Here is a 103,426-nt window from a genome sequence, read left to right on the forward strand (position 1 = left end):
AAGAGAGGTGGGAAAATGGGGTGCTTTTTTTGCCACCGTAGGCTAGTGATACCTACCTGTCCCTGCAAGCAGTGCTCCCGGGACACGGTTAGGAAACTGGGAAGCTGAGGACCAAAACTAGCTCTTTTTATCTTAGCGACGCTAATTTTCACACCACTTTCAAGCCCTACGCTTGGTCAGGCTGGTGCTGGACCCCCAAAGATCCTGACCTGGGGGTCCTCTCGCAGGACAGCGTGAGTGAGGGAAGAGGAAGGGAGCACCCAAGGAGCCTCTCCCACGGGTGCAATGCACCCTCTCGTGGCGAGCGGCCACGGTGGGTGCCTGGGCAGGGAGTGGGTGTCAGTGGGTGCTCGTGGAGCGGGGCTCGGATCCTTGGCATCTTACTGGGGCATATGCGGGGACCCACCAGCCCTCCCATGGGGAAAACCATACAGGGGGCTGGGATTTGGTTTCTCCAGGCTCAGGGCACCCTGAGGCAGGCTCCACTCTTTGCCACAGTCCCCCCCATCTCTCTCCCCACCTTCCTTTATGTGGGGAAAAGCAATAATTTTGACACAATTCTTGAGGCTGGATTCCCCTCAGCCAGGATTGACCTGCCTTTCTTCCTCCTCTCCGTGAGGAGCCTGCAAAATAAATCAGTGCTTTGCATAAACAAAGCCCGGGAGAGGTGTTGGTAAAAATAACAGCACCCAGGAGCTTCACAAATGCAGTTTTTTCCACAAGAGGAAAGCAGGATAAGTTTTTTTTTTTTCCATAATCCCTTGACCCAGGGAGGGATTTCTCCATCTACCCACCCAATTTCCCCTCTTCCACCACCTCGGAGACAAATCTCGGTTTGCTGAAAGGTGCCTCCCTTTCCTTTCATCCCTTCTGGGGGACTTGAATTGAAACCCCAGTCGCTTTCCCTGTGGGAAGGCTGTGCTGCCGGTGCCTCATCCGGCCGCATCCTGCAGCCCTGGGCGTGAGCACAGCAGAGGGGAGCTGCTGGGGGGGGCAAGCAGAGGGTTGGTGTGCTGGGTGTCCCCCCCCCCGCCCCGGGGTGGGCGAGCACCATCACAACCGCCGCAGTCCCAGTCCCCAAACCGGCCAGGGCTCGGCGAGCCCTCGCTCCCACCTGCTCCCTGCACGCTGGCGTTAGCTTCCTGCGACTTTAAAGTTCCCTCGGCTCACAAAGGAAAAGAGGGAGGAGAAAGGGTTTCATCATCGCTACCGAGAGCAGACTTATAAAAACTTTGCGCTCACGCTGCTTGGCTCACTCGCAGGCTCGGAGGGTTTTCGGCACAGACCGTGTGGGCTGCCGGCAGCAGGACAGGCCAGAGAGGGACGGGAGCCCACGCACAGCCCAGCTATTTGGGGCTCCCCAGGAAACCCCCACGATGGGAGTCCACCCCGAAGCCGGCAAATCCCCAGTTGACGTCCCCAAAAGGTCCAGCACCTGCTCCCCGGGTATTTTCTGCAACATCAAGGTAAGGAGCGGTGCCGGCAGGGATGCGCCCGCTTCCCCGGCGGGGAGGGAGGAGGATGCTTTGCGTGGAGAGCGACCCCAACCCATCCCACAGGTCCCTGCATCCCCACTGCAAACCGCCGGTAAAATGAAGGGTGTTTGCTAAGATGCAGAATTTGCAAGTCAACTCCTCGGGCAGTCCTGGATAACGCCACTGAGCTCCATCCCGCCCGGCGCGTGGGAAGGGCTGGGGGGGCACCGTGGGTTTTGGAGTGGTACCCTGCACGGCGCGTGGGTGTCACGCCCCGTGGAAGTGGCGTGGGCAGCTCTCCGTGGGCTGCAGAGCTTGCCCACGGCATCGGGTACACAGTGTGCTGCTGCTTAGGGAATGATTAACCACATCCTGGTGTGAAAAGAAAACACTGCCCTATCATAACACTGACTTGCTTTAAAATCCTTGGTGAGCAGGGCATTTTAAGTGACAGAAGCAAAATCCTGGCGATTTGAAGTAAGTTTTCTGGTGTTGGCTGCCCAGTTACTCACCTGCCCCTATTAGCAAGGTGAGAGCTGTCATCATAAAGCTGGTCCCTGCCTGAGCTTCAGGCTCTTGAGCTCACTGCCTGTGTGAGAAAACACCAGCCACCCTGGCCACCTCTTGCCTTTTAAGCCCTGCTAACCATCCCGCTTTTACACCACCTCTCACCCTGTCTTTTTGTTTTTTGTTTTTTTTTTTCCCCCGTGGGGCACGTTTGGCCCATTTTTGGATGGGCAGCAAGGCTGCTGCACATGCTTGTTCCTGTCCCCAGGACATCCGCCTGCGTTGGCCAGGATTTCCCTGGGTGGGGGGGATTTTCGTGCCTCGCTTGGCAGCACCTCCGCACATCGGCATCCGAAGCAGCCGGGTGCAGTTTTGGGGAAAGGCAGCTCCCCAGCAGCACCTGCCCACGGGCAGAGCAGCTTTGGGTATGTGAGAAGGGCCACCAGCTGGCAGGACACCCCCCTCCCCTCCTTGTACTGGTGCTGCTGGTCATGCCCAGGGCTGGGGTGTGATTTCCCACTAGTGTTACTGACTACAAGTGGGTGTTTGCTGCAAGGAAGGGTTTGTCAGCACTTCCCAGCTAAGCATGTTTTCAGGAACGTGCAGCCATGGGTCGCGGTCCAGGATAGGTTTGGGTTTCATTTGCCACCCCTCTTTCCTCACCTTGCATAAAAGGTGGCACAGCCCACTCCTCTTTGGGCTGCGCTTGCTTGTTGTTGGTTTCTGGGGAGCAAGCGATGGTTTCTGAGGAGCTCGCTCCCCGCACTGGCCCCAGAAATCTCTGTCAGGGTGCCGTGGGGATGTTCCAAACAGGCTGCTCTCTTGAGCAGCGTGGCAGGGCAAGCAGCAAAGCTTTGGGCTTGCTGGGGCCAGCGGGTGATACGGGTGGGGGCTCCCAGGGCTGGAGGCATCATCCCAGATGATGTCTACCAGTCCTACATCCCTGAAGGTCCTCACTGCCTCGGCTGGGCTATTCCAGCAGGCGACTTGATGGTCCTTTTTGGCTGTGAGCTCCAGGAGGAAGAGCTTGAGATTACCCTGGGTAATTTGGGGCTGTCCCTGGGCTGCTCTGACATGCCTCTGGAGGGGACTGGTGACCTGAGCCCTCCTCTGGTGGAGGTGCAAAAGGTGGCCCTAAACCCCTCCGGGCTGCTCGGGTAATGACCATGGCTCAGGGTTAGTAATGTTCTCCAAAACCAGAGCACTTCTTGTAGTTCGTGCTCTTTTCTGGTAATACATACAGCTCTCTTCAGCTGCATGCTTGCAAAAATATCCCGGTTCTGAAAAAAAACATTGACAAACTCAATGCTGCTTTCAGGATGTAAAACTTTAGGGTTAAAAAAACAAACAAACAAACAAACAAACAAACAAAAAAAAAACAAAAAACCAAAAAAACCCCCAACAAATATTAATCCATTTCTGCATCCTACAGGCAGCCACAGGACGTGTGCTGTGTGTGTCACAGCAGTTGGGCTGGGTGCTCAGCACCCCCAAACCCAAGGGCGCTGGGTCAGGGGCTGTGCCCATCAGCTCCAGTGTCCAGTGCCGGCTGGAGGGCTCAAGCCTTTGTTTCAAAACGAGCAAAGAGCCTGGAGCTCCCCAGTCCAGCCAGGAGCTGAGCTCCGAGCCTGTCTGGAGGATCCTAGGAGGTGATTTTGGAGGGGGAGGTGGTGCTGCATCACCCGGTGTGGCAGCCGTGTGGGGGATCACACGCAGAGTGACCTCGGGAGCGGGAGATGCCACCAGAGACACCCCACCTCCCGCCTGCCCTGGCTGGTGCAGATACAGCTGCACTAAGGGAAAACCAGCATGTGAAAAGGAGCACTTCTGTTTTAAAGAGTCAACAGGTTTTTGCTAAATCAAGGGGAACCAGCCCTTGACTTAGCACAGCTCAATACTGACACTGTGCAAGCACATTAAGGAACAGTTTGAGCCTTATCAAAAACATGCTTGTTGGCATCAGATGGATAATAGGTAACATCTGGGATGCCAGGGAGTTAGGACACCCATCCCTTGGTGAAAAGTTCTTGCTTTTAAGAGCAAATATATTCATAAATTGACAGGCAATGACATTCCACCGCCTCTTTCCTGACCTGTTCATTCTTCCCGTGCTGTGACATTTGTGTTAAATACAAATACACATTAAAAAACCGACTGCTTCAAGCTGGAAAGTACTAGCCTGTGAGCAGTTGTCAATCCTCTCAGCCTCAAAAAATTAGTAGAAAATCAAAGCGTCACAATGGAATTTCCAGAGCTGGGAAACTGCTTTGTTGTGAATGGGTCGTCAGATGGCAAGGCATACAGTAAACATCTTGGTTTAAATGGCTTTATAGCTCTTTTTTTGTATGAGAAGACATTGGCGATGCAAATAACTTACTATATAAAGTCTTCATCCAGTACCTAATTGTGTGGGAAGCTGCTGGAGTCATCCTGCACAGAGTCAGGTACTATAAAGGGGCTTAAATTAATTAGACACACCGTCTTCGCATAAACGATTGCAGTTGCTGACAGGGACAGTATTTCCAACACAACGAAATCCCCTAATTGTAGCAGGCTCCGAGTCTTAATCACGAAGCTCATCTTTAATCCATAAAGCTCACACGCCAGGATCATTTTCAGAGCGCCTTTTGCAGGGCTGGGGCCAAAAATAACAAATTCTTTTTCTGTGCAAACCATCTCGCTCCCCCGTCTTCCCTGTGGTGGGGACCACTGCCTCCCTGCACCGGTTCCCATCGCTCTGGGGGAGGAGGGGGGGTTGGCGCCCGCCCCGCCGCCGCTGATGTTCGGAAATGGAGAGCACGACGGTGGGCATCGCGATGTCTCACTCTGTGAGCGTGGGTGTCCTGGGTTGAGTGAGTGGTGGGGTTTTTTGGTGGCAGGGGAGGGGGCTATCGGGGCAGCCCCCTGTGAGAAGCTTCTCGAAGCTCCCCCAGCTCCACGTCAGCTCCACTTCTGTTTGGGAAATTGAGCCAATCGGCTGCACCTCTGCGATAACGTATTTAAGAAGGGACGTGGTGACGGGCAGTGGGACTGGTGAGGAGGAGTTGGGGCAGCTGCGTGAACACCAAGGTCAGTGGAGGAACGGAGGAAGAAAGGAGGGGGGAGGTGTGCCGGAGCAGAGACCCCCCCGTATCTTGTGGGGAGACGGCAGGGCGGCCCCCCCTGCCACCCATGGAGATCTACGGTGGAACAGACATTGATTTATGGCCTGTTGCTCCTGCTTGATGATCAAGGTTCTGTGCCCGAAGAAGGCCGGGGTCTCATGGGAAAAGGCAGCCCCGCTGCTGTAATTCAGTGCTGGGAGGATTGCAGCATGTGGGGGAGTCCCACGCCGGAGCAGCTCGGGAAGGGCTGCAGCCGTGGGAGGGAATCCAGTCGGAGGAAGTTAGTGACCCATGACGGAGCAGTGTGGGGAACGCTGCGGCCCATGGGAGGAATTCAAGTCGGAGAAAGTTTGTGGAGGACTGTCTGCTGTGAGAGGGGGACCACGATGGAGCAGGGGGAACAAGTTCCAGAAGCTCCCCTCACCGAAGAGAAGGGAAGTGGCAGCGCTGACTGCACCCCCCATTCCCTGCCCCTGCGCCACTGGGGGAGGAGGTAGAGATATCGGGAGCAGAGCTGAGCCCGGGAAGAAGGGAGGGGTGGGGGGAAGGTGTTCTCAAGATGTGGCAATGCTTCTCACTGTCCTACTCTGTTAGGTGTTGTTAGTGTCTGTAATAAATGTATGTTCTTTTTTTCTTCCCCTAACGAGTCTGCCTTTTGCTCGTGATCATAAAGGGGGATTTTTCCCCATCCCAGTCCTATCTTGAACCCCAAGCCTGGCTCTCTGTCCCTTCTCATTGCCGGAGGGGAAGGGAGAGAGAGCTGCTGCATTGTGGTTGGCTGCCAACCAGGCCTAAACCACGACAGTGGGAGAGGGGAAAGGTCCTGGTGGTTCTGCAGGGCTTTGAAGAGCGGGATGGGGACGGCGGCGCTGGGGGGGTGGGTGGTGTAAGGGGGTGCTGCTGGGGGATGCGGGGGGGGGACCGGTGCAGAAGCAGGCGCTCGGGGAGGCAATGCAATGCTGTGGATGTGGCTGCTGGCTCATATCCATGCTCTGACACAGCAGGCGTTTACAGCTGATCTCTGTACCCTGCGGGAACGTGGTTGGTGACAGTTCCTTGTTGCTGCTGTGGAAGTTACTCCCTGTTACACACGGGCATTAATGACTGTAGCTAATATTGCAATTACACCCAACAGCACCAAGGCTCTGTCTACACTGATATTTAAGGACACCGCCTGGCTCGGCGGACGCTGTGTTTGCAGTCTGCACCGTATCGCGTAGCTGGAACAAGCCTGGTCATTGTGCTTCCGTTTTTGAGTCCCTCTCAGATGTTTCAGGGTTGCTTGAACCCCTCTAGAAGGTGGCCATTCGTCTTGAATCACCTTGAAGAGAGAAAGCAGAATGCAAAATGCCTTCAGTTTGGGGGGCTGGGGGGTTGCTGCAGAGTGTTGTCCCCTATGAGAAGCCTCGAACACCTCGGGAATTCCACAGTGGTGGCGGAGATGGGCGATGGTGAACAAAGACATCTGCTCCCAGCTTTGAAGTTCACCAGAGCTTCCAGGGTTGTGCTGACCGGCGCTGGGATTTTGGGAAGTTGCAGTTGTGCTGCTTGGCAAATGCGGGATGAAGCCAACCTTCAGGTGGATGCCAGCAGCCAGTGGCTCTGGGGACACCGAGGACCTCCCAGCCTAAAGGAACAAAACAGGTTTGAAAGGAGGAGGAGGAGTGGATGGCTGGTCTTTTTGATACCCCTGCACGGTCATGGACCCCACTGATGTCCCCCAGTCCAGAGTCCTAGCCGCTGTTTCTAGTTATCACGTCTATGCTCATCTTGCCCTTCCAGACATTCACTGGAAAAGGATTATTTCAAAGACGTTTATTTGCAGTGATTCTGATGGTTTGGCTTCTTCACCTTTATGGTCTCTTTCGTGGGTTTTGTGCTATTTTATTTGATAGCTAATTGCTTGTTCAGGATCCCCAGAACAATGACAAGGGCAAGAGCTTTATACATCTCTTGTTACTTAGCCGAGTTGGACTGGTTTCAGCTGGAAGCCAGTTATCTGGAGAGCACAGGGGAGCCACGTAAAATGGTTGGGAGTGAAGGCAGAGGGAGGCTTTTCCTCTGTGGACCGCCTGGCTTGGAAAAGGAAGCAGGAAGATAACAGAGAGTCATTGCCGCTTGTATCAGCTGGATGTAGTCTGGGGGAGATTTAAAAGCCTTAGAGGCAGATTTAAATTGGGTACTATATTGGGGCAGGAAAAGGGGTGGTCTGGAAGAGCGTAGGCAAGGGGACAGCAAGGTCAGGAGGAGACTGTGGGCTCTCAGGATGTGATAAGGCTTTAAAGCACGCCAGGGTGAAGATGTCGGGAGCCTGCGAGGTGCAATGGCCAGGAGTTGGGAGCTCTCCCCTCCCCGGGGAGGCAGGGTGCCTTCTGTAGAAGAACTGGGAGCCTTGTCTTTGGGTCTGAGGTCCCAACAGCATCAGGGCAAGTTCTTTGTTCCTTCCTTTAAAGGGGCTAAAGGAATTTGCTGAGAGAAGTGTATTTCAGAAGCCTGGAGATGTAGCTCTTCTGCTGTCATATCCCATTGGAAAATATTATGAATAGCTTTATTTAGCTGTTAGCAAGAATAAGAGGTTCATCAAGTCATTGGTCTGAAGACAGAATGGCTGTAGGTTTGGAGAAGGAAGCACCAAGAGGAGAGAGTCATTGTTGATTAGGGGTATTGGTTTAAGCCAGAAAATCAAAGGATAATCCAATACTGGGCACTGTGCAAGGAGAGGTGGCCAGCTGGATGAGCGTTTGTAGCAAAGAAGCAAGCAGTGTCCTGAGGACGAGCGGGGTGGCATGGAGAGAAGGACCCTCTGTGACTGGGGTCTTCCAGCATTCATGGTGATGAAAGCAAAAGTTGGGTTTAGATGGACCCGACACTGTGTTTACATCTGGTTTTAGTGGCATCAGGTTTCAAAAGGGAAGAACCACCCGGCCTTCACCAACAACACCAGCAGCAAGGTAAGGAAAAAGTTGAGGAAGAGCCAGACAGTAAAATGGGTTGGAAAGTTTAGTGGGATCAAGGTCTAGGAGACGTGAAACAAGATAATTTTATGAGGGGCGAGGTGGTTCAGTGCCCAAACACAACCAAGGAGTGGTCAGTGTAGATAAGATTATCATGAGCAAAATGAGAGAGGAGTGTCTCTGATAGGGAGCACAAAGCATGGCCAGGGCTGCAGGCGTGCGAGAGGAGTGTTTACATACACTTGTGGGTCAGGGAAAATGAAGCCAAGCTGAAGCTACCTTCAAGGAAATCACAATCAGATCCTGATGGACCGTAAAGAAGAGAGACATTCGGCGAAAATGAAAGAGCGAAGACCCAACCACACAACCTACCTGCACGCTCGGTCTGGTTGCAGGAAGGATGAAGGCTGCTTAACGACATGCATCGTATTTTGCAGGCAGAAGTACTTCTGCAGCAGCGGCTTGGGAAGTGGCAAGCCCTTGTGCCTCACATGCTGAGGGTTTGGTCTCAGCCATCCTCTACGGCCAAAATCCTCCTTTTTCTGACATCTGCAATGTGCACCTCCATGTCAAGGCAGGGACGTGTTTTTATGTCCCCTGGAATGCTCCCTCTACACCAACTGAACAAAGCAGGGCTTGCACGGACCTTGCAAGGGCATCGGGATACAGTGCAGGGAAATCCCATGTGTACATTCATTGCAAAAAGAGCAAACATTGTCTTTGCACTTGACAATTAGGGGTTGTAAAGCATATATTAGTTGGCACTAGACAGTCATCATTGCAACTAAGAATCTGGGCAGTGGCGTGCGTCAGACAATCTCTAACCATTTAAATTTTTCTAGTAGTTTATCTTTAGCAGTAGAAATAAAATTTAGGAGCCAACTTCTGCCATTGGACCGCGCCCCAAGCCTAGAGGTTTTGTGCTAAGGGACATGCTGTGGCAGGGTATTTGGTTCCTTCTATGGAAATGTTGCTTCTTTTTTTATTTAATCTTTCATGATGCTGTTTGATCTATAAATCTAGACAGCTGGATGTAGAAAAGAGAAAGAGATGCCAAGGAGGGACGTATTTCCCCACGCATGTCTGTATACTTTTCATTTCCAGCCGATGCATTTCTTTCAGACTGAGTGATCTCAGCCATCCTACTGCAGGAGAATCTCTTACTGTATTGAGTGTTGATCATATACAAGCTCTAAAATAAAAAGCCTGCCTTCTCCCTGACTACTATAATTCTGGGGATATTCTTACTACTTTGGGGATATTTTCTTATTTAACCCAACTTGCCAGGCTTTTAATTGGCTGCCTTGGTGACCTCCCCCACCTGCCCCTTCAAAACCTCTTTCAAAACAGCCCACATTTCATAATAGGCTTTTCTAAGGTCCAGTGCCCGTGTACCAGTTCATTAAGGCCAGTGACAGTGGTGACAGTGCCTTATCTTATGTAAGCAGTATGGAAAGAGAGAGACACAAGATAAGGGGATACAGCTTAGTGGACCCAGTATGTGACATGGGGTAGTGCAAGTGCCTGCTGCCCACCAGCACTGCCCGCCTCAGTGCCCGCTCCCAGTGCATGCATCCAGCAGGCAACCTCCCTCTGACCCCAAAAGCTTCAGACTCCAAGAACACCCACGTCAAGTATGGTTTACCCCCTGGCTCTGGCTTCCTCATCCTCGTCTGCTTTATGGGCTCAGCACGAGGCTGGGAGACCCCCTTTTCTCCTCCCGGAGCCTTATTTTGTTCCAGGTGAGCATCAGGAAAGTGGAAAGGGTGAAAGTGGATCTTCTGAGGTGGCTCCAAGGGGTTGAAACACCATCTCAGGCATCTTCCAGGAGTGCACCAGCCACTGTGGCCATACCTGGCAGCCCACAGGGACATCTTGGTGCCGCATCCTCATGCCTGGGGGCTGCCCACATCCCAGCCTACCCCCTGCCTCAGCCCCACCAGCCCTCCGGGTCAAGTATTTGTTGAACACGTTTCCTCTGAAGAAGATTTGGGTTGGAACTGATCAAATAGCTGCCAGCTCTCTGCTTTGAACCTGAGAAATGTTGTCCAGACCATGGAGGGACCAGTCCCCTCTCTTCCCTGCAACAGGCTGGGTTGCTCTTCCTTACGAAAAATCGTTGCCCTGGGAGGTGCTGGTCCCCACAAACTGGCTGGAGGGGAGCAGCGTGTCAGCAAGGGACCTTCCCCCAGGCGTTTGCTTCCCTTTTAAATGAAGTGCATCTTGGAAAGGAGTCAAGTGTCTTGTATAAACAGCCTGGAGTCAGGATCGCTCAGGCGCTCTGAAGGAAATGTGGGGATGATTAAGAGGGGATTTTGTATGTGTGTGTGCGGGGGCACGTGGGTGTATGCCTTTGGCCTCTCTGTGCTGCTCCCTGGCTGCCTGGGATTGCTGCTTCCCTACAGCTCCAAAAATACACCAGGCTCTGATGGGAGCATCTGCTCCGGAGGGTCAGCGCTTTGCATTTGTGGGAGTGTCCCCGACTCCTTAACCTCCCACCATGCCTTCGCCTTCGTTGCTGTTGTGTCGGCTTTGCGTCAGCAAAACCACCCTTCAGATGAGCTTGGCTCTTCTTTAAAAACCCCTTCTTTGTTAAGTGTTACGGAAGACGGATGATAGCAGCTCCGTCCCCTCGTGGGGTTGCTCGGCGGGTGTGTGGGGCCAGCGCAGCACATCTGGCGCTCTCTGCAGCTGGAAGGGACCAGGTCGGTGCTGGTTTCCATGGACCAGCAGGTTGTGGGTGGTCAGCACGAACACGGGGAGAGGGACAGTGATGGGAGAGACCTGCGAGGGGACACGAGAGAGTGGTGCCCTTCACCTCCACCAGCCTCAGCGGTCTGTTCTTCCCAGCCAGAGCGCCTCGGCCAGTGCCAAGGTCAGGCAGTGCACGGGCTCCTTTTGGGGAGCCCTCCAAGTAAATCCCTCTCCCAACTATTTGAGCTCGGAGACTTCAAGGTTCGGGCCGTCGTTATTTTAATTAGAACTGAGTCTGCTGAATGCAGGGGAAGCCTTAAATCAGGTACATCTCTCACAGTTGAAGTGCGTCTGGAAAAGCTGAGCTCCAGCTGCACAAGTCCTGGAGCAAAGGCTGTTTTGTTTTGCTCCAATGGTTTTGGGTGGAAGCTTCTTCCCAAGCAAAAAAAAAAAAAAAAAAAAAAAAAATCTCCTCTGCCCTTCCCCTCCCATCCTCTGGGCTCTCCGCATCCAAGTGCTGAGGCTGATGTGGGGTCTCAGTGCCAGCAGCAGCACGGCGCAGGGTTGGGTGCCCTGAGCATCCCTCCTGCTCTTCTGCCTTTCCTGCTAACGCTGCTTGCAGGACTCCTGAGCTGGGGGGAAGCAGTCGCACCTCAAAGTCTCTCCCCTTGTCAGTGCTCTCCTGCTGCATTTCTCCCACCTTGCCTTCTGCCACGGCAGGCAGCCCCAGCTCGCTCCCAGGCATCTCGGGATCCGCAGTCACGTTTTATCTGTCCCCAGGTTATCACCAATGCCTAAACCCATCCCAGGCCATCTTCTGCCAGCTCTGCCTTCTCCTGCCTGCCCTCTCTGACCACAGCTTGACCCTCTCATCTCCTGCCCTCCATCCTCTCGTGGAGCACAGCCAGTGCTGGCTCCCCATGGTCCTTCCATGCCTCTACCCTCTCCCCATCCCCTGCCAATCCCAGCACTGTGGGGAGACTCTTCCTCATCTTCCCTCCCCACCAGCATCCTCTCTCTCTACCAAACACTTCTCATCTTCCCATCTGCCCTGGGATTAGGCTGACATTTGCTGCACTAAATTCAGCCTCAGTGATCCACCCTCTTCCCTTCCCATTGGTAAACATCTTTGCTTCCCCAGCTAACGCCTCGGACGGGGAGAGCTCTCCCTCCAGCTGCTCGGCATCTCAGGCGGTCCCGGCCCTCCACTGTTTAGCCAGCACTTCCTTATTCGAATGACTTCAATAGGGTCTGGCCAGAGCTGCAGGAACAAAAATTAATGTTCTCTGGCAACAAGATCCCCTCTTCATTTTTCATCCTCGCAGGAGTCACCTCTCTGCTCCAGACCAGCCCAGCTGGATTAATTACAGAGTGATCCCAGGTCAGGATTGGGAAAGGTGAAGGTGGTGGATCCAGCTCTCACCCACAGGACCATGTGCTGGGATGGGTTTTTGAACGTAGGAGTTGATAGCAGGAGAGCGTAGAGGTCATTCTGCTTCAAGAGTTTACTTTCAGATGTTTCACTTCCACTTTGTCCCTGCCTGAGAGGGTTTCCCGTGTTACACCCCACGTCATTGCTCTGCGGCTTTTTGTCGGGACAAAATTCCAGCCTGGGACTTTGTCCTGTCCTGCTTGGCTACCATGGTGGCAGATGCCTGCCTGATGCTAGCCTGTCTGCAGACACCCCTCCGAGATATGACTGAGGAGTTTCAGGATGGCAGCTTGTCCCCATGACCTTTCTTCCCTCTGTTTCAATGTTTGCCTTTCTCCTTCTACTTTTCTGTGGTCTCCAGGTTGTTCCCAGTCTGCCCTCACAAGGCCAAGTTTCCATCTTCTCCTTCTCCTTCATCTCCATCCTTTTGTCTGCCCCTTTCTGTCAGCTCCTCTCCCATCCCTTATGCTTTTAGATACCCAGCTGTGTCTTCTGGCTGGTGCTATCCTCCCTTGCAGGAGAAGCTTCCCAAAAAGCCATCTTCTTCTACCCAAATTCTCTTGCAGATCCTAGACCTGGGTCTGCATCCCTCCTCTGCTCCCCCAAAAGCCACTCCACCCACCTATGGCATTTGCCTCCTCTGTATCGTGTGGATAATTTTGTTCTTTTTCTGTGTTTTTTTGGTTTGTTGGTGGTTTTTTTTTTTTTTGTTTGTTTTGTTTTCACACAATGGATCAGGGCTTCTGGGCGCTACCACCATTTCAAATAAATACTAATAATGAATATTACTGCTCTCCTAGCCAAGGACATAATGAATTTGTCAGCCCTGCAGTACCTTTGATCCCCCATTCATCATCTCAGGCTTCCCACCGTTATCTTTGTGGGACACGCTTCCGGTATTCAGCAAATATTTGATTTCCTGTGAATTTAAATAAAAAGGCCTTTCCCCCCCCCCCTTTTTTTTTTTTTTTTTTAATATGATTTTAAAATACTTTTGGCACTGTGTGGATGCATTCCATTCCAAGAAAAATAAAGGAAAACTGTTCTGACTAAATATAGATCAAAAGATACTTGTGAGCTGCCTCTTGCATCCCCGGCTGAGAGCGCTTTCCTCTCCCAGGCCACCCGGGCTCTTTCAACCACACTTCTGCCCTGCCCCATAAACTCTCTGTATTCCCTCCTCTGCTCCAGGCAAGCTCTGCCTCCATTCGGCTTGGTTTCTGGCTCGGCTCACAGCCTGGCTCGAGGGAAAGATGCTGTTTTTAGAATACTACAGAGGTCTTTCAGTAGTGAGACCACGCTGTGCATATTTCATTCTTTCCCTCTGGGGCTTTTAAAGCCCTTTTTCAACTTTTTCTTGCAACACCCCTTGGAGTCAGTCCTGTTAATTGTCTTTACAGCTGAGTGAGTCCAAGGAGCCAACTGGAGATACTGGATCCCAGGTAGACTAAACCAGCACGGCTCCCTTTCAGCGGTGGCCCGGCAGCTGCGGGATTCGCTCCAACACAGTCTCAGGAGCACCCACCGAGTCTATGCAAAGCCCAGCCCGTCTCATTTATCACTTTACAACTCCCAGTGCAATGGGTCCTCTGTGGGTTGGAGGGTTGCTCTTGAGGGTGACGCAAGGGTCGCTGCAGTGCAAATACCAACAAATATTGGTAACAATAAAGCAGAGGAAAGATAAAACCAGGGCTCCTTGTCCTCTCTTCTGAACACTGCATTGCTCATTTTGCAAAGCTAAGTTAATCAGGGATCCAGGACTGAGCCCCTCAGTAGCTCTGTTGCATGTCAGAGGTGTCGCCGTGTTGGCCAACTGGAGTCCGTGTGCTTATGACTCGCAGATCCCCGACGTGGGACACTGTCTCCAGCAGTTACACATCAGCAGGGCACTGGGTACTAACTGGGATGGCACTTCTTTTGCCCACAGGTGTTTGTGCTGTGCCATGGGCTTCTCCAGCTCTCCCAGCTCCTCTACAGTGCCAACTTCAAGAGCAGCCTTACCACCATTGAGAAGCGCTTTGGGCTCTCCAGTCTCTCTTCGGGTTTCATCTCCAGCTTGCACGAGGTAACTGGGTGAGAAGCTTGTGCGGGGGCCCCAAGGGGTGGCCAGAACATGTCAGGGACCTTCCCAGAATAGAGTCTCAGGGTTGTTCACACCCAGTGCTTCCTCACCCATGCCTACATGTGTTGGGTGAGGCAGCTGTTGCTGTGCACTTGGACACCTCTTCACACTTGACTTCTGCCGTACCACGTGCCAGGAGGTTGGACATACGGTTGTGTGGTGAAGATGTGGCCTTGGAGGGCGGCAGCCTAAGGCAAGCTGCTTCAGAGAAGACCACACCATGCTGGGATGCCATACGTCTCCAGCAGAGACATGACTGGAAGTCAGAAAACGTGCGGTGTGATTCTTCTCCACTGATTACAGTTCTTACAGCTCTTGTGAAGAAGAACATTTTACTACGAGTAGCATCCACACAACTACAGCTCTGTGAGCAATTTCCAGTAAAACTATCTGTTTTCATAGGTTTCTCATTGGCTTCAGGAATGACTATGGCTTGAGTCATTCCAAGAATTCTCTAAAAGGAGGCCCTGGCCAGCAGTCTCTCCAAGAGCTAGCCCTTTTCTCCAGTGCTCCCAGATGGTCCTGTGGCAAAGAACTGACTTCCATTAGCATATTGCTGAGCTGGCTGAGAGTTTTCTCACAAACACTTTCTAATCTCTTGCTCCTCTGCAGTGAGTTTTCTAGTTCACATTGTTGTGAACTGTAAACTTTCTGGTAGCTCTTCAAGGCCGACTAGGAAAAGATCTGCTGGCAGAGACATTCTTTTGACGATACAGACGAAGAAGCTCTTGGTGGCAGCCCATCTTGCATACAGCTGGTCTTCTCGCATGGGATCTTCCACCAAGAGTCTGGGCACTGGGGAACCTCCTGGGTCCTTGGGGAAGTAGATGCCCAGGTCTTACCTCAACCAGCACCTACATCTGGAGTTAAAAAGACTGGTTCAAAGCCTACTGAGACCAGTGAAGGACTTCCCACTGACTGTGACTAGTCACGAAGAAAGAGACCCAGTATGGACAGTTGTGACACTGGTACTGATGAACTGGCATAATTAAGCCCTGCAGAGTATCTCAAAGCTGTAACCCATGTGTTCCTTATTCACAAGAGAATTTACTTATACATATGAGAATTAATGCCTGGAGAAGTAATATGAAAGCAAACGCCAGGTAGAGCAGTCTGTTACTGCAAGGATATAAAGGGAAAATGATTGGAATAGGACATATGCCATGCTGTTAAAGAATAACAGCTTGCAGACAACAGATACCTCTTTATTTCTCTGCTTTATGAGAGAAATTCCGTGCTTTACTCCAGCTCTGTGTGAGCTGCCCTGCCTGTCCTGGACCACAATCTGTTCGCATTGATGGCTGCAGTAGTTCCAAGAACAAAAACCACAAAGAGGCAAACAAGGGAGCCCCTGTAAACATAAATAAAAAGTATTCTTAGCCATACATGCCAAGGTTAAAATAATGTTTAGCTTGTCCCAAGCTGACAAAGCCCATGTAATGATAATTTTATGGTGTTCATCCACTTGCCTGAGTAAGCTGCATGTTTTCATATCTTTTTAGCTGATCACAACTGCAGCTGAAAATGTCCAGAGTCACAAACATTTGCAATGAGCTGGACTTTGTAGCTGGTCTTGTGTCTGTTTAGAGTCATGGGAATGGAGGCAATATGCTTCATTTCTTGCTGTGTCTGGGGGCATCATTAGTTTATGCCACACCCTCTGGGGTGGGGGGCAGGTGTGGGTGCTGAAAAAAAGCCCCAGCCAGATCACAGGGAGGTTGTGAAGTCGCCTATGACGGCAAGGGATGCACACAGATGTCAGAAGCCAAGGAGCTGACCTGCTAGCTTTCGATGAGAAGCAAGAACGGACTTGCTGTGAATATGAAGGGTGAAGGACTGTCCCGCTCCTGCTCTTGTGGGGGTCAAACACCACCTGCTAAAAGAGCTCTCCACCCACCTGGACACAGTCATGGGGCACCAGTTATAGGGTCCTGACCTCCTCCCCGACGTCTCCTAACCTTCTCCCCATTTCGCTGTGCCCTTTCCAGATCGGCAACGTGGTCCTCATCATCTTTGTCAGCTACTTCGGCAGCCGAGTTCACCGCCCGCGGGTGATCGGCCTGGGGGGGCTGCTGCTGGCTCTGGGAGCGTTCCTGGTTACCCTGCCCCACTTTCTCTCAGACCCCTATGAATACACCACGCTTAGCGCCGGTAAGTGCCTCCACCCTTGTCGCCATGAGCTGTCCCAGCACAAACCCATCTCCCGTTGCTCTGGGCTGGGTTACCCGTGCCTACCCAAAAAGAGGGGCTGTCTCCAGCACACACACAATTTAAATGCAGCGTTCGGGGGGGAAAGACTTAAGGCAGAATTTGCTATTTTAAGCCTGACTTCAGTATAGCTTTGCAACCCTTCCTGAATGCAACAATGACATAAGGAATCTCTTCTTCCTCTTCCGAGCCTGTCATTCCAGCCGTGGTTTCAGGTGCCGAGTGCTGTGGTCATGGTGAATTACCTGAATTCCCCATGGATGCTCCTGAAGGCCTCCAGAGGGAGCAGTTTGTGTTTCAGGTTCAGCAGTCAAGATCTCCTCTCACCTCCCACCAGTGCCCAAGCAGCTTGCTGTAGGGCTGAGACCCCTGAGAGAGCCATCATCCCACATGGACATGCCAACCCAGGAATATTTGTCAGGACGCTCCACATTCAGTGAGGCAGCATATCCTTCTACGTGGATACTATAAAATATCATAGAATCATAGAATCCCAGGTTGGAAGTGACCTCAAGGATCATCTGGTCCAACCTTTCTTGGCAAAAGCACGGTCTAGACAAGGTGGCCCAGCACTCTGTCCAGATGAATCTTAAAAGTGGCCAATGCTGGGGAATCCACCGCTTCCCTGGGGAGATTGTTACAGTGACTGATTGATCTCATTGTGAAAATTTTTCCTCTTGTGTCCAGTCGGAATCTCCCCAGGAGTAATTTCTACCCATTAGCCCTCAGCTTTTCCATGTGACTCTTTGTACAAAGGGAGCCTCCATCTTCTCTGTAGCCACCCTTTAAATACTGGAACACAGGGATAAGGTCTCCCCTAAGCCTTCTCTTCTCAAGGGTGAACAAACCCATTTCTCTCACCCTTTTCTTGTATGGCAGGCTGCCCGGTCCCTCAATCATCTTTGTGGCCCTTCTGTGAGCCCTCTCCAGACTGCCCACAGCTTTTTTGCGCAGCAGGGACCAAAACTGAACACAGTATTGCAGGTGTGGCCTGAACCAGTCTTTTTGACTTCATAAGGTTCTTGTTAGCCCACTCCTCCCGTCCACCCAGGTCTTCCTGCAGGGTGGCTCTCCCTTCCAAGGTGTCCACTTCCCCACTCGGTTTGATATCATCAGAAAATTTCGTCAGGATACACTTGATCCCATCATCCCAATCACTTATGACACAAACAACGTTGGGACCAATGTCAACCTCCGGGGGGACCCCACTTATAACAGGGTGCTGGTTTGAAAAGGAGCTATTTTCCACCATGCTCTGGGGCCAGTTCCCCACAGACCACTTTTCTAGACCGTAACACAGCAGTTTCTCTAGGAGGCATCTGAAAAAGCTATACTTGAGAACTAATCATTTAACTAGCTTAATAGGTTATTTTAAATATGCTTCTCTCCTGCCCGTGCCCACCCACCTCTCTTCAGATCTCTAAGCATGCTGTGCCCCTGCTTTCTGCACAGGTGGTGTATATGTCTCTCCAACATGCTCCTGAGCGTCCTGGAAAGAGGTTTTGCTTTCTGTGGCAATCAGAAAAGCCACAGTTGCAGTTCTGAAACTGCGTCTCTGCCTAGTGATGACAGCATGGTTATTAACAATGCTATGTCATTTGGCTATCTGAAAAGCCAGACAGGGAGGGAGCGTGAAACCTGTTGTGAGCAGAGACCGCTGCTGCTGAGGCAGCAGATTTGGGGCAGAAGCCCTGGGTTGCAGGGTTCTGCTGCTGATGCCCTGTGTGATTATGGACAAACAATTTCACTCCTGCCTTTTTTTGGGGCACCAGTGCATTTCCTGATGATGCTCAAAGTCTCTTCAGTACCTTGCTACTGAGGCTCTGTGCTTTTCTGAACACTGAGCTGGATTCATACCAGAACAGATCTTGCCATATCAGTCTCATTTGGATGGCTCTTATCTGCTCAAGAAGTTAATAGCTGTGGCACTGTAGGTTAGTGCCACATGCTCTGGGGGCAAAGGAGTTCATCTGACTGATAAGAAGGCTTGCAATTGCAGTCCTGATGTTTGTGAATGCCTTGTTTCACCAGCTAGGCTTCTCCTTTCTCCTGGTTTTTGTGAGTGACAAAAGATTTTGCTCTTGTTGGTCTCCCTGCAGGCAGCTGAGAGCTGTGGCAGTGCAAGGGAGAAGAGGAAACAGGCTCCCCTGCAGCCCTGCTGCGAGTCCAAGCTAAATGCAAATTCAGCTGGAGGTTCTCCTATAGCCCAAAGCATTTTGGAAGGGAAAGGAATATTATCTTTGCTGGAGTCACAGAGGAACTGCAGCGTGAGGAGTGAGGTCATCTCCCTGCTGCTGAGCAGTATGCAGGTGACAGAGCAAAGATCTCCTGTCCCCAGGGCCTGTTCTGCTCTAGCCAGTAAACCTTATGATCCATACAAAGGAGGGCTACTGATTTAACTGGGCAGACCTTGGGAACAAGCTAGTGTGTGTACAACAACAGCTCCAGTTTCCATGCAGAATGGAATATGCAGAAGAGCCTGCATCACGTGCCACAAAGCTGGCTTTGGTCTTCCCAAAGTGACTTCAGCCCCTAAATCCTCGGGGTGCCAATGAGCCTTTAGCCTCCTTGGGGGTTGCCACCTCTGAAAACCCTACGTCACCTCGGCTCTGTGCCAAGTTACTCCCCCAAAACCTGTGTCACCGAGGGGGGTGGCGGTGGTCGCAGCAGTGCCGGCCAGGGAAAGCCTCCCACCTCTAGCTAGAAAATGCTTTCTCCTGGAAAAGCTCTGAGCCCCATGCATCACGTCCCAGCCCAATCCTCTGGGTTCAGGGAGCCTTGAGCTGCTGGGTGGCCTTAGGCAAGTTGCTCCCTTTAGTTAGGTGCTGACTTTGCCACAGCTCAACAGGATGGAAACCCCGGACAAGGAGCGAAGCACAGAGAGGACAGAACTGCTCGCAGGTGCCTGGCAATCTCTGCTCCCACCAGAGGGTTAGAGATTCTGTGGCTTTGCTCTCCCACATCAGCTCTAGGAAATCTGGCGCCACCACGGCTGATCTGCAAGCCCAGATCCTACAAAATTTTATTAAAAACGATGGCCCTGCATGAGGCTGAGAGTATGCCAGCGCTTACACAGAAATATGAAGACCAGCTCTCTGCTGGCTCGCAGCTGCCTCCCTGCGGAGCCTTGAATGTCTCTGTGTTTTTTTGAGTTGGCTGTTTTGGAGAGTGGATCAGGCATCAGATGCCAAGTTTTCTGACTGCTTAAATTCATGTGAACTGGTCAGGATTTGGGACAGGGGCTGCTCTTGCTGTGAAGGAAACAAGTCGAAGGAGCAGGTATCATTCTGCTCCCTGCCCAGAGCCGTACGTGTCTTGGCCAGGTATTTACAGCCCACGAAGATGCTCCAGTCCTGGTTGGAGTTTGTATGACAGTCTTGAGCAGGATGAAGACCTCCCCATGTCTGGACGGTGTGAAGAAGTAAGGTCCTTGCTTTGGAAGGAGGTGGGCTGTTCCTGAGTGATTAGGGCAACGGAGATTCGGGGTCAGGGTGTCCTGCTCGGGGCAGGCAGGTCGCTCCAGAGAGCACTGCTCCCTGTTCCTGACCGGGTACCGCAAGGAGCAAAGACCATAGATAACTAAAAGCCAGCCACGGATTAGGTCTACCCTCATTAAACCAAGAGCAGCCTCTCTCCATGGCATTCAGCCTGCCATAAGAAGCTTCCGTGGCTCTCACTTTTGCTGCGGTAAAATCTTTATTAGAAAAGCAGGTTCCTTCTGTCTGGCAGCGCGGACCTCTTAGACAGCACAGCTTCAAATGGACTTACGTAGGGATTTTCGTGGTGACCTACTACTAGGAATGTGCTGCCACACTATGCCAATGAAAACCCCCAATCACTTGACAAATATTTGGTTTTGGTTTGTGTCTGTTTGCTCAGAAGAGTAGAAAATCCACAGGTATTACATAAACGAGAATGATGAGATAGGAATATTGAACTAATTATAAATAATAAAAAAAAAAAAAAAAAAAAAGCCACAGTGGGAAGAACTAGCTTTGAAAAAACAGGACTTATTCTGTTTGCTCTGTAACGCCTTCGTTTAGCATGAAAATCAGGTTTTGCCATCCGTGAATATTTAGGCTTTTCCAATGGCTTTGACACCATCTGTCCGAAGGCTTTTATCAGTTGGCTGGGTCCAGTGTTGCTGCAGCTTTGATGGAGAGTCTTTTATCCTCTGCTGACAGCTCAAATGCAGGTCCCTGTAGCTGGCTGCAGGGCTGACCCTTCGCAGGAGAAATTAATTTGCTTCCATCTTCTCTCATCCGCCTGTCTTTAAAAGTCTGATAAAAATCACAGCCTCGTTGTTTGCTACGCTGACATTGGTATACTACCCCAAAAGAAGGGAAAGGTGATGAGACCTGCTAAATAAAAGGAGCAACCCATCCAAAATCCAACAGTGTGCGCCTCCTCAGCAAATGTGGGAGATTACCAGTATTTAGGGATTTAGTGTGGGAGGAGGCAGGGGACGTGCCTGGTGTTGTAATACTCATTCCTCTCCTTTTCAGGTAACAAAAGCCAGGTCCAGACTGAACTCTGCTATTCAGAGAATAAGTTTGTCTGCCCGAACACCACCCACGATCCCCAGAAGGAGGCCAACAGCATATGGGCAATGATGGTAGTTGCCCAGCTGCTGGCTGGTATCGGGACGGTTCCCATCCAGCCCTTTGGGATATCCTATGTAGATGACTTTGCAGAAGCAAACAATTCCCCGCTGTACGTTGGTAAGTGGGACCGTTGCTGTATATCATTTTGTTTCCTCCAGACCTTAGAGGTGAGGTGTAGAGGTGCTCATCTGGAGAGGAACTAGTGGAGACGGGTTGAGCAGCCAGTGGGACTTAGATGAGATCCTTCCCAATTAAAATTCTGGTCTGTCCCGCCCCTTGATAGTCAGCTGTTCTCTGTAGGGTTATATTTGTGGTGTGGGTGTTAGGAAGACAAAGAATTGGGGCAAAGAGATGAGAAGGATGAGCTGGAGCTTCTCCCTTGTGTCTGTGAGAACTTTATGCCATCCATGAGGGGAAAGAGTAGTAAGGAAACCTTCTCAGAGGCCATCTCCTGCTCTTATTGAGCGATGGTTGGTTATGGTTTAACCAGAGGTATGACAGCCTGCAGAAGCCAATTAACACAGGTTTGGGTCAATGGTTTTGCTGTGGAATCGGTCCCTGTCCTGGTCCCTGTCCGGTGGAGGCTCCCAGGCTCAGGACGACTTCTCAGTTGCGAAGAGATAGGCACTGGCTTCCATGTTAAACTACATTTTTTTCCCTGTGAATGGCAAAACCTGTCTGGTGCTGGCCTTCCTACGTGAGCTTTAAGCTCAGCCCATAAGTTATTTAAAAACCCAATTCCCCCTGGTGCCGAACAATGTCTTTAAAGCAGCCAAAGGTGCCAGAGTGATTTAGGAGTCAAAAACGGATGTTCCAAAATAAGGTAAATACTAAAGGAGCAGGAAAGCCTTTGGAATTAGACTCCCAAGGACAGGCTTTGGATGAGCCCTGGCGTACTTGGCAGGGTCTCCAGGTGCACCTCGGTGTGCTTTGCTCCAGACTCCTCGAAAGGAGCTCCGCAGAGTCTCCTGTGAGGGTAATTCTCGCTTCTCTCAGCTCAAATTTAGTAGTCTAGGCTGGCAAAAGGAAGGACAGAACATCCTTGTCTTCCCCCTGCGGCGAGGGGTCACTGCTCCCAGGACCTCCGAGTGCCCTTTGGATTTTCAAACCTGCAGGTCCTGATGAGGAAAGAAAATGGAACTGGCTTGTTCTTTAGAATACTTTAGGGCTGTGGGAATGTCCGTGTCAGGGGGTATGGCTACTGTGAGTTTGGACTGCCTCAGTGCAATGTAAATACCATTGTCCTTTGTGTCTTGTTTTGGTTTAGGTCTCAGCATCTTCTTATGAAAGGGAACACTATGTGTGAGGTTAAATACTGCCTCGCTAACGACCCTGCCCTTCAAAAAGTTTATGCTGTAGAAACAAAAGCACTTCTTTGCCTAATTGAAAAAAAAAGCTTTTAAGATAGGTGCACAGCTGAGGCATAGGAGTGGGATCAGGCGCTTTCATACCCAGTATGCTCAAAGGCTCCAGACCAGCAAAATGCACAGAAATGGTCGATGCAGTTCAAGCAAACCGTCTCCTTTTGAACATCTTAAGAAAGTTGTGCAAAGAGTTTCTTTCAGGGAGGAAATTTGAATCCTTTCATTCCAAAGAAATCAAAAGGAAATATTTTGACCTATGGGTTAGGTCCAAGTTATCTATTTTTTGAACGGGATAGTTCAGCTGAAACGAGGGTGAGCCGCTGGCCTTTTTGCTCTCAGCACCTTTCACCTCCCCTGAAGTTTGCACCAAATGTTTTTGCTTGGATCTAACAACTGAGATGAATTTACTTCCTTGGACTCCTGTAGGAGACTAAGGTCTTTCTCACCTGCGGGAGCCCAGAATGCCACCATTCTGCTGCTCCCTGGGGTCCCCCCGCTTTGCCACAGTGAATCATGGATATTCATGGTGTAGTTGACGGCTTTTAGTGCATCAGCAAAGCCTTGACTGCAGCAGAACAGAGGAACTTTTTCTGCAGACAGCTGCCTGCCCTCCTCCTAGTCCTGTTAGATAAATACCACGTTCAGTATCTGAGCAATAGGAATCTTATCATCTGCCACTTGTTAAAAGATGGTTTCTTTCCTCTGCATGTTGTAACACCATTCCTGCCTCACGTGGGCAGACAACAGCTGTATCTGCATTGAAGCTACAGTTCCCTGCTCACACTGGCTCTCTCTGCTCCCTTTTTTCAGCCATCCTCTTTGCCATTGCCGTGTTTGGCCCTGCTTTTGGATACTTGCTGGGATCCATGGTGCTGCGGCTATTTGTGGATATCGGAAGAGTTGACGTCGGTGAGTATTTCTCAAGTAGCGATGGTCCTTCTAAAAGCCTTCTGGGAGTCAGAAGGTCACTCTGAGATGACTGGTGGCAGAAGCCACCCGTCCCGTGACCCCCCTAAACCCACTCTCCTGGAAAGATCTGACCTGACATAGCACCCCCAGCACACTTCTCCACTCCATCACCCTGTGAGTGAAGCTGCAGATGGTCCTGAAGCCACCACTGAAGCAGGGCCCTGTAGCAGGGACATTTTGATGTCCTACTCATGGTGCTTCACTGAAGCACTCGTGGTCATTGATGGGGTCTGCCCACTACCACCACGCTGAGGAAGTATCACCCTACCCCAGCATGGTGGTGGAGAGAAGCAGGGACATCTGAAGCATCTAGGAATGGAGAAGACAACCACAGGGCAACTACTGCCCTATGAGTGCACAGGAAGACTTGAGCCTACTTGTCCTCCTCCCCACCACCCTTCACCAGCGTCTGCAGAGAGAGACACCAAGCTGATGCCACTGCAGGGCTTATTTTCTTTATCTGCGGTGTGCGCGTATTATTTCTGGTAACTTAATCACTAAAGAATTCTCCCCAGCTCCACCATTAATGTGGCTTTTCCTGTGTTTCCTTAGAGAGATCAGAGCTCGCCTGACATTTTTGTCTGGTGCCTGATAAGAATAATAAATGAACCTGGGGCAGGAAACGGCGAAAAGCCTTGGCTTTCTCCCCGCGGCGGCAGCCAGATTTAGCAGCCTCTGCCTGGTCGCTCCGTGATGACGTCCGAGCTCCAGAGCAGAGTGATCCTGTCTGGGGAAGCAGGGCGATCGTTTTGGTGGGCCGTGGGCTCCTCGCCCGCCACACTCCGGCATAGGGCTCCCACCTGGAAGCTCCTGCTGGTCCTTTCCCCAGCCACGACGTCCCCGCGATGCGGAGGTGTGGTCCCCGCGCCAAGCCAAGCAATCTGTCAACCTCCCTTGAGCATCGCTTGGCCCAGCCAAAGGATGTCTGCACTGGAGACGGAGTGGCTCTCACCTTCTCCTCCTTTTTCCGGAGAAGGCGCCCAGAGTTTCATCCACTCGGAAACCAGGCTCATTAACAACACTCTTCTACCGGCACGAGTCCTTCCCTTGGTCCCTGCAAACAGAGAGCGACCAAGCCTGGAACAATGGGAGAGCAATTTTTTCCAGGAAAGCGGCTGTGCCCTTTCCCAGTCCCTGTCTCAGCTCGACAGCCCTGGCAGGCAGCGTGGCCCAAACCCCACTGCATGCCCCAGGCAGAGGAGGATGGAGTGGGGCCTCTGTAATCACTGCCTTGCTGGCTGGCTCGGTGGGGAAGAGTTGAACCTGTGCCATCAGCATGCTTCAGTGCTGACTAAATCCATCCTACAGTCATTGGGGAGGCTCGGCGCAGTTCGGATGGGAAGTGGTGGTGCAGGATGCTGGCCGGGGGAAAGGAGGTCGAACACAACCAGGGCTGGTCTTGCTACCAGCACTGGTTGGAGCTCCTGCCTCCATCCGTTTGCTCTTCCATGCCAGAGGAGAGGCCCTTGGACTGTGCCCACACGGACCCTTTGTGTTCCACTGGTCCATATGTGAGTGGATGTTTGCACCTTTCACCCCTAGACATGCAGAAATAGAGCTCTTACGATGGGTCCCCGTGTCTTGCAGCTACAGTGGCCCTGACACCAAGGGACCAGCAGTGGATTGGAGCCTGGTGGCTGGGACTGCTGATCTCCTCGGGCTGCTTGGTGCTCACGTCCATTCCTTACTTCTTCTTCCCTCGGTACATGCTGAAAGGAGAGGTGAGACCTCATCTCCGGAGGGCCAGAACATCTCGGTGCCAGGGCTGCGCTCAGGCAGGGAATACCTGTCCCTGGAGGAGAGGGGTGGGAGTGAGGGAGGAATGGAGCCCAGCAACCCTTCCCAGATGTGGTTACAACTTCTCGCAAGTGAAAAGTCTTCCAAACAAGCCATGTGCCTCTAACACGTGAAGAACCAAACCCTTCACTTCCTCACTGGCTGGAAAGCCAGAACCACCACAGCTCAGCAGATCAAAACCAGACCTCATGCCCTTCCCACTAGCTGCATCGACAGCATCTGTAGGGAAGGTTTTGGGTAGACCTGCCCCTTCCCTGGGGCAGGGTGATGGCTGGGTGGCTTCCTGGAGTTCCTGCATGCAGTCCTCCTTGGTAGGGGTCTGTCCACGGGGACTCAACCCTCATGGGGTGTCTAACACAGTTCTGCTGGTGATGGCTGTATCCTACCTCCTCATTGCAACACCCTCTGCAAGGTGATGCTCCCCTGACGCCAGCAGCAGCATCATCAGTGATGAGGATCGGTGGGCTTTTCCTTTGGGAAAAAATGGCAGAAAAGAGACAAGTTTCCCATTAAAACAAATTTTAAAAGGTACAAAACTATCAAACTGTTTCATTTCAGTATTTTCAAATCCAAGCCCCACTGCTTTAGTTTCAAAAATAGTTTTGTTTTGGTTTTTTTTTTTGAAATTGTTTCATCATCGTTTCCTTAAAGGTCAAAAACAAACCCAAAATATTTCATGATTATAATTAGAGGACTCACCAGGCTTGAGCTGACCTGTCTCCCACGTTCATTTCCAGACTTTTTGCAGAATTAAAAAAGAGGTGCCTTGTCAAGGTTCAGGAAAGGGAAGATTTCTAAGTTCTTAACACCTCTCTGAGCAGGACAAGCTTTTGTCTTGCAGCTCTGCTCAAGGGCTGCAGTGATTTTTGAGATAATTCGCCCCTTCGCTGTAATGGACAGGAAAACTGTCAGGCTTGATATGGGGGGGGGGGTCAAAGGCATCTGGGACAGACCCTGCTGCTCCTGAGCCTCGCTGGGAGCCGGGATGGTACCAGCCATGCACGGGTGCTCCCCTCTCACTGCAGGCTGCTCTTCTCTCCCTCCCCAGGACCCGAACGTGGAGGCTGGCATGCTCAGGAAGATGGAGAAGGGGGTGGCTGAAGAAACTTCCCTGCTGGAGTTCGTAAAAAGTAAAGGGCAGACACTTAAAGGCGAGGTTGATCGGGGGTGCCAGACCATGCTGGGTGGGTGGAGACCACCACGCCAGTATTTTCAAGCTGAGGGTGCTTGCTGGCAGCCTTTGAGTCTCTCTACCACGTTGCGTGGTGATGCCAGGGCCAGCTCGGGCACCTCAAGGGCTGTAGCACGCCCTTCCCTAAGGACCACGAGAAGATGGACACAGCCTCCCTCTTGCTGTGAGACAGCGGTGCTGAGGTCTGTGGGGCCTGAATTGCTGCTGAAAATTGGTTTGAAAATCTTAAAATGGCATAAGCATGCTGGAAAACGCTAGCTGGGTTGTTAATCCCACAGCTCCAGGAGAGGGCATGGGGCTGCCGGCGCCACCAACCTTCCCACTTTGGGAAGGTCACCACACTGCAGCTTACACTGGTTTGTTTATGTGTGGCTGAAACAGGCTTGAGTAGGGATGTCGCCGATGAGAAGATCCCACTTTAATGATTTTTTTTTAGCTCCATGATGACTTCTTTCCAGCTAAAGCCCCTCCCTCCTTCCCTCTCCATCCAACGCAGTCATACCCTGGAGCTGTCAGCTCCCTCTTCTCTATCTCACTGGGCTTTGATGAATGATGTTGGGTCTCCGCAGTGCTCTCTGCTAGAAGTGGAAAGCTAATTAGAAACCAAATAAACAGAGCTGCTCCTGAGGAGCCTGGAGTCAGTCTGCCTCTGCCAAAAGGGCAGGGAGATGTGATGTCCCACCAGGAAAATACACTGTGTTCATCAGCTGCAGGAGCCAACCCCGTCTGTGCACAGCTGGTGGGGCTCTGCCAAAAGCCCTGCAGCTTTGTCTGTTTGCACCACCCGAGGGTATGAGCCCTGCTGCTCCAGAAAAACAAATGCACCGTGGCTGCTAAGTGCTCCGGAGGCTTGTGAGTTTGGAACGCGTGGACGAGAGGGTGGTCGGCAGAGTTGGCCCTCCACCTGGCTTCTCAGGGCACTTTGGCCACGGTCCTGACAGCTGCCCAGCCAAATTAGGGTGTCTCCCCTTCCCTTTTCCCATGGCCTTAGACATCCCCTGGATTAACTCACTGGGAACAATCGAAGGGTGGGGGATTCTTCACAGTGCAAACTGCTGATGTGAGCACCACATGGCTGAAATACATTTTTCTTGCTGTTTCCCTGCAGGTTTCCCAAAGATCTTCCTCAGGCTGCTCCTCAACCCCCTCTTCATCCTCCTGGTGCTGGCTCAGTGCAGCTTCTCCTCAGTCATTGCGGGTCTGGCTACGTTCCTCAACAAGTTCCTGGAGAAGCAGTACGGTGTCTCCTCTTCCTATGCTAACTTTCTCATAGGTGAGCACAGCTGGGCAGTGGCAGCCACAGGGTGAAAAATATTCATTAGCAGGGAGCCACCTGCCTGTATTCCTCAGGCTTTTTAATCCCATGGGAGAAAGTCACTGGAAACTCATTGGCAGATGAGACCCTCTAAATGGTTGATGACTTTCCTGACCTGAGATGCCTGCAGACAGCCAGGCTGCCTTGCAGCCTCTCAAAGATGGTCTATACTTGTTCACTCTCTCTTATGGGCCAGCGACTGCTCTTGTTGAAAACACGCAGCCCCACCACATGGATGAAGCAGGTCTGGATCATTCAGGTGCTTAAAGAAGTTGACAAGAGCAAGTGATTATGCACCAAGCTTGATCTTGCATCTCCAAGCCAGATTCCCGAGGCTGAGGGTTCTCATAGGTGCCAGCTGCCTTGGGTTTTGGTCTGTCTTGGGTAACGGTGGGGTCTGCGGGGTTCTCCCAACCACCACGAGGTCCACAAAGTCACTACCTCCACCCCCTGCCCACAGAGAGGTGCTCTGCAGGCAGGACCTCCAGCTAATACCTTTGTTCCTCTGCAGGAGCTGTGAACCTGCCAGCAGCAGCACTCGGGATGCTTTTAGGAGGAATCATCATGAAACGCTTTGCCTTCTCCCTCCGGGCCATCCCCCGGTTTGCTGTGGTGGTGCTCGTCTTCTCCATCCTCATCTGCCTGCCCATTTTCTTCATGGGCTGCTCCACAGGGCGCATCGATGGGATCTACCCCACCAGGTAATGCACTCGGCTTGTTTCCAGCTCCTTGTTTCTCCAGCTCTGGACCTGATTATCCATGGGGTGGGGTACACGCGGGTGGAGGGAAAGAGGTGGTAGACATCTCCACGCTACTGCTTGCTCCTTGATCCCACTGCCTGGAGGAGATCTAAGTGCTATACAGCACAGAAAGCTCAGGAGTGCATTTATTCCTGATTTTCTGTATCAAACAAGCAGGATATATTTTTCATTCTGCATTTCTAGGGGAGAATTAGTAGTATGAGTGCCCCTGTCCACGTCAACCCCACACATGGGCACCTTGCATGCTCCCTTTGTTCCAGCCGGACATCACGTTTCTCCTCACCTGGGTGGAAACTTTGGCACTTACCATGACTTTTTAAGATCAAAAACATTTAGACTCCACCCCAGGCTTGCTGTCAAGTGCATCGTGCTCATTTCCAAAGCGCTGCTTTCACACAAACGTCTCCCTTTGCCAGCCACAGGCCTCCTGTCCCAGGGGTACAGGGGAGGGGCGAGGGACAGGCCAGTCCATGCACTTCTCCCACTGAAAAGCCACTTAGGCAACCGTGGTGAAGGAAAGCAACAGCACTCTGCAAATCCATGTGTGGGAGATGTGTTTATGCCGTGCTCTGATGTCTGCACAGTGCGCACTGCAAATTCAGGAGCGCATGAAAGTCCGCTGAGGCGCTGGCATCTCCAGCTTTCTGCGTGAGAGCAAGGCTTCAGATCTGAGGAGATCCCTCAGGTGCTGCAAGTGCGAAATTTTGGGAGGCACGCTGACCTCACAGCTTTCACCTCTCGTTGCCAGTGTCAGGTTGACTGCCTGTCTCGGCTCCCCTGCGGCACACCAGTCTTGATAGGCTTTGCTGATGCAACTGGGAGCTGCTGGAGGGACCCGCATGGAAAAAGGAGGCTGTTGCCTTATTTTATTTTGGAAACCTCCCCTCAGGCAGTGGCAGCAGCCTTTTGCCTGGACCCCAGGTGGCTGTGGGCTACGTGGATGGGTGAACGTGAGCTCTGCCCCATCCCTCCATGCCCAAAGGCAGGTCCCTGGTGCCACCATCCCGTAGGAGACGGACTGTGCCGCTCCAGCAGATGAACTCCCTTAGGTAGTGAGGCAAGGCAGGACAGATAATTCGGTTTGTCCTCTTGATTTTCATGCTGTCGTCAGGCTTGTTTGGAAATGAGCCCACTTCCAGTTTCTGTCTGAATGGTGTTTCCAGCTGGGGCTGTTCGCACATCTGTTTGTGCAGTTCTGGATGGGGCCCAGATACATTTCTCCAGGCGTTTGGCTGATTAGTTTTCAGCTGGGGGGAGGAAAAAAAAAAAAGTAAGTGTGTGAATACTTGTTTGCAGACATAACATAATTACTGCTAAGTTGACTGTACACTTGCAGAGGTACCTGCAAGGGATCAGGGTCTGGCACAAGGCCAGCCTGCTGCTGGCAGCGTCCCAGCACAAATAGAAATGGGGAAACTGGCTAACTAGTAAGAGGGACTTTTCTTCCTCCTATCCTATTTCTTAATTTCTAAATTTTTTTTTCCCTCCTCCTTTTTGGCAGTACATTGAGTTCCCAGCAGCAGGTTAAGACGCCGAGTGGGTGCCACTGCTCTGAGCACATCTTTCACCCAGTGTGCGGAGAAAACAACGTGGAGTACATCTCCCCCTGCTTCGCTGGCTGCACAAACAGCACCACTAATTCTTCCACTCCCAAACAAGTGGTGAGTAAAACAAATGGTTTGCGAAGCAGAGGGCACCTCGCTTGCTGGCGATGGTGGAGGCTGCAGAGATGTCGTAGAAATTTGACAAATGCAATAGTGTGGTAGAGCCTTTTCGATGTGGTGAGTGGGGAGGTCTGCCAGGGATGCTGAAATCCTGAGAAGGGGTGACAGAGAATTGCTGTAACGCCCTGGGGGGAGTGTGCTTGGAGAAATGGGGATGGTGGCACATCCCATTGCAGGATGCCATGGTCGTGCCTTAAAATTGGAGCTGACACTCTCGCCAGTTTTCTGCAAAGCGGTGTGTTCTGGCATGCTGCTAAAAAGCCTACTCTTGGATTTGGGAGTTTTATGTTTGTTTGGTTTTTTTGTTTTTTTTTTTTGTTTTTTTTTTTTTTCCCCAAACGTTTCCAACAGATCTACAAGAACTGTTCCCTGATCCCTGCTGGGACCAGGCAGTCCTCCGCCAAGACAGGCCCCTGTCCTCTCAGCTGCTCCCACATGCTCCTTCCTGCCATATTCCTCATCTCCTTCGCTGCCCTGGTAGCCTGCCTGTCCCACAACCCCCTCTACATGATGGTTTTACGGTGAGCAGTGGGGGTAGGGAGCGGGTTGTGAGGCACTGGGGGGAAGCATTGATGTGGTGGGTTCCCCATACTGGGATCAACGGGGCCTCTTAAACCTTAAACCAAGATGCTTGGCCAACTGCAGAGCCACTGCCAGCAGCTCTGACGTCCCGTGGCTTCTCCCCTGCAGGGTGGTGAACCAGGACGAGAAGTCGTTCGCCATCGGAGTCCAGTTCTTATTAATGAGGCTGCTGGGTGAGTGTCCGTCTCCTAACGAGGTTGGGGGAAGGTAGAAGGGTGCTCAGAGACTTGCTTGAGCCCCGGGAGGTGCTGAACCTCCTTGGGGACAGCAAGCAAAGCATGCGGGCAGGGCAGGGCGGGCAGCCTGACCCCATCCTCTCTTCTCCAAAGCCTGGCTGCCAGCTCCAGCCATGTTCGGTGCCCTCATCGACTCCTCCTGCATCTACTGGCAGAAGCAGTGCACCCAGCGCCAGTTCTGTCTCTACTACAACAACGACTTCCTCCGCAACAGGTACCCCTGCCGCGTGTCCCCCCGCACCCCTCCTGGTGAGGATGACCACAGGGCTGCTGCCTGGTGCTACCTCCGAACACGGCATCTCCTTGCTCTTCTCCCAACAGATACCTGGGGCTGCAGGTGGGCTACAAGGTGGTGGGGACCATCCTCCTCGCCCTCATCAGCTGGAAGGTGAAGAGGAGCAAGGAGTACAACGTGCAGGAGAAGGCAGCGGGGCTGGTGTAGCCCACACAAAGACTGACTCCGCACCCCCTCCCATTACCCACTGCCAGTACTTTTGTCTTTTTTGGGTTTGTTTTTCCTCCTAAGGGAGCGACTTCACCTTCGCACCTCTGAGCTCCTCTCCTGCAGCCCAAGGCGCCGCTGTGTTCCCAGTGAGGGGTGCTCCATGCCAGCCCCATCCTGGGACCGGCTTCTGCCAGGGTCTCCAGCTGAGCTTTGTCCATCCCTCCAGAGATGGGGCAGCCCCCCCGGACAAGCAGGAGGCAGAGGGGGGGCTGGAGCACAGCCCCATCCCCTATACCCAGAGAAGTGCCTGCTGTGGGTGACAGTCCCTGCCTCCAGCGTGACATTGCCAGCCAAGGCTGGGACAGGAGCAGGGGAAGGCTGTGGCTGCGCTGCGTCCCCCCTGCCTGCACCCTTCAGAGGTCAGCGTGGACGTTGTATGTGTTGTAAAAAGTTATCACTAGGGGTTTATTGCAGAACGTGTTGGGGTTTGTTGCAGAACGTGTTGGGGTTTGTTGCAGAACGTGTTGGGGTTTGTTGCTCTGGGGTTGGTTTGTTTTGTTTTGTTTTTTTTTTTTAATAAACGTCACTTTTCCAAGTGCGGTGCTTTGCTGGTCCCCACGCCCCCCCCCCCCCCCCCCCCCCACCTAACTCTCAGAGCTGTCCCCACTGGCAAGGCAAGGCTGTGCAGGAACGGCCCCGGGAGGGCTGCAGGTCAGGCTCCAACAGCCATGCCTGGGCTGGATGGAGGGGCACCCCATCTGCAGAGCTGCAGGGAAAGCGCGGGGGGGGCCGCAGCCAGAGCGCTGGAGGTGATGGTCTGCAGCCACAGCGCGGGGGGGGGCGAAGGCAAGGGGCTGTGAGCAGGGGTCATGGGGCTGTGAGAACAGCTCGAGGGGCTGCAGGTGGGGTAGAGTGGGCACGGCGAGGCAGGCAGCACGCAGGGTGCTGCAGGCACCTGGGGGCTACGGGCTGGAGCCAGGGTTCAGCGGGCTGCAGGAAGGGGCTGAAGGCGGCAGGCAGGCTGTTGCAGGCACGGGGTTTGTGGGCGGGGGTCTGCAGGGAGGGTTCATGGGGCCACAGGAATGGCACAGGGGGCTGTAGGCTATGGGTGGGGTAGGGTGGGCACCTCTGAGAGAAGCGCAGAAGCTCCAGGGCCCCCCTGACCCTCTCGGGCAGAGCTGCCCCTGCCCCTCAGCGCTCCCTGGGACGGCTCCCCTCCAGCGGGATGAAGGCAGCCCACTAGACTGGGAAGTGACATGTTGGCTGGTGGGATCTGGAGATGCGCCCGTCGCTGCTGCTGGCCTGCTATTGCCTGGAGCAGGTGGCCTGGGGGCACCGCTTGACCCGTAGGTATCACAGGAATTGCTTCCTGAGCTTACCTGAAGAGCCGATGCTGCTAAGAAGTGAAGCCAAGAGCAAAGGGCTTAATGGGAACGCGCCAGACCTGAGACAGCAAAGAATGCTGGAGGGTCAGTCGGCGGCTCAGGATGGGCAGGGACATGTCTGTGGCCGAGCTGGACACCACCACACCTGCGGCGTAGCCCAGGAAGGGACTGAAGGGCCAGGGCTGAGCTGAGATGGGGCTCCTGGGCCCACGGGCGAGGCGTGGGGGCCAGTCAGGATCACCACACCTTCCTCCTCCCTTACACTGTGGCTGTATCCCCTTCCAGGCAGCATCACAGACTAAGGGATGATCTGGATGGGATGAGGAGAAACAGGAGAGTAAATTTATTCAGCCTCTGCTGTCCTTACACCATCGCTGTGCAGGGCAAGGCGTGCCTTTTCTTTTCACTGGGCTGCTGGCCAACAGCCCTGCTGCATCCAGGCTCACGGAGGGAGCAGAAGCAGAGAGGGCAGGAGCGCTGCCTTGGATTTGCTCTGGATCAGCAAGTCTTTACAAAAATGAGGTCTGTCCGTGTTATTCCTATTCCCATTCCCCCTTCACCTAGCAGGTTTTCCCTTGACACCCGCAGGACATCACTTAACTCTGCTTTCTTCACCTTCATCCCATCAGGGGAAACATCAAGCTGCCAGCCAGCGGAAGCATCCGAGGTCGCCCACATGGGGCCAACGTGGAAGCTCCTGGCCCCAAAAGTGTCAAGGTGGCTGGGGCTGGCCAAGGGCTCTATGCCCAGGAAAAGTCACAGTTGCAACAGCTGGTTTTGGCAGCCTTGGAAACCACCACCACTGGGATGCCCATGTTCAGGCGTCAGGCTATTTTTACTTTTCATTGCCTTTCAGCAATCTCTCCTCCACTTTCATGTGGTTTCTGCTATACTGGATCTCACCTTGCTTGTCCATCTCTGAAAGCACCCTTCCCCTTCCAGGGGAACAATTTACAGGCAAAGCACAACCCGTAGCAAAACACATTGATCAAAAGAGCTTTAAAGTACAGTGAAAGCCTCGATCCCTGCAGATGTGTAAATGCAGCGGGGTGACTGACTCTGGGTCAGGCAGCTGGAGCAGAAAGGACTGAGTTTATCACATCTTGCCAAAGACATCTAAACACACTGGCTGCCAGACTGCAGCCCAAGGAACAACTTGCCCAGCCAGCACACAAAGCCACAGGCTGGGAGCGAGGTTATATCTGAGAGCGAAAAAACAAAGCACAAAGCTTACTGGAGGGAGAAGAGGGAAAAAAAAAAAAGAGGAAAACTACATTCAGAGTTTGCAGTTCTGCCCTTTTTCCTCAGCCACTGGGGAAAAAACAGCCCCAAATATTTAACAAGCAAGCCACAGAGCATGGCCCAAAACACACATGCAGCTCTGCAACAGCCCAACGCGCGCTCCATCCTCCGACAGGAGCAGCACTGGGTGCAGCCCCAGCTCAGCCACGCTGCCATGCTCAGGTAGGGAAAGCTGAGGCTTCTCCATCCAGCTGTAAAGCTGCAGGGTGCTGCACCCACCTCCACCAGAGAGCAGGGCAAGTGCTCCGTGACTTAAACCACAACAGCTCTGCACAGTACACTGCAGCTGGCTTGAGTCTTCCTGTGCATTTAAGCAAAGTGCCTTGTTATTTTGGTTGGCGGATTGTTTTTTTTTTTTTTGCTACAAGTCTCTAACATTCAGACTGAGAAATAAATACGCACAAAAAACCCCAACCGACCCCAAAAGCCTGGTGTGTGGAGAACAGTTTTTGACAAGACAGACCTGGCCGCCAAGCAGGTGAGTTGGTCCCCAGCATTGTGCTGAGCAGAAGCAAAGACTCAGTCCATGCAGAGTTGATGCCACCGAGAAAGGGCCAAGACAGATTAAAGCAAGACTTGAGAACAAATATTTAAGCAAAACCATTTTATTTAAGGAATACTTTGAGTAAGAACAACTTAAAACCAACCATGGTCTCAAGCTACCTTCCCCCCTTAGCCCAGCAGAGGCCAGTGCTTGACCTCTGCTTTTCAAGGAGACAGGTCTCTGCAAGCAGAATAACCAAAGAAACAGCAATATTCTCACGTCAGCATTACAGATTCAAAGCAGGCAGCCTAGGAAGGAGCTCCAGCTAGAGTTCAAAGCATGACAAACGTGTTCCAACAATACTCTGGCTGCAGGAAATATAAGAATATAACATACTTTGTAAATATAACCCTCCTGACCTCCTGCATGGATAGCAGAAGGGCCACTGGGTTCAGAAGACTAGAAAGGCAAGGCTCAGCTCCATCACGAGCACAGGTCCTTGCAGAAGGCTGCTCTTGCTCTTCCCAATGCTACTAACACTTGGCAACACTACAGGGAGGCAGAGAATGCCCCAGACAGAAAGGAAAAGAACACAACCGATCAGCTGAATGATGAAGGAAGCATCAAAGCAGAGAGGAGAGGAGCCTGCACAGGACAAAAAAGGTCTACCAGGAGCCAGCCACTCCATCCTGCCCTAAAACAAAAGGGGAACAAAACCAAAGGAAAAATTTCAATGCCAGAGATGAAAGCGTGGAGAGCAATCATCCTCACATAGGTGCTGCACAGAAATGACACCCCATCAGAGCACAAAGCTATATGAAGCTGCTGGGTGGGGCAACTGTGTTTTAAGGCTGTTTTCGAAGGGGAAGCTGAACGCCCAGCACAGCACCACGGTCTTGTATCTCACCTGACCAACACCAAAGCTGCTGGAAGATCTCCCCGTGGATAACCGACACTCCTGGCCAGAGCATGGGCAGCAGGAGAGCAGATGTCCCTTGGACAGTTCTGAGGCATCCTGAATCAGAGCCCTCCAACACTCCAAGCTGCCTCCTGAGCCTCTGAGACAGCTACAGTGACAGGCACTCCTCGAATCTTCCCTGCAAGATCAGCAGTTGAGATCACACACACAGCAGCAACTTTGGCTTTAAACACCACTGATAAATGAGAACGAACTGGAAAAATCTCACATTTCTTTCCCCCCTTCATTGAGCACCTTCCTCAGGAGGACTCCCACTAATGCACTGGCAGCTCCTTGACTTTCCCTCTCACTTTACCACAACTGCTGCCTAATTACACACCAAAAAAAAGATCCTACTGCAGTCACTGGAGCAGGAGACTGTCAGGGAACTGCACACCAAATGCCTGTCACGCCAGATTCTCACACTGACATAGGTATGAATCTCAAAATGTGCCCACCTCATAGTTTCAAGCTAAGACCCTACTATAACTCTGCCACGTGGAGAACGTGCATACATGTCTGTGGGAGAAGAGCTTGAAGTGTGGGAAGGAGAAGCAGAGTGAAACAAGCTTTCAGGACACAGCCCTCTGTTAAAGAAAAACTCCCAAGAACTGTCCAACAGTGGAAATCACCCAAAGACACAGGCACCACAGCTGGATACAAGTAGTGCACAGTGACAAAGGCAAAGCAGCCAGCCTGGTTTTGGCATTTAAAAGACCATTCCAGTCCCACAGAAACAGGACTGCAGCACCAGTTTGGAAGAATGGGAAGGTAGGAGACCCAGAGGAAAGCAGCTTTTTATACTCTCCTTAACGATTGTCCAACTGAGTCTGTGCACTTTGCCAGGGCAGCAGAGGTGATGTGCATGGTGCTCCCAAGCAGTGAGAGGCTGGGGAAAGAAGTCCAAATCAGGAAGGGATCAGTGGCTCCGAGAGACAACAGGGTTGCAGTGCTAAACCAAGGTAGAAGACAACACGCAGACTCCAATCCTCACCTGCCAGTGCACTGCTTCCTAATTTGTTTGGCAAGCACCAAATGAAAAGCCTAAAGATTAAGGAAACACAGAAGCCCAAAGGCTCAGCATCCCAGAGGAACACAAAGGAAGAGGGAAGAGAAAAAATGTTGCAGCATGAAGAGACAGTCAGAGGAAATCACATGAGCAATTGCATCATGTTGCTCCAAAGCCCATGAGCAGCAGAGGAAGATACCACAATGCTGATTTGCAGATTAAGTTTTTTCTTTCTACGAGATTTGAGTGCTTCAGACCATCCTTTTCCTTTCAGTCCCCAAGTGTCCTGCCCCCCAGCCTCCTCAAGTCTCTCCCTCTAGCCCTAACCTTCTCCCTTCAGGCAATCTTGGCCAGCCATTTCTCGAGGCACTCAAAGTCAGCATCTCCCTCCTCTCCCTTGCTGCCCCGAGCACTGCACTCCACGAACTCCACCCTCATGGGTAGCTGGGAGAAGTCGAAGTCCTTGCCCTTCTTCCCCAGCTGGGCAGGGCCTCCAGTGGCTGAGCCATCCAGACTGGTGGGGGCTGCAGAGCGGGTCACTCGTAAGGTATTGCTGCAGAAAGAGAAGGAAAAGGGTCAAGAACTGTGAACTAGGGGAACGTTACCTACACCATGGCTGCTCAGAAGTTTTGGACTCAGCTCTGTCAGCAGGATGCTAGCTACAGCAGGGATAGAAAGTCCCACGCCTCTGCCCTGCGAGGCAAGGCATGGGCAGGCACTTTGGCCACTTCTCCTAAATACCTGCTGGGAGGCACAGCTGCAGAGACGCTCAAGAGAACAAGACAGAGAGGAGGCCACTCAAGGAAAGGGTGCTTAAACAGGTTTGGTTTTGTAATAAACAACAGCAAGTCAGGGGATGATGTCCTCATCTGAATTATCCCCATGGCAGACCACAGGCACCAGGAATGACACGGTGCTCCGATCTGCACTGGTTTTAACAGGTTAATTGGGAAGAGAGAAGCACCTGTGATATCAGGGATCATGGAGGGGCTCACCCCACTGCCACCAGCGTGTGCCAAATACTTCTGGGGATCGAATCTTCCCATTGCTCCCGTGAGCAATGACTGCCCAAGCACCTGGCTGCAACGTCACTACCACTCCTGCCCTTCAGCTCCCTGCAGCACCTCAACTCACTCCCTCCCTGCAGCACCTCAACTCACTCCCTCCCTGCAGCACCTCAACTCACTCCCTCCCTGCAGCACCTCAACTCACTCCCTCCCTGCAGCACCTCAACTCACTCCCTCCCTGCAGCACCTCAACTCACTCCCTCCCTGCAGCACCTCAACTCACTCCCTCCCTGCAGCACCTCAACTCCCTGCCATGTGTGGAGAGGAAGGACAGAGCCCCTTGTACACACTCACCAGGCATCCAAGGCAGAGGCAGCACAGGGAGATGGAACAGCACAACAGATGCAGAGGCACTGCGATATGACTGCCTCTGAGGTCCCAAAAAGCACGAGGCTAGGGAAGTCAAGGGGCTGCACCAGGCACAGATGCAAAGAGCAATCTCTCCCCAGGTCTTTGACTGCCTAAGAGAGCCTCATGGATAGAGTGCTGCATCTCTTTCAGAGACAGAGCAGCCTGGCAGTGCCTGCTCTCAGCCAACCCCAGCTACTCCTTATTCACGGAGTGGAGCTAAATTAATAGTGCACAGGGAAAGAACAACACTGCCCAGAGGTGTGTGTTCAGGAATAAGAGGACACACTTCACTGGGTTCTCCACACAAGGACATCCAAGTACGGCAGCACAGGGAGGAGGCTGGCAGCAATCTGCCAGCCTGCAGGAATAACACTGCCTAAGAGGGCACATATAACCTACCTAGAAACCCAACTTCTATATTCAGATAACTGGCAAATGCTCAGCATCAGAACCAAGGAATGCTCATTTTGTTAGAGAGCATGAGTATGTGGCAACTAATTCCTCCCTTAAAAATGGGAAGGTCAGGTATTCAGCCTGCAATGGGCACCAGCACAAATAACCCTGCTGCCGTCTACTGGCCAAACAGATTATAGAACCACAGAGTTATTTAGGTTGGAAATGACCCTTAAGATCATCGAGCCCAACAGTTAAACTTAACACTGCCAAGTCTACCACCTGGCAACAAGATGGCAGTCTCCCACAAACACGCATTTCTTTGGAGAGCAAAGAGCTACCCTCCTCCTCCTACCTCCAAGCCCACCTTGCCACTGACTGCAAACCAGCAAACAGGACCCACAGGTGACAGGAAGGCAAAATATACAGTTCTGAGTGTGTGTGGGGAAGGAAAATCCCTGCTAGATACCAGTGGGAAAGTCCACCATGCACAAGAGCTGCACAGGTCTCTCCCAGAGCGAATTTGACTCAACTACAATTATGGGACTCACAGGCAGAATATTCATGCACAGAGATTAAATATAGCTTAAAAAAAAAAAAAAACCAACTTCTACTTGCCCCCTCTCCAGATGGACCTGCCGGCCGTCGATGCTGCAGCTCACAACATAACACATTCTACAAGCCACTTTCTCCTCCTCCCATTTCCTCTTACAACTTTAAATAAGCAACAAAACATATACCTTTTGTCTTCCCAGGTTGATGTCTTTCCTGGGGGGGGGATACAGAGCCAACACAAGGTCCCAGACAGGCTCCTACAATGCCTGTCAGCAGACCAGGAAAACTAGATGCTCTCTCCCCAGCTCTCAAGCTTTGCATACCAAGCCCTCTTACATCAGAGCAGCCCTGCAATAAAAAACTGCACCAGTACAACTGAGCAGAGCTACTGAGATCTTTACACCACTCAGAAATTCTGACATTTGGGACACAACCCTGCCTGTGCCTGAGAGAAGGGAGGTACCACTTAGCCCAGGGATGGCAGCTTTTAGGAAAGGATTGGGACTTGTTTCTCCAACCCACAGTTTAAAGGAGGCAATACACTGTGCTCACTGCTTTTTCGTGTGCTTTAGCAAGGAAAAATATTCTCTCATCCTGGTTACACCTACATAGACAAAACAGACTGCTGCTCTTCTACAACAAACTCAGACATGGCTCAAGGAACCTCACAGAGCACTGAGGTAAGAAACAGAAAGGAGAGGAGCGCAGAGGGTACAAGATCCAATTTCATACTTACAGCTCTTTCTCCAGCTGCTGTTGAATAAGTTTTGCTGATTTTGCCATTGTGACATCTAGAGAGAGAAAAGAAAAGTAAATCAGGTCTTTGGTTTTATGTCAGAATTCAGAGCCTGGTTCCTCCTCCCAAAGGTACAGTAAGTCCTGCTGATACTGTGCAGTCATCAGAATTACTGGAACACAGACGGCTGTGTCTGTGCTAGGATAAGGGATGCTGGAGCTCTGGGTTTGCAGGTGTGAATGGGAGCAACCCAAAAGTCTCATATATCATAGTGAATTTCTTCTTCCTGGGAAGTGAGTTGCTTCAAAGAGAGGATGTGGTTTGATGTCCCACCCACAAGGCCCGGCAATCTCACTTGTCCTGGCATTACAGAGCTCAACACCGCACTTTTTAACCCATGGCACATGGAGCCATGAAGGCCTCGGGCAGCTCCTGAAGTAGTGCACGAAATAACTAAGAAAACCAAATCTGATACTGCCCAAAATCTTCAGAATGTTACACAGGGATACACGCCTTCACTGTCAAAGTTGTAGGGATATGAAAATCTAGTCTTTTCCAGTAACTGGATGTTCCTGCTAGTGCAATCAAGAGAAAACATACAATCTTTGCAGTTAAACAGCTGATTTTAACACTGAAGCTACCAAGTGTGTACAAATAGTTCGTTACGCTCAAGTTGATCCAATTTTCTGCTACCCACAGATTCAGGAAGACAATTCTGCAGTTAGCAGAAAGCCACCTGCTTTACTTAAGGCCGTTTAAAAAGCTATCTCTCCCAAGTGGTGCTTTTCTGCAAAACTATTTGACCTACCTGACCTAAGAATTTTTCCAATAGCTGCTAAATAATTGAAGTTTAAAACTAAGTTCCAGCTTTCAATTCGCTGAAATCCCATCTCCTAAGAAATTCAGCATTCATAATACCTTGTTTATTGCAAGCGATCAGCAGCGCGGGTGCATTTTTGAGCACAGTGCTATCGACCAGGACCTGGTACAGGAACTCTGCCACATCCTTCACCTCCCGCTGGAAGGCCACACTGTCCACCACAAACACGATGGCTCTGGAGGAAAGAAGGAAAAACATATGCTGGGCTTGAAGCTCTGCAACCACCTTCCCCTGCAAGTATTCTGGCCTGGGCTAAAATATGTGATTCCACATCTGATCTCATCCAACTCAAGAGCACATGCTGGCTGAAATACACCTCATGGACAGCCCCAGCAGGAAATCCTTCCCTCCCCACCTCACAGATAATATCACATCCCCTAACCCTCCCCGCTGCAGTTGCTTTGCCTCCTGATGCACTACAAACACAGGTAAGTGGGAAAGCAGAACAATAACTAACCCTCACTACCCCACAGCAGAGCTCTGACACCCAGGGCACTACCAGGTGAATCCAGCCCAGCTCACAGCATCCCCAGCACAACCGTTTGGTTCATCCCAATCCAAAACATCACCCCCTCCTCCCCTGCCAATCGCCTCCAAGTTACCTGGCTGCAGCCTTGAACCTCTCCAAGAACTGAAGCCGCAAACTCTCATGGCCTGGAAGGTCGATTAAGGTCACGTTAGCGCTCTAGGAACAGAAGCAAGAAGGTTTCAGCAACACCTAATCTGGGGGTACTTGTGATCATGGACTGGGGAAAACCAGTCTGATAGTGGAGGCAGCTGTGGGTGAGCGAATCCACATACCAGGCAGAAGCACGTAACTCTCCCCAAGGTGCAGTCTCTCCACCGCCCAAACGATTCCGGCAGGCAAAAGAAACACTAAGGAATGACACTCACAGCCAGGACGCAAGTAAGGAGGGCAGCAACACCAGCAAACCATCCACCAGAGCCAAGAGGACAGAGCATGACCGCAGACAAAAGGGAGAGTTCAACCTGTTTCTCAGCCACAGTGCCCCCCTCTACAACTACCACACGTAGAGTGCGAGTGACAAAGCTTCATCAGCCACCGCTCTCAGTACACCTGCAGATTTACACCGTCCCCACAGCAAGTATATCTCTGCACAACAAAACCACAAACTCCTGTCCCACAAGTCCCCGATACAGAATACTAATCCCAGTTTCTGAATCGAGTTATCGATTCATGCACAGAATCCACACAACTGCAAGTCTACCTGAATACCCATAACTTTGCTGGAAATTAACATAAAAATGCCCTTGCAAGACTTTTTTAACTGAAAGCTACAAACGTTTCCCTTTCTACAGGATGCCATCCAGAAAAAGCAGTGACATGAAAGAGAACGAATGCCTCTCACAAGCTCCTGACAGAGATGTGGCCAAGCAGGGCCACACCACCATTCTCAAGAGGGGACAGAACACCGCACAAGCCCCTATCTACTCACTGGTCTTGGATTTTAATGGAAACCTCATCTACAATTCTAAAAAAGAAAAGCAACGGTCTGCATTGCAGCACCTCTCCTCCAAACACCTCCTTTCTGATCAATCTTTAGAGACACAGATGCAAAAAAAAAAAAAAAAAAGCCCTCTACTTCCCTTTACTAAGTGTTTAACCTCTTATTATTACCACTATTACTGCAGATTGCCATAGAGAAGCCACAAAAGCATCCTCTTTTACAATTCACCAGCATGTAACGTGCTGCCAGCTTGCTACCTTCGCTGCCACGTGTGCACCATGCAGGAGAAAGAAACTCTTCTAGAACTAGAGAGATCACTATAAACTGAAAATAACTAAGTCCGTGGCAGTCCAGGACCTGAAAGTATCTGAAACCCTTTTTGAGACCCTACGAAGCTCAGCTGGAGACTCTTTTTAAGCCTGCTAGAGCTTTTAAATTCAGGTTTTCTTGGGACACAGAAATTGCTGCCAAGCAAATAAACCAAACATGACAGAATGACGTTCCCTCGCAAATCACCCTCCTGCTCCAAACCACGCAGCTGTCCTCACAGTGCTGTGTGGTTTACTCCACTTCTAAAAGCAGCGCCATTTCCTCTTCTATGGAAGAAAAATTCTACCCACTACCCACCCTTCAAAACACAATACACAGATGTGGCTTTCAGTCAAAAAAGTTTCAAAATTTTACAAGGAAAGAAAAAAGAGGCTGTGGAGGAAAGGAGTCCCTAATACCCCCCCCTCCCCCCCGTATTTTCCTGCTTTCTCAGTGTGCGTGGGCTAGAAAAATCCTATCCCACACTCAGACCAAACCAGGACTGATTTCAAGCTGGGCAGATCGAGCAGCACAAAAAGCCTGTGTCCAGGTTTATCAGAGGGAGCAGAAAGACAAAGGCACCAGCTGGCTGCCACAACCACGCACACGTTAGGGCTGAAAACGCGCCCGCTCACCTTGTCGCTGCTGACTCTGTAAACTGCAGAGCTGTCCGTTATCGAAGTCTGGGTATCGCGGTATTTGCCCGTCAACAGCTGCGGGGGAAAAAGCCTTTTTCAGAAAAAGGAGGCTTGCAGGAACACCGGCATCCCGTCTCATCCACTCAGAAACTGAAATAATCCCTAAGGGGTAAGCGACTTGAGACCTGATTTCAATTTATACGCATGAGACGATTTCGGGGGGGGGCGGTTTCCTCAAAAAACGCTCATTAAGGAAAACAATATATCTATTTATATACCGCATCTCCACGTTGATAAAACAAGAAGGAAGAAAGCGTGCTGGCAAACCCTCCGGGGCACCTTCACCCCCCCGCCCCTGCCCCCGCTCACCCGCGCGAAGAGCAGCGTCTTCCCCGCGTCGCAGAGGCCCAGCAGCAGCACGGCCTGACGGCTGCTCCTCCTGCCCCGCACGAACCTCCAGAGCACTGCGGGAGAGAGGAGGAGGAGGAGGAGGAGGAGGGTGAGCGGCCGGGCCCGCTGCCCCTCAGCGAGAGCGGCCCGGAGGGCCCGGGGTGAGGGGGGGAGGAAAAACCCGTTGCGCGGGGTGCGGGCGGTTGATCCCCCCCACACACACACACACACGCCGAGACTCACGGAGCGTGATGGCGACGGCGAGCAGCGCCAGGAGGACGGAGAGCACGGCGGGGTCGGGAGCCCGCAGCTCCCGCCGCAGCGCCTCCAGGTGCGGCTCCAGCCCCGCCGCCATGCCGACCCGCCCGCGCGCGCGCGCGCGCGTCCCGCCCCACTTCCGGCAAGAGGCTTCCGGCAAGAGGCTGCCGGGAGGCGCGGGGGCTCACGGGAGTTGTAGTTCCTCGGAGGGAGGGATGGATTGGGGTTTTTTTTTGGGGGGGTGGGGAAATCCCCACGGCCGCTGAGGAGGAGGAGGGGAGGCCGGGCACAGGGCTGGAGACGAGGGGGCACGTTGCCTTTGCCGCGGGAGCGGGGGTTAATGCACGGCAAGGGGGGGTGGGTGTGTGTTTTGGGGGGGTGTGTGTGTGTGTGTGTGTGTGTGTGTTGTTGGCTGCCATGGCCCGAGAGCCGTGGAGGTGTGGGAGGTGATGCCCCCCGCCTCGGCTCAACGGTGGGTCTTTGGTCTGAAACTCGAAGGGCTTGAGGTGTTTGGATACGTCTAGGTACTGCATCGGGTTTTGGGCCCCCCCTGCTTTAAGCAAGACATCCGTGAACGGCGGCATGCTCAGAAGAGGGCCACCAAAATGGTCGGGGGGGCTGGTGCGGCTGAGGGACCAGCACCCATCGAGCCTGAAGAAGAGACGGCCGCGTTTGTACCACGCATGAGGGAGACGGAGCCCGGCGTTTCCCTGTGGTGCAGGATGGGGAGCAGCGCAAATACACGGAAAGGAGAGGTTCGGGCTGGGCACCGGAGCAGCAGCTTTCTTTGAGGGCTGTCAGGCAGTGGGACAGGTTGCCCAGGGAGGTCGTGCAGTCGCCATCCTTGGCGATTCTCAATGCCTGACTGGATCAGTCCCCGAGCAACCCAGTTGACCCCTTTCTCTGAGCAGGAGCTTGGACCGGAGACCCCCAGAGGTCCCTTCCCACTTGAGTTACTCAGTGATCTTCTAGTGAGGTTCCTTTTTTCCATGCCTTCTACTTACGGGACAAGGGGTTATACCTGATACGGAGTACTGGTAATGCCTGGGGATATGATGGTGATACTGGGGAAAGTTTTCTAACTGTAGCCATAGTTAGCTGTAGAAGCAGGCTCTGAGAGGCACTGTATCTCTTTCCTTGCTAGTTTTTAAGAACGGGTTAAAAAAGCCATCTGCCCAGTATACATCATCCTACATAAATGTGAGGAAGAAAATTTAATTTCTTCCTATCACACTCTACCTTTCTGTCTTCCCAGGTGATCTTCAGTCAGTCTAGTGGACTTCTCACAACACATCCCATATGCATCCAAAAATCGCCACTGTGAGCCCATCAAAATATTAATTCCCTCAAAGCCAGAAGCTGTCAGCATCTTTCTGCCCTCAGCAGCTCCTCTGTGCCTGCCTTGACAACAAGGTTGGGACCTGCTGGATTACCCCAGACTCTGTTCCTCTGAAGCAAAGAATCTCAGGAGACTTTTTTGTCTTGCCTTTTTATTTTCATCGTGGATCGGAGTCAGGATGCCCACCTAACATGTTTGTTTTCAGGTCAGCAGCACATCAGACAGACAACCAAACCACACATGTTTCTAAGGAAGTCCTAGATTTTTTTGCAGAAAATAAGTCTTAAGCCTGGGCTCTCCCTGTCACTATACTTATGTGTTTTAAGAGTACTGCTGGAAATTACTCAGATCCAGCCAGCTGAGATATGAGATGGACTGATTTCTATTCACACCTTCCATCTTACAACCGCTGTATTTTTTTTTCTTGTTTTGTTTTTTTTTTTTTTTTTTTTTTCCTTCTCCTCCCTTCAGCTTTCCTGACATAAACACTCTCCCTCTTCCTCTTCCTGTGTCCCAGCCACACTGGGCAACTGTCATCTGCTGGGGAGATAATGGGTTAATCTGTTTGAAGCAAAAGCGCAGGGAGTACAAAACATCTTCTAATTAGGCTTTGGGACATATTTAATCCATTTTGCTTTGGCTTATGTTGAAGGATATTTCTCTAATGGGCAGCAACAGCCTTAAGTGACAATAGTCACGTTGGCAGCTGGCACTGCCCTACAGCGAGAGGTACTGGGGAAGGAGTGGGCTTAAGGACCATTTTGAAAAATCTCAGGACACCCACTTAGATTTGAGATTTTATTTCTTGCCGTGATGGCAGCAGGGAACGGTAAAGTCTCAAACAGCCACTTTCAGAGTGATGAGGAAGGGCAGAGAAAGCAGTGAAGGCAGAGGGCCCCCTGCGGGTCAGTGTTCAGTGCTGAGGGCACCAGAGGAGTCATGTCTTGAAGTTTCCTCCCCTTCCAGCAAGGGTCCTTCCCATCTTGCTACTTGTCCTCAAGGAAGGTACACACCTGGAGTAGATCTGAAGAGGGAAAGGACAGGGAGAAGTTCAGATCCTGCCTTTAAACTCTCCCATCCCACCGGCACACACCCAGCCATGCCAACAACGTCATCGCATGGATGATATAGTCAGTATGCCACAAAAAAATGTGCATTAACCACAGATCGTACTGAACACACACTGATGGGACAGGGTGGGTCCTTTTCACCATTTCTCAAAGTGCATACTATCTAAAGGTGAGTAAAAATCTCTGATTCCTCTTGATACCAGAGCAGCAGAATACCAGGCTGTTCTCAGTTCATCCAAGGAACTTTGAGAAAAGTATACTGGCATCTTCATCAGTTATCCTCATTTTGTTTTAAAAAATTGAATGGACAGCTACAGAAGAAAATGTCCATGCCTGTGAGGTTAAGAGCTGCAATTCACAGGCTTCTTCCTGGGGCTGTTACAGTTACCTGATGGATTGCAGGTGTTGAGGCTAGCAACGGAAGCGTAGTATTGATCTCCGAGGAATTCCTTGTACGTTATTCCATCACGGAGTTTGACCAGACACTTGGTCAAGTCTTTAAACAGAAGATCCTTGGTCTGAGACTCAAACATCTTGAACTTCTCTTTCTCAACTCCTTTTGTTCCAAACCGTTTCTGAAATAAAGGAACAAAGAGGTAACTGTGTGTAAAAAGTAAAAATCTGGCAGGATTCAGCTAGTAGAAGCCTAGCTCTTAGTCCTAGTTCTTCACCATCATCTCGGGGAGCCCCCAGCCAAGCTCCAGAAATTTAGGATCTAATCTTCTGTCTCTGTGCTTAGATGAGGGATCTCTCAGTGGTAGGCATAGTTGTGAAAAGAATGTCAAAACGTTTTGGTTTTTTTTTTTTTTTTTTTCCATTTTAACACATCACTACATGCAGAGCCCATCGGCAGGTGGTGCCAGCAGGTCCTATGCCTTAGGCATGAGTTGAAAGCAAAAGGAGCTTGACTTCCCAAGTGCCTCCCAGCAGACCCTGACGGTGGAGCAAATATTATCATTTTCAGTGCAAAATGAAACAGAGCTGGTTTAACCTGGATACCAGCAGATGTAAGACTCTGTGTGTGCAGGGAGGCTGCTGTCTTCTCAGGGCTGGGTAAGAGACCAGGCACCCCAGAGGAGTTTCTGGAATGCACCTGCAAGAGCGTAGCCTGAGAAAGAGGTGATAATCTCATGTCACACGAGTATAGCGTGACAATATGGTCTGGCAACCACTGTGGTCTGGCTGTTACCTAAAGCTGTGTTTGCTAAGGTGGCAGAGGAGAAAGAGCAGTTTGGAAGGGATGGAGGAAGGGGGAGGCTAAGGGACAAGGCTGTCTCTCCATATTGATTAAGTTATAGTCTTCCACGTTTGCGCTGTCTCAGGGAAGGTCAGAGCATCCTCTTCCTTTATGGACAGGCTGAGAGAGTTGGGGGGGTTCAGCCTGGAGAAGAGAAGGCTCCGGGGGGACCTTCGAGCGGCCTCCCAGGGCTTAAAGGGGGGACAGGAAAGGTGGGGAGGGACTCTGGGTCAGGGGGTGGGGGTAGGATGAGGGGTAACGGTTTTAAACTGAAAGAGGGCAGATTCAGATGAGATCTATGGAGGAAATTCTTCCCTGTTTTGGGGGTGAGGCGCTGGCCCAGGGTGCCCAGAGCAGCTGTGGCTGCCCCCTCCCTGGAAGGGTTCAAGGCCAGGTTGGATGGGGCTGGGAGCCCCCTGGGCTGGGGGAAGGGGGCCCTGCCCGGGGCAGGGGCTTGAGGTTAAGTGATCTTTAAAGGTTCTCTCCAACTCAAACCATTCTATGATTCTATAATCATTGCTCTAAAGTTGCAAACATGCCACGTAAAAACAACCCCAGAACATTTCTTCCACTGTCAGTACTACTAACCTCTTGTCTCTCCAGCAGCTCACGGACTTTTTTTGCTTTCTCAGGATGTGCAATAACAGCATGGGTAGGGACTTTGGCCAGATGGCAGGTGCTGTAATCCATTACATTTGCCCGTTGCCCATTAGTGCACAGCAACTCAAATTGGTCCATTTTCAGATTTTTGGCCCAGTCTTCTTTATTTTTGCCTTTAAAGAGATTTGGTTTGGAAATTCAGAGATCTTGTGTAGCAGAAGAACATTAGCCTTACAACATCTACACAAGGCATTTGTCCCTGCCTCCATGTGCACTGGTGCTTGGAGACTTGGCATGCACAAAGGAGGCTGTAAGGAAAACTCAGAAAAGTCAGTGGGATGAGTCAGACTGTCACAGCAGGCTGGGAGATTTAATTACATCTACTTCCTTGCACTTTTTACCAAATGCTTGGAAAACTTCAGGTGCTGCTTTCGGAAATGTGAGCTGAACTTTTAATTTGCAGGCAAGCAGGGAGCTAGAGTGCTGCGCAAAGGTGTTGAGGCAGGAGTCTGTGGTTAAGGGACCACCTGAATACTTGCACAGCTGAAATTAGGTGATAGTGGGGAAGTGTCTCTGCAGAAATGCCAGGGAAGAGCCACCCTGGGCAGACGGCAGGTGCCGACACTTGAATTCTGCCTCTCCTGTGAGAGGGGTGAGATTGACAGGACAGGCAGGTAAAGCTTGCTATTACCTTCTGCCCTGGGAACAAAAATAATGAAAATAGGGGGAGGCAGCCCTGCCAAGACCTGTGCAACAGAATAACTACGTACCATCAGTGTTTTCTCTGACGATCGAATGCTTAATAAAGGCCACATCCCCCCGCTCAACCAGACACCTGGAAGGTACAACGAAAGGCAAGTGATGTGGGTGCTTGAATCCTGGCCCTTTCCCGCAGATTTGATTCTGACCTATATCTTATTTTGTAAAAATAATCTCTGAGGACAGCCAGGTCTAGGAGCCCTGCCATAAATATTTTAAGGATATCTGAAACACAGCCTTTTAACGTATTCTGGAAAAAAAACATGCATCTTTCTCATATGGTAAGTAGCTGATGTATTTTACTGTCAGAAAGAAGCAGTTTGGCCAGGTTCAGAATTCTTTCTGCAATGCCTGCCTGCATGTGTTAATACCTTTGTAAAAACATGGACTTGCACCAAAAGGACTGCAAACCCTGAATGAGGGTCTTTTTGCTGTTAGATGTAAACAAAATAAGACTCACTCTCTTTTTAAATTCATGACCAATATGAATTACTTAGTCTTGAGGTGATACTGGGTGGGTACGGAGGAGATGGCGCTGGGGCTGATGTCTGCTCTCTGCACATTTTAGAGAAAGGCTCATTTTAACTCAGGCAAGCAATGTTTTTAATGGAGTGTCTAGTGGCAGCACTGTTTGCAGGTTCCCATCTTTTAACACTCCTTATTTGTGTTAAAAGTGTAGCACTGCTGCCATTGCAGGAGGTCTGGCCAGAACACTCGTGTCTCTCCAAGTGTGCCTGGAGGCACCAGGACATTAATTTTACAGAATGGGAACATTTTGCATCGTTTTGCAGGAAGCTGCATAAAAAAAAATGTATAGCATGTGTATAATATTACAGACATAGATACCTTCAGCAGCGTAAGGGAGAAAAAGAGAAGGTCAGCAAATCAGCACCAACATGGGGCTGTACTCTGTATGTGGTCTACCCCTGTGATTAGCCTCAGGGTACTTGAAGGCAGCCTGAGTGTTTCCATTACCTACCGGAAAGCACCAGTATATCCATAGTATTTCTCATGGCTGTTGGCGACACACTTCTCCGGCGGGACCCCCCCAGAGCCCTTGCAGAGTTGACAGAGGCGGGAGTTAGGAGGAGACCCAGGAGCACAGCCTTCGCTGAAGTATTCATCTGAGGGCAGGAATATTAAAAAAAAAAAAAAAAAAAAAAATCACTTTTTCTGCACTGAAAAGTTAGATTTTCTTCTAATAACATGTTCTCACACGGAATTTATATTAGCGGTTACTGGAAGCTGGAAACAGGCTGTGAGGAGGAGCATGATTCAGTGGACAGCAAATCACATGCATCCAGTTTTCACTATGAAACTTGTGTCTTGTTATCATTGATAATGAAGTGAAGCCTAAGGCTCAGTTGCAATAGGCACTCTCTTGGCATAAAAAGAAGAATGTTTTTGCTGCAAACCATTCCCAGCTCACACAGAGGCAGCCCAAGCCACCACAGCCTTTATGTGTTGGCAGAGTTGCATTTGGCAGCAATGCCAGAGCTCTGGGGGAAGGAAAGGCAAGCAGGAGGATGGAGAGGCTGAGTCTAAAACTTGCTAACACTAGTGTCTTCTTGCAGTTAGAGATTTCCTTTTAATAATTACATGCCTAACTTGCCTTGGTCGATAATATTTCCAAGTTATTTTTATTGAACTGTAATCCTCACCAATTGAAAGTTGGATGTAGAAGTTGATCTTCTGAACAATCTCTAAAGTCTCAGAGCCAATGCAGACTTTTACCCCCTTATCTCTCTAAGTTTCTTGAATGAAGATCAGCTTCTGTCCCCTGTTCTCAGACCTTCCCCTCTCTTCTGAGATTCATAAACCCATCCTTTACCTGCACTCCACACCCTGCGCAAGCACTAGGTCCCCTATACCTGGAGCAGCCTGTAGTTCCCTTCTGGGAATACCTTCTGGGCTACTGCAAAGGGAAGGGGAGAGATGTGAAAAGAAAGCAAAGCCCCCCTAAAGCAGTTGATGCGCCATTTCTTATTCTGAAGCAGTCACCAACAGCCTAAAACTTTGCTCAGTGAAATCTTAAATAACAGCTCCTTCCCCATTCCCCACTGCCAGGTGGAAATCTTTGAGGCACAAGAAACTTCGACGATCAGATGAAGGAGGGGACAACATTTTTGCGAGCAGGTTGCCAGCTCAAAGAAACGGATGCAAAACTCAACTCACCAAAATTGCAGTTCCCTGTCCTGTTGTGAATCAAGCCCATGGGGATGTTCCAGCCCGCGGTTCTCCCGACAGCAGTGTGGCACGACTTCTTGCCCTGCAGGTTGTTCCATGTGATATCGCTGTCCGATTTCTTCACAACAGCCACAGCAAAGTAGGATGCTTTCAGAAGATCAGATAGAGGAGAATTAAGGACTGACCCGAGGATGCCATCATGCTCCCTTAGGAGATCATTGGCTCCGCTTGGGAAAGGGCACCTATGAAGAGCGTAGTAGAAATACTTGGCACTTATAAATGATTTGCCAAGCAGTGACAATGGAAGAGGTTGCAGATGCGGTGCTTCTGCTTCCACCATGCTCCTGGGAAATTATTATCCCTGACATCTCCCCGCCCCCCAAAACTCTGACACTCAGGTAGGCAAGAAGGCTATAGCAAGACATATGTGATGATTTCTTATCCCCTCCTGATTTCTTATCCTCTCTTTAGCAAAGGGCAAACACCTTCCCTCCTTTCCCTCTTCCCATTTCTATAAAGAACAATTTCCTAATGCTACAACCCAGACCTTCTTTTCCTGTTTGCAGCCCTGGCACCCTTATGGTGTGACTGTGCTCCAGAGAGCAGCAACTAAGCACAAATCTCTGCCGCTACTGTATGCCGTGCCTTGATACCTGCTTGCAGACCTACACTTCCCATCTGACTACTAAATTTGTCTCCTGAATTTTTAATATCTACGTTGGACACAGTGGCTCCTTGTGTGGAGACTGACCATTTATTCTCCACTCATGACTGCATATATATTTTTCCACTTGTACCCATCAGGACTGTTGTCTGTCCCTCTGTTGGCAGTAATTACCTGGTTCTCCTTCTGCTTTGCTGCACTGATCATTATCTGAGGGAGAGAAAAAGAAGGCGATATTAAGTAAAAGAGACGGCAAATCCAAAAAAGAATCGAGCTCACTCATCAACAGAACAAAGCACAGCCTCTGTCTGCTCCTCTGATCCAAACCAGCTAGTTTTACGGAGGCCAGTGCTATAGGAGAAGGACATCGCGATTAAAACACAGAAGAGAGGAGGTGGAGGTCACTGTGTTCCTGAGTGTCGATGCCCACTCTCCCAGGGCCGTTCCACCTTCGAGGAGGCGTGCAGTGGTGAGCAGAGCTGCCTCAGAGCACCGTGTGCTTTCTGCAGGATGCAGCACCGAGTCTGCTTTCTAGATTTCATAATAAAAACGGTGCTTTCGCACCAGCCCGTTCCCCACCACCTGGGCGCAGAGGGGGAGCCCAGGCTGATGCTTACCCTCATAGTTTTCTCCCATCACTGGCACCAAGCCACACACACCGGCAGTGTAGACAAAACCTCCATCTAAGCTGATAGCATCTGCTTCACCTTTCTGCAACGAAAACGGCGCAGCGATGAAATGACATTCTATGTTCCCGGGTAGTGCTTTTCAGAAATCCGGTTGTAAAAGAAGCACTCGATGTGAGGGAGAAGGGCTTGGGGCTAAGGGGACATGAAAGGCCCTCCCTTAGCATACGGAAAAATGAAGTCTCACTGATCCAAACAGAGGGAGATTTGAATTTATGGCTCCCGTGCACTTGTAACGACCCGCAGCAGCAGCTCTCCTCCCCAGGCACTCGCAGGCTCAGGTGTATGTCTCTCCTAGCCTACTTCCCTTCCAAACAGATTTCCTTATCTCACCTGTCCTTTCAAATTTGCATTTTGTACTGTCTTCACAGTACTGACCCGACCCTCTGAGCTGCCACCATCTTTGGGATTCCCTATGCTATGAAATCACTCCTCTTCCGAGCAGGCAACTGCTCTGCTCTGCATTTTGCAAAGTTTTTATTTTACTTTCCTTTTCCAAATAAAAAGTTACTTCACACCAGAAAATTGCTTTTCATTTAGGAAACCTCATAAAAGAACACTGTCCAATACAATATTTTTTTGAAAAATGTTGATCGGTAAAACACTAGTCAAGCCTTTTCTCTGTGACTGAGGTTGGTTTCTGTCCACTGGTATTTCTCGCAAAGCTCCCAATATTTTATGTTAAAATCTATCCCCCCTCCACCCCTTCAGGCTGAAAGAAGCAATGCTACTCTCCATCTGAAATGTTGACAGGGAGGAGAAAAGAGAAAAAAAAAGCCATACCATGATCTTAATAATGCAGTCATCAGTGGTTTCTGCCACGGTGCACTCCACGTCCCCGTTGCTCACCACACTCCAGAGGTCACACTTGCTCTTCTCATTCTTGCCTACTGCACACCACCGTGTCTTGTTTTCTCTGCGATTGGAGTTCAACTGGTCTGCAGAGCCAGCAGAGGAAAAACAAGAATGAGCCTAGAGCCCTGCTGAGCAATAAGGCTACAAACAGGCTACCTTCTGGGTGCATGGACTCAGCGTGAAACCAGCCCGCTGCTGCCCAGCGCAGGTTGTTCTTGTTTAATAAGCCCTGGGCTGGATTATTAAGGGATAGATTCTTAATAGAAGGGATGATTCTTAAACTGAAGGATGGTCAAAAAATCAACTTACACGTCAGAAAGAATTTCTGCATAACGAAAGCCACTCACGCAGATCCGTGTTAAAACGCAAACACTAAACCGCTGTGCGTTAACAGCACTTGGTGTTGCTGCCTATAATACATTCCACATTTCTCCAGACCTCACAGCTTAGACAACCATGAGACTAAGACCAGACCGAGCTGGAAAAATACAGCCTAGTTATGTTTCTGTGAAGTGGCATTTGAATCTGTTTTGATTCAAATGAAGTCCATGCACTCCCTTCCATAAATGCCATAGAAACTGAGCCTACCACAGAGATCTCTGAGCAACTATACATTTTAAGTGGGTTTCAGAGGTCATTTGTGGGATGTTTGAGTCTCAGAAAGCCAGCTAAGGCATCGGTAAGTGCCTGATGAGTCTAGATGGAAATAAAGGACACTGTTTCTCTCAAAGGGCCAATACCAGACCTGGTGTCCCAGGATGTTCCTTCCTCATACCTCCCAGAAACTACTTTTCTAAGCAGCAGTTTTGACTATGTCCAATCAATACCACCAGCTGAATAACCATGGGCAATTTTTGTTGTTGTAATCATGGTGAAGGGACAAGGGGCGGAGTGTGTGTATATTTTCCACCTTTGTCGGTGTGGTGATGATGTTATTTTGAGTTTAGAATCAACAAATTCCTTTTGTTGATGTAAATGCAGTTTGTGAAGATTGTGTGACTTTAATGATAATACCTTTCCACAGGAAGTATCTTGCAGATAATACTACTGCCTGGTTTTGAAAAAATCGTGTTCCTCTTGCCCAGATGTACTTGCTGATCCCATCTCTTCAACACAGCTCGCACTGACAAGACATTGGTGTTTCATATCCCGCCTACCTTTCTGAAGACTCTGGATGGCACTGTAATACTCAAAGCCCAGGTAGAGCTGGGAATCCATCAGTGATGGGATACGCTTCAGCTGTATAGCAGAGTCTTTGAAAAGCAAGTCTCTGGTGCTTGGGTCCTTCTTTTCCAGTGACCCAAAGAGGTGGAAGCTGCTGGTTGTGCCCACGCCAAATTTCTCCTGCCATGAGGGAAAATAATCAGCAAATGACCATACCAAAGCTCTTGGAAATTTGGAGGAAGCAAGCAAAGCCGGAGGACAGAAGAGGAGAAGGAAAGGAGAGCTTGACAATACCTGTGCTTTTGAGAGAAAACTCCAGATGTCATCAACTTTGCTATCATCTCGAGCCACAACAGCATGAGCAGGCACCCTGGACCAGTGACAGACTTTGTAGTTGTCCACAGGCTGACGGCTGCCATCCAGACACAGAAGCTCATACTTTTCCTTCTCCTCTGGGGCGTTTTCTGGAGGAAGGGAGGAACCATGAGTTGCACCACCACAGAAATAGACAAAAAAAAAAGCCAGTCTGGGGCAGCTTTATACTGAAGTTATTTCTACTGAAGCTTGGGGGAGAATTAGTTGCAGAAGACAGGTTGCACACACCCCCTTTGCAATGGTGATGGGATCATTGTGATCCTATGAAGGCAGTTCAAAAAGGAGAATACATGTGCCTGTGAAGGAGAGATTATCTCTGCCTCTGTCATAACTAACCCAACAGTAAGAGAATGTACGCGGCAGTAGTGCCTAGACATCCAGACACGTACAAATGGATGCAAATACGAACAGATTTATGAACACCATATAAAAGGGGTTGAACAGGTCAGGATCTGCACATGGTCTGTGAAGGCCAGTAGGTAGCCAATGTTAAGGCTGAAAACGGAGCCCAGGTCTGAGATAAACAGAGCTATAGGAGAATACAGGTGGGAAGGGACCTCTGAAGATTTCTGGTCCAAGCCCCTGCTCAAAGCAGGAGCAGACCAGGTTGCTCCAGATGGATCTTGAAAACCTTCAGGGATGAAGAGTGCATGGCTGTCCTGGGCATCCTGTCCCACTACTTGATTGTCCTTGAGGGGAAGATATTTCCCCTTGTATCTGTTCCAAACCATTCTTGTTTCAATTTATGATTATTGTTATCTTTCCACTGTCCACCTCCTGTAAAGATCTTGGCTCCACCTTCTTGCTATCCTCCTCGTAGGTACAGAGAGGTTGTTCTGAGGTTCCCCCGAAGCCATCTCTTCTGCAGGCTGATGAAGCCCACCCCACTGAGTATCTCCTCACAGGACAAGTGTTCCTGCCCCATGACCATCTCAGTGGCCCTCCACTGAGGTCACTGCAGGTCCCGGGCATGCCAGGCCATCTTCCATCTCCAAGAAGTACAGAGTTAGAAAACTCTTACTGTGGGCTGAATTCCCTCCAAATTCCCTCCTAGAGGGATGGGTGAGCATAACTATCTACACATTTGCTCACCCTGCATTTGCTCTGATATCGTTACATCTGGCTCTGTGATATGGCACCAACACTGAACTTAAATCAAGCAGGTTTTCTTTCCTCAAAGGAGAATCTCAAAGAAGAAAAAGTGGACCCCACCATAATCATATTCCTCAATAACAAGGATGAGTCAGTTCACAGTGTGCAAAACATGTTTCTAGAGATGAAAGGAGAAGAGGTTTAGGGCAAACCTGGAGAGGAATGAAAGCCTGCACAGTGTGGAATAATTGCGGGATGGAGTGGCAGCAAGAGGTTGGACTAGAAAGGAGAGAAACAAGTGATCTTGCAGGCCTACCTTGAACAGTTGTGTGTTTCACAAAAGCCACGTCTCCTTTTCCGTCCTTCAGACATCTGCAGGTGGGAGGAACAGAAGAGATGTTAAAAACACACACTGTGGCTCCCTATGTCCTGTTTTAGCAAATTACTTCAGCACAAACTGCAGCTGTAAAGCAGTGGTCTTCCCCCCAAAAAACTATGCTGGCAGGGAAGAAAATGTAATGGCAGAGAAGTAATACTCAAGAAGCCCAGTTAGACTTAGCACAATGCTAATGCTGTGTATTCTTGAGTCTGTGCAAAACCATACACCCCATCTGGCACTCTCATCTCCTGCTAGCTGCTTGCCAGTTATTACTAACTGGATCTTTAATTACCAGCACTCTCAGTTGTTCTATAAATTCAGTCACCTCACGATTCCTGGTTACAACACAGTCCTACCTAGTATAAAAAAAATTTACATGTGTCAGGGCTAGAATATTTCCCAAAAGGAAAAAAAACCTTCACTCACTGAAAAGCTCCAGAATATCCAGAATAATGTCCTGTACGGGAGCATTTGGTTTTGGGGTCCCCCTTGCACTGACGGCACAGTTTTTGTTCAGTGGTGACACCAGGCACACAGCTGGCAGAGAAAAAATTGGCCACCGCTACGGATGAGAAACAAGCAATAGTTAGTGTAAAATTCATTTTTACAAGTATCTGGAAGGGAGAGAATGGACAAAGAGTGTCAATGACTTGACTGCTTTGCAAGCCACCTCTGCAGAACACCGGGGCAACATCTCTTTCACCGTACCACCATCCCTGGCTTAACATCAAGCCATTTATCTCACCATTTTCCACCTCACCTTGCTCGATGGAGCCTGAGTCTTTGCCATCCCAATGGATGTCTCCCCGGCGGAGGAGTGTCCCAATCGGGATGTTCCAGCCAGCAGACCTGCCCAGGCCCGTGTGGCAGGAGGTCTTGCCCTGCAAGTCATTTATTGTGAAGCCTGTTCCTTTCTTCACAACAGCCACAGCATAGTACCTGGTTGTGGAGCCTGCAGTGCGGGAAAAATCAGGAAAGCAATGAAAAAACAGGACTTGGGAACATTTAGAATTCTGCCAAACCCTCGATTTTAGAGAATAACGTGCTGCACTTCCAAATAATTAGCAAATTTGCTTGAACACTCATAGTCTTTCCATTTTCTTAGGGATGAGCTACACAACCAACGCTGTGCATTACAACTCGTTATGATAAGTCACCCAAAAATTACTATCACATGAAAAATGCTTTGCCATTGGACAGACATTAGATGTGTCCATAGTTTTGTAAGGATGCTTTGATGACTCTTTTTGGCAAATCTTTTTTGACAAGTGTTTTCTCAAATGCTGTTTCCCACTGAACCGTACACGTAAGCTTTGCAAGTCAGAAATTCCGCATTTAGTTTTTAAAATTACACCTAGTCCATCAGAAGCTACGTATGAATAAAATGACAGAGTTTTAGGGGCAGTAGAGACCACAGTCTTCCATTTAATATCTGTATTTTCTTAGCTACTGGGTTGAGAATGACTCTGCTCTGTTGCTTTGACCCTGAATATTGTGTACAAACAGTCTGAACCCCAGGGCAGAGGTCACAAGAGATTGGGAGCTTTGGATATGATAGGACTGCATGAGGTGAGACAAACAAAAATGGGGAAATAGCATCTGTTCAGCTCCCAAGAGAAGGATGGGAGACATGAAGCATGGTACAGAGAGTGAATAAGGATGGAACAACAGCTCTATCTCTGTTAAGAGAGGTTGCTTCAGAGTGCTTTCTTATGCTTCTATTCTTTTTCTCTGCATTGACTGCACCTCTTGCCTCCTCCACAGCCACTAATGATGATGATGCTGCCTCTTCAATCTTTTTTTTTTTTTTTTTTTTTGATGACTGCATAGGAAGATACACAGGTTACCTGTGCTGTCTAGCTCAGTGTTTCACTCTCATAGTTCAAGGTCACTGAAAGCAGAAGATCTCTGGACCAGCACAGTTTTTATGCCATGTTTCAGGAAGACCACTGTTTCTGCTCATGGCACTCTCCTTCCATGGCCACTTCATCATCACAGGATCAGTGAGTTTCATTGCAGCTAATGTCAGAAATGGGGCACTGGCTCTGCCCCAGTCCGTTCCAGTGACTCTATGGCCATGGGTGATGATTCACATTTTGGTGTAACTGCTCCCCACCCCTTCGTCTCTGGGATCTGGCAGCCAGGGGCAATATCTTGGACACCCAACAGAAATAAAGTGGGAGCCCTGTGTGGAAAGGATAGCCTTTGCACTATCAGTTTGTTACCACCACTTGGCTTAAAAATATTGCATTAAAATGTACCTCCATTTTGTTCATGGACCTCAGCAGCAATGGGCTTCAGCTTGTAGGGAGCAAGGCCGGCCTCAAAAACTTGACCACCATCCAAGCTAATGGCATCTGCTTCATTATTCTAAACATCAAAAAGATTTTGGTCAATAAACAAAGAGCAGGAACACATGAGGGAAAATGCTTCCCCAGAGTCTCTCCTGGATCCTTGTAGGTGAGCCCTTCTCTACAGGGGGATCACAGGTGACAATCAGTGACCCAAAGGAAATCCCAACCTTCTCCGGGCTGCTGAAGCATCCTCAGTGCCCAGCACAGATATTTGCTGCCCACTCACCGAAATGGCTTTTATGCAGTCGAGGTATGTTGCTTTCTGCAGGCAACTCAACGCAACACTCTCTTGTTGCATGAGGTCCCTTAGAGTATTGCATTTGTTCTCTTCGGCTGAGGATATCGTGCACCATCTGATGCTTGCCTTGGGGGGAGCAGCAAAACACAGAGCTGTAGAAAGAACCAGGAATAAATAGTCTCAGAGAGGTAGAAAGGCACCACGTGGAGAATAAAAGCATCTCTGTGAATACATGATGTCAGGTGCCCTGCAGTCCTGGCCTTGGGTGATGGCCGTGTGCAGGATCACCCTTGCACATCTCCTAAGTCATGCAGGAAGGCAGTTTCTTCCTTGTCTCATGTGTGCACCTTCAGGGACGTCTGAGGGGATCATTTCTGTCCCTGGGTATGTCTTCCACGGCATCATGATTTAAGCGACTTGAGCTCACAGCAACACCCACAGGAGTAGGAGAACGACTCCACACGCTTCAACAGAAGTCTAACTCAAGACTTTGCAAAAATGGAGAGGTGTTCCACTGAAATAGTGTCCTTGCAATAACCCCAGAGGGAAAGCAGCTCTGACCTGAGCAGACTATTCAGTACGTTGCCACACGTGACCTCCTGGGTGGCTAGATGATCTGATATATTTAACTGTCTCTTTATATCTCACCTCCTCCACTATACCCGGTAACAGAGATGCCATACCACCGCCACAGTCTTCTCTTCGAAGAGCCCCCTAACCAATAAATTCAGATGTCCAGCTGCTCTGGCAGACTGGAGCAAAGCAAAGACCTCACGTGGACACAGACTCACACCTCCTTCGGCAACCTAAACACCAGAAATGCTGGAAACTTGCACTTAAAGTCTGCGGCCAGACTGTGCTGCAAACTTCACCTTAACTCTGCCCCTTCCTGGAAGGATTATGCAGACCAAGAGGCTGTATGCACAGCTCTCTCCCTCCAAACCCTTGATGGCGCATTTCATTCAAACACCTCCAGATTAACCCGTGCCATTTCCATTTTCGCTTTCACCTCTAAAATATTCTCTATTGATTTTTGAGCCATAAACCTGCCAGCAGACACCTCCCCTCCTCCCAGTGGAGGTGCTGAATTTGGCCACAGGGAGAATCCTTAGCCTTAATTCCTAGTGCCACCATCTACATTTTTCAAGTCTTGGCTGCACAAAGCCACGGTCACTTTAATCTGGTGCTGGCAACCATCCTGCCCTGGGCTGGATGGGGACCTCCTGGGGGAGTCAGCCTGGCTGCACTGGGGAACACTGGAAAGGCAGTGGGACTCCGAGTGCCACAGCCTATGCCACAGGGCTTTTGGACAACCTCTTGTCTCCTTCCGTGGAGGGAAGGAGGAAGGCGTCTTCACCATTAATCAGACATCACCGTGTGCTAGTACTCAGCAAAGGTGCTCGAGGACTTTCCGATGCCAGTGGCACAGGGAGCACCTTCCCACCAGACAACATTAATCATCACCACACTTTATGGAGGATCAGAACTGTCCCACTGCCTCCTCCAGGAAGGGGACCCCTCTATCCCTTTTCAGGCAGCGGTCCCCAGGTCAGGTGTAGATGGCAGCAATCTCTTTGTCATGGCTACCTGCCCATTGCCTACCAAAACTGTGAGCAGAGACTGAGGAGAGAAATAGTCATTTCAAGCAGAGCGAGCTCTGCAGCAGCACAATTTAGGCATAAATTACACAGGAGCCTGAGGAAAGTGCAGCCACAGCAGCAGGATGGAGCAGCACAGGAGCAGAGGGGGGAGCATTCCAAATCTCTCATTATTTAGGCTCTGTTTTATTGTTACTGCCTTCAGGTGTAACCCAACACACGTGAAGGCTTGGCAGGTGGGTCTTGCTCTAGTTTCTCCCCCGCTACTGAATCCCTGCTCCTCTCCCAGCACAGCAGTTGGCTGGAGGGTGATTTTTCCCTTCGCCCCGCAGCAGCAGGAGCGCGGAGCCTCTCCTGAGCCATCCCCTCCCTGTCAGTGGGTGCCGAGCATCCCTCCTCCTTGCCAGCCGAGTGCGGGGCAGCTTGCTGCAGGGAGCTGCAGACCTCCCTCCAGCCTCCATGGGCTGGCCCAAGGAAAAACCAGCTGTCATTAATGCCCAAAATACCATGTGGACAGAGTTGACAAAATACCACAATACCTTGTTGACAGAGATCCACAGCTGCCAAAGCAAGCATCACTTTACATCCTGGCTTTTACTTAACAGCTGCCTGGGTACGGCACATGCTGCAGCTCTAAAACAGCCTTTTTCTAGGGAGAAAGCCTGGGGTCCTGGGAGGTTTTGACTCTTCCTTTCCCCCAAAACTGCTTTCAGCAAACAAACACTTACCCACTATCCCGAAGGACAGCACAGTAGAGAGTACGAGTTTCATACTTGAGTGGGGAGTCAGGTGCCGAGGAGGGGGGTGCAGCAGCCTTGGTCACAGACTGTCCCCTCCAAGTCTGTGATGGCTCTGGAGCAGATTTCTCTCCCTTTTATAGAGGAACAGCCTTGGCTGTGTTTGCAGAAGCAATGACCTAACACTGTTTGTCCTTCCTTGTTTCTCAATAGCTCTTAAATCGCCCCCCTCCCTGGATCAGCCCATTTTTAGGAAGCCTTTCACTTTGGCACTGAACTCCTCCGCGGGCAGGAGTCAGGGCAGGGCAAGTTGCTTTTCATTTTACAAGGGGTTTCAGATGGAAAATTCCCAAGTTCTCACATCTGAATTCCCCTGCAGGGTGAAACGCCACAGGAGGGACTATTTTCTTTGTGCTAGCCACCCCCTGCCTTGCACAGCCTAATCTCAGAAAGTCCCTGCTGGATCCAGCCCTGAGTTTTGCATGTTTGCCAGTAACTGCTGCCGTCGTGCCCATTGCCCTTTGTCTTGCAGCACCCTGAGTTTCTGTCTGCTCCTTTGTGGTCTCCTGGCAATGGCAATGGGGTAGAAAGGCAGTAAATGTTCCTTACACATGATCTGACAAGCTCCTTGCACAGGCAAAGAAAGTCAATGGCAGTGACCAGACAGCTCAATAAGTGCCCTGCAGCCAGGAGGAAACAGCGCTCTGCACCTTTGTTAAATTCTTGGGATGAACCTAGGAAGAAATGCTGACATCAGCAGTCACCCTCCTCCCCCTTCCTTTGAAAAACCTCTTCATCCAATTGTATCACTCCTGATTTATCTCCCTTCAGCCAGGACCAGTGGAGCATGGCTAGATTTACAAAGGTCTGCATTCGTGATGCTGTCCCAGGCTCATGTTCCGATCTTTGCTGCAGGTTACAGGACCAGCTTCAGGCTGACTTTGGCACATGCACACTAAATGAGAGTCCCTGGACCACACCAGCTAGCCCACGAGCCCTGGCAGCAACCCTAGACATCAGCTGCTAGGGCTGGTCCACCCACCGTGTCCACCCGACACAAGCCACAAGAGTGCTTGTAGGAAGCCCAGCAGTGAGGTCCAGCTCCCAGGCTTGTTCTCGGGAGCACAGACCTCCCTTTGTGATCTTCTGGATCCTCTGCACAGGTCCTTCCTATCCCATAACCTGCACCCTCCACACAGCAGTGCCATGGGCTTGCCCGCAGCAGGCTCCCAGCTGAGTTTGGCTGGAAGCACCCTGGGTTGACTCTTCTCCCTCCTCCTAGAAGGCTCAGGGCACAGCAACCTGCAGGTGGGTGGTGGTGGCCATGGTGGCCTCACTGCAGGTGGGAGCCCAGTATCAGGTCAGGGATATGGCTCTATCTATAGTGACTCCATGGCTAGTTCCTATTTCTCATCCCTTCATCCTCTGCTCTCACAGAAGAGTAGCACTTCTGCCCAGAGTGTCTCCAAACACACTGCAACTGAGTGGGACTGACTTGCTCCCATTGCAAGCCTTCCTTCCCTTTTAAAAGATCTCCTCTCTGTATTTGCTCCACCAAGCTGTGGCCCTCCAAGGTCTTCCTCCACTGAGACACATAGGTGCCACTGAAATCCATCCTCAGCTCCCCATGGGTCTCACCAATCCTTGCTTCACTCAGGGTAGCCTTAGCAATGTCCCCATCCATGGGAAGGAGGCACAAGGGCTCCCAGGAAGCCATCACACATGGTTCTTCCATAGCTTTTTGTTGATTTGTTTCAAAATCCTTTTTCTAACAGGTATCCTGATAAAGCCTAGAAATTGCAGTGCCACTGAAAAATCAAAGATATCTGAGCACCCACGGGTCCTGAGAGAAATGGCAGATGAAGTTGCTAAGCCACTATCCATCATATTTGAGCAGTTGTGGCGGTCTGGTGGAGTTCCCACTGACTGGAAAAGGGGAAACATAACCCCCATTTTAAAAGGAAAAAAAAGGAAGATCTAAGGAACTACAGGGCAGTCAGTCTCACCTCTGTGCCCAACAGAATCACGGAGTGGATCCTCCTGGAAAATGTGCTCGGGCACATGGAAAATAAGGAGGTGATTGGTGACAGCCAGCATGGCTTCAAATCATGCCTGACAAATTTGGTGGTCATCTACAATGGGGTTACAGCACTGATGGATAAGGAAAGAGCAACTGATGTCATCTCCTTGGACTTGTGCAAAGCTTTTGACACTGTCCCACACAACATCCTTGTCTCTAAATTGGAGAGACTTGGGTTTGAGGGATGGACCCCTTAGTGGATAAGGAACTGGCTTGATGGTCTCACTCAAAGAGTTGTGGTCAACGGCTCAATGTCCAGGTGGAGAGCAGTGACAAGTGGCATTCCTCAGGGGTTGGTGTTGGGGCCAGCCACTGTTTAACATCTTTGTTGGTGACACAGACAGCAGGATCAATGCACCCTCAGCCAGTTCACCGACGGCACCAAGCTGTGTGGGGTGGTGATACACAGGAGGGCAGGGGTGGCATCCCGAGGAACCTGGACAGGATGGACAGGAGGAGCTAGACAAACCTCATGGAGTTCAACAAGGCCAAGGGCAAGGTCCTGCCCGTGGGTCGGGGCAATCCCCAGCACAAACCCAGGCTGGGCGAGGAGTGGCTGGAGAGCAGCCCCAAGGAGAGGGACTGGGGGGGTTGGTGGGGGGAAAACTGCCCGTGAGGCAGCCCCGTGCGCTGGCAGCCCAGAACCCACCTGTGCCCTGGGCTGCAGCCAGAGCAGGGGGGGCAGCAGGGCCAGGGAGGGGATTCTCCCCCTCTGCTCCGCTCTGGGGAGACCCCCCTGCAGTGCTGGGGCCAGCTCGGGGGCCCCCAACAGCAGAAGGACCCGGAGCTGCTCGAGCGGGGCCAGAGGAGGCCACGGAGATGCTGGGGGGGCTGGAGCAGCTCCCCTGGGGGGCCGGGCTGAGAGAGTTGGGGGGGTTCAGCCTGGAGAAGAGAAGGCTCCGGGGAGCCCTTCGAGTGGCCTCCCAGGGCTTAAAGGGGGGACAGGGAAGGTGGGGAGGGACTCTGGATCAGGGGGTGGGGGTAGGATGAGGGGGGACGGTTTTAAATTGTAAGAGGGGAGATTTAGATGAGATTTAAGGCAGAAATCCTTCCCTGTGCAGGGGGTGAGGCGCTGGCCCAGGGTGCCCAGGGCAGCTGTGGCTGCCCCCTCCCTGGAAGGGTTCAAGGCCAGGTTGGACGGGGCTGGGAGCCCCCTGGGCTGGGGGAAGGGGGCCCTGCCCGGGGCAGGGGGGTTGGAATGAGACGATCTTTAAGGTCCCTTCCAAACCAAACCATTCTATGATAAATAATAGTGAAAGTATTTGACATCTTGACTCCACAAACTAAGTAATTACAACATTATCCAGAGCAGATAAAGGTATTTTTGCCACATGACAAATAGAGGGGCAAGAGGCAGAAGAAAGATTGGAAAACATACAGGATCTGTTCAAGCATCAGAAGAGCAGTTGCTGGAAGAAACCACACTATCTTGTCTTCTTCACATGGTTCCCAGTCTTTTTTACACAGAGCACTGACTGCCCTTCTCTCCCCTCTAAATTGCACCGGTGTCCTCAGTGCACTCTCTGTGCTTGCCGAGGGGATGGCTGTGATGTGGTGATGCGATGGGTGGTTTTCACTCCACACCTTCCCTCGCCCTCCCAGATGGCACCAGAGAAAATCCAAGGGTGAAGGAAAAGGCTAGCATTGCAATAGGTGTTACTGCTTACCTCTTGTCCTCCAGGCATTACCAGTAACCTTACGGATTTCCAGATGCCCAGCCACTAGTCATCTGGAAAGTTATCAGACACATTCAGAACAGCTTCTATATCTCCTTTTGATGCTATCAAATCCTACCTTTCTCCACAATGGATTTCCATTCACCTCCTGGTGTGCGCCCATCTTGTAGCTGCTCCTTCAGCAGCTTTGCCTCCTGTGCCCAAGATTCGCTGCTCCAGCTTGACCACAGAGCAGCTCTGGGGAGAAGAAACTCTTCCAACACACAGCTTGCCTTGGAGGTACCCAATGGCAGAAGCACAGCAGATTGGTGATGTGTCCTTTAGGCCACCTGGGCTTCAAGGCTCAGACCTTGATATACAAAGGACCCAAAAGGCCTCCAAGATGCTCCTTTCTGAGGTGTACTTCTGACCAAGGGTAGCCTTGGATGGAAAAGGCAAAGTATTCTTGGTGGCCTCCAGCTGAAAAATGCCTTTCTTTTGGAGTCTAGGAGGGACAAACTTCTTGTTGCAACCAGCTTCTTCCCCCGAATGTCTATCAGATGACTGCTTTTCCAAAGTTTGTGTTAGAAAGTGCACACTTATTCACACAACGGGTCCTCTCCCTCACTAAATACACACACATGCGTCTACAAGTTCTAGTTAGAGCCATGCCTCACTGGCTGGGTGTATCGTTTTGCACAAAAAGAGAGCTCCTTTCATGCTGAAATGCATGTATCTGGCTGACTAAGCTGAGATTGAACAGCAGGGGTCAATTCTTAATAACGTTGTCAATTCTTGTTGTCTTTCAAGGTAGGAGGCCAATGCTCTGGCTTATGCAAGCAGGGCCAGCTTTACCAGAAGGAACAGAGCTATGCCAATGCCTCAGACTTTATTCTTGTTATCCAGAAAGCATCAAGCCTTCTATAGAGTACATCTTCATGAAACAAGCTGAATTATTATTACACATCCCAAGTTCGTTGTATTGCAACATTATGATCCTGGCTGTTCTGTTTTCAGAAAGAGGATGCTGCTAAAAATTACACAAATGATGAAGAAATACAAATTAACACACCCTGTGACCAACCACGGGTCGCTGGTGGTGCATAAACACATCCGAACCCCAAGGAAAGAACAGGGCTTGGCACCATGCTAAATAAAATTGAAGGTAAAATAATACTGCTTATTTCTACATCTCGCTTATTACTGTAAACCACGCTGTGGTTTGTGGTTGAGATGAGTCTGGACTGGAGTTTTGGCTGTGTCCTAAGGAAAGGACATTTGTTGTAACTGGACAGGGATAAAGTTAGAGCTGGCATGGCTGTCTGGGAGAGGTCTCGGCTTCATCACGGTGCTGGCTGCTCCCCGCAGCAGAGCTCGTCCTGGAGCCAACGCCGCTGAACGGAGCCTGGAGCCGAGCTCTGCTGGTATGGGCATGTGGGGAAAACATTAACGGGGGGGGGGGGGGGGAGAGGGAAAGCTGTGATCAAGACACCACAGCAACACAGGCATCTTGCCTGAATCTTCGGAGCAGTTATTTCCGTAGAGGTGCTCCTACCCGGCAGTGGTGGCCTTTGGAGCTAATGCTGCTGTTCCCAGGCATCACCAGGATGGTGGCTGGGCGATGAAGATCCAGCTCACCTTGAAATATTAAGGAGAAAAAGCACTGAAAGTGGAAGAAGAAAAAAAAAAAATGCATCAATTGAACCTTGAGGTGGGATGAGGTGAGGGCAGAGAGCAATATGCACCCACCAGGACTTTGGGCTTGTCTATGGAGTTGGCTTGTTTCCCTCTAGAAATGGGAATTTCTAGTCTGTGGCTTGGAGAAGGCTGGAGCTTGCCCACAAGAAGGACATCAACGTGGTCAGCCGCAAAACCTGGGCTCAAGATCTTGTCCTGGCCTGGCCCCACAGGTCACGTCTCAGCAGGTGAAGGCAAGAAGAGCAGCCTGATGTGAACCCATTTTCCCAGACCATCTTCCCTGCTCCTCTGTTGATATCCCAGCGTGGGACACAAGGCTGAGACTGATAACAGTGTCCATCTCAAGGGGTGGGAGACAATGATGCTGGGTGGTGAGTGGATGGAGGAGCAGCCCTGCAGAGAAGGACTTGGGGTGAGTGACAAACTGGACATGAGCTGGCATGGTGCAGTTGCAGCCCAGAAAGCCAACCATACCCTGGGCTGCATCTAGAAAAGTGTGGCTAGCAGGTCGAGGGAGGTGTTTCTACCCCTCTGCTCTGCTCTGATGAGACAACCCCCTGCAGTGCTGTGACCAGCCCTGGACATCAGAAGGACGTGGACCTGTTACAGCTTGTCCAGGCGAGGCCACAAAGACGGTCAGAGGGCTGAAGCACCTCTGCTATGGAGAGGGGCTGGGAGAGCTGGGGTTATTCAGCCTGAAGAAGGCTCCTGTGGCCTTTCAATACGTACAAGGGGGTTATAGGAAAGGTGGAGATCTTTTACCAGAGCCTGTAGTAACAGGACAAGAGGAAACAGTTTTAAACTGGCAAAGGGTAGGTTTAGATTGGATATAAGAAATTGGGTGGTGAGACACTGGAACATGTTGCCCAGAGAAGTTATGGATGCCCCACTGTTGGAACTGTTCAAGATCAGGTTGGACAGCGATTTGAGCAACCTGACCTACTGAAAGATGTCCCAGCCCATGGCAGAGGAGGTGGACTAGGCGGTCTTTAAAGGTCCCTTCCAGCCCAAACCAGTCTGTGATTCAATGTTCATGTACCCAGGAGGGGCAGGGAGAAATCAGAAGAATTCTGCAGGGCTGGCCTACCTGGTCAGTGTAACCATCTGGGGGAAATCCCAGCCCTCCCACTGGTGCCTCCTGGAAGAGGGAGTCACTCGTTGCCTGGAGCCAGGGTCAGCGTGGGGCTTGCAGCAGCCGTAAGCTGTGCCATGGGAGTGCCAGCCCTGCGAGCGTGTCCGTGGTCAACAGCAAACTGGGACCAGCTCGGCATTCCCCGTGGCTCCTAAGGCCTGACAGATACCTGGTGAGATGTGACAGTGTTTCCAGAAACGTGCTTTCAGCCCCTGTTTGGATCCATGTGTCAATTCCGATGCTGTGCTCCAACTCCAGAGTCACTGTGGTTAGTTTATTTTTCAGGAAATGCCACAAACCAGTTTCTGTGCTAGTTAGGAGAAACTCTTGGTGTCAGGTTTTGACTGTGTTGCAATATGCTGTTTTCTACCTGGGATGAGCTGAACAGGCCACTGGAGAGTGGGAGCTGATGTTTGAACCAATATTTGCTTCTAAGTATTGCTTAATTTCTAAACCACACACAGCAAACAAAGAGATCTCTGTCAATTTTAAGCAGCTCTACCCGGCTCAGAGCACTAAGCCCAGCTGCAGACTGTAGCCTCTTGTCTGGAGCTGCTCTACCATATCATGCCATTGCAGGTTTGCAGTTTTAGGATGGAAACTAATATCAGCTCAACAGCCAGGTACCAGCCTTGCGCAGCAGCTCTGCAGGACAGTGCCACTGCCCTGCATCCTCTCCGTGCACATCCCCGCCTCCGGCAAACACCGACTGGTCCAGAATCGATGAGGAAACAGGTTTTCTTGACCTCCTCCCTCAAGCAAGCCACTACTAACTCCCCAGCCCCCTTGCTGAAGTCAGCAGTGGTTTCTGCTCTGCCGGTCCCTGCAAAACTCACCCTCTTGGATAGGCAATTAGTGCCGTTCCTCCAAATGAAGGACTCCAGTTTGCTTAATTAACCCAAAGGTTAACAGGATTACCAGCAATTCTGGGCAACCTTGGGAGCTGTGATGTTCCTGAAGGGCTTTTGGAAGGCGAGGCAGTAAAATGTGGTGGGTTAATCATTCCTGCTGAAGACACACTTGCAAATAGAGCAGCTGGAGTCTACTAACATTCACCCATCCTTCCCCGTGTATTTTCCAAAGATCTGTGGGAACAAACCAGTAAATACTGATAGCTGGTAGAGAAAGGGCAGGAGTGCCTGCCACCCTGCATGGCCACAACGCCCTTGGCTCCTCTCCCTTAGGACCCCCAGGTCCCATGCCAGGGCACACACCAGGTAGTTGCACAACTCTGCAAAATGGTTGTGTCTGTGTCCGTTGGGACATGCCAGACGGTTTCCATGGAGGCATGCACCCATAGCAAGATGCTGGCCCATCTAGGAGGATGTGGCTGGGTGAAAAGGGGAGAAAGGGTGGCTTGTTTCCAGGGGAGCTGTGGCTCACATGAGCCCCTGTGCACACATCCAGGGACCAGGGAATAGGGGTGTGAGCGGGGACGTTCCCCTGCGGTCACAGAGCCCAGGTCACCAGGATGGGGACAGAGGCAAGGTGGTGGCAGAGCTGGTCAAGAAGACCCCATGGTGAGAGGGGAGCAAGAGTTGAGAAGCATGAGGTGCACCTGGAGGTGAGCCACAACCACCCCACCCCACCACCACGTGGGGACACCCAGCTGGGCCCTAAACCTCTGGCTGCCAAAGGAGCAGGGGGGGACATCACCAAAGCTGGCAGAAGAAAGCTCCTGGCAGATGGAGCACACGTTTTGCGGAGGGGTTCTGGTGATTCGGGTGGACCAAGAGTGACTTTGCAGGAGCTGTGGGCACAGAGCTGCTGGCGGGACCAGGCAGAAGAGGCCAGCAGCCAGGACACAAAAGGAGAAAACAAGGGGAGACACCAAGAAGGGGAGGCTTGTGAACCAGCTTTGGGGAGCAGCACGGGCAGCGTAAGGCCCAGGGCTGGCAGCACTGGCTGGCTGCTGGAGCAGCTCTCGCTGCTGGATCTGGCCCAGGGAGCAGGGATTGAACCTCTTACCATCCTCCACAGCCCATGGGGAGCCCAGCTGGGCTGGCACGGCCACCCGCCGCTGCGCCCAAGCATTGTGTTCAGCTGTTGGATAGCTGCTCTGTCCAGAAATGAGCTTTGGGCATTAAATGAACGGGAAAAGGGTCAGCTCACCAGTGGGTCAAGCTGAACTCTACCACTTGCTGTTCAACCCCTTTCCAGTTAGTTGATTCGTGGTAATCATTAATGCCAAGCCCCTGTCCGTACGTGGAGCCTTACAATAGCTAATTTTTAAACTGTCACCACAACCATATGCTGTTACATGTGTCCTGGTTGAAGCCACCTTCCCGTCTAAACACTTTTACGGCCAATACATTTCCTCACCGATTAATAGCAGTTGTTTTGAAACCACAAGAAAATCTGTTGGCCAGCATTCCCTTCCACTTTGTAATTTTAAAGCAGCATTAAAGGGAATTAATGGAAACCAGGCTTCAGAATAACAGCAAGGTTTATTCTTTATTGGAGAGCCTTAGCACTCTAATTAAATTAATTTTCCTTCTGCTCTTGAGATTTTTCAAACACAGATCTGTCAATTCAGCAGTCACGAGCCATGCAAACATCTCACCCTCTGGAGGTCAACAGCTAACTACAACACCAATGAGTAAATACTGGACCCGGGACCTGGGAGTGCACCTCTTCCCTGCCAGTGTTGGTGACCACCACACCATCAGTGAAAGACCTGCCCTGCTCATGGGATCTCTGAGGAGCAGGCTTGACCTTTCTGTTCCCCCTCTCTCTTTCAAGAAGCAGAGGAATTTGTTTCCTCATTGTTGATCGAGATGTTCTCATCAAGATAAAATCCGAGGGGAACAGTTCCTCCCTCCTCGCGCTCCACTCCCTGGTCGCCCAGGGCTGTCACAGCCCCTAAGGCACTGCTGGACCCTGGCTCTCAAACCACCTCACCCCTTCCAGTAATTACTGTTTTGCAATGTGGAAAATAATAAAAGTCTTGGGACTATTAAGAGCTCTGAGAGAAGCAGAGAGGAGGGAGGAAAAGTCCAAGCTGAGCAGATTTCAAACCCCATCCTGAGGGCTTTTAGACTCCTGTGGCATTTTAATCCTCTCGGCATTCCCAGCTGCAGGGATAAAGGAGCAGAAATCCTAGGCAGAGGTGTGGGGGCTTCAGGGCACATGTCTGGCTGGAGCTGGTCCCGGGGAGGCAGCTCTGGGGTAGGGTGGTCAGCAGGACACAGCAGCCCTCTCCCAGATCCCCCGCAGCATCACACATCGACTTCTTGCCCATCCGCCCTGCTCACGCGGGTGCCTCCGCGCTGGGGAAAACGATGGCAAAGTCCAGCTGAAGCGTGACGTGGCCCTAGCAGCTCCTGAAAACTGGTGCAAGAATAAGGAAGGAACCAGAAAAATTTCTTGCTTCAGAAGCTTTGCTAAGAGTTGCATAAGGTGGGGGCACGTGGCTGTGCTCTGTAGGTGGAATGATCGGTTGTTGTAGGGAAAGGGTGCTGTGTGGGGAGAAACAGCTGTGTGCCATTAACCTTTGAATTGCAGTGGAAAGGGAAAATTAACCCCTTTGGGGGAGTCTGATCACTGGCAGTGACTGAGGGTCTCGGCACAGCCGTGTCCATAGCCTTGCAAGACCCGAGCTGAGATCTGCTGTTCTCCCCTCCACCAGAGGTTGTGCCCTTCGATGCGCACCCCCCTGATCACCGACACCCTTCTCCCATCATCCGCGTCTGCCAGTGGCCTCCACCACAAGCAGAGAGCCCCTGCCGCTCTTCTGCCACGTGAAACCTGGACGGACACCACAGCCAGTGTGCACCTTGACCACAAGTGGAGGGTAGAGTGAGGGAACAAGCCTTGGAGAAACACTGCTAGGCTGTGCAGTGCTGCAAGTGACATCCCTTATCAAAAGGCACCACCAGCTCTTACAATTCCATTTACCCTTCTTTTCAGCCTCACTGGGGGCCTCCAGTGACAAGCTTCCAGGAGCCCATTCAAGCTCAGCCCATCAATTCCAGCCCGAGCAATGCTGGAGGAGCACTGGTCCCCAACTTCACCACAGCTCTACCCCTGCCTGGCCATGGCCCTGTTAGTCCAGACCACAACCCGCAGACAGACTGCTACCGTCCCCAGGCCCGATCCCAACCTCAGACCTGCCTCTTCACCACCGGCTTCCATGAGGATCTGGACTCTGGGCTGACCCTAGCTGCTATCTCAGGGCCCATCCAGCTCACCTTGCATGGAGACAGCGAACGACAAGTGCCCTGCCTGCCCAGCTGTGCCATCACGCTGGGATCCCCATCCCTTCGGGAGCGGCCAGCCCTTGTGGTACCCTGGCATGTAGGAGAGAGCATAAAGCTATCTCCTGATTAGACCAGGGAATGGAAAACAAGACCCCAACTCTCTTGTAGGGCTTTGATCCCATACTTCAATCCATTTACAGCCCACTTTACCCTGGGTAATTATTTTTTTGTATGCAGCAGTAAACATTTTCCCATCGAACCAAACATTTCTACTGAGTGCTGGCTGCTGAAGGAGGCCCACAGCCCCAAGCTGACAACAACATCATCTTCTATAAATATGCCATGGAGAAATAACATGAACAAACAACAGGAAAGGCTTTATGGAGATCCTATTACAAACAAGATATTTGTTCCTCTCGCATACTCCCCTTGAGGTGGGAAATCCCCGTGAAAAGACCGGGCTGGCCTTTAGTCAAGGACATCAGACTTGTGTAACGACAGCAGGCTCCGGGAAAGCTGGATCTATCAAGCCGTGTCTCCCTTCTTGTCTACCACAAGGGATGCTATCACAGATTTTAGGAGCACAGCAGCAAACAGCTTCTCAGGCGAGCGTTTTACACCAGAAGAGCAGTCAGCTTGTTGCTCATTAGCATAGTATTTCGATTAGTAACTCTTGCAGGCTCTGTCTGTGACAGAGGACTTAAATTGGAGGAGCCAAAAGAAGGGACCATTTTGCTCTGTTTTAGCCCTCTAAACGTTAAATCTGGGCTGCCTCTATCATCCCAGGGGGTAGGCATCTTCAGAAGCCAGTTCACCCCATTATAGCATAGGTAGCACAAAGTATCCTGTGGACATTGGTTAGAGGACACACATGGTGGCTCAGACAGGGCACCCACTTGCCTAATGGCTAGGGGACATTATTCCCACCTTCAGAAATCAAATCTGAATTAAAGGATTAATTGATTGCAAGTCATGCTGTCCTGATTTCAAGGACAGACATAAGCACCTGGAGCAGTTCAAGGCTAAATCTACTGTACTCACAAATGCCAAAGTACAGGTTGCTCATTTATCCAGCAGCCACCGTGCAATTTCTTCTGGTCACAGGTGACTGCTTAAAAATAAAAGAGGTGGGGGCAGAAAGGCAGGGGAGGGAAATGCAGAGGATGTGCCACGGCTAGACTCCCATGTCAGGGGCATTCCCCCCGACTGGGACACCTTGATGGAGAGCTTGGGGCTGTGGCCAGCTCCTGTCCCAGCTTATGTACTGCTAGCATGCAGGGTCTTGGCTTGAGGGGACAACCCAAACCTTGGACATAATAATCCCTTGAAGGTTTTCAGAGGGGTGCTGAGTCTGCTAAACTCACTTTCCTGCATCGGCAGTCTTCAGCAGCAGGGTGCTGAGCCAAGAAGCAAACTCCAGCATCTTAGGCACAAGACACAGCCCTTCTCTCCAGGAACAGCAGCTCTTTCTGCTCATACAGCTTGACCCAAGACTACTTTTTGAGCTCTAACACATGGCAAGACGGGTTCCCAGTTTGAGGAAAGATTGCGCTCTTCTTTTCTTTTTTTTTTTTTCTTTAACTCAGCCCTTACCCAGTTTACAGTTGTCAAGCTCTCACTTTCATATATCTCTTACTCAGAGACTTTGATCGTGAAAGGAAAAAGCAGGGGACATCTATGAGATGATCTGTAAGATTAGCTAAGGTTAAGGAGCAATGTAAAGATGGAGAAAGGCCTTATGCACTATCTCTTTGTGTTGGTCTGTTCAAAGGAAAATAATGCTCCCAGAGTGGCTGAGGAGCACCTGGAAAGAGACACATCCTGCACCAACAGAAGGACAATGGCCCAAAGGTCCCTGAATGCCAATATCTATTCCCTGGGGCACAACGGCTGTTGTGGAGGAGCATCATGTCAACCCCTCCCTGGAGCTTACCATGCACGGGAGCTCACAGACCACCCTCCAGAGATGGTCCTCAGACTCTCCAGTTCTGGTGGAAACTGTTGCAGCTACACAGACACCAGCAGAGCTCTTCCATTCCTTGTGATCTGACCTCATGTCTAATTTGTCCTAGGCCATTTTAAGCCATGAGATGCACCTACGTCTGTGGCTTCCCCCTTTTCTCCTCTCAATGCCAAACAGCCTGAAGTGCTCTAGTGTCTCTCTCCTGGGGCTTGGTTCCTCATCTCTTAGGTTCTTCCCACCCTGGACCTGCATTCTCCTTATTCAGAATTTGCCTGGTCAGAGATGGGGTGAACAGACGTGAAGAGGGAAGGGCTCCTCCTGGGATGTGGTGTCCCACTAGACTGTTTGCAGCAGTTTCTATTCCATTCTTCGCTGGTTCCCAGCTGGTTGAACTGTTGAACCTCACTGGGTGAGTGTCTTCCTTGGGCTACCCTCCACATAGATCTTCCCTCTGATAGGGTAAAGATGTCTAGAGCCCACTCTGCTGCATGACCAGCATCAACAGTGGGTAATATGTACCCCTATGCCTGTATGCTTCTTGCTTCAATCAACTTTGCATGGCATCTGCATTTCCCCCAGACTTGTTTCACAAAGTTGTTTTACTAAATATCGGCTCTCGCCTCCTTACAGCATCCCAGGGAGAAGGACCAAAGAATGCATGGACCCCACACAGCTTCGTGTCCAGTGGGACAGGAGTCCCTTCAAAGTATCCTGCCAGCTGCCCCGGGTCGGCGTATTGCAGACAGTACAGAGGATAAGCATGAGGAAGAACCATAAAGCAGCAAAGACAGAAATAAACAGATGGGAAGAAGGTCATTCCCTCGGCTTATGGCAGAGAAAGGGATCCAAAGCCAAGGCAATGGAGGTGAGGGGGGCACAAGTTGTAATACGTGATCCCCGGAACAAAGTTCAACCAAACTGTAGCCTAATGAATCCCCTCTGTGCAAACAGCGGCTGCTTGCTCAGCAAACACACCTACCCCAGCCCCAACTGCTGCAGCCACGGCCAGGATTTTTGGAGGAGGGGATATTTTAACATCTGCAAAGAAATGGTATTTGGACCACTTGTGCAACCATTGCGTGTCGGGAGAGTGTAACCTCACATGCAGCCAAAGCGCACCCCATTCCCTTCATTGAAACACCACCGAAAGTCTTCAGAGGTGCAACCCCGAGAGCCCTTGCTCTGCTGGATGCAGGAGAGTCCACCAGTGGGACATGGTAAAACACCCGTGTCTAAACCCACAGCACCCGAGGGACTCCATCCCCGCCCTCTTCAGCTCCTCGGCGTTCTGTAGGACTGTGTTTGGGCAGCAGTTGTGCTCTTGGTCCCTCTGGGACAAACGTGCCCCCAGACCCCACGGGAAGAGAGCAAGTTCTGCAGGCCCAGGAGCAAGATGAGAAAGGGCATCCGATGTGTCAGGGAACGAGGAGGGAATGAAGGCAGCCAAGGAGATGGTGCAGGGGCGGAGTGCCTGTGCTCAAGCGTGGAGGAAGGAAACGAGCTGACTGTGCTCCTCTTCCTCACCCCATCCCCAGGGCTGCTGCACCCGCCTCAATCTTCTCTTCTCCTCCTGTCCCACAGGTCTACACGGAGCACCCACTCTGGCTCCCGAGGCCACAGCACAGTGCTCCCAATCCCCGGACCCCATCGTGTCTCTGACGAGTCACAGCTCTCCTCACACATAGACTCTGGACCTGAACCTGTCCCTCTGAACCTCCGACCCGCCGCTGCCAACAAGAAATGGCAACGGCAGCCTTGGCCGGGCACGTAGTGCTGTTTGCACAGCCCTTGCTCAAACACCGTGGCCAGGGCTGGCTCTGCACGGGGCGCAGCTCCCCACCAGCAATGCCACGACCTCCCTCCCGCCGTCCCCCCGACCTGCTGCCTTCGCAGCGGTGGCGTTGCAGTGCCGCACCGCGCACCTCCGCCCCTGCCTCCGCGCCCGCCGGGGCTTGCAGGCAGGTGCAGCTGCCGAGGGTGAAGGTTCACACTCCCTCCACGGCTCGCCTCGCCGCTCCTCAACTAACCCACAGTGCCTCAGAGAGCACTGGCAGCCAAAATTAATTATCGCGGTTGTATACGGTAATCAAGCATAGACTTCAGAGAGAGTTGTACAGTGGGGCTTTGCTGGTCTTGGAGAAGGCAACAGTGACTTGGCCAGTGTTCAGGCTCCGGATGCCTTCTGTGTCAACACTGTCCTGAAGGCAAGAAGTGATAGGAATGTGGTTTATCTACAGCCTTGATGCCAGCTGAGCTGTGGCAGAACCGAGCAGGGAGCTTGGGATCCCCAGCAGGACCCTGGTCTACAGCTGTTGCTCTAAGTGTCCTGGGTTGAGTGAGTGGTGGAGTTTTTTGGTGGCAGGGGAGGGGGCTATCGGGGCAGCCCCCTGTGAGAAGCTTCTTGAAGCTCCCCCAGCTCCACGTCAGCTCCACTTCTGTTTGGAAAATTGAGCCAATCAGCTGCGCCTCTGCGATAACGTATTTAAGAAGGGACATGGTGACGGGCGGTCGGACTTGTGAGGAGGAGTTGCTGCAGCTGCATGAACACCAAGGTCAGTGGAGGAACGGAGGAAGAAAGGAGAGGGGAGGTGTGCCGGAGCAGAGACCCCCCTGTATCCTGTGGTGAGACGGCAGGGCGGCCACCCCCTGCCACCCATGAAGATCTACGGTGGAGCAGACATTGATTTATGGCCTGTTGCTCCTGCTCAGATGATCAAGGTTCTGTGCCCGAAGAAGGCCGGGGTCTCATGGGAAAAGGCAGCCCCGCTGCTGTAATTCAGCGCTGGGAGGATTGCAGCATGCGGGGGAGTCCCACGCCGGAGCAGCTCGGGAAGGGCTGCAGCCGTGGGAGGGAATCCAGTCGGAGGAAGTTAGTGACCCATGACGGAGCAGTGTGGGGAACGCTGCGGCCCGTGGGACGAATTCAAGTCGGAGAAAGTTTGTGGAGGACTGTCTCCTGTGAGAGGGGGACCACGATGGAGCAGGGGGGAACAAGTTTTGGACACTCCCCTCACCGAAGATGAAGGAAGTGGCAGCGCTGCCTGCACCCCCCATTCCCTGCCCCTGCGCCTCTGGGGGAGGAGGTAGAGATATCGGGAGCAGAGCTGAGCCCGGGAAGAAGGGAGGGGTGGGGGGAAGGTGTTCTCAAGCTGTGGCAATGCTTCTCACTGTCCTACTCTGTTATGTGTTGTTAGTGTCTGTAATAAATGTATGTTCTTTTTTTTCTTCCCCTAACAAGTCTGCCTTTTGCTCGTGATCATAAAAGGGGAATTTTTCCCCATCCCAGTCCTATCTTGAACCCCAAGCCTGGCTCTCTGTCCCTTCTCATTGCCGGAGGGGAAGGGAGAGAGAGCTGCTGCATTGTGGTTGGCTGCCAACCAGGCCCAAACCACAACATAAGCAAAAGCTCCCCATTTACACCCTGAGCCACAAACCACACATGCACCCCCCCACACACACCCCAAGCAGCACCACTGCATGCAAAAGCAGCAAAAATCAATAAATTAATAAACAAATAAATGGATCTGTCAGCAGACACTGGGTCTCCAAAAGGAGAAACTTCCCTTGGGGGAAAGCTTCAATTCCAGGGTCCTCCTGGCCAAAGGGAGACGTGGCAGACCTCCACCTTTTGTTTACCCTATGTGTGCAATGGAATAAGTTGTAGGAAGAGACCATCAGCTTTTCATTCATAGCCGAAGGTGTCACACACTCTTCCATGGAAGCTCCGGGGACTAGACAAAGAAACTGGTGGGACTAGCACAACTCAGACCTGAATGCCTTTCTTTCTATGAGGCTTTGACTTCAAAAGTCCTTCCTTCTTGAGATGAAGAGGTTGGTGGCAAAGGAGCCAGGCCAGAACAGACCAGTACATACTGGCAGAAAAGCAGAGAGGTGAAGTGAGGCTTCCTGTAAACTTCTTCAGCTCCTTTGCAGGCTTCCAAGGCCTGCAAATTACTTTTCTTGTCCTGAAAACATTTTGGACTTGTCACCAGATTCCTCCACCGCAACCAGGGATAGAAAATGCAAATCTCAGGGGTTTTTTCCCTACAAAAAGTATCTCTGATCAGGAAATACTTTATTGTGCCTGGCCTCTGAGCAGCTACCTGCAATTTCCACGCTGCTTTGATGACCCCTGCAGGGACAAGCAGTAAAAAGTTCTGAGTTTTTAATCCCTTCCTCACCTAGAAGAACTGTGGTATCAACATGGGCACTGCAGTTTTTATAGGGGACATCTGTCAAGGCAAACCAGTCTCCCCTCCCCAGGGGAAGAAAAGATTTAATACTCGCAGGAAGCTCCTGGAGTTTGAGGTCCTTGTGCAGGGGAGGACGACAGCTCTCGGTAGCATCTAGCTGTGGTTGGGTATGAACGGAGGAACCAGATACATCAGCTGCTACATAGAAATTACTGCAGAAGAGCCAAAATACGACTGCATGTACACTGCTGTCAGCACAGAGTGGTGCTGGCCATGTCCAAGGACATCTGATGTTTTCCATCTTTCCCTTGCTGTTGACATATAGAAGTCCTCCATCCCTCTTGAAACTCCCAGGACTCTGGATACTTATTTTCAAGCTCATCCTTCTACATAGCCAGATAGCCGCTGCTTTTCCCCTTTCCCTCATGGAAAACTCTTGCTTCTCCAAGCCCTTCAGGGACACCAGCACTAGTCCTCTCATTCTCCTCCTTCCTGATGGGACTCCACAAATAAATTCCCAACAGATCTGACAGAGCCTCACACAAGGACTAGCACTCTTGGTATATGAGGAGGAGGCGGTTCTGCTGTCACGATCTAGAGGAAGATACAACTGCAAACCCACGACTTCAGCATCCTTCCTCTTACTGAACTGAGGCTCACTTCTGCACAGCTGGGACTTGGAGAGAGCAGAGCAAACTTGCATGACACCTCCCAGACATGAAGAGAAGATGGAAAGATCTGATTTATCTGTGGACATCTCCTCCAAAACTAGCTGACCATGTCCCACGCAGTAATTACATTTCATCATGGCTACAAGTATCCCTAATATGAACTGAACCAATGTTTTAAGAGATCCTAGACAAAAGACTTAAATGGATATCAAACAGCACACACCCTGCTGTGACGCCCTCCTTGCAGGGTGCTCACGGGAATGCTCTGCAGTATCTCTCCATGCATGCTCTGCCACTGTTAACATTTTCCTTCTTCTGATCTTGTCATCAGAGGCAGAAGGCAGGACACTGGTTGTGACATGACCCTGCGAAGACATCTCAGTCAGCAGGGCAGGTACGCAAGGGGTACTCCCCTTGGAGACCGAGCAGAGCAGCCCATCTTGGCCATCACTTTCAGATGATGACCCTCAGCTTCCCCCCATAACCGGGGAATACCCCTCACTGAGAGGTGAGGCCAGGGTAACTTGCACATCTCCACCTTTGGGGCAACTGCTGAGTACTCACATGTTAGTGCTGTAGCTTTCCTAGAAACCATAAAATCTCTCCTAGATTTCACTCTAGTTTTTTTTGTTGTTTTTTTTTTTTTTTTTGGTTGGGTTTTTGGTTTGTTTATTTGTTTGTTTGTTTTTCCAGATGAGGCATCAACATTTATCTGGGCTTTCCATAAATAGGAGGTGGCATCAGACCATGAAGTCCCCACCCTGTTTGCCCGCTGATTTGCTTCAAAAGGCATTTGCTCTGTAAATGCCTGCTCCACCTGGTTTCCCTTGGTCAACATGGATTTTCCAGCCAGGCTTCACCTAAAAACCATTTCCACTACTTTGTTACGGGCACCAGGAGCTGACCAAGGCAGAGCCAGGGCTGAGCCCTTACTTACCCACTCCCCCAGGTCAGACACAGGGGCACGGGATTCCCACTGGGCATGGAGAGTCCTAGAGGTACCTTTGGTCATCCCCAGGCCAAACACAGCTTCCCAAACTCAGCAGCAGCCTCCTTTCCTGCTCTGCCCAGCACTGGTGGGGCCACATCTGCCACGTCCAGCCCTGGGCTCCCCCCCAGTGTGAGAGAGAGATGCACTTACTGGAGCCAGCCCAATGCAAGGCCACAAAGATGATGAAGGGTCTGAAGCATCTTTCTTAAGGGGAGAGGCTGAGAGAGCTGGGGCTGTTCAGCCCAGGGAAGAGGAAGTTTGGGGGGACCTCACAGATGTGTATAAACATATAATGGGAGGGAATAAAGACAAAGGAGCCAAGCTCTTCCCAGTGATGTCCAGTGACAGGACAAGAGTCGGTAGGAGCAAAGTAAAACACATGCAATTCACTCACAGGAGCCACCTCTCTCCATCTCTGCAGAGGAGAGCACATGGCAGCTGGCGGTTGGGATGCCCACTTTCTTTTCTGCTTCCAGACACCTACAGACAGACCAGCAAGTCCTCCCAGTAACAGGTAACCTGGGTTCTCTGGAGAAGACAGTCATCAGGAATTGTTCGGAAGATCCTGGACCCTACAAGGCCCTGAAGGGATCTGGTCTGATGTCAAAGCCACCCTAAAATATACAGGTCTTTCAGCACCCAAGTGCTGCCAGCGCTGCAGACTTCAGAGGCTTCAAAACAAAGCCCAGGTTTGTGAAGGAGCACTCTAATCTCTCGGAGGTCTCTGGCAAGGAAACAAAACCGACCGAAAAGAAATGGCAAAGCTCGTTCCCAAGGTGAGTGGAGATGTATTGGGTTGTTCAAAGGCTTCTGATAAGGTGACCGAGATTAAAGAACAAATAAGTGTACGGTTAGGGCCAAAGTCCCAGCGCAAGCCGAAAAGCACACAGCCAGAAGCAACGATGTGCTTCTCACCTAAACCCGAGCACATCCAGCTGTTCTCCAGCCTTCGTGCCCAAGAGGAGCAACTCCTGGTGCTGGCACGGGCTCTGCCTCGTCCCCCCCCCCCCACCGGTGGGGATCCCACGCAGCCCAGCAGCCGCAGCACTGGTCCTGCACTCGGCTCTTCCCACACTTTGCTCCCAACTTCCCAGCCAGACACATTTTCTCCTGCTGGCCCCGAGCATCCTTTCAGAGGGAGCTTGTATCGACAGGCATGTCACCGCAGAGCAGGCTGACTTCAGTGTCCCAGGAGAGCTGTTGAAGTTAATAGGAACTGATTAAATCGGCATACCTCAGTCGCTCTGCAAAACGTAAAATTAACTAAATATCAATTTAGGTAAGCGCTAATGGACCGGCGGCTGCCCAGCAGCGGAAGGGGAGGCCCAGTGCGTGATAGATTTCAAAACGACTCAGAAAGCAAACTTGCACATTGCTGATAACATGGTGTGCTGGATTCCCCGAAGAAAGTCATCTAGAAATTATCGTGGGTCGTTTCGTGAATGGGTCTGTCTGGAAACTGGTCTGAAAAGCAAATAGAAAAGCTGCACAAAGAGTTTTCTGGGGGTGGAGGAAAAGCGCGTCCCTCTCTGAAGTTTCTCTCCATCGGGAGTTTTGCAGGAAGGACTGAGAAGCCAGGAAATCGGGATGCCCCAGACCCTAATTTCACCACTGCAGCTGGAGCTGATCCACTGCTGGGGAGACACACGCAAATCTCTTGTCTTTTCAACCCCTCTGAGATCCAGCAACATCCAGGCTGCCCAGGTACAAGTGACATGGCCAAACTGACCGCACATAGGCAGAAAATGATGGACATAAGTTCTTGGTTAAGTAAAGTGCACGCACACACACACAAAAAAAATAAGGAAAAGGCAGCAGAGAAACACAGGTGTGGGGAAAAAAAAAAAAAAAATGATGAAGCGATGTGATCAGAGACAGCCCTGCCACCCTCATCAGTGTGCAGGACTCAGCTGTGCTCCTCTCTCTTGCCGGGATCAGGACACTGAATTGTGGCATTGCTCGAAGGTACAGTTTTACACGCCAGCTCAGTCTGTTCTCCTGTGCCTGTAGAAGGCAGGTGCCCAGCCTCAGCCGCAGCTCGGCCGTTTCTTGCAGAGTGGGGAGAGGCAGCAGCAGCACCCGGTGACTGGAAACCTTTGGATGAAGGACCCGGACCGAGGGGCAGGGGGGGAGTTTGGAGGTTTCCTGATGAGATGCTGTCAGCGTGCAATGAGAGATGGGCCAGCGGGGCCCGGGCAGGTGGCACGGGCAGCGCAGCCCCGGTGGAACAAGACCTTGTGGTCATCCTCAGTGAGGGACAGGACCCAGTGCCACCACGGACATGCCTTCCCTGACTTATCCCAGTAGGAACAACCTTCCCCCAGGTCCTCAAAGTCTAGCTGCCTGCATGAGGCAAAGGGACGGCAGTCTCCAGCCAGGTGACTCTGGCTTTGGGCACCAGGGCTCCCACTGCAGATGAGCCAGCAACACCACTCCTTCCAAAGTGGGAGGGCTCCCCAGCCCCTCTCACCAACTGGGCTTCTTTGGAGGACTGCCCTACCATCACAGAACTGCCAAGCGATCTTCCAGGCTCCTCTAATGTGATATCAGTAGTTTTTTAAACTCCTGGCCCTTCTCAGGAGAACTTTAACCCTGGGTATGACTTTTCTGTAGCCCTCTGGTTTTCCCCCTCCACCTAATGGCTTCGCCAGGAGCTCAAGGAGCACTGACTGCTTCCCTTAGACGCAGAAAGGTTTTCATTTATTTTGCAGATGTTCTCCTTTGACTTTAAAGTATGGAGCAATTTCCAGCAGGAGCTCCGTCACTCTCCATTCCCTGCTAAGGAAAACTCTGTGGGCCATTCCCACTCCAGGAGATCTCCAGGGCTTGCCCCAACCCCTGCTGGCAAACCCCAGAAGCAGTTTCCTCATCTGTCCCAGGACCCCTGTCTCTGCTCTCTACAGAGACACCTCCCTGGCTGCCTGTACCCTCCAGCTGTCTCCATCTTGCCAACACACTCAAGGACATCCATCCCTTCCTTGTTAGCCAAGGAAAACATTGTCCCGAAGAGCCTTTCTCCTGCTCATCGCTTTTGCAGCACCGTCTGGGCATCCCAGCTCTCACAGGAGAAGAAAACTTTGATGATCCTGCCTGGAAAGCCCTTGCTGGCTCCTCATCTTTGCAAGGAGATCTGTCGTGCCACCTGCCTGAAGGCAGCTGTTCACACTCTGGGGCTTGGCAAGGAGTGTTGTTGGTGGCAAACCTGTCTGCCTTTAAGCAAGAACTAGCAAAAACCCACACTCAGCTTTCTACTGTGTTATTTTTATGCTGGAATAGCCCTCACCCAACAGGAAAAGGAATAAGGCATGGACGAAGGCAGGAGACAGTTAATTGATGTTACAGTGAGGCTCAAGCCCTTGCAAAGTTCAGTGCTCTCCCTCACACCAGCCATTGCTCCAGCAATTGGTCCAGCCCCCAAGGTTGGAAATCTGGGTCATGGGACTCCTCTCCTCCTCACCAGAGAGGTGGTCACCTTCCCACATATTCACCCCAACCCAGGTGCAGGCTTGCAAATGGATCAGAGACGCCTGCTTTCCGGGTACTGGTGCAGCTTGCCCCACAATCCTGAGAAAAACCCACCAGCAGCCCCTCCAGGCCATGGACAGGCCAAGCAGGAAAGCCATTGCACGAGTGTAACAAGGTCCTGGGTGTCTTGAGCCAAGCTGAGGTCTCCTTGCTCATCATTGTAAGCACGGGTGGGAGTATAGGGACGTGGGACGGGAAGGGACTGGAGGCTTCTGCTGCCTTTGGGGGTCGTCATCTGCCTTCTGCTGAGATCAGTCCATCCCCAGGTAGTGAATGAGCACACCACCTAGTAAGGTGACCTACCAGGGTCATACTACATGTATGTCCAAAACTGGACCCTACAAGGGTCATACTACATGTGAGGTCTGTGCACAAAAATTATGAGCCCACTAGGTCACCCCAGCAGGGCCTGGCTGCCTGGTCAGCAGAGACAGAGCCCAATTCCTCCTACCAGGGCACCTTTCACTTTTCAATAGACGCAGCTGCAAAAGACGCATTCGCCTGCCCGTATCCCAACCCCTGCTCCAGTGCCTGCAGGAGAGAAGAGACCACCAGGTGTAATGTCAGAGGACTGCCATCTCCACCCAGGCCTCAGGTCCACAAGTAGAGCCCAGTTCCATCCACGTCATGCTTGGAAACATGCCTCTCTGGGAAGCAGCTGAAAGGTAACAGAAGCGGCCCAAGAGACCTGTGGAGGTCCTGCAGATGTGGTCTCCAACACAAGAAGCATGCAGGTAGATGACAGCATATGCTGTGCTTCACGTCACCAGGCCCAACCAGGAGAAGACAACTTTGCCTTTTGAGTTTCTCTTCCACAGATGTGTCAAGTCGTGCCCCAAGAAAGAGGCTGCCAGTCAGCAAACAGGAATACAAACAATCCTGACCGGGACTGTGTACCAAAACTGGACCTCCCCTGAGGTCCCCATGGACAGATAGGTTTGTCCTTCGGGAAACAATCGCGCTGAGCAGCAGCAAATCCAAGAGTCAATCCAGCAAGAGGAAACCACCCAAGAGGAGCAGGAGCAAGCCAGTCTGAGCACCGTCACGTTGATGAGCCTCCGGATGCTCCCAGGCAAGCGTGCCCCGTGCCCTGCAGCGATAGGATGTCTCCCAAGGTCCTGCCTGGGGGATGCTTGCAGACCCCTCAGCCACCCACCCCTCATCACTGTGACACCACCACCACCCCACCCCACCCCCCCCAAACAGGTTTATCCATCTCAGATTGCATGGCGCACCGTTGTGCAGAGGGAAGGAGAGGGGCGAAGCGCCAACCCTCAGTCCCGACAGCAGAGAGGGGTTTGATCCTTGCAAACAGCGAGCTAGCCCATGGCTCTCGCCCAGCCCCAGACTCCCAGATAAGCTGCCGGCCTGGGTAGATAGCTGGAGCTCGGGATGGGTGGGGAACGCGACAGCCTCACGGCAAACTTGTGGTTTCGATGAGGTGGGGAGGGAGAGGCAGCACCTGCCTGTGCCGGGGTGAGGGGAACGGCTGCCTCCCTGCCTGCGAGAGGGGCAGGAGGAAACTGAGCCCTTTAGTCCCTTGAGAAAGCCAAGGCCTGGGCTGGAAGTGGCTTGCCTGCCTAGTGTGCGTTTCCTGAGACCCGTGGGCATGGGTGAAGAGAAGGCACGCGCTGCCAGGGTCCTCTCCACCGGCACCAGGAGGCACAGGGTGAGCCTGGTCCTGCAGAATGGGCGTTGCACAGCCTGAGCTAACAGTCCTGGTGGCACACATCACAGCCACGCATCCTCCGCCTCCGCCACCGCCCCAGGTGTCCGGTGCCCAAAGAGGAGAAGCATGAGGTCCCGCTGCCTGGGCTTCTGGCCTCTGGTCACACAAAGCCATGGCTGTGTCTTGCTGATGCTGTGCCGGATGCTGGGATGAGCTTTGAAGGAGAAGGATGCGGGAGAAAAGCTACAGAAGAGGGAGGAGACCCTGGTCACAGGATCGGCTGTGGACCTCCACCATGGGGGGCAGCCCTCCTTTGAGTTGTCTTAGGTTGTCCAGCAAGAAGCAGGCCCAGTGATCTTTTTTTCTACTGGTACTGGGAAAACAGTTGGCTTCTTAGCAGGGTTGTCCTGTTGCCGGCCCAGCACAGTCCCAGGGTGGGGAGGACTTTGCTGGTTTTGGGGCACACGGGAGGCCAGTCTGAAGATGGCAAATGAATGACATAAATGTGCCACGGGCGGTTAAATGCTGCGCCTAGAGCGGTGAGGGTGGCGAGGGGAAGCAAAGGAGGGAGCTGGGGATTATCGTAACCCCAGCCCCAGGGTGCATGGAGCCAGGCTGTGTTGGAGAGGACTAGCTCCGTGCCATGCAGGTATGACCCAGCCTCTGCAGGGTCTCAGGAGCACGGACATATGTATCAATATCGGGATTATCAAGAGCTAAGCGCTCATGACGGGACCATCTCTCTCCTCGGTTTTGTCAAGGACACGGGATGGGAAAAGAAGGGACAACCACAAAGAGCAAGAGCAGGAGGACACGAGGGGTCAAAGAGGAATGTCGACAGCCACGGGTGAAACCAAGGAGGCAGGCGGGGACGCAGACGCGGGTGGCACGGCCTCTCCCCGCCGGCGGTGCCCACGAGCGCCGGGGCAGCCTGCCCGCCGCTCCGCGAGCCGTGGCGGCGGCTGGAAGTCGGCGGCTTTGCTGCCGGCGGCCCTCGAGGCCGCGTCCCTGTAAATGTGCCACTCGCCGGAGCGGAGGCTGGTCGCTCCCCAGGGCGGACGCTGGAGAGCAGGGCACGGGTGGGAAGGTCCACTGTGGGCTCGCCGTCCCAGGCGGCCCCCCCCGGGGAGGGGCCGCCGGCCGCAGGCACACAAGCCAGGCTCCGGGTGTTTGCTTTCCTTTCTCCCATCCCAGCCTGACGATAACCACCCGCTCCCCCAGCCAAGGCTCCGGCTCACCATGCTGAAATTCAGAAGGTATTTGATCACGTAAGTGGATTTCTTTATTTATTTATTTAACTAAAATACTATTTCCTTCAGTAAAATTCTACAACCGTCCTACACAGAGGTCATGTCCTTTTAGGTCCCCTTGTGTTGAGGAATGGCTGGAGGCTGAAGTGACGATGGGAATGAGCAGAAAAGTGCTTCTGCTCCTCAGAAATATGGGGAGGTCTGGATTCAGGGAGCTCGCTCTTCCAGTGAAGCTCCAAGGGCAGCACCTCTCCCCTGCGTTCTAGGCGGGAACACAGCATCTTTTGTAAGGCCTGATACCACAAAGGAAGAAAAATGGCAAAGACCTTGGTGGGGCAAGTAGGCTCCCCCGTCCCGGGCGAGCGCTCACCGCTCTCAGCTCTGCACGCTCACCTGCAGAGTGGGTGTGGAGCAGAACCACATCTCTGTGCAATTCTTTCGCGTGGCCAACCCCGTGAATGCACCTAGGGTCAGATGCGCTCTTCCACAGCCCCTGTTTTGGAGAGGATGGACGAGGAGCAGGGAAGGGCAAGGCTTGACTCGGCGGCGGTGCCCTTTTGTTGGGAGAGAGCGTTCCGGGACGGGGCAGCCTTTCCACGCGCGCCGGCAGCACCCGGGGCACTGTACAGCAAGCTGTGGGGCTCGGGGGCTTTCCTAACCCAGCTGTTTCAAGGGTAGGCTGGACACCCTTGTAGCTGTGCCCTCGTTGTGCTACCTCATCTTCTGAGCATCCCGCAGACCGCTGTCCCCGCTTTCTCATTTGTTGCAAAGAAAGTGAAGAAAATGGCTCCAATCGCTGGTCAGAGGAAGCGGGCTACCGCCGGTGCACACATCGCGTACGTTAATCCCCCCCGTGCAACATCGCTCGCTGCCTGGAGCATACCCAGCCACGGCAAATCAATAAAGTCACCTTCTGTCACCTACCTGCCCGGTGAACCCGGCGCTGGCACCTCTCGCAGCCCCCGGCAGTCAGCTGAGACCTTGCACAGCTCAGCAAGAGCCAGCCAACCACAGACCCATCCCAAACAGTGCGGTTGTTTTTATTTTGGACAGGGAAGGGGCACAGATCGGAGGGAAGCAAGTTGTCTCCTCTGCTTCAAGCAGAGGGGGAAAAACGGAGGGGAAATCTGCAGCACTGATGCAATCAAGTAGTACCTGCTTCCAAGCAGCACCCCAGGCACCCCGTCCCCTGCCAGGAGCGGTCAGTGAGACACTGCTGGGGGCATCATCCCTTGTAAATAACTGATCAACAGATCGGGTTTTGATTAGATCCGTTGAGCCAGCGTAGGAGGATTCAGCTGCTGTGGCTCTGCTGCTGAGCACTCGCAGCCAAAGGCACCTTTGGCATTCTGCACCAGTTTCTGCACCCTGCTTTGTCACTTTTGGAGGTGACAGCGCACAAGCCCTCATCTCCGGGGGCTCTTCAGCTGCAGCCTGCCCACAGCCGGGGGCATTTCTGAAGATTCTGCTGGTTGCTCTCACAGCCTGACCCACCCTACGGGACAGCATTGACTCCCGCTAGCTCCAAGTGTATCTTGGACATCTTCCTGGTGCTTTGATCTCAAGTATTTAGTTCTGCCCCAAGACACCCACGCCCATGATCTCATCCTGGCACGTTAAACGGAGAGAAGGATGTGAAGGATTTACCCATGGAAAGCAGCTGAGCCTTTTGAAGGCTCATTTTTCAGCAACAAATCATCCAGCTGCTCCAGCCTCCAAGACAAAGGCTTCTCATGCTACACGTGCCATTTTGTTCTGGTTTCGCTGCCTTCAGATCAACTTCTTGGCATCTTGAGCGCTGCCACAGCTCTCGCTTTCTCAGCACACCTTCCTTGATGCAGGTGTGTCCCACCAGAGCCAGCCTGGAGGAAGGACTCTGGCTTTACACTAGCTTGATCAGACCCAAGCAGCCAACAATGTGTTGCGTGGTCTCAACTGGCCGTTCAACCAACACAACAGCCACCTCAAAAGAGGCAGCAGGCCAGCAGCAAAAGGACCTGGATCTTTCACAGACTCTCTATATGTTGAAAGTTTGGTATCAGGCAGGGACCTCTGTGGAAGCAAGTGCAGGATTATATCTGCACAAAATACAGATACTGGAGTAGCAGAGGGTGCCGCTGACCTCGGCACCACTTGCTGGGGAAGCACTGCAGCATTCTGCCCTCACTGCTGGGTGCTCGTGTAGATCTCCCCAAGGAGAGAGTTTGGGCATATTGCTAAATGTCACAGTTAGTTAGCTCTTCATTCCCTTCTTGCAGCTTTTCTTAGGCCAGCCAGGTACACAGGCTTATCATCAGCTGTGCTTTGAGTGACGGGAGGGTTGGATCAAGTCTCTAACAGGATCCCTCCAGCAGCATCACTTCATCCTGGAGCTCCTTCACTGCTTTCTTTCTCTCTGGCCACCAGTGATCATCCACACAGGGATATTTCAACAAGCTTTATCTTGCAGCAGCCCCGAGGCAGCCCCAAGTCTCTGCTTCAATCCTCTCCCTTCAGCATGTCTTAGCATTTTAACCGCTGTTTAAGCACTTGGCATTTTTCTGATCCATTCCATTTATCTTTGACAGCACGAGGCTCTCCCTGTGCCGCTTCCGTGGCCGGGCAGCGAGCCATCGACACGTTAACCAGCCGCCTGTGTCTCACCCAAGCTTGGCAGTCTGCTCCTCAAATGGAAAATGAGTGCGGATACCTCCAGGTTGCCATCAGGTTTTGGGGATGCTGTGCTGCTGATGACTAGCTTGTTCAGCATGCTAGTAGTTCCATGCCTGTTGAATGCTCAGTAGCACTGTCAGGACCTAAGACCTCCCATCCTTTACGGCCCCAAGTACTTCAGACATTAAAAATCTCCTAGGAGGAGCTTAACATTTCAACTCAGCGACATTATTGAGAGCAGGGCAGAACTGTATCCATGAGTGTCCAAACTGATGCGCGACCACTGGAAGTAGTGCTGCAATAAGCAAACTACAGTTAGTCGTAACAGTCGACGATTTTTCTGGAACAAATCCAGTTTTGCAATAGCAAAGCCAAATTCCTGACAAGTACCCATGGGACGCACGTGACCACTTCAGACAGCCCATGCTTGCTTCATTGCTAGCTCATCAAGATAGCACTTCTCCCACATGTCCCAGAACTGCCCTGGGTAGGAGATAAAACACCATGGAGATGAAGAAGCTCCAGGACAAGCAGGTCTGTGTGGTCCCAGGCCCACTCTCTTGGTCCAAAAGTGACCGCTGAAGGAAACAGGCAACATCAACGCACCCAGATTAGCTGTTGGAACACGGCTTCCAAGCTGGCTCTGCCCAAACTTCTGCTTTCATTAATTCCTCCTATTTAGATTCCTCCGTGTCATGCTCAGGAAAGCAGCCTGTGCCTGCTCCCTCCCTCTGAGATGGGGAGAGCAGACATCTGGATCTTGCAGGCTGGACTCCCACCCAAGGAGAAATCCACAACAGAGGATTAACCAGATTCTCAGTCAAATAATCTCCTGTTAGGCAACAATAGGTTCCCTGGGTAGAAGCCAGCAGAAATGAAATGCAAACTAATCCTTTTTTTTCCAGGAAACTTAATCCCCCCGACTGCCCTGCGTAAGATTAAGACTAAGATTAAGACTACAATTAAGATCCACCAGGGTTTGCAGGAAGCCCTGCAAACAGCAGAAGTCCCATGGCAATGTTCTCCATGGACTGAAGGTCCCCACACACAACCCAAAACCCCCACAGCGTAGCGCTGATGACTTGAAGAAATCACGCTGCCGCTGCAGACTTGGCAAAGCGTCCCTGAGCAGCCAAGGGACTTTGCAGTTATCGCTGTTTACCTTTCAGTGCGATATTTGTGTCCCAGCTGGAAATTTCCACTAGGCTACACACTGCTTGAGCACGGCCTCCGAGGTGCGTTGGTTATCGCTGCCTCTGCACCTCTTTCACCTGTGAAAACGTGACCTTACCTTAAAAAAAAAATTAAAAAAAATTAAAAACTCTCAAGGCGTCTTTCCTCCCTGCCTCGTTCATGCGTTTCTTCTACCTACTAATGGTCTGAAATGTCTGCTTTCTTGCAGGAAGTTGAAAGTAATATCCAGGTGCCATCCAGGTCGGCTCTGGGTCTTCTTCAGCCTCCTCATCCTCCTCTTGGTCACACTTCAAGTCATAGAGAAGCTTCAGCCTCCCAGGTAGGTCTCAAGCAGGATCACAAATCCGCACCTCATCCTCCAACATTTCACTGACCACTGAGATGGGCTCAAAACCGCCCTCCTGAAAATTACCCAGCAGTGTCTCCTTTAGACAGGGAGGAAAATCCAGGTGGGAGAGGACCCCTCTGGGGCTCTCACGTCCAACCCCTACGCCCTGGCCAGAGCTGAACCCACTCTGGCTCCAGACCAGGCTCCTCTGGGCTTTGTCCTGGCTGGCCTCAAAACCCTACAGCCCTTGAGCATCCTCCCAGTCCTCCCAATCTGGGGCCATCTGCAAACTTTCCTCCAGCGTTTCCAGTCCACCCGCTCTTTCCTCTCCTTACTTCTTCTTGCTTTGCCCCTTTCCACCAGCCCACCAGCGGGGCAGGGGCATCAGCACATTGCTGCTGACCTGTCCTCCTCTCCTTGCACCCACCCCGACCTCCCAGGGCAGTGGTCAGGTCCTACACCAATCAGCAGTGCCATCCACCCCGAGAAAGACAGGGGAAATGCGCTTTGGGGTGGCTGCAGGGGGGTTTCATTGAGCTGCAGAGGAGCTGCCCTCTTTGCACGCTCCTTCCATCCTCTGCAGCTGAGCCTCGCATCCTCCCTGTTATAGAAACTGCCGGTGTGAGCTGGAGCGTGCTCTGCAGCAGACCACGGACCGCGGCCAGAAACGGCTCAGCTATGCCCTCCAGACCCCCGACCCACAGTGGGAGGACAATTCCCTACACTGGCAGAGCAAATCCATGCCCGGCCCCACTTCAACTGAGAGCGCGCAGGACTTTTTTCAGATGCGTTTGTACTTCAGCCAGGAGAACCCCCTGGAAAGCACCCCGGGCAGCCAGGAGGTGCACTGGACGTGGCAGCCTGTGGAGAGCAGCAAAAAGGTGAAAGCCCGTCTTGCATCCACGGGGCTGAAATCCCAGCTTCCTGTCCCGAGAAAAGCAACCAGAGAGGGTCCTCCTCCAAGTCTTCCTGGGAGGATCTCTGCAGCTTTAGGAGACGCGGATGCTGTCACCAGCAAGTTCATAATCTTTGCAAAGAGCGTGACCGCAGAGGAGCGCAGGAGAATCTCACCGCCAGGAGCGACGCAGGCGGTGATGCAGAGCCCGTCTCAGCCTCAAGCCGTGGGGCCCCCCCGCCACCAGTGGGGCGGCTCGCTTAAGCGCACCGTGCCAAATTCAGCTCAACCTCCACAGGCAGAGGACTTTTACAAGACAGACCTGGAGGGGAGTTTTTTCCCAAGCTGGACAGAAGTCTCTAAGGTTGAGAGGGTGACACTTGGAGCAGGCCAGCAGGCCAGGAGGGTCTCCTCTCAAGGGGAGACATGCGAGCCCAAGACTGACATTGTCTTCCTGAAGGTCCACAAGAGTGCCAGCAGCACCGTCATGAACGTCCTCTTCCGCTTTGGTGAGACGCACAACCTCACCTTCGCCTTCCCCATCGGAGGTGGCAACCAGCTCTTCTACCCGCACCACTTCTTGGCGAGGTTTGTGCAGGGCTTCTCCCCCAGGAGCCCTCGGCGGTTCAACATCCTCTGCCACCACATGCGATTCCTGCAGCCGGAGGTATGGGTAAAGCCACGATGCCTTGGGAGGGGCGAACTGGGGAGGGAGAGAGGGGCTCGTGGGGAGCAAGGTTGGACACCCATAGAGTACGTAAACTCTTCAGGGATGAAGATGAAGAAAAACAGGATTTCCCCCAGGTATCTTGCATGTTATGGGCATCTGCTGTAAACAGGCTTGATGAAGCATTGTGCTGTGACCTGGGACAAGCCAAGGACAGCGTCTGTAGCTACCATCTCATTCTTGTCTGGTGAGCCCTCGGAGATGTCCCCTGAACAGGCCCAGGTCAGCCATGCCCAGCATCCACCCTTCTGGATGCCACTTGAGGGCACACAGATCCGGGGAAAGGCAAGGAGATAGGATGTATCTCAAGCCCAGACAGGCCACCCAGCTGTGGCAGCATGTAGCGGGGAGCTTTGGTCACTCCTGTCCCCATGTACCTCTTCTGGGGACCCCCACGGCTGACACAAATGCTCCTTTGATGAGCTGCACCCTGAAACCCTCCCCAGCACCCACTGTCTCCAACCCTAGAGAGCTTTTCTGCTTTCCAGCAGAGCACGGGATTGCAAGCGAGTAGGTCCCTTCCCCTTACCCCACCTTTAAAACCTCCTTTTTCTCCTCCTCAGGTGCAGAAAGTGGTGTCCAGCTCAGCTATCTACTTCTCCATCCTGAGGAACCCTGTGCAGCTCATGGAGTCCTCCTTTGTGTACTACAAGGGCACATCAGCTTTCTCCCGCGTTCACAGCCTGGAGGAGTTCCTCGCCCAGCCCTACCACTACTACAACCCCACAAAGAGTGACAGCCACTACGCCAGGAACCTCATGACATTCGACTTTGGCTTCAACCCCAACGGAGAGGTCTCAGCCGAGAGGGTGCAACTCATGCTGAAAGCCATCGAGGCATCCTTCAACTTACTCCTCATCTCTGAGTACTTCGATGAGTCCATGGTGCTGCTGAAGGAGACGCTGTGCTGGGACCTGGACAGCGTTGTCTCCTTCCCACTCAACATCAGGGACAGCAGCACCAAGTCCCCCCTCTCGGACACCATGGTGGAGAAGATAAAGGACTGGAACAGGCTGGACTGGGAAATCTACACCCACTTCAACAGGACATTTTGGGAAAGGATTGACCGAGACCTCGGCAGGGCGCGCGTGCGGCGGGAAGTCAAGGCACTTCGGGAGAGGCGAGCACAGCTGGCAAGGACCTGCCTGCAAGGGATGGGCAGCGTGGCCCCAAAGGACATCAAAGACTCTTCCCTGCGGCCACTGCAGCACGGCAATGCAAAGATCTTGGGCTATAACCTCAAGCAGGGCTTGGATAAGGAGACAGAGCACATGTGCCGGCGGCTGGTGACCCCGGAGCTGCAGTACAGCAGCACCCTGTACAAGAAGCAGTTTGCCCAGAAGCTCCCCCAGACCCACCAGCCCGCTCCCTCTCGACGGGGCAATGCCCTACGGCATGGGCTGGAGAACACCCAAAACTGAGCCTCCTTGTCCCCTCCAGGCATCGTTCTCCGACTGCCCTCTCCAAGGACAGCAAGGCGCTCGCCTCCCGGGCTTGGGGGCCGCCTCTGCCCCGGGGAGGGGGCAGGAGGGCTGGGACACTGCTGCCCGCGGGAGCCCCCGGCCACCTCTGACTGTGCAGGGCCGTGCACAAGTTTTTGGGTGCTTACGTGTTGCTGCAGAGCGGGACAGGCCGCAACGGGGGGGGGGGGGGTCCCGGGGGCTCGACGCGACACGACTCTTCCAGGGTAGGTCCTGAGCAAAGGGGGCAAAAGCCTCGACCCGCAGGCGAAGCCTTGGAGGAGGCGACCCAGGGCTTTGCGCTGCGTAGCACCGACTCCAGCAGTGAGGAGCAGAACCGGGAGGGCAGCCCAAGTCCTCGGCCCCGTGCCGGGGATCTCAACGGCACGGGGCCGAGCTGTAAATCAGAGCTGTGGAGCTCGATTCACAGCTGGGGAACAAGTCTGTCTCCAGCTGCGGCTTTCCTCCACTATGCCTTAACGCTACCCTGCTGGAAAAGCAGTCTCTTAATTAAAAATAACAATGTTCACCATCACTCCTGTGAAGTTCCCCTTAATTCCATTGATCTGCCCAGCAGACGATCTCCCCAACAGCACAAGAAACAGACCTCAAATACCTGAAAATGTCGTGGGGGGAAAAAAAAAAATATTCAAAACCCAGTCTTTTTTCGCCCTGACTCTGGTTACATGCTGCCATCAGATGCTGCACTCCTACACTGCATTTATAGGATCAGCATCCTACCCCAGAACTGCCACCGACACCACAGTGTCGGGCTGCAAGTTCAATATCTGTGCATCTGGGAGACGTCTTGTGAGCACCTCTGCAGCCAGACATCCCAACCCACCACTTGGAGCAGCTGTAGGAATGTTCTGCACTCTGCCGGGTGAAAAATACCACAAGAATGAGTTGTGGTGGGCTAGTCAACCTTAATTTTCACATCCTACACTTATCCTCAAATCAAAAGCAGGGCCAGCAAATCAGTTTGGATAAACAGAGGCCCCATCTCAGGCTTTCCAGCACGATTTCCAAACCAAGAGAGGTTCAGAAAAAATTGCTGGGGGGATGTGAGCATCCCAGGCTGTCCCTTGGCCAGCCACCCGGAGACAAAGGTTTCAGTTTCCACCCAAAGGTGCCTCTTCTCCTGCTCACGTTTTAAGCAGGATAAAAGCCAGACTGCATTCCCACTGCCCTTCCCCAGAAGGGACCGGGCAGTGCCGAGCACCCGGCCAGGCATGATGCAGGGGCATTGGTTTTTGGGGCACTTGCTGCCTGCTTTTTGTTCCATAAAGTTTCATCTCTGAGGCACGTCCACGTATCTCCGCGTTGGTCCCTTCCCTCATTTTCCCTCTTGGGACATGCCGTGGTCTCGTGGTTTGCAGAGGTCCAGCTCCCGTCTGGGTTCCCGGGCAGCCTCTGGTTCACCCCAGAGGACAATCCCACGTGGGAGCAAGGGAGAAGGGCAGCGTAGCCAAGCTCATCGCTCAAAAACCCCCCAGGGGACAGAGGCAGGGTGCAGGGAGGAGCAGGGCTGGCGCTCGAGACAGGGGACACTGCGTGGCCAGGTGCCTAAACCTGCGTCTGACACCTTCACTCCGGATTCGAAGCGGGTGCCACTTCCTTATTCACCGTTTGCAAGTCAGTAAATAGAAGCAGCTCTTAATGCTCGAGCTCCTGCCAAGGTCACCCAGGGCAGGGACACTTTTATAATGAGAGCATCATGACCCCCTGTGCCCACTTGCATGAAAAGCACCCCCCCCCTCCCAGAGCAATTGCTCTGAAAAGCTGTGGTGTATCAGGAATATATATATAGCTCAGGAATTTTCTGCCCCGAGAGGTCCTGCAAAATTGGCTATTTTCTGCAAAAATGGAGGAACTGGCTGTTTTCAGCCGGGGTGGGGGAGACCTCTGGGCAGCAGCCCAGTATCCAGCCACAGCCAGCAGCCCTGCTCCAGCGATGCTGCCCGTGGGACTGCCCCAGCCCCTGCTCTTCCCCGCAGAGCGACCCCCAGGTTGCAGCACCCTTGGGGTGCCCTGGCATTGCCCATTTACCGAGCAGGTGTTTCATTTCCACCCAAATTACGCCCCCTTCCAGAAGCAGGGGCAGGTAGGGCAGAGTCAGTTTGGACATCTCCATGGCATCTCCCATCTTCAGCTGGGCTGATCTCTCCCACCCCGCAGAGCTCATAGGAATGATATCACTCACCCAAATGCCAACCACAACATTTATTTTTATTATTATTTCCACAAACCCTGATTTTATTGTCAGGAATATTTCATGTAGACAGGGAGAGGAGCCCTAAGATGCGCTTGCTCATCCACACCAGCTGCATGCTGGCTGCCTGGGTCTCGTTTTTTTAACCACAGATACTTTGTGCAGTGTTTCTTGCTGCCCCACAGCACATGAAACTCGGGCTAGGCACCACGTCCGCAGAGGAGTAGGGCCTTCTGTGGCCAATGAACTCCCTTGCCCTGGAGCATTTTTAATTCCTCTCTAAGAATTGCTGGGTTCAGCCTGTGCCATCCAAGGACCTCAGTTTAACTCAAAAAACACCAATTTTTGTCCAATATCCATTTAGTAACTCGAAAGATCGAAGCCTTCTTCCTCCTCACCCCAAATTTCCAAGGCAGTTACTGGTTTATGCTTTGTTTTTATGGCTGCAAGAAACCCGGGCAGATTATTTCAAGTGTTGCACAACGCAAGAACCTGGGAGTTGCTCAAGCCTACCCACATAATGGTCCTGACTTTCTGTAAGCTTCCTGGCAATATAAGACAACCAGTGATCTATGCAAAAGTGTTGGTTTTTTTTCCCCCCCACTGAGCCAGCGATGCAGGCTTGAAACATTTCAGGCTCTTCAGGGAGACTTTCAAAGCTATTCCTAAAGGAGCTCAGGGATTCAGCCATCCTGCGAGGCCAGCTCGGTGGATTCCTTTGCAGTGCTTTAAAAAAATCTCACCCTGCGGTAGGGACCGAGCGGGCAGGACGAGTGCTGGGTGGGATGAGCAACAAAATCCTCCACGCTGGGAAACCTGCTCCCAGGAGAGGGGCTGCAGGGACCTCCTCGGCCCCCGTCCAAGGCTCAGGCCCGAGGCTCAGAATTGCTCTTCTCCTCTTTCCTCTTCCACTGCATTTCGTCACCCTCCACGCGCGCTGCCACCCTTGCCTTGGGTATCTTGTATTTGCTCTTCTGGCTGTAAAGGAGGTTTTTCTGGAAGAGTCGTGGGATATTGCCTTGGTACAGCAAGAGGGCAGCAAGCATCCCTGAAATGAGACCGCAGACCCCTTCCGTGTGCTGCACAGAGCATCTCCACCCTCCCCACGGCTGAGCAGTGATTTTCAGGTCCATGCCACAGCCTTCATCGTGACCAAAAAGTAGCTCACCACCACTGAAGTCCCCACTGACAGCTGATAAACCCTTGCTATATTACTTTAAGGACAATTTAACCCTTGTGTCCTTAATGTAAAAAAGCAAGGCTTGTTTTAACCCAGAAGAGCTATAAACCACACCAGCAGACTCCTGTTCCCACTCTCTGCGCTCAGAGCAGCACATATCCAGCTCCCCATGGTCACCCTGAAGCTGTGAAAAAACTCAACAGCATAGCTCAGTCTATTGTTGCCCTAAAACTTCTTTGCTTCATCTCCCCCAAACTTTGGCCTCGGGAGGAGTTTTGCCTGCATCTGTCACGGTTCGAGCTCAGAGGGCAACTGAGCACCGCACAGCTGCTCACACCCCCTTTCCCCTCCAGTGTTGAGAAGGAGAAAATAAGTCAAGCTTGGGATTCAAGATAGGACAAGGAGGGGCAAATCACCCATTATGGTCACGGGCAAAAGGCAGACTTGTTAGGGGAAGGAAAAAAAGAGCATAAATTTATTACAGGCACTAACAACACCACCACCTAACAGACAGAGTAGGACAGTGAGAAGCATTACCACATGTTGAGAACACCTTCCCCCACCCCTCCCTTCTTCCCTGGCTCAGCTCTGCTCCTGATATCCCTACCTCCTCCCCCCAGAAGCACAGGGGCAGGGAATGGGGGGGTGCAGTCAGTGCTGCTGCTTCTTCTATCTGTGGTGGGAGGAGCTTCTGGAACTTCTTCCCCCTGCTCCAGCGTGGTCCCCCTCTCACAGAAGACAGTCCTCCACAAACTTTCTCCAATGTGAGTCCCTCCCATGGGCCGCAGCGTTCCCCACAGTGCTCCAGCATGCGTCACCAACTTTCTCCGACTGGAGTCCCTCCCACAGCTGCAGCCCTTCCCGAGCTGCTCCGGCGTGGGACACCCCCGCAGGCTGCAATCCTCCCAGCACTGAACTACAACAGCAGGGGCTGCTTCTTCCCATAGGATCCCAGCCTCCTTCAGGCATAGACACCTTAGTCGGCCACCAAAAGCCCCTCCCAGGCCATAAATCAGTGTCTGCTCCACCGTAGATCTTCATGGGTGGCAGGGGGGGCCGCCCTGCCGTCTCACCACAGGAAACAGGGGGGTCTCTGCTCCGGCACACCTCCCCCCTCCTTTCTTCCTCCGTTCCTCCACTGACCTTGGTGTTCACACAGCTGCAGCAACTCCTCCTCCAAGGTCCCTTTTTAAATACGTTATCGCAGAGGTGCAGCCGATGGGCTCGGCCTTGGTGCAGAGCTGGGTCCGACTTGGAGCTGAGGAAACTTCAAGAAGCTTCTCCCAGGGGTCACCACTGTAGCCCCCTCCCCTGCTACCAAAAAAACCCCCCACTCGCTCAAACCCAGGATGACGTCCCATGTAGAAAGTGGGTTTAAAAAATGGATAGCAAAGAGATGATTTGAGTGACAGGGAAGCAGGACAAAAAAAACGACCCTTACCACTGGCAAGACCCATGTTCAGTTCTTTGCCAGCAGCAGTTTGTGTTACATCCAGCCTTTCTGCCTTGCCCATTTCCCACCCACCCCATCCCCTGGTGCCTCCCAGGCAGATCTCACCTGCAAGGGGCCCCAGCCAATAAACCTGGACGTAGTCCCAAAAGGTGCTCCCCGAGCAGTGGAAAGTAGAGGCTGTGGCCAGGGCAGGGTTGAAGAAGGCCCCTGTGAACGGTCCAGCTGCGTGAGAAGAAAAACATGGTCATGGGTCTCGCTTGCCATCCTTTGAAGGACCAACAAAGAGCTGGGCCAGGAGACCCACGACCCCTCCTGCCTGCTGGGAGCATCTCTGCTGCATCCCCGGGGCTGTGTCATAGCAGCACATGGGGAAATCCCACCCTGGTCACGCCGAGCTTTGTGGGAAGCAGAGTTCGGTGTGGGACCGAGGTGTTGTGTTAGGGGACGTTCAAAGAGAGCGCTCCCAGTTTTGAGGTAAGCTTTGGCTTCTCATGGGCTGACCATTTCAGCTGCTAGATACCCCAAACTGCAGTATTCATCCTAAAATTAATATTCCCCCAAATACGTAGAAAACAAACGTCTTGGTAACTGTCATCTCTCAAGTCTTGCAAGATGAAAAAGGGACTGTTCCTCCCACACAAATTAGGTATTTTTCTGAATTACTTAGAAAAAGAAAGGCAAGCGCTGCTCACCTGTGTAGGTCAGGAAGGTGACGGTTGCTGCCAGAGCAGGGACCCGGTACATCGGGTAACTCCGGCACAGCTTGAGAAGGACAAGGTGAAAAATGAAAGAGCAGGTGCCTTCCACAAAGGCAGCATGGTGCAGAGACGTGTGGATGGAGGAGCTGCACTCCGACGCTATCAGGTTCTGGATGAGGTGGAAAGGCGTCAGTTCCCACGCCCAGTAGAGCTTGGTGAGAGCCCAGCCCGTCCCCATGCCCGCACCCTGGGCCAGCAGCTTGGCGGCTGTTGCTGCGAGGTTGGACCCAAGGAGCAGGAACTCCTGGATAGAGACAGTCGGGTTGGCGGATGCTCCGTCGAGAGTGGCACCGTGAACCGTGAAGAGAAGGAAGAGCAGAGTCAGGATGACATCTGGGCCAAAGCCACCACCCCACGGGCCGATCTCCGTCAGCATCCTCAGCTCAAGGCAGCTCATGCACAGCTGTAACGAGCCAGCAAGTTCTCTGGCAAGGCAGCCGTATGCTCCAGGAGACAGAAGCCTCTTGGAAAGCCGCCTGAGCGCCTGGCACACCCCAACAACCAGGAAAAAAAAAGTAAGGGAGACATTCAGGCCAGCCATGGCCAAGGCTAAGCAGAGGAGAGCGACCGAACCAAACCGTGGGAAGGAGCAGGGAAAGCTCCTGCACCTCCTCCTCTTTATAAAGCCATGCGTAAGCAAACGTGGCGCAGCCCGACAGGCTTGGGAACCGCCACATGTGCTGCCTTCTCTGCGGGGCAAAGGCTGCTGTGCAGGGAGCTGATGGACTCACCCACAGCTGGATCAGCCAGCGAGTTGTTTGTTCCAGCAAGCAGGTCCGGGGTTATCTCCACCAACGCAGTCACTGAGCCTCCAAACCCCAGCGTGCACACCTGAGAGCCCGGAGCTGCTTAGGTCTTCCAGAAGGAGCCAACACCTTGATTTCGTTTCTGCTTGGCACCATAAAATGCAACCTACTGCCCCAATTCCAAAGCCTGGGACGTGAGGGGACTCTTAGAAAGCCAGCAACCCATGCGAAGGGTTCACATTTCTCCAGGGCAGAGCCGCTCTGAGCCACAGCAAAGTTCATCTTTAGCCGAATTTGAAAGCCCAGCTTGCTTACTGCTCCCTATTAAGACCTCACCTCGTTTGGTGGTGGTGATGCTAATTGCTCGTGCCATTCGGTCTGCGGGTGGCATTCCAGTGGCAAGTGACATTTCAACTCCTCCTGCTGGTAACATATAGGGGACAGGATCGTTCTCAGCTCCACCGAAACCACCCCATGGTGTCGTCATCACCCGACTTTTCTGAAACCCACATTCGGGTTAGACCTTCGAATACACGATGAAGTCGACAGCAATCACAGGTGGCAACACAGGCCGTGTTTGCTTCATCCACGACTCTAGCGGTGGCATCCGCAGCACCAGCTCCCACCAGGTCACTGGGAACCCCCCGGACTCCCACCGCCAGTATCTGTGGGAAGAAAGGGGACAGTGAGCGATGGAAAGCACAAGAGCAGCTCAGGCCACGGCAGGAAGGGGGGATGTCGTCGTCTTATCGGGGACTCGTGGTTAACAGAAGATGAACAACTCATTCAGTGTCTTTTGGGTCACACTTCCCTGCTCTGCAGCAGGGATTACACCACCCTGAGCCCACGTTTCCCATCCTTACAGTCAGAATAGCATCTCCTTCATCGCCGGCGTGCTGCAGGGAGAAATGTGCCCGGGGTGTGCTCCTCTATCATGGGAACGAGCAGGGGGACATCCTGGGAAACAGTTGCTGGGCACACACCATGCCCAGGGCAAAGCCCGGTCCTGCACCCTTGCACAGGCGGCACCAGAGGTTAACACAGACTCCTCTCACCGCCCCATCGCATGCAAGGAGCCAAGAGCTTTTATTAATGCCATTTTATTTTCCCCCCTAGCCATTTATAAAAGAAATTGCCAGGAGACACGGGCTTGAAGCATGCTTGAGCCAGGGATGAGGCACTTAATACAGTTCAAACTGGCTACAGCAACACAGAACCAACCCGTGGAAACCAGGACCGTATGTTTCAAAGGTGTTGGGCTGCTCGGCCTCTCTCCCTTATAGACCTTCCTGCGGCAGAAAAAAAAAAAAACAGTGACATTTTGGTAGGGCATTCTGGAGATGTTTGTGAAGGTCATGGCCAACCTCGGCATCTCCTCCTGCAACGCTCTCCCTCCCCTCATCATTCCCATAGTTGTTTCCATCACCAAGTGCCCACCCGAGGGTGGTTTTGGCATGGTACTGGGTCCCCAGCGATAGCTGCACACAGCATTTGCTTTGGAGACCTTGGGAAGCCCAAGCAAGGAGAGGGACCATGCTGCAAAACAGCCCAGCATCCAAACCCTCTCTCCCCCCACCAGAACTGCCCTGGGTTTGGTTGGTCTGCCTCAAAACGTATCATAATTTTACCATTTTTAATCCATTTCTCTCTCTGGAAGACAGGGTAAGTATGACTCTTTCACCTCAAATGAGCAAATGACCTTGCCCAAATAAAGGAAGATGATGCAAGCTTTGAGAGAATCGTGAAATTAGTATTTTTGGCCTCTTGAAAATTCACCTCTGGCAGCACCAAAGTGCCGGTCAGACAAAGCTACTCATCACTACAGAAGAGACCACAAAAAAAATTAACATCATAATCCAATTAATTTCTGTCTCCTCTACTTCTGTGTTTCTCAAAAGCAGAGAAACTGGTAGAGTTCTACCTTTGGAAGCAAAACCTTTCAAGGACCCAGCAACATCAGCCCAAAACCCAAGTCCCTGGAAGAAAACTGCTGGCTCACGGGATGCAGGAGATAGACGGGCAGTTTGCACAGAGGAACGTCACAGATCTCCCCGTACCGCGTCTCAATCCCTTCCGTCAGCATTTGAACCTTGGGGTTTTTTTTTTGCTAGAGCAGACGAGAGCTTTGACAGCTCCCCTCTGGAGAGCATCTCAGCCATTGAGCTCCAGATCAACAAAAAAAAGGGGGTGGGGGGGGTGGGGGTGGTCAACACACATCCCTTACACTAATATTTCCAGCTACTCTTACAAAAGAAAGCTGCCACGCACTAAGGTCTAAGAAGCAAGTGTGTTCTCACCCCCTTCCTCCAAACGCAGCTGTGACATGGAAAACATCGTGACACCCATGGTAAAACTGGAAAAAAAAATCCCAACCTCTCTTCCTTCCCACAAGAACTGATTTTTCCCTTCTCCTTTTCAAGTGTTTCAAGAGTTGGGCCTTAGGAAGTAAATGTTCAGAGGTCTTTAAAAACAATTTCCCATCCACTGCCTGTAATTATGCCCATGGCACATCCTGCAATTGTGGGACACTTAACCCAGGATGGAGAGAGGAGCTGGAAGCTGTTGCTTACGAGGATAATTATGGGATTAAATGAGGCCAGGGACAGATACGCAAGCGGCTGCCTTCCTATCTCGCTCTACTGCCGACAGCAGAAGGGGCCACGCTGCAAACTCTGTACTGGAGCACATCTTCAGGCCCCTGCAAAGGCAAAACCCCTTCAGCAGTCCCTGCAGCTTTGCACAGCTGCTCTTTGAGGAACAAGGCTATCTAAAAATTCAGATGCTCCCACTGAAAACCACTTTCCTGTGGCTGGAACATCAGTGTCTTCTCTGAACCAAATTTGTTTTCAGGGCTGCAAAGAACTCCAGCAACTTAAAATCCACGTATTTTCAGTGGGGCTTTTTAGCTATGGGATAGGAACAAGGGGGCATTTCCACAGCGAAGTAAAATAAACACCCTTCAAAAACACTGAAGGGTGAGAAAAGCTGAACAGAACCACCCTGACTCCCCCCCAGCACGCTATTTTCACCCACAAAGAAGCAATAGGTACAGCTCAATACAGCCGTAAGGTTAATTAAGGAGAGTTTTACTGGGCAGGGGGGTGGGTAAGAGCTTTCCAAGAGCAGCCACCTGTTATCGGCTGCTGCGACAAGGCAGCAGGAACCCAGCAGCAGGTTTCCTCCCACAGGCGACCCGATGAAAAGGAGACCCAGGAGTTAGCTGTGCTTCGTGAAAAGACCCGAATCCTTAGAGCAAGCGTTTGCTGGGAGGGAAAAAAATAACAAAAGATGGCTCTAGGTATCTTGAATTCAAGGGAGACATCTGTCCCTAGGAAGGTCACCCCTGTGCCCAGTATGGGTACGCTGTTCCCCCTCCAGAATATCCTGTGGAGATGCCCAGGGTCGCATCAGCGTTGATCCACAGTCAGAGCAAGCCAGGTTCATTCTTCACAAGACCTTCAGCAAACACCAGAGACATTGAGACACACTGTCTGCTACTCCAGTCCCCTCCTCCTCTCTACTGACTTGACACAACTCCAAAGCAGAAGTCTGGTGGCCTTTCAGTATGCTGAAGAGAATGAGCAATCCTTAACTTCCCAGTGGGCAAACCCCACGAAAAAGAAAAATCATCACTCCCTACACGCCGTTTCAATCATCAGGTCAATAGGTAAATGGGATTTGAAATGAAGTTACGGTGTGCTGGAAGCTACTCCCCCTACAGACAGCAGCTAGCAGACAGAAATGGGAAAAGAGCAGTATCATCACTGCAATAAGGGAACGACAGCATGAGAA

At 51.8% G+C, this 103,426-nt stretch overlaps 3 protein-coding genes across 3 annotated transcripts; 1 reads left to right on the top strand and 2 right to left on the bottom strand.

The window, feature by feature from the left end:
* Positions 1–1,013: 1,013 nt before the first annotated feature.
* Positions 1,014–32,032, top strand: SLCO2A1 (solute carrier organic anion transporter family member 2A1). The gene is made up of 14 exons (XM_032992629.2): positions 1,014–1,466; positions 14,094–14,231; positions 16,277–16,439; positions 21,002–21,217; positions 23,275–23,373; positions 25,021–25,154; positions 26,279–26,360; positions 27,531–27,695; positions 28,249–28,438; positions 30,000–30,159; positions 30,574–30,743; positions 30,913–30,977; positions 31,134–31,254; positions 31,362–32,032. The coding sequence occupies exons 1-14, from the start codon at positions 1,377–1,379 to the stop codon at positions 31,480–31,482; spliced, it is 1,914 nt and encodes a 637-aa protein (XP_032848520.1). The 5' UTR covers positions 1,014–1,376; the 3' UTR covers positions 31,483–32,032.
* A 2,729-nt stretch (positions 32,033–34,761) lies between these two features.
* LOC104356168 (ovotransferrin) lies at positions 34,762–61,339 on the bottom strand. The gene is made up of 24 exons (XM_042797449.1): positions 60,995–61,339; positions 58,657–58,820; positions 58,338–58,446; positions 56,837–57,028; positions 56,503–56,638; positions 56,014–56,069; positions 54,525–54,694; positions 54,224–54,410; positions 52,995–53,149; positions 52,143–52,236; positions 51,700–51,735; positions 50,850–51,008; positions 49,654–49,798; positions 48,686–48,750; positions 47,904–48,088; positions 46,467–46,653; positions 45,996–46,032; positions 43,655–43,833; positions 43,391–43,485; positions 43,019–43,096; positions 41,208–41,290; positions 40,644–40,780; positions 39,726–39,780; positions 34,762–37,176 (listed from the first exon to the last, which is right to left on the bottom strand). The coding sequence occupies exons 1-24, from the start codon at positions 61,035–61,037 to the stop codon at positions 36,960–36,962; spliced, it is 2,964 nt and encodes a 987-aa protein (XP_042653383.1). The 5' UTR covers positions 61,038–61,339; the 3' UTR covers positions 34,762–36,959.
* A 34,154-nt stretch (positions 61,340–95,493) lies between these two features.
* LOC104361941 (aquaporin-12) lies at positions 95,494–101,824 on the bottom strand. The gene is made up of 3 exons (XM_009968162.3): positions 98,823–101,824; positions 98,236–98,352; positions 95,494–96,545 (listed from the first exon to the last, which is right to left on the bottom strand). Exons 1-3 carry the CDS (start codon positions 99,427–99,429, stop codon positions 96,364–96,366), a joined length of 906 nt encoding a protein of 301 aa, XP_009966464.3. The 5' UTR covers positions 99,430–101,824; the 3' UTR covers positions 95,494–96,363.
* Positions 101,825–103,426: the final 1,602 nt, after the last annotated feature.

Source organism: Tyto alba, unplaced genomic scaffold (assembly GCF_018691265.1).
Source record: "Tyto alba isolate M040663 unplaced genomic scaffold, T.alba_DEE_v4.0 Super-Scaffold_10, whole genome shotgun sequence".
NCBI lineage: Eukaryota > Metazoa > Chordata > Aves > Strigiformes > Tytonidae > Tyto > Tyto alba.

Bases quoted from the DNA above. Each gene is read 5' to 3' on its own strand.
- LOC104356168 (XM_042797449.1), bottom strand. From the start codon at position 61,037: ATGAAACTCGTACTCTCTACTGTGCTGTCCTTCGGGATAGTGG. The intron at 51,736-52,142 runs GTAAGCATCAGC...TCTCTCCCTCAG, and splicing joins GATGGGAGAAAACTATGAGG to ATAATGATCAGTGCAGCAAA. The intron at 51,009-51,699 runs GTAATTACTGCC...ATCTTCTGAAAG, and splicing joins CAAAGCAGAAGGAGAACCAG to CATCCTACTTTGCTGTGGCT.
- LOC104361941 (XM_009968162.3), bottom strand. From the start codon at position 99,429: ATGGCTGGCCTGAATGTCTCCCTTACTTTTTTTTTCCTGGTTGTTGGG. The intron at 98,353-98,822 runs GTGAGCAGCGCT...CTTCTCACGCAG, and splicing joins CACCTTCCTGACCTACACAG to CTGGACCGTTCACAGGGGCC. The intron at 96,546-98,235 runs GTGAGATCTGCC...GTCTCATTTCAG, and splicing joins TTGGCTGGGGCCCCTTGCAG to GGATGCTTGCTGCCCTCTTG.
- SLCO2A1 (XM_032992629.2), top strand. From the start codon at position 1,377: ATGGGAGTCCACCCCGAAGCCGGCAAATCCCCAGTTGACGTCCCCAAA. The intron at 23,374-25,020 runs GTGAGTATTTCT...CGTGTCTTGCAG, and splicing joins TATCGGAAGAGTTGACGTCG to CTACAGTGGCCCTGACACCA. The intron at 25,155-26,278 runs GTGAGACCTCAT...CTCCCTCCCCAG, and splicing joins GGTACATGCTGAAAGGAGAG to GACCCGAACGTGGAGGCTGG.